The 123,054-nt window shown below is 38.5% G+C and overlaps 5 protein-coding genes and 1 long non-coding RNA gene across 25 annotated transcripts; 2 read left to right on the top strand and 4 right to left on the bottom strand.

The window, feature by feature from the left end:
• Positions 1-3,662: 3,662 nt before the first annotated feature.
• On the bottom strand, positions 3,663-19,524 carry LOC106675263 (phospholipid-transporting ATPase ID). 2 transcript variants are annotated; one of them, XM_076886352.1, is made up of 28 exons: positions 17,418-19,524; positions 16,627-16,711; positions 16,341-16,399; positions 15,829-15,942; positions 15,372-15,470; positions 15,193-15,254; positions 15,013-15,085; positions 14,845-14,915; positions 14,677-14,759; positions 13,763-13,921; positions 13,508-13,596; positions 13,166-13,359; positions 12,846-13,054; positions 12,702-12,745; positions 12,457-12,622; positions 12,070-12,258; positions 11,837-11,952; positions 11,563-11,727; positions 10,613-10,724; positions 10,420-10,525; positions 8,029-8,179; positions 7,584-7,767; positions 7,237-7,460; positions 6,958-7,041; positions 6,593-6,838; positions 5,576-5,714; positions 5,160-5,290; positions 3,663-5,020 (listed from the first exon to the last, which is right to left on the bottom strand). In XM_076886352.1, exons 2-28 carry the CDS (start codon positions 16,679-16,681, stop codon positions 4,757-4,759), a joined length of 3,588 nt encoding a protein of 1,195 aa, XP_076742467.1. In that variant the 5' UTR covers positions 16,682-16,711; positions 17,418-19,524; the 3' UTR covers positions 3,663-4,756. The 2 variants fall into 2 exon arrangements, with proteins under 2 accessions (XP_076742467.1, XP_024658827.2); XM_024803059.2 differs by having other exon boundaries at positions 17,668-19,524.
• A 104-nt stretch (positions 19,525-19,628) lies between these two features.
• unc13bb (unc-13 homolog Bb (C. elegans)) lies at positions 19,629-83,562 on the bottom strand. 18 transcript variants are annotated; one of them, XM_076886334.1, is made up of 51 exons: positions 83,282-83,550; positions 75,369-75,398; positions 69,005-69,104; positions 66,555-66,672; positions 65,628-65,751; positions 62,030-62,103; positions 61,865-61,922; positions 61,570-61,599; positions 59,619-59,832; positions 48,111-58,067; positions 47,132-47,428; positions 46,921-47,020; positions 38,980-39,026; positions 38,806-38,884; positions 38,519-38,524; positions 37,882-37,956; positions 37,460-37,679; positions 36,999-37,226; positions 36,768-36,909; positions 36,373-36,542; positions 34,612-34,727; positions 33,986-34,149; positions 33,342-33,492; positions 33,114-33,182; positions 32,837-32,926; positions 32,524-32,661; positions 32,268-32,398; positions 31,964-32,049; positions 30,643-30,769; positions 30,397-30,493; positions 30,004-30,147; positions 29,430-29,507; positions 29,203-29,280; positions 29,014-29,034; positions 28,492-28,533; positions 28,322-28,354; positions 26,601-26,624; positions 26,400-26,447; positions 26,067-26,081; positions 25,859-25,879; positions 25,716-25,742; positions 24,665-24,753; positions 24,425-24,571; positions 24,003-24,126; positions 23,859-23,912; positions 23,633-23,710; positions 23,275-23,422; positions 23,013-23,069; positions 22,685-22,777; positions 22,416-22,575; positions 19,629-22,097 (listed from the first exon to the last, which is right to left on the bottom strand). In XM_076886334.1, the coding sequence occupies exons 1-51, from the start codon at positions 83,301-83,303 to the stop codon at positions 21,812-21,814; spliced, it is 15,027 nt and encodes a 5,008-aa protein (XP_076742449.1). In that variant the 5' UTR covers positions 83,304-83,550; the 3' UTR covers positions 19,629-21,811. The 18 variants fall into 18 exon arrangements, with proteins under 18 accessions (XP_076742449.1, XP_076742451.1, XP_076742457.1 ...); XM_076886336.1 differs by having other exon boundaries at positions 48,111-58,064; XM_076886342.1 differs by lacking the exon at positions 23,013-23,069.
• On the bottom strand, positions 39,593-41,760 carry LOC143419486 (uncharacterized). Its single transcript, XM_076886353.1, has 2 exons — positions 40,045-41,760; positions 39,593-39,853 (listed from the first exon to the last, which is right to left on the bottom strand). The coding sequence occupies exons 1-2, from the start codon at positions 41,522-41,524 to the stop codon at positions 39,822-39,824; spliced, it is 1,512 nt and encodes a 503-aa protein (XP_076742468.1). The 5' UTR covers positions 41,525-41,760; the 3' UTR covers positions 39,593-39,821.
• A 1,316-nt stretch (positions 83,563-84,878) lies between the features above and the next one.
• Positions 84,879-90,775, top strand: stoml2 (stomatin (EPB72)-like 2). Its single transcript, XM_014409110.2, has 11 exons — positions 84,879-84,936; positions 85,031-85,074; positions 85,548-85,700; positions 88,048-88,147; positions 88,273-88,331; positions 88,424-88,525; positions 88,612-88,746; positions 89,119-89,263; positions 89,373-89,452; positions 89,534-89,662; positions 89,773-90,775. Exons 2-11 carry the CDS (start codon positions 85,033-85,035, stop codon positions 89,896-89,898), a joined length of 1,071 nt encoding a protein of 356 aa, XP_014264596.1. The 5' UTR covers positions 84,879-84,936; positions 85,031-85,032; the 3' UTR covers positions 89,899-90,775.
• Positions 90,776-91,998: 1,223 nt separating this feature from the next.
• Positions 91,999-102,665, top strand: pigo (phosphatidylinositol glycan anchor biosynthesis, class O). Of its 2 annotated transcripts, none has more exons than XM_004538395.5 (11): positions 91,999-92,187; positions 92,456-92,934; positions 94,227-94,370; positions 94,583-94,706; positions 94,911-95,070; positions 96,997-97,179; positions 97,326-98,922; positions 99,021-99,224; positions 99,662-99,843; positions 100,052-100,122; positions 100,512-102,665. In XM_004538395.5, exons 2-11 carry the CDS (start codon positions 92,457-92,459, stop codon positions 100,639-100,641), a joined length of 3,273 nt encoding a protein of 1,090 aa, XP_004538452.2. In that variant the 5' UTR covers positions 91,999-92,187; position 92,456; the 3' UTR covers positions 100,642-102,665. The 2 variants fall into 2 exon arrangements, with proteins under 2 accessions (XP_004538452.2, XP_004538453.2); XM_004538396.5 differs by lacking the exon at positions 91,999-92,187 and adding an exon at positions 92,210-92,349.
• Positions 102,666-104,527: 1,862 nt separating this feature from the next.
• Positions 104,528-111,255, bottom strand: LOC101464819 (uncharacterized). Its single transcript, XR_190857.2, has 3 exons — positions 111,113-111,255; positions 105,782-105,995; positions 104,528-105,425 (listed from the first exon to the last, which is right to left on the bottom strand). It is a non-coding gene; the product is annotated as an uncharacterized LOC101464819 (long non-coding RNA).
• Positions 111,256-123,054: the final 11,799 nt, after the last annotated feature.

The raw sequence follows: 123,054 nt of genomic DNA, 5'->3' as shown, positions 1-123,054 counted from the left end.
CTTAATAACATTTGGAAAAAGCATTTTAAAAAAATCGATTTATAAAAAAGCAAAAGAAAGTGCAAGTCCTTTCACATTTTAAGTCAAATGAAGTTTGAAAAAGGTATGGTTGAATATAGAGAATGAACTCTGAATGCGGTTTTTGCATTGACATAACTATCTGCAGCATAAAATAACTATTTTTAAGCATGCAATTATTCTGACAAGAATGGCAACATGTCTACCTGAAGGATGAGCAGGAAGAGGAAGTAGGCATTAGCGAGCCTCTTGAACTGCTCAAAAAGATTAAGTGGCAGGAAGGTGAAGATGTTGTATTTGGAGGTCTTGATGGCATTGTTCTGAAGTTAAAGAAATCGACAGAGGAAAGTTACATGACTGATGTCAGTTTAACAAAAATCACTGTGATTTAATATTTAAATGTTTGTAATAAAGTTTTTTAATGTTTAATTTATATTTGGCAGACATACTAACAAAAAATCTTAAGATTTCTAGGATTGCACTATTAATTTCCTAAAATTTCCTATTTACTCAAAAATGGTCTTTGTGACACTTGACTTTCATTGTGACAGAGTAATCAAATCCAAACAAGCAAAGCATTGAGCTGAGGGTGTGTCCAAAGCTTCTCTTGTCATCTGCTGAATAGGCATGATAACATTTGTCTATATACTTACAGCATAGCGGAAAGATAGGTTGAAAGTGCTGTCATTAGCCCGCAAGCATCTCTCCTTCTCTGTGAGAGAGTAAAGCAGTCAGAGCAGGAGAGAGTTTATGCTACTGTATGTTACAGCAGTACTGAGGAAAGAAACTCAAATTAAATTTATGGAAACATTTCAGAGCTGTTAGTCCAGCAGCATTTTGAAATGTTCACTGCTTGCCACAAAAATAAATAAATAAAACTAAAACTGAGACAGCCATACAGTAACTGAACAATGCAGTAAACTAGAGCAAAGTTTACGTGCATCTAATCTCACCTTCCTTATTTCCGTGTCCACACAAATGGCAAAAGTATGACAGCACAGTTCCCATCTTTAACTCAGGTTCTCCATGTTTTATAACCTGGAAAAACACACATTTCAGTCCTAATTAGTGAGTCATTTCTTTATTGGTATTATATGTCGATATAATAATAGAGTGCATTTATATAGCGCTTTTCGAGACCCTCAAAGCACTTTATATTTCCACTATTCACTCACTCTCACTGTTGGAGGCAAACCACAGTTGTAGCCACAGCTGCCCTGGGGCAAACTCACAGAAGCAAGGCTGCCATATCACGCCATTGGCCCCTCTGGCCATCACCAGGAGGTGAAGTGTCTTGCCAAGGACACAACAACCAAGACAGACAGAGCTGGGGATCGAACCGGCAACCTTCCGGTTACAAGATGAGCTTCCCAAGCCCCTGAACCACGGTCACCCAATGGATATAAAAACCAAAAGGGGAAACTGTGGCAAAAGCGAGAGGGAACCAGTTGCTATAATATTTAAGGATTAATAGTGAAAAGGTGGAGCTGTTTAAGATGTACAGCACACCTCGTAAATTGGATATGAGGGAAAGACAGATGCAAAACATCCCAAAAATAATAAATCTGAGGTTTCACAACACTCAAAATATCTCTCCATCAATCTATAGATAGATAGCCATCAGTCACATACTTGTCAAAATTTCCACTCCTCCCCATTTTATCAGTTCTCCAAAGCTATAAAGATATAGTGCAACTCCCTTTCAACTCTTTGTACTATAGTTAAATTTAAGAGGTAACAATCCCTAACTACACAGATAGAGATAAAGATTCATCCTTGACCATTTGACTTGTTCAGTAATCAGCCCATAATAATATGCAGGTATTGTATTTTTCAGGAATTGTTGTGGATAAATGTTTTTCAGTGAGACATAAAAAATATGAATTGATCACAGGGCAATACCTAATTGTGCTACCTAATTTGTTAAGAAGAAAAAACAAATTTATCCATGAGCCATGAAAAAATCAAGAAGCCCTCTTTTGGCAGGTTTCATTTGATCCTTCTTCTTCCACTTGCAAAAATATTAAATAGGTCTGAATTACTGTAAACCTAAAGTGATTTAAATGGTTCTTGATAAGAACTAATAAAATGCAGCATTTTCTAATAGTTTTTTAAAGTCTGAAAGCGAATGAAAATCAACCACATACCTCAAACAAAAATATGATTTCTTTTGTCTTCTGGGTCCTGCTTGCAAGCAGACACAGGTGCTTGAATTTTAAGATTTCAACCCTCCTTTTACTTCCGTCTTTGAAAAAATAAATCCAGGTTTTTGTCTCTTCAGTGCATGGAAGGCCAGTTTAATCCTAAAAAGAGAAAGGAGGATCAACTGAGTCTTCTAGCAGGATAAAAGTCAACAGGAACAACAGGTGAGATGTTGTAGTTGCACCTACAGTAGAAGTTTTGGGCACATGAAACTAACTGCTAAGAGGTTATGTAAACCGTTCAGTGTTCGTTGGACTTGAGCAGGTGCAGGACGGGAAAGGCACTAAAACAGTAGTAAAGCCGAAGTGCTCCAGCCAATCAGAGGGAATCTTATTATTATTATTGTACTTTATTGAGCCCCATGGGGAAATTGCTCTCTGCATTTAACCCATTCACTCAGTGAAGCAGTGGGCAGCCATTGGGCGCCCGGGGAGCAGTGTGTAGGGACGGTACCTTGCTCAGGGGTACCTCAGGGTAGCTGTTAAGGGGAATCGAACCCCCGACCTTCCGATCATGGGGCAACCACTCTACCTACTGAGCTATCCCTGCCCTATCACATGAAGGTATATAAAATCTATACGGTACATGGGTTATATATATATATATATATATATATATATATATATATATATATATACTACATATACTTTCATACTACATAACTTTACATCCACACATCAGCAACAAGTCCATTTTTTGAATGTTTGTGGCAAAATCTGGAAAAATATGAGATAACAACTAAATTCAAACATTTTCCTCTAATTTATACATATAAAGACCACATCCTTACACCTCTTTTTAAACTTCTTTATCATTTGACAGAGCTTCAGTTTTGATAAGCATACTTTTAATTGCCACCAACTTGGAGCTTGCTGATCCTTAACAAAGAAGGCATCTGGTCTGTGTCCCATTAGAAGTCGAGGAACTGCTGAGGCATTATCCACAGTGAGCAGTAATGAGAATAAAACTGAGGGACCAGTTCTTTTACTGAGGGCATCAACTGTTCTAATCTGGTCTAAATGTGTAGATACAATGCAACAATGAAAACAGATTGATCCACAAGTCTGAGCTTTGTGATTCAACACTTCCTGATAAGTTGATAAAACCACACATTTATTTCAAAGAATTTCTGTCTTGGTTCATGTTGTCTTTGAAACAGAATTAATTATTCATTGCATAGTGTGTGACTGAAGTACACATAAGTAAATTCAGCAGGATGGGACAGATAGAAGTAAATAAATAAGCTCAACAAAAAGTCGAGAAACTAGTGAAATAAAGCTGTTGTCAAATTCATGTAACCGATGAAAGGAAACCTTGGCCTGTTGAGGGATACAGTCAGGAACTATAACAACATTTTCAACATCTCCAGCTGCGGAAATGTTTTGGTCTCGATTGATTAAGTCAATAAAAGACAGCAAAGTGAAAGAGTCAATTTTGAAGGGCTTTATTAATCAACACAGTGTGAAAACAGTGTATGAGTTCAGAGTTCACAATCCTTGTGTGTCATTAACTGCTTTTACTGTGTAGAGTGTCAACAAAGAGGAAGCTCACACATACACTACTGTGTTTTTCCATAAACAAATAAATTACAGCTCAACTGACTGCTGATGATCAGCTGGAACTAGAAAAAGCAATTTATTACTCAGAGAGTCTGAGCAAAGTCTTAACATGATGAAGAAAATTAATACAGCCATCCTGAACCATGGTCCAATGATTTAACAACTGTTATTGACTATAATCCACATCTGCTTGAAGCCTGGATTAGAAAATTAGATATCTGCTTTTTATACCAATCCCCTCTTCCAGAATTCAGTTCCTTGCTAAATATTTAAACACATTTTATTCTGGTTTTCTCTTTTAAAAATAAGGTTATGAAAAGGCAAAAAAAAAAAAACAGTTACAGAGATAAGACTAATAACTGGCTGTCCGCTGTGAACAATGTGACTGTAGTGGTGCCAGGTTAAGTTATACATTCATGAAGGACTGAATGTTAAATTATTAACACAGTATAATAATAATCCTCATGTAAATAACTACAGTGTATAAACTATACTAAACTATATATAATGTATAGTACAGTATTCAAGATCACTGCCTACACACACCTTTTTAGTATATACTTTGTATTAAAAATCAATAAAACTTCCTATATTTGTAATTTCTCAGCTATCTAGTTTGAAAACCTATTTCAAAACTAAGAAAAAACTAAACAAAACAAACTACATCTACCTTTTTTAATCCTAATCCACAAGCCAATTGTATTTGTAATGAAATTAACTAAAACCAGGGTAGAACATCTTTGCAAAATCTTCAAGTATGCTTTAGAAACTGGCCAGTAATAATTCAAGTTGCACAATATGAAAATTGTACTTAATAAGTACAAAAATAAAAACAACCATTCTGAGGCAAACAACATTTTCACAGAGATATCAACATTCACACATTATAAGACACCATCTTTTCTTCAGTGCCAGGTTGACTCCAGTGTTAGGAAAATAAAATACTGTCTGTGTTTCAGTCCCTGTCTGCTTCGGTTTTAGGGACTGTGACCCTGTGACTCCTCAGCTTCCTCAGCAATAGTGCGGTAGTGCTGTGGCTGATTTTGAAATATGGAAGAGTCTGTCTGGGTGAACAGAGGAGCTCTCTTGGTGGAGCGTTTCATCAGGAATTTTCTAGATGTTACTAGATCACCGTAGCCCTGGGAGTGAGAGAAGGCGTAACCTGACCGAGTACTACGCCTTCTCCGTAAGCGACGAGGTGCCGGTACAGGCAACTCCTCTGTACGCATCTTATACCTCACCTAGAAAAAAGAAACAAGGGATTTTAATTTTTTTTTAATGTAGACTTTTCACTATGGATACGCTACTTTCTGGTGTACAAGACAAAAGGGTTAATAGAAGACAAGATGCTTTTACATGCTGCCCCAAGTGTTTTTTTACCTTATCATTAATGGTAGGACGAAGCTGTATAAATATGAAGCGGAAAGCAACAACAGGCAGGATACAGAGAACGAATGTCAGGAATATGGTGAGCCACACATTAGGCTGGTTCAGAGAGTTTCTTGTTGTGCCTGAAATCCAATAATGTCAGAATCACATAATGTTACAGTATTACAGTATATAAGAAAGTAACTTCACAAACTGCAAAAATGGATGATGAAATTTAAATACACAATCCCAGGATACAGCCAGCACAAATCTAACCTTTTTTGTCTAAATGCTAGTTCGCATAACCCTGTTTTAATGTACTCATGTCTCCTTTAAAGTACCAATATTTTAGAATAGAAAAAAACTTGATAACTTCATTAAATTAACATTAAAGTGGCAAACATACTAAATATAGTAAATGTACTTACCAATGAAGGGGAAAGAAGACGTGAACATATAAAACATGCCATTGCTGCACATGGTTAATGTGATGGAAAAGTAGGCCACCATGCTTCCCCACACAAAAAAATGGTTCACTGCTGTCCAGTAATAGGTGTCAAGACACAGCTGAAAAGTATTTACTTTTATCATTATTAATGTCCTGTGTACTTATTTCTTTACATAAACTCAAATTTAGAGACTGACATAGAATGGACATGTTTCTGTTACAGCAGATTAGTCTGTAGACTAAGTAGCCTCTTTGTTAGGTACCCTCGGTTCAACTGTTTATTAACCAGCCAATCAAATGGCAGGAACTCAATGCTTTTGAACATGTACACGTGGTCAATACTACCTGCTGGAGTTTAGACTAAGCATCAGGGAGGTAAAAAAGCTAATTAAGTTACTTTGAATGTGGTGTGGTTTTGCGTGCTAGATTGGGTATTTCAGAAATTGCTGATCTACTGGCATTTTCCCACACAATTATCTCTAGGGTTTACAAGGAATAGTTCTATAAGAGAAACCATCCAGTGAGCAGCAGTTCTCTGGGCAAAGATTGTTGATGCCAGAGGAGAATTGACAAAATGCTTCAAGATGATAGGAAAGCAACATGGCAACCATGGCATACAGAAGAACAAAAGCATTGCCTGGTATCATAAATCTCAGTAACATTTAGATGGTAGGGTCAGAATCAACATTTGTATCAATACTTCAGGCTTTTTTTGAAAATTTGCCATAATGAAAATGAGCAGTTCTGCAGGCAAAAAAAGGCCCAAAGTGATAATAACCACGTGCACCTAATAAAGTATCTAATGAGTGCACATGGATTTATGGTATAGAAATGCATAAATAAAACCGTTAAATGCAATTTTTTCTCAAAGCAGTGCAGTTCACTGAAAAAAAACTGGAGGACAAATAATGTGGCAAAGTTTTGTGATTCTCTATGTTTTCACAATAAATATGTCATTTCCAAGCATGCCTCTGGTAACGAGACCTGTGTTTCTCACCTGTGTGTACACCACAATGAGCAGACAAGTCTGTGCCAATAAAGCAAAAGACTGATAGTCAGCAATCTCTTTTCCATCATCTCTGACTGTGTCATGCATGGAAGCCCATGGAATAAAAAAGAGGATTAAGGAACTGTAGCAGCTGTGCATTACACAGCTCACAAAAGCTTTCTTATTGAAGTATTGGTTCTTCTGGCCTGGAGCGTAGAGCTGAGGATGGTATAAACTCCAACGGTCATTTACATCCTGCACAAAACAAGTTTTAGTGAAAGAGATGAGAAAGCTCAGTGGACACAGAGACCTGAGTATGAGATCTGGTTTATGTAAGTCAACCAAAAACTGATAGTTAATTGTAATCTACATACCTGGTCAAACAGACACATGCCAAGGACTGGAAGAGCTGTGTAAACCATATTGTAGAAGGTGATGAACCAGTCCTCATAAACAGTCTGTGAACAACCACAATGAACATTTAAGTACAACATAAAGAAAAGGTGAATGTGAATCAAGTTATTTGTTTCATTTGTCCTGCATCATTTGAAACTTTTTTGCATTTCTCTCATTGAGATTGATAAACACTTTATGTCCCATTACAAAAGCTACTTAAATTACATTATAGTATAGTTACAATACATATATCTCACCTGTGCAGAAAAACCACAAAAGAAGGCGTACCAGAATTGGACAAGCGTAAAAGTGAAGTTCTTGTAAAAGAAATATCCAAGGAACTTGCACATGCGGATGTAGGACCAGCGGCCATGCACCAGCAGGAGGCGCTGAAGGTAACGGAACTGGGCAAAGGAATAGTCGCTGGACAGCACTGCCTGCATGCCTTCCTGCCCACTGATACCTACACCAATATGAGCAACTGGCAGGCAGAAAAGGAAGCAAATAAAATACACAATAAAATACACAATATCAGCTACATATTTCCCAGCTGGATAGTTGTAATGAAAATACAGCTCTGTATATTGGTGACTTCACAGGTTACCCTTTATCATGCTGACATCATTGGCTCCATCCCCAATAGCAAGAGTGACAGCCTGCTTGTATTTCTTGACCAGCTGAACCACTTGGGCCTTCTGCAAAGGAGTGACCCTGCAGCAAATCACTGTCTGACACATGCATGCTGTCCTCAGCAGCTCCAACCTCAAGTTCTTCTCCAGTGCAAAAGCCTGATGATGAAGGAAAGAATTGATGGAGTTAGGTCATCTGTCAAGATTCTGTAGTGCAACCTTAAAACCTCAAGAGAATTCCATTCATTTCTACATTCATCTCTAAGTTTAAGAAACATAAGAGAATCGGACTTTAAAAAAAAAAACCAATATGTATTTTCTTATCACACAGTGTGACCTCTACAGGTCAACTAGCAGGGGATTTTCAGCATTTGCTGACAATAGTAATATTGCTAAAAAGAAAAGAAAAAAAAATCTTACCAGACTGTGCCCATTTATAATTAGTCCATAATCTCCATCCACCTTCTCATCCTGCATAGTCTCTGTCTTTTTAAGCCAAAACAGGCCTACTCGAGATTTAAACACAGATGGCTCCTCTGCTGCTTCAGGACACATTTTTCGTCGTGCATTCCTGAAAACATGAGGACAGAAAACATGACCTCATAAAAAGTTCACAATTCATTTGTTAACTATATTTTTCTTATAGACAACAATGAAGATATAAGATGAGCCTAAAGATTAACAGGCTAACAGTGTTTAATTTTAAAAAATATTTCCTATCCTCTTAATTGCCGATTTTAGACACATTTTGCCTTTAGTGGCCTCTCTTCTCCATTAAAAAGAGTGTCAAAAATATCTAAACCAACCTTTTGAGACGGACTGTATTTGCACACATTGTGTTTCCATTTATACAATTATTATTTTATTTTTAATTCAATCAAACATGCACAACGCTGAGGATGACTTTGGTTTGACTGTACTTGTATTCAGTCATCAATCAAACCACTCATCCATTTTGGCACTTATCAGCGACAGTAGTCTAAGTAGACATGTCAAAACCTCCCTTACAATGGCCACATCTTCTACCTCTTGTAAGTGCACAAGGAGGTATTGCCAAGCCAGCTGTTCTGAATCTCCCCCACAGCATCCTAACAAGAAGTCTGAACCCATACACCCTTCAGAAGTAGCTTATTCCCATTCCTTGTAACCACAATCTTAATTTTTCACATTACTACCCACCGTGGAGGAACATAGATGATGGTAGGAATGTTCAATCCCAACCTAGTAACCACAACCATGTAAGGCATGGATGTCGAGCTTTGGTTTTAATGGTTGTGATGAGTTATACAGAATTTACAGAGGGGTAGCATGAAATTATCCCTTGCCACCCCAAGTGCCACCCCAGTTTTGCATATGACAGTGTTGTTTATTAAAATAAGATAGCATTAACATTTTGAGCGTAGTTACAGTCAACGGTGAATATAAATGCTAAAACTGAATATATTGCATAGTGTTACCCCCCTCCACCATTAACAAATGGTTCAGCCCATAGCAGGACCGGCTTTTTTCTTGATTTAGCAAGCGATGCTTGCGATTGTGCCAGAGCACATTTTGAACTAGTGATGGTAAAATTTATTCTTTTTACTGAATCGAATTTTAATGAGTCTAGACCGTCCCATACAGACAAACTTGCCGTTTATTTTGCAAATCGAGCTCAACACTGCCCCTAGCGTCCTGGAGCACTTCCGTTGTGTTTTGGAGTTTGCAAGTGTTTTTGAGTTTGCAAGTGTTTTGGATTTTGCAAGTGTTTTGGAGTTTGTACGTGTTTTGGAGTTTGCATGTGTTTTTTAGTTTGCAAGTGTTTTGGAGTTTTCTAACAAAAAAACAGTGTGAAACTTAAGTTAGACTTGTGTTTATAAATGAACCGCCCCATGTTGTGTAGATTTCTGGATTTTATACTTATTGGGCTACATATTTATTTATTATACAGGCTATACAGTACATAGAATCAAAACTCACATGTTTTATGTAACTAAAGTGTTTAATTATGTGGGATACAGACACTAATTAAGTTATAGACTATATTTATATGAAAAACATGTATACTTACTGCATTTAAATCATTTTAACCATGTGTAACCACCTGCATATGTGTGTGGAGAAAAAAAAAGACTTTGATTTTGCCACCCTATTTGATTTCTTTTCCACCCTCATGCCACCCTAAGAAAATTTCTCTAGATCTGCCCCTAAGTAAAGCAGCAAATTCTGATATACAGTGGTCCCTCGCTATAACGCGGTTCACTTTTCGTGGCCTCACTGTTTCGCAGATTTTTTTTGTGCAATTTTGCATGGTGGTTTTTTTTTTGTTTTTTTTTTGTTTGTTTGTTTCTTTAAACAGCACGTTGTGTTGTGCATCCTGATTGGCTGTAGACCACTGTCAATCAATCTCGTGCCTCCTGTACAGTAAAGAATGCGTTCAGCTTGTCAAATTTGTAGTGTTTGTTTGTACATTTTCTCCCCGACAAACACAACAATGTCGACGAAACGTTTTGCACCGGTTTCATTCTATTATAATGGACTTATTTTTCTATGAAGGTTTGAACTTGAAACAAGAGAGAAGTGTGAAAATGTTCATGCCTGTCTGAGAAAACTGTACAAACAAATATTGTAAAACAACAGCTACAAATTTATCTTACAGCTGTAGGAAAAGTAACTTAATGAATCAAGCCTCAAATGGTTGAGTTCCTGTTCGTGCTGTTCTAGTTAATTTAAGTTTACTGAAATTCATAAACTGACAAATTGCATCATTAATTGTATGATGAAAACGCCTCTGATTGACAGTTGATCCTTATCTGTTTCTAACCGACTCACTGTAGCTCCTCTTTGACTCCTTCAGCAGTGTTGGCTGAGACAACAAAGACATCCTTCATCTCCCCTCTTAGTATGTTACAGGAATAGCCAATGTTCTCTGCTGTCTCTGTTGAACAGTAAAATAATTTTCAATCAATAAATCTTAAATCTACAAAAAAAGCTTAAATAAGAAGAAACATAAAGTGACACTGACCTTGCTTATCTCCAGTTAACACCCAGATTTTGATGTCAGCTTTAGCCAGTTGCTCAATGGTCTGTGGTACACCATCTTGCAACTTGTCCTCCACAGCTGTCGCTCCCAACAGCTAAAGCCACAGATGTAGTTGTGATTTATACATTTATGACAAATTATGCTGGTTTCGCTGTAACATTAGTGCACAATCTAAAGCTGGGGTGTCAAACGAACCCAGGTGCCAGGATCAACCTGGCAAATACTTTAATCTGGAAACAACTTTGGAAAAAGGATGAAAAGGATGGCATTCTGGAGGACATTCTGGGAAAACAAACCACCAGAATTCTTCTGTACCTTTACACATTCACGTCTTACAATTTAAGCTCAAAGATTTATGCTGATAGATTTCTTTCATTTACTACAGAAGCATTTCTTATCATTGTAAATGACCATGGCAGACCCGATGGCATGAACATGATCTTCAGCATACTTTATTAACACTCACACGGTTGCTGTGCAAACACACACTGAGCTGCAGCTCTCCTGCTGCCAGCTCAACATTACCACAAAAACAACAGCATTTACCAGAACTCCTAACTTTTAAGCCGGCTAGGCGTGATTGCAGATGCCACGCAGGTGGGTCAATCGTCCCTGCAGCAGTATCGCAAACCACACCCCGCCACAATCATGTAAGAAAATCTGAGGTGTTGAAATTGAACTTCTTTTTTTATTGTAAGATATCTCAAGGTAAAATGTATAGTTAAACTTATTAACATTGACTGGAGACAAGCAGAGTTTGACTGGTCCAGCCCATTTAAGATGAAATTGGGCTATATTTCCCCCCGATGTAAAATTAACTTGACATCCCTGGTACGTATAATTTCTGGAAAACTATCAGTAGGTCATCAAGCAGCAAATTGGTCTGTCAGATGATCTAGCGATGTGACAAAGTTTTCAGCACATGTACTAACCATCATATCTTTCTCTATCTCTTCATAAAGTTCATCAAGTTTTTCTTCACGTCCCTCCATGGCAACACTGGCCTCATGTTGGCGATGTTTCCAATCTATCATGTAGGTCTTGTCTAAGTCCTTATATGCCAGAGCAAGTGTACGGAGGCCATCACCTGCATACTCCTGTTTTTGTTTGATAATCGAAAGAAGTCGAATGTTAAATTACATTAATTATATTAAAATTTCATTGATTTTAGCTTCAAGCTACTTTTATATGCTTTGGATCACTCACATTGAGGTGGTTAGTGGTTACTTCCATCAGTTTGTTACAGGAGGGGTGCAGTCTTTCAAAGATCATGGTGTCTGCACCTTTGCAGTATAGAGTCAGCTTCCCCTCTGGGCTGCGCACTGGAAGTGACAGGGAAAGTTAGAAAGTTTGACGTAATGCATGCAGAAAAAGAAATTGTCTATCTTCTGAATATACGAAGTATGGCCAAAATAAGTATGGTTGACACCTTATCTCACCTATCACTGACATCCTCTTCCTCACATTACTGAAGTCCAGAATGGCCAGAAGTTCATAGATGACTTGTTTGCCCATCTCTACTACTGTGATGGTTTCTGGTGTGCGTGATCGGAACACAAATCCAAAGTTTCTTGCAGCAGTCACCAGAGCGCCTTCATCAGGTGACTGAGCCTGATAATTGAGCTCTCCTACCAGGTAAAACAGAGATGACAATTTAATTGGCATATAAGGGTAAAATTTGAACATTTGCATGGTGGAGCACATTTCCATGTACCTGTATGTCTTTTATTGCACTGAATTTGGAGTTTTTAGATAGACTCCAAGAATATTTCGAAATTCTCCTGAAATGTAAATGAAATGAAGATGTCTTTTAGGGGACCCCTCACCCTCTTTCTTTTCCTCAGGCATAACAGTGTGACACAGGGATAACAAGCGGAAGAACTCCTGAGTCTCAGGGTTTCCACTTCTCACCATCTCCACCAGACTGTGGTCATGAAAGCTGAACTTTGGATCAGCCAGATTGTTCCAGGAGAAGTCCACTCTCTCTGTCCTCTGCAAGAAAAGCCAAAACAACAAAGTTGGATCAATACTTTCTTTAAATAAGCTACACAATCATGCATTTTCCTCTCACCTCTGTAATTTCCACTCTTTCTCCAGAGAAGTCATAGAGGTCTCCTGAATATAAGATAAATATACTGTAAAATGAATCATTTAAACAATGTTCATGTTTCCATTTGCCTCTGTGACAACTTTTTACAAAAGCAAAGCTGCTCACCGTAAGCTTTTCCATTAATGGAGCACTTGTTGAAAGTCATGATGTTCTGTGTCAGAGTGCCAGTCTTGTCACTGAAGATGTATTTAATCTGGCCTAGCTCCTCATTGAGTGTGGTGGTTCTTGCCTGAGCTGGAGTATCATTCTTAGGATAGTACATCTTCCTGTCCCAGTCTATTAAGAAGCTGTTTCCCAGACGAATGAACTCCACGCTAATAATGTAGCACAAATTGGTAAAATTTCAAAATGTGATACATATTAGCACAAGTCTCAAGTGTTCAAACCAACTTTGGTTGTTTTTTGGTTTAATCATTTTTACTTACCTGACGTAGAGTGAAATTGGTACCACTGTGTTAAGGACAATGACATAAGACCAGAAGATGAGGAATGATGAGAGAGGAGCATCAATGCCCGGTTCACGAGGAAGAAACATAGTGAACACAGAGCCCTCATTTGTTTCCCAGATTGCATTGCCAATGGTCAAAATGGAGCACATAGATGCCAGGAAACCAAAGATCTGATGGAATAAAAACATCAGACTTCTTGATTATTCAAACAATATTACTCTTGTCACTCAGGTGAAAAACAAATCAGTCTTTAAGTTCTATATCTATAAGCTGAGACTTTGTGTGACTTTCTTTGTATTTGTGCTTGTGTAAACTCACACATAACACCAGAATATTCATCAGGTGATCAATGCTTGTCCGTTTGAATATTGACTTCCCGCTGTTCTGCATCAGTTTAGTGTCAGGACCTGGAAAGGATTATTAGTGTCAGATTTTCTTCTGCACACCTTCGCTGCATCTCCTTCCTGCTCTAGTCTCTTATGTACAACTTCAAACATTATTATCAGAGAAAACAATAGAAACTAGACCAAAAAGAATCACTCAAGTTGTACACAGTTGCAGTGCACAGTGTACCTCCAAAGATGACCAGACCAAAGCACCACTCAGTGTTCCTGAGAGTACAGCCTCTGAGCAGCACTTTGTCGTTGTCCAAGGCATATCTTTCTCCGTTCAAAGTCAGAGTCCCTTTGAACTTGTCTAGACGGTTATTGGGAGGTTCACATTGCACTTCACCTGAGAAAAAGAAATCAGTGTCAGCAAATAATTCTAAACAGTTCACAGGATAGTTAGAGGACAGCTTGAAGCAGTCTGTGTAGTCTCCTCCGACCTCTGGTATCAACAAGGGATTTTCACCTAGAGAACGGCTGCTCACTGGATGTCTTCTCTTTTGTGGACCATTCTCTGGAAACCTTACAGATGTGGGTTAATCCCAGCAGGTCATCAGTTTCTGAAATACTCAGACTCATCTGGCGCCAGCAACCATGTGACGTTCAAAGTCCCTTTAATCTACATTCTACCTAATTTGATAGCCAGTTTGAACTTCTGCAGATCATTTTAACCCTGTCCACATGTTAAAATGATTTGCTGATTAGATTAATTAGCAGGTGTGCAGGTGTACCTAATGAAGTGGCTAGTGTATGTAAACAGATCTATTCAAGTAAGCAACAAACAAACAACAAATAAATAAAACCCAGGATCTGCTTTTTACATTGGTAGAGAAAAGCAATACATGAGGATATGCATGGAAAGAAAGCGACTGGACGTCTTAAGTTTCAAGAAACGTAAAGAAGCCCAGTCGCTTTCTTTCCAAGATTCTTAGACTACCATGACCTGGATGACTGAAAACCTACACAGATGTGAGAAAATGTAATCACTCAGTAGAAGCTTAAACACTCTGTTTGTTTTTCTCCCCTCTGACATTTCCCAATGACAGAACCAGGTTTCACTTTTGAAAATCAGACTGTGTGTTGTTTCATTGAGATTCTCACCATTAAAGGCAGCGAGTGCCTCAATGTTGTCTCCCAGCTCTCCAGTTACAGTCAGAGCCTGTTTCACCTTCAGATTGGTTTCTCTGGGGGAGACCAAGGAAAATCCAAGACAGTGTTAGACATTAGTTGTCAACCTAGCATACAAACACCACAGTACAGCACACTTACCCATCTAGTTCAGCTGTTTCCACATAAACTAAATTAAGGGGCTCACTGCTAGACAGCAACAGAAGGTCTGCCTAAGAAATAAAAGCACTGAGTTTAGTTTGGAACTTACTTTTGAAATGAATTTCTTTCACTTGCTTCAAATCTTTACTATAGCCTCCCCAAACTTACTGTGATGAACTCATTATTCTCCAGTTTGACTATGTTCCCGACCTGAACATTCATCCATTTTTCATTTTTGAGTCTGTCAGGGAAGGGAACAAAGGCATACAACACAGAAATGAATCCAAAACAGCATAATTCTTCATACAAAAGGTATTTTCTTTTTCATTTGGGTTTCCAAAGACTTACTGGCCATCCATGAGGACGTCCACCTTCCGGTTATTGACTTGTCCGTCACATTTGTGTCTGTTCTGCTCAGTTGACACAAGAAAAAGATACTGTTTGCTTCCAAATCTGATATTAGTTCCTTATTTTTGGTTTTCATAATGAGCAGGATCTCTCTATTGCTAATAACAATTTCAACGTACTATATCGTCACTGGCATCTTTGACTCCTGTTATAGACAGCACCAATATCAAAGGGACAGCTGTGGTGAACCATGGCAGAGAGGAGATTTGTGGGATCAACTGTCAACACACACACACACACACACACACACACACACACACACACACACACATACAGTTACATATGCTGTTTTAATACATTGATAATTGAGCTTTTAAGAATCTGAAAACTGAAAGCCTTAAAGCTCATTTCAGTGTATGGTTTACATTAAATAATGTGTTGAAAAAAATAATTTGATAAAGAAGGAAAATATGTGTCATTTCTAATTTTAAAATCAAATTACATTTTAAAAAGATGGTGTTCAATGTGGAGTTTGAACTCTGATTGTTTTATAAGCTAGTGTTTGCATTCACATAACTATCTGCAGCATAAAATAACTATTTTTAAGCATGCAATTCATTCTGACAACATGTCTACCTGAAGGATGAGCAGGAAGAGGAAGTAGGCATTAGCGAGCCTCCTGAACTGCTCAAAAAGATTAAGTGGCAGGAAGGTGAAGATGTTGTATTTGGAGGTCTTGATGGCATTGTTCTGAAGTTAAAGAAATCGACAGAGGAAAGTTACATGACTGATGTCAGTTTAACAACTGACATCAGTCATGTAACACAGCAACAAGGTACAGTAAAAATCCTAAGATTTCTAGGATTTCACTAATAATTGCCTACAACTCAGATTTATTCAACAAAACTTTTTATTATTTAGCTACAATTTATGTACAACTGATGCTTTGTATCTCAGTCATAACATGCAAATATACACAACTTTATGTTCATTGAGTGGTAAATGCAAAGAGTTGTCTTTGTGACACTTGACATTTGTTGTTGTTGAGTAATCAAATCCAAACAAGCAAAGCATTGAGCTGAGGGTGTGTCCAAAGCTTCTCTTGTCATCTGCTGAATAGGCATGATAACATTTGTCTATATACTTACAGCATAGCGGAAAGATAGGTTGAAAGTGCTGTCATTAGCCCGCAAGCATCTCTCCTTCTCTGTGAGAGAGTAAAGCAGTCAGAGCAGGAGAGAGTTTATGCTACTGTATGTTACAGCAGTACTGAGGAAAGACAAACTCAAATTTAAGTTTTGCAAACATTTCAGAGCTGAAAGCTGAAATGTGCACTGCATGTCACAAAAATAAATAAAACTAAAACTGTGACAGCCATAAAGTAACTGAACAATGCAGTAAAGTAGAGCAAAGTTTACGTGCATCTAATCTCACCTTCCTTATTTCTATGTCCGCACAACTGTCCAAAGTATGACAGCACAGTTCCCATCTTTAACTCAGGTTCTCCATGTTTTATAACCTGGAAAAAAGTCCACTTTTCAGTTCTAATTAGTGAGTCATTTCAAACCAAATGGGTTTCTATATCAAAAGGTGAGGCAAAAGTGAGAGGGAACCAGTTAATTCCTGGAAGGTCATGTTTGTTTAGAACTGCGATCTAATGTTTAAAAATTAATAGAGAAAAGGTGGAACTATTTAATATGTACAGCACACCTTTTAAAATGGCGATGAGGGAAAGACAAAACATCCCAAAAATAATAATCCTGAGCTTTCACAAAGCCAAAAATATCTCTCCAGCTATAGGCAGACATATAACATTCACATACTTGACAAGATTTCCACCCCTCCCCACAATTTATCTTTGCTCCAAAGCTGTAAAGATACAGAGGCCTTTTAAACTCTTGGTACTGTAGTTAAACATAAGGTGCAATAATCCCTTACTACACAGATTAAGATAAAGATGTACCCTTGACCATTTGACTTGCCCAGTAATCTACCAATAATAATATGCAGGTGTTGTAATTTTATAGAATTTTACTGGAAAAATGTTTATCAGTGGGACATAAAGAATACAAAATGTTGACAATGAAATGCATAACAGCACAAAAAGTAATTAACTACCTAACTTTTCAATTGATACCTAATTTCTTAAGAAGGAAAAACAAAATCTGCGGAAGCAACAACTCATTCGTTGGCATGTTTCAACTGATCCTTCTTCTTGCACTCACAAAAATATTAGATCAGTCTGAATGATGTCAGGTTTAAAGGGTTCAGCTTCTGAGATGGTTCCTGACAAAAAAAAAAAAAAAATCATAGCATCATAATTTTCTGAGTTTGAAAACAAATGAAACTTAGTCACATACCTGAAACAACAATATAACTTCTCTTGTCCCCTGGGTCCTCCTCGCACACAGATAAATGTGTTTGAATAAAGAAGACAGTGTAAAAGATAAAGATTTTAATCCTCCTTTTACTTACGTCTTTGATAAAGCAAATCCCGGCCTTTGTCTATTGCCTGGAAAGCCAAGTGTCAGTTTAGTCCCAAACAGAGAAAGGAAGTTCAACTGAGGCCTCCACCAGGATAAAAGACAACAGGAACAACAGGTGAAGCATTGTAGTCGCACCTACACCAGAAGTTTCAGGTTCATACAGGAAGACCAGGGATCCCCTGCACCTAACAGCTCAGAGCTTGTGTAAACAGCACAGTGATCTTTGGACTTGGATTTTGAGTAGGTGCAGGACAGAAAAGGCAGTAAAACAACAGCAAAGGTGAAGTGCTTCAGCTAATCAGAGGGAATGTTATCATAATCATGTATGTAACACAACCTGCAGTGGCTGCACACTGTTCAGACTGAACAGTTGTTCAGTTTTAGCTTCTTAAATTCAGTTAATTTTACCTCTTTGTGACCATAAGAAAACCCTAGTAGGCTGCTTTTAATATAAATTAAATATAATTATGTATTTAACTACTTACTACCAAGTGGTTATTACAGCTTGAAATAGGTTGACTTCATGCCTGATATGTAGATCCAGGGGACCTCAACATGACCCTCTTACTTAGTGTGGTTGTGTGTGTGCATGCTCTCTGATTGGTAACAACAAACTGGATGAATGAAAGCACATTTGATATGAGAGGACATGCAAGCGTATTAGGTTTCTAAATGGTCAAAACACGCTGCCAGAAGTGAATCTTTACAAATGCACATGGATGTTAACAAAATGTTACATTTCTGTGGCATGTTTGTGATAAGACATTTTTAATACAGTTTTTTGTGATAAGACATACTTGTAATGATTTCTTAGATTTCTTCCCCCAGGGTGGAATGAATGTACAATATAGATCTTTATTAACTTAAAAAAGAAGAATTGGGTGCATGAGTTGAGTTTTACTTAGGGTTTTCTCTAATCCACACAGGGCCAAAGTATACATAAAGGCTCAAGTATATACATACACCCCTGATAATCCCTGGGTAAGTATCCCTTATGAACTTGTATCTTGACTAGATGTTTTTGGTAACAACAAGCTTCTGAGAAAATTCTGGGTGAATTTTTGAGCACTCTTGTCAAAATTGGTTGGCTTCCTGGCATGGACCTGACTTGTAGTCATTCTCACCAGGAATAAGGTTGGAGTTTTGGGAAGACTAGTCCAGAAACATAATGCCATTAAACTTAGTTAAACATTAAATGTTAATGTGTGTTTGGGATCATTGTCCTGTTGGAACACCCAATTGTGTCCAAGTTTGTCACGCTGTCTTCTGAAAGAAACCTTTGGTGGTGACACATTTGAATAACCTGTATTTACAAATGTTTGAAGTGATAATCTTGCATTCTGCATTTCTTTAGAAAGACCTTGCCAACTTGTAAATCTACAGTTGTCATTCTGAGTTCCAATCAATCCACTGAGCAATGCCGAACAAATCCTTTTTATGCTAGCAAAGTGAAACTATCGTTTGTAGTTGAATATGACCAATAATGAGTCAATAGGTAAACAGGCTGGACTTTGTGGTGATGATGATGATGATGATGATAATGATGATGCAGGAGCAACACCAACACAGGGCTATCAGATAAGGCATGCTGCACAATCTACCATGGAAATCAATCATTAAAAGCACCAAATTACTATGACATTCATGCCCATGAGTGCACGAAAACCACCGACCACAGCTGTACAACCCAAAGCCAAAACTATATTAAGAGATGGGTGTTATTTCTCTGAGTTCAGCATCAGTTCAAGAAAAAGGGCCAGTGCGCCCAGATGATTTAAACAATCATCTGGGCATCATCTTTATTTATTTATATCTTGCAATCCTATCGTCAAACAATAAAAGTGAATGCAACTGTGTTTGTGGTAATGAAAATAAAGAATTTGCATTCTTATAACCCACTGGGTGAAATGAAAAAGCTATCATATTGTAGTGGGAGAAAGAGCAGGCAAGAAGATTTATAAATACTTATTAAATATTTTATACAAAATTCATTATTTGGAATGTTTAGATGGCAACAACAGTTTACAATAATGACAAAGATTACACAAATAATGAAGTACAGTGTTTTACATACTGTACTTGATAACTACAGCAGTGATTTAGTGATAGCATAGGGGTTTAAAAATTTTGAAAGCACAAAAAAAGTGATCAAAAATAAACAGTAGCAACTTGGCACAAGGAACATGTAGCTTAGAGAATGGCTGTGAAACATTGACCCTCTTAAACCAATAACGTTAATTATTCACAGGGGTTAATACACTGTAACAAAGAGGAGCATTGAGTTGTGGTTGTGACCAGTTTCACAATGTGCACGCACTGAGGGTTTTATAATAGAGCAATAATCATTTTTCATTAAGTCTAACATTCACATTTTCCATTACATCACAACACTGACGCACATCACTTCAGTCCACACAACTGAAAAAAAAAACCCATCGTAAACTAATAAGGACGACCAAGGAAAGCTTTTATAACATCAGAAAGAATAAAGTAACACTAACTATAACACATTAAAAAGAAAACCTAACCCAGATAAATATACCCAATAAAATGATATGGAAAATCACTTGGAAAACTGGACAATGAACATTTTTATGGGCAAAGAAGTAGCTAGTCATCATTGCTGTAAGCCAAAGGAAATACAAGGGCTTTAAAAAAAAGCAATTAAAAAAAGAAAACAAAACAAAGAAAAAAAAAGATTACTTTTCTTTATTTATTATCTTTTCATCAAAGTAAGGCCACTCCAAAGAGTAGAAGAAAACAGGACAGAATTATATATGTAAACTTTAAATATTTGTCCAGATATGCAGATTTTATTTTTTGGAAGAAAGTTCAACATCTACTATTTCTAAATGAATAATTCAACAAGACAATTATCTCTTAAATCAAGGACACACATGGTTACCTTGGTTATTAATTGCATGACAAGCACTTGCTTGTCACTTTTAGTTTGAGGGTGTGTATTTCAACTTGTTATGAAGCTGCAATTCAGGCCCAATTTAGGCTACATCAGCAGCTTAGACCAACCACTGTGCAAATCCTTTGACACTGTCGTGGTAAATACGTCCATTTTTGGTGGTAAACAATAATTCCATCACAAGTTTTGAAACACAAAAATAAATACGTATAAAATAAATAAATAAAATGGTTACACCATCATGGTTATACTAGGCTACATGAGCTAAATAAAGATGGCTCAAATAGCACTCTTGTTAAACTTCCACAGTGAATTTTCATGAGGATTTTAGTTAAACCTTATTGTTACTGATTTTTATTCCCTCAGGTTTTATATCTAGCTATTCCTTTTCCCAGGGAAATAGGGCTGGAAACTTCACATGGCAAGGCACACATTAAACCAATTAATCCTTCAAATTGATCTGTGAAATTAGCAAAATTAAGGTTTGTTACTTTAAGTACCTTCATTTCACAAAGTATGTCAGTACTTGACCAGGATTGTGTCCTAGCTAGTGCTCGTTCATTCATCAAACAAAACACTCCTTTATAAGATAAAACATAGTATTTTCACATTTACCCAAACCATCACCCAAGGAGATAGAGAATATGGTTTTTAAAAGCCTACTTCACACATTCACAGTTTGCAGAGTGTAAGGCATAAAACACTTGGCCACAGTTTGGGGTGAGGTGGGGTTATTGCACAATCTCTGCACCAGGGAAGTGCAGAGATTTGTTTGGCCCTTCAACAGGACCTGGCATCATCTGTTCCCTTGAGGCTATGACATGCTCACCGTGCCGCTCCGGCTGATGACAAAGGAGCTACAAATAAGGTTAAATAGCTGAGTAAGTGGTCACTAACCTGTGAAACAGCTGTTGAGTGTGAAGCTTGAGTGAGCCAGCATTTATGTGGCTGTTTGCTGAAAAGCAAATAATATGGATGTTTGAGGAACACTGCAAAGTGACTGTTGGTCAAAAAACAAACAAACAAACAAACAAACAAAAAAAAAACCAAGGTGAGAACATAGCAGTGATGTAAGAGAAATGGCAACCCACTACCAAACAGTCAACAGCAGCTAAGACACATCACAGGTCCAAGAAAGAGTCCACATGTTCATCTACAATAAAACTCGGAGAGGATTTTCCATCCTTTTGTTTTCCGTCTTGTTCTCCGGATATCCTCATCTGCCCTCCTCTGCTGATCGAGTTTCTGACTTCAACCTCACAAATTCCTTGGCCACATCATCATTGGACCTTTGAGACAGGATTCGCAAGGCAGTGAGGCCTGTGTCGTCCATGTATATACGCTGTCCAAGGGGGCACCAGCAGGCGCAGTTGCCTTTCTCCATGATGTCTCTTAATTGCAGCACGACCAAACCCACCACCCGGTCGGCACGACCAAAACAGTAATCTTTGACGCATGCTTGCAACTCATAGCACTCAAAGCCATCTTGGTTACCCAGAACACTGTGAAGAGAGAACAGAGCGTTACGTGCTTTGAGTTCTCCAACAGCTTAATGGTGTATCTGTCAGCTTAAAGCTGCAAAAGACTTTCAGGTAGTGTCTCAACATCAATGACCCACTGACATGATTTTATATTTACTTTTCTAGTGGAAATCAATCAAAATATTGTTGTGCAAATCCCCGAATGGACATATACATTTTACATATAGATTTGAATTACATATGAGCTGCAGCCAAAATTAGTCTTTCCAAGTTTTTCTGTTTTGCTTATTTTTTCATAAACTGCAAAATCTGGAGGAAAAAAACCCCAAATGGACTTACAAATGGAAGGTTTCATTGAACTTGGGAGACCAGCTGTTGTTCTTGGACTTGGTCTGGAACTTCCGTTTCTTGTCACTGAGGTGAGGACCGATCATGGTGATCTCCACAAAGGGTCTGAACATGCCAGACGTCTGCCATTTTAAGTCACTGGCCCCCACAACTGTAGTAATAAATGCGCAACATGATAATGTTGTCAGCTGAAGAGCAAATGTTGCTTAAAATGCCACATTTTTTACATCACTTTAAAAAAAAAAACAACTCAGACTGACCTTTAACAGTAACTTTCCTCTCTCCACTCTTTGGATGAGTATAAAGCTCAATGTGGATACACAACTCTCCAATTGGTTTGTCCACACCTGATCCTAATTTTCATGAAAACACACACACGTTAAGTAAGTTTACATGTGACCACATGTAGGCAAAATACAGAAAAGAAAAGAAAACCAAGTAATAACGCAGGGTCAGGATGGAAGGGAAATGCAGATGTAGAGGATGGGTAAGGAATGACCTACCAACAGAATGACAAAACCAAATTGTGCAAAAGGAGACTGTGTGGGGAAGAAAGGGAGGTTGGCAGTTGATTTCAATGAAACCTACCCCTGCTGGGTTGTATTTTTTCATTGGGAGTTAACCTAATACCCTTTCCATTGTGCACTGGCACAGAGGCAGCACAGGAGATAAAGAGAAGACAGCAATGATACATCAACAAGTTCCAGCATCAACAACACATAAAAAAAAAAAATGGAGCAATTGGTGAAAGGACCTTTCTAATCATGAGCACATAGCACCCTCTGCTGGTTTATCTTTGGTAAGGCTTTCCTTCTGTACCTTTTTACTATTAGATACTTTTATCAGTTACCTTGTGCTTGTTGTGTGGTCACAAACGTCTTGATGAGTGTGTCTGTTGTCTGAGTATAGAGGGACAGAGCGTGGCGGAGTGAGGACAGCTCAGGACTCTTCTCTAGGAAGGCCTTCTTCAGCCCATTCCCTCCTGCATGGAAATATTGCTGCAAAGAGACACAGGGTGAGTTAGGTCATAAATATTTAGATGCACAGCTGCAAGCATCCAATATTTTGTTTCATAATATTCTGACATCTTTTACAGCAAAATAAAAAGTTTAGTAATGAATTAATGAATAAATAGCAGATATAAATAGCAGATGAAGCTAATCTGAGACAGCATCCTAATGAAACCAAAACCCAGAGTACAAACTGACCTTAATTGTGTCCAGTGCCACATCCATGACAGCACACTGCCTGGGGGACAGGCTTTTAGCCTCCCCTGCCATGTGATCCTACACAGCCAAATGGTGAGCAAAAAGGTGAAATAAAAATACTTACACTCTTAGTAAGCACATTTTGTGGACACTTCTTTAAATTAGGGTAACACCGAAGCCCATTTGAGGACACTTATTGTTCAGATATGTGGAGGCAATATGATACCTTGAGTTTGGAGAGCTGACCCAGTTCTTTTGCAGCTGAGAGAATCTGTGCTCCCTGGAATATAATTTTAAAAAAAATTTTTATGTATGAAAAAAGTTAATAATTTTGTAATATTAGAAATAGGCAAAGTCAATGCTGACTCACAAAGGTATCATTGCCCTGTGGCAGGACAATAGTCTTCTCCAGGCTGGTCATTACAATCCTCCATAGCTCCTTGAGCACACGCTTCAATACAGTCTTCTCACACACAGTAGCAAACAGTGTCAGTCTGCAAGAACACACACATAGACGTTGTAAACATACTCTCACAAGTGCTTGTATTATTCCTTTTAAACATATAAACAATACTGAGAAGTCATTCATGAATGGAAAAAAATATGTCTTTTAGCAAAAATGCACAATTAACAGTTTTGCAGTTGCAAAAACGTCTTTTTTGCTCTGAAAAAACATTTTACCAAATTAATTAATCACCAAATTATCTCAGCAAAAAAAAAAAAAAATTAGACTACAGGACAATTCAATGAATAAACAGAAAACACCGTAGTTTGGCTAAAACAACTACTCACTTTCCATCCAGGAAGTCCATGAGTGGCCGTAGCATGTTGTCAGAGTCAGCCTCCACCTGGTTTTTGTTGTTGGCATTGACTGGTCCTTTGATCTGGTACAGCAAAGATGCCATTTGTCGCATACACTCGCTGATGCGAGTCTGGAAACTGGAATTAAAATAAATAAATAAATACATTATCAATCAGCACAAATGTGTGTTAGCTTTCACAGTTGTATACACACCAGTACAATGTACATACCTGTTCCCAAAGGTTCTACTTAGATCATCCAGCACATTGTTCAGCCTCACCTGCAGGTCATTCAGCAAGTCACAAGCCTCTGTGTCCATCTAAAGACAAGCAAAGACATCATGCCCAGGAGGGATAATGAATCATTTTGACTGAGGCTTTTGTGTTGCGCATATGGTATAAGAAGAGCTCTGAAATATTTTGGCAGAAAAAAGTTTTCGAAACTTTGAAAATCAAGCATATTCAACTGAATGTAGAATGGAGGTGCCAGGTTTTCCAGTGAATGGAATTCCTGGAACCATCAACCAGCAGTTCATATAAGAGTTTCAATCTGACATTTGCAACTTTGGGCCAAAATAGCACAAATTACCTTTGAACCTCTAAAAGCTGCACTTCACAGTAAAAGCCAAGAAGCAGTGAATGGCAGCACGATTTTAAGATTTTCATGGAAACCTGAATAGCTTGTGGGTGTTATGCAGCTTTTTTCAAGTTGTAAAATGTCTGTATTCCATCCTCCTGCAGCACAGTAATTTCAATATCAGACACCCTTGAAAAAGAAATTACACACGCATACATCAGAGCAATCACACTTTTTTCACAGCAGTCTTCAACTTTCCAGAGGTGGAACATTTACACCCCCCCCCCAAAAAAAAAAAAAATGTAGTAGATGTATTGCAAGCAATAAGACTTACAAGGACAGGCTGAAGGGAAAAAGTAGGGAAACAATTCTTGAATTACTGTAACTCAAGTATATCTGACTCAGGTATAACTGAGGCATCATCTAAATTAGCACTGCCTGGAGGGGAGCTAAGCCATATGGATGAAGCCATGGTGTGGCTCATTAAGTCAATGATTCAATGGCCTTTTGATTCATGGCTTGTCAGGGTTAGGTAGCACCATTAGTGAGAATAAACAGAGGGTTGTGCTAAGCACCGTGATGAGAGGCTGCAGGGAAGGAAAGGCGCTAGGAATGAATTGATGCTGCATATGCTGCATTTTTTTTTCCAGCTTTTGGCGTGTATGGAAATATTCACAATGGATGTGTCTGTGTACCTACACTCACCTTTTTGTCTTCAAATGCATTTTCAGTCTACATTGGCACAGAAAGGTGAAGATAACCACGGTTAATAACGGAATAATTTATAATACCTGGGAAACTACAAGAGGTTGATTCCACAAGGTGTTGTGGAAAAAAGGATTGCCTACCTTTTCTACTGGTGCATCCATCTTTGTGTGATGGGAATGTTTGTTTGTTTTTTATTAGAGATAAACAAAAGTTTAAAAAAAATGGTCAAAAAACTTTTTTTTCCCCCCCCCTTTTTCAACCAGGCAAATAATATGTATAAAAATTTTAATTCAACTATAAATACTGAAAGTTTTTCAAAGTGAAAAAGTGTGTGATATTGATACCCACCTTCTCCATGTCAGACTATTGCATTAAAAAAGGGGAAATTGCAAAGAAAAAACAAGAATTAAAGGAAAGCAATAGCAGAAGACTCCGAAATGCTTTAACAGGGAATAAGAGCAGGTTTGCAGAGAACCAGGGAAAATGCCACTGGAAGATTCCCACCCCAACTGATGACACAAACTCAATCAACTCCACTATGATCAACACAAGGAACTGTTGTTGCAGTAGGACTGATTATGACTGCCGTTGCTGGGAGTAGGCACAGTACAATGGGGGAATAGGAGCACAAGAATGACTTGAAAGTGAATGAAGTTAAAACTATTCTGGACTGCAACAAACCTCAGCCTCTATTTTCTCCCTTATTTCCTCTTCCTCACTCTCCTCAAACTATGAGTGGTGGTTAAAAGACAACACACAAAATATGTAAGGCTCATCATTACCCGCCACACCATATTAAAAAAAGAAAAAAGAAAAAAAGACTTTTCTTCCAAGTGAGTATATGCAGGCATGTAAACATGTATACATATACATTGGACTTGCCTCCCATTCTAATGTAGAGTTGAGCTAGAAAAAGAGAAAACAAAAGACATGACTTTGACTTTACTCTGTGCAAAGAAATAGATTTTCCATAATTACAGAAGTTCACTTCAATGAATGAAGAGCTGAACTGGACTGTAAAAAAGAGTGAGTGCTTTATTAGCCAACTAGCAAGAGAGTAATGGGTAAAATAAGCTAAAAAATATTCATATTAAGACTTTCCTAGTTAAAGTTTCCTAGTCCGCAAAAGAAATGTCTTTATTTTGATACCAACTTTGTGTTAATTTAAGTAAATGGGGCAGTAGCAACACCACATTTTGCTGCATTTAGTTTATCAGACAGTTAAGCTCAGTAGCTATCCATTGTGGCTTTCTTTCTATTGAATTTGTGGTAATTTGTTGTCGATAAGGTATTGCTAAATGGAATATTTATGCTAAATTAATATTTTTTTAATTAACTGTTAATTTGTTATCACTATTATATTGGTTTTACAGTAAAATATCACATATTATTTATGTAATTGCATTAAGAGACATGAAGCAAAATACAAGTACCTGTTATTTCTAGTCAATATTGTAAATAATCATAATAATTCACAATACAGGTTACCTGCCTATTATTACTACCACATGGGTTAAAGTAGGTGATAAAAAGGTGGTGGTAAATATGATTAGATTAGATAGATTGGATTAGATGAAACTGTATTTATCCCTTGGGTAGGTTCCTCTGGAAAATTCTGTTTCCAGTAGCACAGCACTGACAGAAGTTGCAGAATGTGAGCAGAAATATACCATATATACACATGTATATATATCAATATAACAAATATAGCAAATCCGTCAGTGACCCATCACAGTCAAGGAATAAGATTTTGTAATAATATTATGCAAACTATTTTCCTTTTACTCAATATTCAGTGATGTAATTAATGGAAGTGCCAGTCTGAGACACCCGCACACACAGAGCATTCACTATGTTTCAGTTAATGCCTTTCATCTATGATTATGTTGAGGAATCACCCTAAAAATAAACACGACAATCAAACTACAAAAACAAACGCACCAATGAAGGTCAAGAACTGTAATATATGCGCAACACGCGCAGGCAAGTAGATGTGCACACATTAACAGCTACAGGCTAACACGTCATTAGACGCAAAGTTCACCAAAGCAGCTTGGAAGGAGACCACAATTAAAACGTTTGTAAAAGCAAACACAATAACACACTCAAATGACCTTAACCAAGCTGAATAGACTTACTTCAAAGAAGCTAACAAAGGCTAAAAGTAACTAGAACGTTGTTATTTGTATCTTTTTTTTTTTTTTTACAACGTTTAACATCTTCTTATATTTTAAAAAGATTTTATAACAAAGAGAAGATGTTTCTGTTTGTATATGCTCAGTGATAGTTCTTAGAAAAAACAAATGGAATCAGCAGGTTACACTTATATTAAAAAAAGAAATCACCCCCAAAATTGCAACCGATCTACAAGCTAAGGAAGCTAAATCAACATTCACTGTGACACACAAGAGCTTTGAGAGGGTACTTCAGCTACTCTGCATGATAAAGGAAGGTTGTGGACTACATAAGATTATGACACTACTGGTTTAAAGTAAATATTGCACAATGTAAACTACAGGCTAACAAGACTGAACTATGATATATTACAATAAATTTAATTATTGATTAGTTAAAGTCTAACTGCTGCAATCCACAATACCCACCGGAGCCTTTGCTTCATCCTCAATTGCAACCTGCTACTCAAGCCACAGCATAAAGGAAATAATCAATACGGTGCTCCACAGCACACCATGAAAATGATTTAATTATATTAGAAAGATGTACATTTATATGGATAAATATCCACCCTGACCAGACTATATTGGAACCGTACCTCTTCTTCTTCTTCCTCCTCCTCTTCTATGATTTCATTTTGCTTCAATTGTAAAGTGAAAACATTTGGTTGAAATATAGGCTACAGCATCCCACAGCTATCATCCTACGATCACTCCAACAGTATAAGTTAAATAAAAAAAATTTAAAAAGGGTTCCATATAGCTATGATGCTGCATGCAGAAATGTTGTAGGGAATGAAGGCAGTGGGGAGGTAACAGCTAGGAGAAAAGCTATTGATTTTCAATGCTCTAGCTACAATATTGATATGGAGGACATGACTAAATTAAGTCTCTGCTTCAATACTCTGTCTATTAAGAAGCATAGGGCTAACCACTGTAACCACTGATCTAGGGCTACACTTTCACTGACAGCTTCACATCAGGCATTAAGCATACAGATCTGAATATAAGATAATATTCAAAGCGTAAGCAAATGCTACTATGTCACATCTTAACACATCTTAATCCATTAACATTTGCCATTTACTTTAAATTAGCTAAACTACCACTACTGTACGCACCAATGCTTCTTGTATTGCAATCTGACACATGAAAGACACAAATGCAACTGTTGTACAGCAAATTTAAAATGTAATTTCATGAATGACTGATGTTTTTCTTTTTTTCTACACGAGTGACGCTACCAATTTATTAACAAAACCGGATACCATCATGCATCATGTCTTCATATCCATCATATTTAGACTCACCTGTTTGGCACCCATTGACTCAAACATCTTTTCCAGCTGGATTCTTAACTGCTGAACATTATTCATTAATACACAGGGCTACAAGAAGACAGAGAGAGACGTTAAGAGTGATTTTGTGATCTTTTTTTATGTATCATGTCCAATGTAATAAATGTTTTTTCAGCACAACTGGCAGAATTGGCTGAAAAAAACATGGCAGAAATTGGCAGGAAAAAAAAAAAACTTACAATCTTCTCTTTGTCAATATAAGATGGAAAATTCTTGGTCAGCATGGCACTGTACTGCAGAAGAACTTTGGCAATTGTCTGTAAAGACAGGTAGAAATAAAGGCATTTAAACGGCATTTACGAAAAAAAAAAAGCTATTTAAAATCAAATTTCTCTCTCATCTCTTCAAAGGGGGATAATATTGTACTTCGGGGGTTTCGCTAATCAACATAAATATTCCAAAATGTGCTTTAATGTATTCTGTAGCAAGGAGACAAACAAATTCTAAAGTAGGACATTTTTCTCAGCAGACTTTTCCACAGGGGGGAACTGTTATGCCTAGTTCAACAATTCTTTTTAATCCAGCAATATAAAAATTCTCTTTTGCAAAAAGTCAAAATGTCCCACAAGACATTGCTATAGTGGTTTAATAGTTTTTTCCCTCATATTTCGTGGTCATTTTTCAGAAACATTGGAAGTTTAAAGCAAATCTTTATTAATTCTAGAATTGTTAAACACAAATGCACACCATATTTCATGCAGCTCGATCAAGCTAGTTTGACTTTAAATGTCATCATCGGGTGGAGTACATTACCTTGGAAAAGCGGCGACTATACTGAGCCATGACCCTAGGATCAGGACATTCCAATTTCTTGATAATCTCAAAGCTCTGGTTGAGCTGGGTGAAGATGTCCACCACAGAGCAGGAGAACAGAGCATGCTCAGATGTCTGCTGGAACTGAGATGAGTGCACAAATGACACTTACTTCTTATCAACACTCATATAGTAGATAAAACAACATCTACAAGCAGAATGTTAAAGAACATCAACAAGATTTTAAAGCAGCTTTTTAATGTCCCCATGCTGATAGCATGGCTGTATCTGTAAACACAAAGATAACTTTTTTCAGTTCAGCACTATTTTAAATTAGAACCTCAAAGGTATCGTAGAGATATCATATCAAAGGGTAAGTTCTAGTTTTCTTACTCCATCTTTTTTGTCTCTTTCCAGAGCTCCATTCATAAATTCCATAGATACTTCCTCATTTTCGTCCAACCACTGTAGCACAAACTGCACAAACCATCTAAAAGTGAGAAATAAAGATTAGCAAATATGTTTTTTTTTTTTAACACAGTTCCTTTTATCTTTGTTTAGATGGATTATCAAAGTCAAAAAAGGCAATAACATTTGCCTTTTCTTGTGCCTGTCACTGAAAAGGTCAAATGCACTTACGATGGGTAGTCTGGTACAACACCCTTAAACACTGGCAGCTCCTTGACATATTCATTGTAGAGCCACTTGACCTTGAAGTGCAGGTTCATGTAGTCTGTGCTCTTACACAGCCTGTGCTTCTCATGCTCTGCCGGTTTAAAAACATAAGGAGCCATATGAACTTAGGGATGTGAAGATTAAAGTCAACGTCCCCATTTTAGTAAAAGCTAATATAAGACAGCCAAAAGGTAAGGTGAAGCAATCATATGGTGCATATGGACATCTGAGTATTGTAACAAAACCTCAAAGAACCCCAATGCATACAACCCCCCCCCCCCCCCCCCCCAAAAAACCCCCCACCTTAACATGAAATCGTTTCTAAATTCTAGTGTATGTCGTTGTTCTTCACTTAAATTCTGAATGAACTTGTAAAATAATTCTACAGTATCCTCTTATTAAAGGAAAAAAAAAATCGGACTAATCCAAAAGCTTTCTTTGGGAAACATGTTCTCTGACGGCCTAATGCTCAACAAAGACGAAAGAACACACACACTAATCCCATTTTATGTATTTGCTCACTGTAGAATGTGGTGTGACTAAATTCTAAAAGTCTTTGCTTTATTCGCTTTGAATGTTTTTTCTGAGATGAGATGTATTAATATCAAGCAATGGCGTGGCCTGCTTGAACTGCAGCTACACAGATATAAGGTAGTAATACAATCAAAGACTGTGAGAACTTTAAAATGTTTACAAAATATTGATTAGCCTTAAAATGAGCAGATGCAGGTTCTTTTTTATTGACATGCTTAAAAATAACAGCTAGAGCTTTGAATCGTAAGCACTCAGTGTTTCGTCTCTGTAGCAAACTCTCCATCTATGAACTTTTCATGTTTATTCAGATTGAAAATAAAGAAGGCGCCACTTGTGTGTTTTGATGCATTTTGTGAAACAGATATTTCACACTAGTCTCTGTAGGGGATTCATTTTGAGGACAAGGGCTAGAATAAAAACCGGGTGTCTCTGAACACCAATAGCGCTGTGGAGTACAGTATAATAGAGAAAAAGTGCAGAGAGGCTCCAGGGACACATAAGCAGCTTTCAATCCTAGCACATTTATTATATTCTCTCCAACTTCTTCTGTTCCATTGTGTCATTGCTACCCCAGTATTTCCTCTCCCCTTCTGGTCATTTTAGGTTCCCAGAGCTTCTTTTCTCATATGCTTGTTATCACACCCTGACTCTCCAGCTTTTTCCTTTACTTCTAGCAGACAAACTACAGTGCACCTCCACAGTCTAACCCAGCAGAATAATCTTATAAAGAGTCCAGAATACCAAGACCTACCTTCCATAGCATACTTCATGTCCTGTGCAAACAATGTCCACATGACCTCTGCTGACACCTTTCCTACATTAAGTTCTTGAGGGAACCTGAGACAGATGGGAAGATGTGACAAGGTGAAACCTAGTGGATTCCTGAGTTTAATTAATGCAAGCATCCATAAAAATGTCCTAGATCTCTGGAAAAAGAATCAAGAAAAACATTTTGTTGAACTACTGCAGTTGAAGTAAAACCTAAAAATAAGGAGACCTGATTTTGATGTATTCAAGCGGCTTGAATATTTTAGGAGTAGAGTTGCATGACTCACTGGTTCAGTACAGGTGTGTAGGAGTTTCTGTCTTCTTCAATGATGGAAACAATGAGCATGATGAGTTTGGGCCAGAAGTCCAGATTCTTGATGCTTGGACCCTGCTCCTCCAGAGGAAGCTCCTCCTTGTTCTGAATAAAAACCAAAAGGAAAACAGTTAACATTATAGTCGCCCCTTTATTGAAACATTTATTCACCGGCCTGCTGCTACAGAGTCTGATAGCTGCACATTGTATCCTGCAGCTGTGTGACTCACCGTGTCCACAGGCTGGTATTGTCTGCTGTACAGCTCGTGGCAGTTATTGAAAATGTAGTCGTATGTAGAGTTGAGGCAAGCTTTGACACAATCCCTCACAACTTGACTGGCTCTGGGCGGAGACTGTAACTCCTGGACCTGGAAAGAAGATGAAGATAGCTACAGAGTCAGTAGATGACTGCAAACAAGGGATATTTTATCAACTTGTCAATATCTGGCAACAACTTCAAGGGAAAAAACATTCAAGTCAACAAACTGATAAGAAGATACTACAAAGCTGAACTACAGATAAAGAATATGCAATGTTACCTACCTTCATCCTGAAAAAGGTAATGCTGGTTAGAAGGTCAACAGTGGATTTCAGATCTTGCAGGCGATCCTTGCTGCTGGCAGGGAAGTGATTCTAAAGAAGAAAAACACGTTTAGTTTACAAGTTTTCACACTTTTCAAAGACTGTTGGCACAATTTGCACAAAAAATATTCATTGATCAGATGATGAAAAAATTCTTTTTTTTGTTTTTTACTGGCACAAAAATATTAGACATGTACATTTAGAAAACAAGACACTAGTAGTGATACAAGAATCTCACCCTATAACTAGAAAGGTCAATGCGTAAGGAGTTGTGCAGCTGGTCTAAGAGCTTGACAAAGCGTTCTTTCTGTATGGGAAGAAAAGGGGAAAAAACATGTTCCTATATTAGAAAGAAGTTTGGCAATCTATTTGTGCATAAAATGCAATAGCGAAGAAAGGAAGAGAAAACAAAATAAAACAAAACAAAGTACTTTACTGTGTCTGTGTGTGTGTCAGTAGTACAAACCCCAAAATTAGAAGCAGCAAAGCGGTCGGAGGCAGAAACATTGGTGGAGGCTGTTGTGTGGGCGTAGAAGGCATTGATATTGGCCAGCAGGGTGCTCATCACTGCAGGGACTCCAGGACACATGTACTTAGAAGACAGACAGGCAAAGTGCCTGCATAGAGTAGCAAATGCAAAGCTTGGTAAGTACTTGGGTGGGAGGCCTTAAGACTTCTTCAACAATGTGTACCTGCTTATACTTTGTTGCAATAATGTCAGCATCCAGTTCAAATACCTTTATTTGGACAGTCTGCATGTACTACAGGCTCTTGTTTTCACGTGACAATTTCTATTAGGAATTGTCGTGCTATCTGCCCATCACCTACCTGACACATTTAGACTGAATAATAGCCCACTGAAGCATTTTTCTGCGAATGATTGACCTAGCTAATAGTCATCTGTATGGATGATGACACTGCAGTGAGACACATCCATCCTCACCCTGTTTATAATTGACTGTACCTCATCTGAAGGCCAGAGAATGACAATGGCACCAAGAGGTTTATTGATATGACCTCAAAAGACAGGGAAAGGAACATGGGGAATAAAGAGGTAACACATATTGACAGGTAAGAAGACAGTCCAATTCACTGTGTTTTTAGACTCACGTCATGGCCTGGTAGATGGACTCAATCCCATAGCGCATGGCAAACTCATCCACTACTTCCTGTCCCACATCATCAAAGTAGACTTTCCAAGAATCGTCTCCACGAGCCTCTGGAATTTTTACCACACCTTGACCAAGTACATCAGTTGAATGATGGAACAAGTTCTGTAATGGGAAGAAATGGACAGACTTGATCTAATTCACATGAACTTCAGAGCTAACACTAAAGCGTGAGAAGTGATGGTAAAGTTATGGTGGCTTTTTACTGAAACAAATATGATGAGATTGTTGCAATTTACGCTTAATATTATTTTTACTGGATGTGTGTAGAATACAGACTTGAAAAGCTTTGGTTTGACAGATTATAGGATTTTCAGTTTCATAAGCACAGGTCCTTTAGCCCTGATTCAAAATTTGATTTGTTTTTTTCAGGGAAGAGGTTGGATTATGGAAATATCACTGTGCCTTTAATCCTGTCCAAATCTATCACGTCTGCAGTCAATCTGTGCAACACATTGAAACAGCTACAATAGTGGTTGCAACCACTTATGCAAACCCTTTGTGTGGAGAACTTGCTGAATATCCAGCGTGTCTAGGTAATTAATCGTGATTCTGTGAATCATATACCTCATGCAAACAAGTGTACTGCACGTGATATGGAGCCACTTTCTCCTCTCCTTTGATCTCCACGTTGATTTGGAGGCGAATGGCACCAGACACAGCTGATTTGTCTGTCCTCTTCTCTGTATTTAAGTACAAAACAGTCAATCAGATGCACATCGGGAATGTCTTGATTCATAACTTGAGTCCAAATCTGTGACACCAAAGGCACTCTAAACTAGGTCTGTTAACACAACCCTAATCACAGACTATTAGCTTGGCAATTCTATTGTAAGGGCTTCTGTTTCTACAGTTTGATGGTCGTCCAGAGTCAGCGATGATAATAGAAGTCCTCCAGCTGATAGTGAGTGTAACAAAGGCAATGGGCTGCATGAGTCTGTGCCTGATAACAGAAGACATTTGAGCTAGAGTGTTTCTGGAGGTGGAGTTCTTGGCGGCTCACCCCTGCTATTTGCCCTGACAGGCAAATCATTTGGGGTAATTTGTACATGTCGCTAGAGTGGTCGATTTCCGACTGGAGTGCTGCTACTTGATAATCACATATCAGGAGGTGAAAGGAAGAGAGTCAGAGAGGGAGGGAGAAAGAGATAGTGAAAATGTTTTGTTTTTTCCCCCCTTTCTCTCATGAACTAGGTATATTACATCATTAATCATTAATTAAGCATTCAAATCCAATTCATAATAAAACCTATCAAAATAAATATTTGATCATACAGTTTTCAGGGAGATATTAAACCAAGCAAGTCAAATCTCCTAGCTTAAAAAAACAAACAAAAAAACCCCCACACAAAACAACAACAACGGTAGATTTATGGGCACATTCATATTCAGTGACAAGCTGTTGCACTTGAAGATTTATTACTGCTGCTGTCAGGTCAATTTTAGCACTTTAATCAAGTATGAACAAAAAAATGTGCTTAAGAAAAGTGAACACCTCACCCTTACATACAACATATGAAGAGATACGAAGACGCAGAGACAGTAATTCAGAAATATTATTCTAAAGACAACATTTGTTTGCCCACAAGACTGGGATTAGATTTTATCCTGAGAGGTATTCAAGCTACATATATTCATGCTGCACAACTAGTGCTCATGTAGACTAGCACACAGGCCTGAGAAATCAGATCCTGTATACTTGTTAATTATTTTGTTCAGGCATCATCCTAATGAAACTGCCTGCACACCCTAGGGATAGAATTGGGGGATTATCGTGAAACTTTTTCCTTAAAATGATCACAACTTCTTGCTAGCAGGGAGAAACTCATTTAAAATGTAATCAAATAAGCTAGTATTTTCATGCAGACCAACACAGGCCTTAGGGAAGCAACATGCCTGGGTATAAATATGTTTGCTGCAGGGAAAGGAGATGTGACTAATGAGGTACAAACAACAGACTGGACTTGCTGAAAGCAAGGCTTTTAGCGCCAAACAAAAACATACAGATGTGAAATTGATGTAACAAGCAGATGAGATCCAGGTTATAAACAGGCATGGTAACATGATACAAGGTGTGACCAAAAGATTGGGAGTAGATATTGGGAGTTTTAGTAGGTATTGATGCATTTAACAAAAAAGATAAATACATAAATAAATTTAGCTGAGCTTTACTTGAAAGTCATATTCACACTATCTCTCAGATTGCGCTGTCGAGGACCCATTATGACCACTTACACTGTGCGTTCTGTGACGCTGCCTCCCCTCCGCATATGCTATACAGTTTTCTTCATGATGTCTATTAAAAAAAAGACAAGAAAGCCAACTGACCCAGGTTATACCAGACATCCATTTCTCCGCTCAGCGTTCGGACTTCAATGATGCTCTGTCCCAGGAAATCGTCAGATTCCCTCTTCAGACGCTGCTTCACTCTGGACTTGATGTCATCATCTTCATCCCACACTCGCACTTTGATTCGGTCTGAGGAATTGTGGCACTCACTAACAAAACAAAACAAAACAAAACAAAACAAAAAAAGGAGCAAAAAAGAAACATAAACTGAATAATATTAAGTTACAAGATGATAGATACTACAAGGGAGTAATTAAGGTGAGCACTTATAGCACTACTGATAACAAGCACTCAAGGAACAAAAACAAAACAAAAAACAACAAACCCCCCCCCCCCAACAACTTTTTTGATTTCATAACCAAGAAACGACTCACAAATGGAACTTTTCCTCCCAGACTGGATTGAGGTTTCCATAGATGGTCTTTGTTCTCTTCTTGGTCTTGCCCACCTGAACAGTGACATACGGGTCACTGGATCCTGTCTTGTCTTTTGCCTGAAGTCCTTGTGCACAAACAACTAACCAAGACATAAGAAACAATAAAAAATTACAGAGAGCACATGTAACATAGCTCCAAAGTTGTCGTTGAGCTGTGATGGCAAAATACCTGTGATTGTGATCTTGGCTGACCACTTTGACGTCCCATCCAATACGCTTTGTTTGATGGTTTTCATCTGCTGTGCATGGATGGCTTTGCTGATGACAAACACTTCCCTGATCAGCTCAAAGATTTCTGGTTTGTTCCTTTCCCTGATCTTCATCCTGTCCTTCATGGCCATGATGATATTTTGAGTGCGGTCTTCAGCTCCATGCTTAGAGCTCTTCTCTGCCGCACCTAAATATTTATTTAAAAAAAAAAAAGAAAAAACAGACCGAAAAGGCTTGAAACTAAAAAATATACATATGCCACTTCAGTGGTTACAAGTTAAATAAAAATGATTTTTAATGTGGGGAAAATATTCTTAAACATTTGAGACAAAATTGTAATGAAACAGCTTCCCGATAACGTAAAAATGTAGTTTCAGATCCCTGATGGAAACTTCTGTGAAACATTTCCTTAGTACTCACGCTGCAGACAGTCAGCATTCAGTAATTCTTGGCACTTTTCATGGCACTTGACACCACACTCAGAACAACGCATGCCTTGCCGTGCGATTCCCCACAGGAGCCCCTCACACTCATAGCAGTATGTAGGTGTAGTCGCTGTCCACACCTCGAAGTTATGTGGTGTGGTGCAAGATATGGGGTAGATAAGAGCCTGCAGGGTCTTCTTGTAGACATGATTTTTCTACAGAAGGAAGAAGATCTATTTTTAAAAGTCCTAATCCAGGGAAACAAAAACAAAAACAAAACCCTTATCAGTTATAAGGACGTGCTTATGCTGAAAGGCCGATGGAGTCACAACTATGAAAACTGTGTCACTGGGAAGTTTTTGAAACCGACAATCTCCAAGATGCAAAGCAGAAGTTTTTTTTCCCCCGCATACTCACCAGCTCCTCATCCTTAATTGATGATCGAGCAGCCATTGCAGATGCGATTCCTGCCTTCCTGGCTTGGACAAGGGACTGAACAACATGACAAATACAAAGAAAAAAAAATCAGCAAAGTATGTGTACAAAGTCAAAACAACCCACAACCAAGCACACTGAAAAACAGTTCTGCAACAATAAAAGTCAATATAGTTAAAAGGTTTGAGGGGTTAGTTATAAAGGTGGTTAATAGAATTGTTATTATCTTTATTCTATGAACTTGATGAACACTTACCATATGGTGAGAACCCATGTGAGTATTATTAGTACCAAGCAAGTTAGCCCAAAGTCAACATTATAAAACATAGACAGGCCTTTGTTAGTAGTTTATTCTATCCAGTCAATTTGATCAAAAAGAAGAAAAACAACGTTAACCAAAAGGTGAGGGAATGACCTGTTGGCAATGTATTTTGATGGGAATGTTGAATAGAAAGAAAAGTAACCCAGGACCAAAAGGACACATGCAAATGTCTTCAATTGTAATAAACAGGAAGTATGGCAGAGATCAACATACTATGCCTGGTGACTACTGTTAACTGTCCTAGTTTATTTTGTACTTCAGTAGAAAAGGGAGTGTCAACTAGGTTCTATAACTTACCATAGCCTGACCAAGGAGAGTGAATGCATTCAAGAGAGTTGTGGGGAATAATTTTGGGTTTAAGAGAGGAGGGAGAGAGACATTAGCAGGCTGATTTCATATTTGTCTCCATTCTTTGAAACAACTCCATCCCAAATTCAGTGTAAAAGAAAAACTAACAAACAAACAAAAACTATTGTTGTACTGGTCTCATTTACAGAAACACTCACAGTAAAGAACAAAACAAACTGAATGAGATACAAAATACGGTGTATTTATAGGAAAATAAACAATAGGTGAGTACTGACCACATCGCTGACCAATGGGATAGGCTTCTTTTTACGTAGGTCCGGCATACTGTCAATTCCATACAGACCAGAGCCTCCACTACGGAACAAGCAAAACAGTTTTTATTTAGGTTTAAAATACAAATTTATTTAATCTAACCAAACTTCACCAATACAACACTATGTATAACTTACCCTGTTTTGACCCATGCCTGTCGAGTACTGGGTTCAACATCTCTGACCTGTAAGTATTTTAAATGTGAGAATTTAGGCTAGTGGCTTACAAAGACATAAAGAACTATGTTATGAGAGGAGTGGTGTTTGTGGAACCAGGCTTGGTTGAGTTTGACCTCTCTGATGTCACAGAACATGCAAATTAAAAAACAAACAAACAATAAAAAAAAAAATTATTAAAAGATGGGACTAAAATGAATGCTGCTGAACTCTTTAATTAGGTTAAGTGAAATTAAAGTGTGGACCACGATCACAGTATGTAGATGCAAAACTAAAGAATACATTTTATTTCCAAATAGGACAAAAGCACGACCACAAAATTTTTGTTCGGGTGATTAAACATGCATAGGTCTTTTTTTATTTCTTCCTACAAGTATAACTTTTTCCTTTTTCATTTATTTAGTTGACAGTGGAGTTTCCTCTGGGGTTCTTTCTAATAGATTTTGATAGTGTTTGAAAATATTATGAAGGCGAAAACAGAACATGACACAAGAAATAACACCACAAACATTGTAAAGTTACAGCAAGCTCCTGGTAAATTATTCTGTAACAGATTAACTAAAGTTATCAGGCAAATGTCTCATCTAGAATGTCAATAATACGTTCAGACTAAAAATTACACATCTATGCAGTCAATACCATATATAATGTGTATTTAGAGCATTATGCTTTGGAAACAACAAGTATTTATGTTGATAAGAAAAGTAAGAACAGTACTGTGTGGGGGGGATGCACACAAATTAATAAATAAACAAACCGAACAAAAACATAATAATGTAGCTTGAACATGGAGCTAATATATTTCAAGTAACCTGATTATCTTCTCTCCAACAGTCTGCAAAAACAAAACAAAATACAAGGAGCATTATAAATCAAGTTGAGTAGCTGTACATGAGCAAAGTCAAACAATTTTGTAACTAAAGGAAATGCATTTAGTTCACTACAAAAATAAAGATTTGATTTTTGCTGTTATTACCAGGCTTGCAAGTGGTATATATGCAAAAAATAAATGAATAAATAAAATACCTGATACAAACTCGTCTTGAGACTGAGATCCTTGGGACCCTTGGGAGCCTTGAGAACCATGGGATCCCTGTGCAGATTTGGACAGTCTATGACGAGTTTGCCTCTTTTCTCTTAGAATACGTTGGAAATTCTCTATACGTGCTCTGTGACTGGCATCAGTTAGCCTGCCTTGCTTTTCATCAGTCAGCCTTTCTTGATTTTCTTCATGAAGAACATGGTTTTCCCTTATGGGACTTAAGCGCACCTCATCTTGGTTACGAACTGGACCCAGTGGACTTTCATCCTGCCTTGTTGCATACTGGTGGTCAGGCGTTATATCAAACTTGGACAGTTCTTCATCTGTTGAATAGTCTCCTTTTCCTTGTGAAATCTCTACAGAGTGATATTCTGTTGGAGTTCCAGGAGAGGGGCTTGCTTTATGTGGAGATGCTTGAAGGGAGCATGATAGATTCTCGTGCATCTCAAGACAATCCATGTAGACTGAAGGATCACTGTCCTCCTTTGAGGTGGCAAAGTGAGGATAATTCTCTGTAAGGCTAATCTCTCCCTCTGTATAATCTACAGTGATATGCTCATCCTCAGGTTCAGAAATTTGTTTACCCAAGGATGGCGGTGGCTCTGTACCACTATCATCTTTTTCATCTTCGGTATTCAAACCTTCCAACTTTTTGAAAGCCCCTTTTAAAGCTGACCTGACCGTGAGTACAGCCTTGCTAAAACTTGTTGCATCAAAACCTACGTCAGCAGTCCTGGGTGTGCTTTCAGGATCTATTTCAGGTGACTCTGGTGACAATGTTTCTCCTACATCCTCCCTGGAAATGCTGTGATCTGTCCACTCTCTGTCCAAACTCTCAGCAGAACCGAGATCGAGAGTGTCCCCAGATGACGGGCAATAATCACATGGTGAATGTGGCTCTAAATAACCATCATCACAGTCTGTCAACAACACAGTGGAACAGCTCAAGCTCCAAGAGGGCCCACTCTCAAGTTCATTCGCACAGGCATCTGTGGTGTGGTATCCAGAACTACGTGAAAATGGACAGTTTGCAGCACAGTCGCACTCCAAGTTTTCTCCCTCAGCTTCCTGTCTCAGAGGCCTCCAGTCCACCTGACTGGAAGAACTTGAAGGTGAATTATAATGGGTTCCAAACAACAATGAAAGGTGCTCTGAACTGTTGTGAGAAGAATGACCTGGTGTGCTGCTTTGTGTGTCCTCTCTTGCACGTCTGTTCCAAACTCCTAGAAAGCTCTCAAGCTCTTCTCCACTGTTTGCACAAGAGGAAACATCCTCCTCACTCCAACCACCTTCTCTACTAATACTGTGCTGAATATCAGCAGTTGGCCATCTGCTATACTCCGTGTCACCAGGAAGAAAGGCTGCCTCTGGACAATTGGAGCTCTGACATGATGACAATGAGCTAGTACTTTGGTAGTTTTGGTCACAGTGAAGCTCCAGGTAACAGACATCAGACAAGCGCATGTCTGAACTCTGCTCCAGGTACTCTTGATCTTTTTGATGGACTGTTCTGCAAGTGGCTTGATCATGCCATTGTTTGGGGGATCTATGTGATGATACATATCCTGAATCTCTTCCATAATCATTGCAGTCCAGCAAAGGATTGGGATCACCTGTGTGAGGAGAAGAGATTGCATTCTGCCTATCCAGACTTCCATGCCTGGTGTGACGTGTTTGAGAAACAGGGCTAGGATGCGTTACAGCTGAAGCCCCGGAATATAGCTCACCTATTTCACTGAGCACTGCATCGACACAACAAGATACTTCATCCACTGAGCCTCGCACAGACGTTAGATACTGCCTCAGGTCAGAAATTTCCTCTTGGATCTTATTGATTCCTTTCAGCTCCTTCAGGATATGCTCCACTACGTTACTATGGTCTGCTTCCTCATCCTCCATCTTCTGCCTCCATTCCTCATTTGTGATTCTTTCAAGAATCTTGGGGATAGAAGCCTCCACAACTTCACTGCCATCTTGGCAATCAGAATTTCTGTCTTTCTCAGATATGGTGGGGTTAGCTTTGGTTATTGTTTTGCTGACTGATATCTGGTCATGAAATGAATTATCTTCTGGTGCCTGTAGACACTTCTGTAGTTTTTTACAGAGACTTTGCCCTACATTGGGGAGCTGTGTTTTTTTCTTCTGCAGCTCACTCTTCTTGGGTGAGAGTGGAACTGGCTCCAGTTCATTGGGTTCATCCTCTCCACTGACGTGTCCTCTGGGAAACATCCCTGAGAATTGGCACTTGTAATCAACTGTTCCTACACATGGAGATATCACTGCCTCTGTGACTCCTCCTTAAGATGGGTCAAGTATAAGCCAGCATCTTAACCTGCATATGAGTAAGTATCTGCAAGTAAGTTATTTTGTTGAAAAAGCTTTAAAAAACCATGTGATTATTATGCCTACCAGCTCTCTGTTATCAGATGGCAGCTAAATATGATAAAACCACCACATGAACTTTGGAACTGTCAACTTGCCCTACTACCAGCAATTACCTAAAACACAGGTACATAAATAAAACTAGTACAGGAAAGGTAATGATAAAGTATGCAAATGTATGCATTTTAAAAGTAGTGATTTTAAATGTAAACTCTTTTTTTATAATTCCCTTAATGAGAAAGTAATTTATCTTTCCCATTTTTATTAAACCCATCAAGTGAAAAACACAGACACATAAAACTTTACTGTTTTATGACCACTAGCTCAGACCACAGTGGAGTTCTAATTCTGACTATGCACAATATCTTAAACACTGGGCAGAAAGTTCATTTGCCTTCTGGATTAAAGACATCCCATATGGAAAAGAAATAGTAAAAACTTATATGATTTACTTATGAAAGTGACCACTTTCTCAATACTTTCATATACTGTTTTAGTAAGTATCCAAAACATACAAGTTTTCATTTATATAATTTTTCAAGGGATCTTATATGTGTTTTCACTCTTGTATGCTTTTCATACAAGTTTCACGCAAGACAGATACAAACTTTATAAGATTTATATATATCTTTTCCATATGGGATGGCTGAATGCATTTGAGCACACATGGAATACCTCTATGAGACACTACACTACTCTCCACAATACAAATGCTGGATAGACATTGTTTTAACTGAGAGTCAGTCAGAGTGTCAACTTCCAGAATGAACGCCATGCAGCTGCTTAGATCTCTGTAATTAGGATGCTTTGGAAAGACAGCACAGTAATTAGATGACAGGTCAATTCTCTCCTCTGAGGCCATGCCATTCTTACACACCCTTACCAGCTGCATGGCTTAATAGCTCTGATCCATTGGTACACACTTGAATGACAACTGAATACCCCAACTGTAACATAAATCTGGTTCTGGCATTATTTCATTCACAGAGGGCATTTACCATAGCTCTGTGATTTTGTCTTCTTCACTGAGACAATTACCAAATTCTCAAAAATGTAGAAGATGTTGCAGTAGTTTCAAGGTCAAGTTCTGTTCATCATCCCTGCTTTAATACTGCTTGTAACTCAAATTAAGGAGTTTTAATTGGACACGGCAGGATTTCTTAGCTCTACAAATAGTGCACTATATAATTCTTTTGAGATTTGTAAATGCTACTTTAAAAAAATATTATTAATATTTTTAATATAATTATATTATATTTAAAAATAGTAATAAAATAGTAATAAAATTCACACTTATCTCTTCCATCTCTGTGACTAAATATCTGGTTAAAAAAAAAAAACATAGGAGGCCTTAGCTTCTAAAATATAAATTACAAGAAAATTAAACATTTTATAGAGTTGCAATATTTTCATTTAAGATGGCCTCAGACTAAAGTAAGCTTATTTCTGGGGACTTTCTCTGTATTTTACAATACCTTTGTAGTCAATTTGCTTTATAGCATAACTATACCATGGCAAAGTTTTAGGAAAGCAAATGTCCAATTCTATTAAGTAAACTAATCCAGGGAGTGCATAATATAATTGCTAAATACATTAACACACCCCTGCACTTGAGGTCTCCAATAAGCACTTTAGCACAGAAGGTGTGTATTACCCTGATAAGCGTTTAGTGGGTAGAAATGTATAATCAGCCAATCAAAACTGACTGTTTCAGTCACCAATCTGAGAATGAAAATAAGCTGATGATCTTATCAGCTGAATGGAATCCCCCTATCCTACATTTACAGGCAGCGATGTGCTTCACAATAAAATTACAGTTATAAATATTATTTTATTCCATAAAATAATTATTAATAGCCATATTTAATTTACAAACATACCAACTAATGCTAGTTTTAGACATACTTGATGAATATGTGTAAACAAACAAAGTCGCATCAATGTGTAACTAATTAATTGATTGATTGACTGATTGATCATAATAACTGAGGGGCAGGTAGGGGTTCGGGCCATATTCCAAGTGAGTCAATCTTCAGCGGTCTCCCTTTTTTCCCCCCTTTCCTTATTAAATAATCCACAGCTTTCATTAAATAGAAAGAAAAAGAATAAGTAAAAAAGGCATCTTGCTTTTGACTTTTTTAGCTGGCTTCTCATCAATGAGTGAGATTTTAGAATACTGAAAGAAGAGATGCCTTCTTGACATTTAATTGGCTAAACATGGTTGCGTATCTATGCACTACAATACTACATCTTCCATACAGTAACTTGTACAATCTATATTTTTAATCAAAGTATATGTTAAATATATATTTAACATAAATATACTAAATAAAATGTAATCCTTACCTTATCAGAAAGAATGAACAACCTGTAGATACCATCTTATAAAATTGATTAATTCCACATGGAGGGTTGCTCAGCAGCTCGTAATAGCAATTCCCTGTATTTTATAAAAATATTTACCCAGGTGTACTGGTGAACATTGTTCAGTGTCAATCAAACCAGCAAATCTTCCTTCAAGTTAAAAAAAATATACAAGTGCTGAGTTCCTGATTTCTACAACCGAAATAGCCAGCACAGCACAAGTAGATGATCACACAGCAGTTCACCCTCTGTTAAGTAGCTATCCCTCCCACCCTCTTGCATGCTTTCACTGCACTAGCTCTCTCTCTCTCTCTCTCTCTCTCTCTCTCTCACTGTTCTCTGGGAGTGTATTCCAGTGCAAACCTAATCTGAGGGTGTAAGACTACCAGCTTTTAGCTGATCACAGTCACTGTAAAGAGTCATTTGTCAAAATGTATTGTTTTTAAAACTTCAAAAACATTCAAGCTAAACACATTGGCAATACTACTATCCCTGAGTGACTAAATGAGAATTTGTGGAGTCGAAGGATAATATGTATAAACTTTAAAGCATATTCTCATCAAGTATGGGTTATGGATTTGCCTCCCATGATTCCTTGCTGTCGTCAAGTTTGATTAAATTACTACAATCTCATTCCAAACCTTTCTTTGAAAATAAACAAGCACGTATGTTTTAGGGTATCAAATCTAGCATTTTCATTATGCTAGTCACTGTGACACCACGCGAAAACTTTCCAATTCTAATTAATTATAATCTTTACCAGCAGCCTTGTGTGATAAGTATTTCCTTGCATCATTTAATGATTAGCACTTAGACAGCTTTCACCCTTGATTTATACTCATGTCTTCAATCACTCATTTATAGTTCATGTTCATCTCAACCACTTCATGGAAGTCATCATTATAATGAAGGCATGCATGGGCTATATGCCCTGCTCCTTCATTGCCATGCTATTAAAGCTTTAGTCAGGGAGGATGAACTATAGTTATGACTAACAAATCCCAATATTGTCATTATGAACACAGTAAAGTCCAGTCTTTCTGACTGGTCTTAAATTATTAAATTTAACATCTAAACTTAAAATTCTCCAGAAATGGTAATGCAGATTGCACCTATATTTGGTCACATTACAGTTGATTCCATAATGCCACAATTGCCTTTTTAACAAAGGTCATTTGATTTGTAAAAAACAAACAAACAAACAAACACAAACACTGGGCTAAAGATACTGATTACAAGCTATACAGTATATGGAGATATGTGTCACTGCATATATTCTGTTTTCGCACATTCTGATAAAATACACAACAACCGTTTAGTAAAAGAAACAAACATAAAAAACATAAAAGAAACACAACATAAAAAGAAATACTGGTAGCCACCGCTACACCACAGCCTTCTAACAGATGTAAAAATGTAAGATTTTAGTTGATTTTCAAAAAAGTTGACATCTGAACTTGACCTTGATTTCAAGGTCACTGAGTTCAAAGATTTTTAGTGGCTGCAACTTGGTAATTATTTGAAAATCTTTGGTGACGTCCTTCTTGAGTTATCGCTTTCAGGAGATTTTCAGATTTTATCCCTGAATTTGTCAAACATAGCAGATATCCTTGGAAGAAGAACATAGTAAGGACTTTTGTGAGCAAAACATCTACTAATGCAATATAGATTTTTCATGCAGTGAGTAATCTGCCTAAAATCAACACTATATTTCTTATTATGAGTACCACATGAAGAGAGTAAATTCCACATTTAAGACTTAATAAGATGGAGAGGAGACAAAGATATCTCATATAAGTTACAAAATGAAGACTACTTAAAAATTAGAGGATCATAAAAACTTTTGCTGGGTAGTTTTAACAGAGGAGCACATTGTTAGTCGTGTGCCTGCAATTAGGACACCAATTCACTAGAAGTAATATCATTCTAGTACATTTTAGTGCATCTGCATGAACATTCAGAGAGACTAAACTCAACCAGTTTCAAAGGATTGTATGTATGAACGTGCTTGCAAATATTGTGTGTACAAGGACTGGGAAAAGAAGAAAGTTGGAATTAAGGGTTAATAACAGATTGAACATTGTTGGAGGAACTGAAGTTAAAATACTGCATACCTCCCGCAGTTGAACTCTGACTTTAGTGATGGCCTTCATCCAATGAAGTCTGGATTGGGAAAAGGGTAATGGTGGTCCATCATCATCATGGAAACTAGGTCTAGGTTACATGGATTGAAGCATTAGATGAAAAGAAGAGAAAGAGGAAATCTCTCAGTTCTCAGGCATTTTCATTATATCAAACACATTTGAATTACAAGCAAAAATGTACCTGTGGAGTTTGGGGGATCCTGTCTCTGCTGTAGTATCACTTTTTATGTCCTGTCTTTTGTCAGGGGACAGCCTATCCATCTCCCGCTCACTGACCACAGAGTGTCCATTGATGGAGAGATTTGTGCCATTTGTGCGTAGCTGCCCATTGGTAGAAGGGTGAAAACCAGTACTATGATAGGAGTGGAAGGACTCCTCCAGTTCTGACCCTCCAGTGCTCTCGTGGCCAGTCTCACTAAGCTGGGAGCTGGTCTGGCTAAGATTTCCTGATGACCCAAAGCGACTACTTTCCACTGGACTACAATGGTGAGAAAGGAGTGAGAAAAACATTCAGAATGGTGAAATATCATTTCTGAATATTTTATAGTTTTAAGTTTGCACTACAAAAGACTGAATGGATTCGTAAAATATGATGATTACTAGATGTACACGTAAAAAAATATTTAATAAATAAAAGTGTATAAATTAAAGCAGAATTCCATGACAATGTTGCAAACAACTTAATTCATAAAATGTATATAGCCCAATTCACAACAACAGTTGGCTCAAGATGCTTTACTCAATTGCTGAAACACATACACACATATATGTGTATATGTAGAGAGAGAGAGAGAGAGAGAGAGAGAGAGAGAGAGAGAGAGAGAGAGAGAGAGAGAGAGAGAGAGAGAGAGAGAGAACGGTATAACAATAATAACAATATAATGATATAGTAATAAGAATGTTTGAGTACAATGTAGATTCAGCCAGAAAGTTAAAACTCAATACAACATTGTTGTGGAATTCGGATTTAAAATGACAAATGATACAGCAGATACTAAACACAAAAAGGCCACACTGAACAACACAGACAAAGACACAAAATAACTAAATTAGTGAAAATTGACTGCAAAACTGAATAGGAAAAACTTTTTTTTCCCAAAATTCCCACTTCACAAATGGGGGCAGGGAGGGAGGATGCCATTTATTGTACTTTTACTAGCCTTTTTGTATTCAACAGAAGATTGGACTGGTTGTCCAGCTGCACTCCAGAGTTAGGACCTGCAGAGGGGTGAATTTCTACAAGCCTTTCCTCCTCTTTTGGGGTCAGGGATGCTGAAGGATCTACATCAGGAGTGGAGATGCAAATCTGGGGAGTTGCTATATCATCTGTGGAACCTACCGGTACAGTTTTTTCGGCTTCAGTTGTTTCGACCTTTTGTACAGTCTCATTGCTTGCTGAACTGTTGTTAGTTTGGAGTTGAGAAGTTATAACTGGGACAGCTTGTGATTTGGATGGCTGTGTCTGCTGAGGAAAACCTGCATTTTCCCCCAGTAATGAAATGGTGGATGGCTCTTGTTTTTCAGTATTAGGTTTTTCCTCTTGAAATACGCCTCCAGAAAGGTTTTTCAGCCCTGAAATTAGGCTACTACCTCCTTCTGTCTGAGACAATGATGAAGCAAGTGATGGTGCTGATGACATCAGGGATCCAAGAGATTTTACTGCATTGCTCTGTGCTGATATAAACCCAAACAAAGACTTAGCTTGAGAAGGCTCTGCATTGTTGGGCAACTGATTAGGAGGTGAAGTAACATTAACATCTGCCTCTGTGACATCAGGTGGGACTGACTTGTCACTTTCTTTACTCTCAGGGTCCTCTTTAATAACCATGGGCTTCTCATGTATCACTTCTCCCTCCCCTTCTGGCTTTTCTTTTTCATTGTTAACTACCTGATGAATGACAGAAATGTCTTTTGCTGCACTTGAAACAGTAGAAGTTTTTAAACAAGCTGTTTCAGTTTCCCCAGCACTGTCATTTATTAAGCTGCCAGGCTTCACTTGATCTTTATCTTGCAATGTTGAGCCCATCATTATATTTGCACTGGTGATTGGTTTGGGTACCGCTGGCACAGATTTAGATGGCTTAGGTGGTTGTCCCATTGCACTGGCTGTTGGTTTTGGTATAGCTGGCACAGATTCAGATGGCTTAGGTGGTTGTCCCATAGCCCCAAACAAAGATCCTCCTATGCCACCAAGTAAAGTTGATGCTCCAGTTTGTGATCCTGCAGTCTGACCAGTAGCTCCTCCAAACATTCCTCCAAACAAAGAACCACCAGCCTGAGGTGTAACTCCAGAAGCTCCAAACATTCCACCCAGTAATGAGCCACCACTCTGGGGAACTGCAGATTTGGTGCTGGATCCTCCCCCAAACATCCCACCTAATATTGAACCTCCGGTGGTGGGGGCAGTGGCTTGAGTAGCAGACTGAGGAGCGGACCCTTTAAATAAGCCTCCAAGTAATGATCCACCTGTCTGGGGAGACGCTGCCTGGGCACTGGGGCCTCCAAAAATACCCCCTAGTATTGACGCACCAGTCTGAATGGAGGAAGGTTGGGGTGCTGTTCCTCCCAATCCAAAAGGCTTTTGCTGTTGCTGACCTTCAGTGGGAGTAGGTGTTGGTTTGAAAAGGGTGGACGTGAAGCTAGTAACTGTATCTGACTTGTCTGGCACTGGAGGTTTCTGCTGTTCTTGGGCCAAAGAACTTACAGACTGAGGGAATTGCATTTCCTCTTCTGCATTAGATGTTTTTGTATCTTGACTCAACTGACTACTACTTGCAATCTCTGAATTTACAATTTGTTCTGTTGATGCACACATTTCAAACTCTTTAGACTGATTTTTTTCAGATAAAGCAGTTTGCTTATCAGTATCTTGGCAACTTACTTCTTCTATGAGACTATCCTCACCTTTAGACAAGCTTGCAGCAAGAGGCTGAACTTTATTCTCAAGTGTATTTGGGATTTCCACTTGATCGTTGCTTTTGATCAAAGTATTAATTTCACTTTTATCACCACCAGTTGAAACAGTTTTACTGTCAATGGCTTTTTGTTGATCAGTTACAGTTGATGTAGTGCTGTTGAGAGTGGTAGTTGATATTTTGTCATTATTAGATGTTGGAGTAGTTGTTGCATCTGAAGTAGATCCTCCAAACACTGAAAACAAACTTGTGTCATTTGGACCAGAAGCGCCAGTTAAAATACTACCTAGAAGAGATGTACCTGTCTGTACACCAGCTGTTGGAGATGGTGAACTGCCCAAAATCCCTCCGAATATAGAGTTTTTATTTTGAGTTGCGGAAGTCTGATCAGCCCCACCAAAACTTCCACTTGTGGACCCACTAGTTTGCACAAGAGATGAAACTGTTGAACCACCGAATATACCACCCAAAATAGACCCAGCAGACTGGGATCCAGCAGCCTGGGAAGCAGATCCTCCAAATAAGCCTCCAAGTAATGATGACCCTGGCTGTGATCCTGTAGTTTGGGGAACAGAACCACCAGTCTTGTTGAGACTAGCTTGTGGAGCAGTCTGCGGTACAGACCCTCCAAATAACCCACCTAGCAATGATCCTCCTACTTGAGATGATGGTGTTTGAGGTGAAGAACCTCCAAACATTGCCCCTAACAGAGAACTTCCAGTCTGTGAAGAGGGCTGAGGGGCAGAACTTGCAAACACTGAAAATAACCCCTTGGCTGATTGGTCTTTCAGGCCCGATGATCCAGGTGTAGATCCTGTAGTTGACAGATCTGTTTTGGTAGAACTTGGCTCAGTGCTGGGTGTAGAAAATAAAGAAAGAAAACCTTTTCTTGGCTCATCTGAGATAGATCCAGTTGAAGATGGAGGATGTGGGTCTGATCCACTAATCACGGAGGCTGAAGGTTCTTTAGAAAAAGAAGGATCCTGGGGTGCACTCTCTGTGCTCATTTCCTTATGCACAACACCACATTCTAAATTTGAGTGCTTAGACATAACATCACTGGCTTCAAATGAGTCATCACAAGTATTTGTGGTAACTACTGTAATATCACTAGATGGGACAGCATGCACTTGACAGGAGTTACTATCAGATTTGTTCCCTGAGAATTCACTAGAAGGGGCATCTTTGAGGACATGGTCACTTGAAATAGATGCCATCTGGGAAGAACTTTGTTGTGAATGAATAGCTGGGGACTCTTTGGCAGAGGTGGCAGCAGATGAACTGGGAGTCTGTTGTGGTGTTGGCAAAACATCGTTAAAAACAGAACACATACTCTTGGTTGGTTCTTTTGGGACTGCAGTCCCTGGTGTGTAGGGCATGTTTGTATCCCCTCCAGTTCTTGGTGGTTGAGGGGAACTAGGACCACTAAACACGGAAAACAATGTTTTTCTTGGATTTTCAGTAGAGGCAGACAATCCACCGAATATACCCCCAAGAACAGAGGTAGCTGTTTGTCCTTGTGGTAGAGGCTGTTCTTGTGGTTTAGACTGTGCCTGTGGTCCCCCTTGTTGTTGAGTTTGTGACTGGACTACTCGTTCTTGAAATGGTCTTGTTGATGACTGTGTTTGTGGCGGGTTGGGATCACTAAACATTGACAACAGCCCCTTCATTGGGCTTTCAGCTGAACTTGATGATCCAGGAAGAATTCCCCCTAGAAAAGATCCAGTTTGATTTTGAGATTGTTGGGTGCTGTGACTGCCGAACATTGAAAGGAACCCTGTAGATGGAGGATCCTTTGGAGGGATAGTTCCCCCCTGTGGCGCCTCAGTGTTGGGCCTGGTTTCGTTAGGAGGTGCATGAGGAGTTGATGCTGACAACTTTGATAATAAACTTTTACCAAGTGTTTCCTGTTGAGAAGGCTGTGAAGGTGTGCTTGATGGGTGTGTTTGAGACAATGTCCCAGATTTATCTGTAGTCTGCTGGGTATTTGGCCCTGTAAACATTGAAAATATAGTTTTACCAAGTGATTCTTCCTGTTGACCAGTAGGACCAGACTGGTTAGATGCTGCTGATCCCCCAAATATTTCTCCAACTGAAAATCCAAACAGTACACCAGATGGTTTACTTTCAGTTTCCTGCGTTGTTTGTGCAACAGGCGGCACAGATTGTGAGTGGCTGGCTGCAGAGCCTGTAGGGATACTCTGAGTAGACATTTCCAATATATTTTTATCTGGGATTAGGCTCTGCATGGGCCTAGATGAGCCACTTTGGTCTAACGTTTGCTGTCTCTGAATACCTTTAGATCGAGATGCTGATGTTAGTGAATCCTCTGTAACACTAGGTTTGATTTGCTGTTTTTGTGGTTGAGAGGGCTCAGTGCTAAACAGATTACTGATTGACCCCAAAAGATTTGAAACTCCTGTAGCCTCTTTATTTGTAGTGGCACTTCCTGGTAAGGAGCTTGTGCTGCCAGTTTTGCTCTGTTGATTTGGAGATGTGTCAGTAAATTTATTGAGAACTGGTTTGGTTTCCTCCATTCCTACTGCAGATTTTAGGAAGTTCATCAACCCTGCCTGTGGTTGTTCAGATGGTTTTCCCACTGGTATGTCCATCGGTTTATCCGATGTAGGTTGTCCAGTTGGTGCAGGTTTACTAAGATATTCTTTTGATCCTAAAGGCACTGTCACATTGAGGTTTGTTGGTGGAGTCACTTGTTGTACCATGGTAGTCTGCCGCGAAAGTTTAGGTTTCTGAGTTGCATGCGAATTTGTTGAGTGTGTTGCAGGGTGAGTCACTTGAGGTGCTGTTGGTACTGTGGGCAAAATTCTACCCTGTTTGGTAACTGGCGTTTCAATTTGTTGTTTAAAGCTTTCTGTCTGAGTTACAACGGCAGTAGATTCTTCTCTGATCATCTTAGACTTCAGACTCTGAAATCCTGATGAAAGGATGCTTTTAGATTGTTTGTCAGTGGCTTGCTCACATGTGGACTTATTAGAACTGTTCAATTCAACCTGTGATGTTTTGCTGACAAAAGAGGTTATTAGGGAAGAAATCTTCTTAACCTGACGATTAGGTTGCTGTTCTCCTGGAGACACTCTTTTCCTCCATTCTTCCTCTGATACATCATCCACATGTTTTATTGTAACAGCAGTTGATGAACGCCGCCGTTGGCTAGGTTGGTAACAGTTGTAAAGTAAGTGTTGATTAGAATTTGCTGTAGGAGTAGAATTCAGGGAGACCGAAACTTTTTGAGCAAGAAATGTCTTTACTTCCTGGTTATTCCAATATGGGCCAATATGATCTCTATTATGACATGAAAGGTCAATGATGTCATTACAATAATCTTGATATACATAACTAGGCTGTCTTGGATCCATCTTAACTTTGTTTAATGTATAGGATGAGAAATCCACACCAGGCTGCCCTTGAGACAGAAATGAATTCTCAAACATTTGAGAGAATTGTTCAAGATTTAAATTCATAATCTCATTTCCTTTTCTGTAGGCAGCAGACAAATCTAGGGGGGCATTTAGAAGTTGAGAATCTCTGTGATCTTGACCTGGAAGCCAAAGAAGCTCATCTTCATTGTAAAGTGGAATTTTAAAGCCACAGACTAAAACCATCTCATTCTTCAGCCAAGCACTTGGAAAACTTTCTAACTGCTGTGCATTTCCCCAAGATTCACCTTCAGGGGCACATGCATACACATATTCTCCCACTGCATCTGTAAGTAAAGCATAAATATACTCATGATCTGTGTAAACAAAGTAGCCACAGTCACCGTCTTCTGCTGGCCACCACATTCCTTGCTCCAAAAGTGCCAGCCACTGTTGATACCATTCAGTGTCTTCAAGGTACAGGGAGTCTTCGAGGTCTATATTTGCACTTGGAGGATCTACTGGTTTATTCAAATTAAGCTGACTGTGATGGATCATGCCATTGGTGTGAACATGCTGTGAGTCTGGATTATCCATTCCATATTGCCAGTTAGCTGAATAAGATAAGCTTGGAGCAGTTTCTTCATAATACCCTTCATGATATGAAACACCATTCAAGCTATAAGTGCTACCATCATTAAATGAATGCCATTTCCCAAACTTGGCATTACTCTGTTTAGTAGTTAAGTTCAACACACCTTCCTCATTGGGTAAATGTTCTATATTTCCCAAGTCTTCATAACTATTCCATAATTTTCTCTTTGGATATAGATCATCATTTCTATATCCTTCACACTGATGTGGTTTATATTTTTCTTGGTGATAAACAACACCTTGCCATTGCACAGTGTTCTGATTCTCAGGTACTGGTAATGGTGTACTTTCAGAACTCAGCCTATATCCTTGATTCTCTACTGGGAAATGATAACCTAGTGACTCATCCTGAAACTGCTGCCACAGAGCACTTTCACGGATCCACTGGTTTTCATCATAAGAGGGACTTACTGCATATGCAGATAACTGATAAAGGTTTTGACTTGTAGCACTGTATAAAGATGGAGAGCTTCCACCAATATATGGATGCATGGTCATGACTGGTGAAGTTGCACGACTTTGTAAAAGGGAATGGATATTTCCTGCACTATAGGCCATTGGGTTAGTTGACCTAAATGAACCAGAATTATATAACTGAGGCAAATTACCAGTGCTCACTGAGGAGTATGTCGTGCAGCTCTGAAGAGATCTTGCAAAAGTAGCTGATGTACGCAAATCCAAACTCTCAGTATCGACTGACACAGGTGCACTGATTAAAGCATGTCTACTCTTTCCTGGATTGAGAGAATCTGGATTGTCTTTTTGTAAACCATCCCTTCCAAGGTTTACGTTAGCATTTGTTAATATGTCAGAATAAGACTCTATGAACTTGGCTGAAGTAGTCTGTTGTCCACTTATCTGACTTGTTCTTTTCTCTTTTTCTGCCTTTTCTTTTGATTGTTGTTGTGTCATATTATTGTGTGGCTGTTTTTGCAGTGGGCTTTTCATTGTAACTGTATAATTATTGGCCCTTTCTTGAGGTGGTTGTTCTGTTGATGTTTGACAGGTTGTGTGAATACTTTCATTTGATTTTGTAAACTTGTTTAAAAACCCTGAGAGCACTCCCGATTGACCCGCTGTCTCTATCTGTGTTGGATCAGTCTGGTTATGTGGTATTTTGTTTTGCTGTTGTGTTTCATAGGTGTTTTTGGGCTGCAACTGTTGAGCTGTGTTTTCTGAAGGGGATTTAAAAAGTCCAGAAAACAGACTACTTGCATGTGTTGTTTTTTGCGTTGTGCTATTTTTTGGCTGATCTTGACTAGAAACTTGGATATTTGTTGTCTTTATTGGCTCATTATTGGATTTGCTTAGTGTCATTCCATGCTGATGAGCTGATGGTTGACTTTGTGTGTTTATGTTGTCTGCTGAAGCAAATTTGAAAAGTCCAGATAGAAAACCACCTTGTTGGGATGGTGCTTGCTGAAGTGGAACAGTCTGCTGTCGAGCAAATCCTGGTTTATTTGTCTCGTATCGGACACCTTGGTGATTCTGAGGAATGTTTTTAATAGGATGACCTTGGCTTGGACCTTGAGTACTCAGTTGGCTTGGACCTTGTTGACTGCTTTGGTGGTGAACTGTTTGACTCCTTGAAATATTCTCAGAGGATTCAAATTTGAGCAAGCCAGATAGCAGTCCCTTTTCTGCAGTGTGTGTTTGCTGAGTTCTGTGTGAAGTCTGCTGCTGACCAAAGTAATTGCCGGGAATGTTCCTTTGTGCTTCACTATCACGAGATTGTCCCTTTTGTTGCAGGTTTTTGGTAGATGAAATGTTCAATAAACCTGAGAGAAGGCCCCCCATCTGTGGAGTTGAAGAGGTTTGTTCTGGGGCCGTGTGTTGGGAAAATTGTGTGGGATTATTTCTGTTGAATGGCTGATTGTTAGCATGCTGTGATAAATGGCCAGATAAGTCACTACTAGAGCCAAATGTAAGAATTCCAGATAGCAGTCCACCTTGTTTTGGTTGATTGACAGTCTGCTGCTGCATTCCAGATTTCTGATTTGATGTATGTTGGGCTTGTGAGACAGATGACAGTTTACTGTTCTGAGGTTGCTGATTACAGATTACATTCTGGTCTAGACCAGAGGGTGCTGGGGTAGGGTTGAATATGCTGGAAAACCACCCTTTCTCACTATTTTCCTGGTGCACAGGAGGATTCTTGGTCAAGGTGGTCGAAGTTGTTGAAGTCAGATCATGCTGAGGATTCTGTGTTTTTATGGAGGCACTGATGTCTTCACTGGATGCAAACTTTAAAAAACCAGAAAGCACACCACCTTCTGCTTTGGGACATGGCTGAGTGGAAACGTTTTCAGATGAAGAGAAAGGTACTTTAGGCTTACTAGTCAATGCTGGGTCTTCAACTGGTTCCTCTAGTTGGGGGCTCTCTGTGGTTCTAAACACTGGATAAACTGCCACAGGTGGAGCTCCGTGGGGGGGAACAGGGGCAGCAGGTGTGATCAGTGAACTTAATGACTTCTTAAAAGGGCTAAAGAAACTGGTGTTTACAGAATGTGTTGGCCCAGTTGACCTTTCTGGCTCTGGAACAGGAATACTCCCTTTATTCAAAATTGACTGAATTTGTGTCTCATATAAGTTTCTATCATAATTTTGTCCTGAATATTTTTCATGTGAAAGTCTTCTTAATTTTTCTGATTCACTACCTCTGTTATCAAGCCATCTCTCTTCCAATTGTGTATGACTCTGAGAACATGTGGATTCCAACGCCTGTTTGCATTCAGCCAAATTCACATTATCAGCTGAAAAAAGCTTCAAAGGATTTAATCTACCCAAGACTGAGTTTTCTGGAGCACTTTGAGGTTTGGTTACAAGCTTGGGTACATGGTCTTTTGCACTTGTTTGAGTCTGACACCTGCTGGGAGTTTGTGTTTCTTGATGATGACTGTGTATTTTGGCATCATGTGGTGGGTGAGAAGGCAAAGAATTGAATGACTTTTCAGGAGAACTTTCTACTGGAGAGACAATAGCTACGGGAGCTGTGTTATTTGACTTAGGAATGAAGGACAACAATTTTGTTAGTCCAGATTGTGAGGATTGTGCAGATGATACTTGTGGAGATAGGGCAGGCTGTTTAGGGCCTCCACCAACTTTGTCAGTGAGAGAAGTAAACAATGAGCTCATGGCATTTTTTACTCCTGAAATGCCCTGATCAGAAGCAGCATGTGATTGGGATTCTTCTCTTAAATCCTTTGAATTACTTTGCTCCTCCCCAAATGAATCAGTTCTATTGCTACCATAGGAGGACAGCCTAGACTTGCTTGATTTAGGCAGGGATCCATATTTGCTAATTTCCTCTTCTTTTTCAGCCAGGTATTCAGACACTGTTTCAACAAGACATTGAAGCTCATCCATAGGATCAACATATTCATCACTTGGCTCTTCTACAGGAGAGAGCATTGCCTCTGAAACCCATCCTCCTGATTTAGGTTTCCCATACTTCTCCCAAAGGCTCTGTGAATGTTCTATGTGGTCCTCATAGGAGAAAGAATGCCTATCTTTATAATGTCCTTTGTTCTCTGAGCGACACTCATCAGCCATAAAGGCAATGTCATTAACACTGTCCTCTGCTCCTATAGGGTGGTGCAGAGGGCTCTCCATTTCAAAATCAAACTGTGCCTTCCTTCTAGCATCTTGCCCTTTTTTGTATGCCACATAATTCTCCAAAGTGCTGTCCAGCTCATTTTTAGCCCACATCCTTGTTTTGTAGAGAAGCCCATTCTGATATGGTCTTAGATCTGATGTCATACGCTCCTCCTCTTCCTGCATCTCTGCTACCTGTCGCATGAAAAGCTCCCCTCTTTTCTCACGGAGGAGTGCAAGGTCAGCGGGAAAGGTCTCTTTTCTCATTTTGTCTGCTTCTGGACTGAGAAACCCTCCTGGGTCTGTAATCTTTTTCTTTCGCCGACGATCAATAGTATCATAACCCTCAGGATAGGTGGCAGGCAGACCACCACTATGCTTTGTATTCTGATGGATAGGTGAACGTGATAGCTCGGAGTAGGGTCTTCCCATGCGAAAGATAACGCTGTCTTCATCATCTATAAAGTCACTTAGCTGTGGCTTGCTTTGCCCCTTGTATTTGTTTTCCCAATCTTCAACCCCCATGCCAGAATCTACAGGTATAATTCTGACTCTTCCTTTCTGGTTTAAAGAGCTTCTTTTTTTTTTTTTTATGTAAAAAAATTAATTTAATGAGGGTGTGGGAATGGATAAAGGGATGGAAAAGAGGCATACAAAAAGAAAAAATGCAAACAGAAACGCAAGTTAAGCCACACAGTAAATTATGACAGAAACAAATCTAAATAAATCTTTTTGTAATGATGACCTGATCTATAATATATATGGTAAGCAATATGTAACATTGCATTCTTTAATAAACATTTTTTGCAGTTTTTGATGATCTTAACTAAACTGCCCAGAAGGCATACCAAAAGACTAGAACATAACATGTTACACATTTCATAAATTTGACAGGGGTAATAAAACTCTTTGTTTGCAAGTGTGAGATTGTGTGCATATAGCTCCATGTTTGCACGTGCCTCACTGAATTTAGATTGTTGTAAATCCCCACTGCAACAAACACGCTTATCAGCACTTCCACAGTCTGTCTGTAAAAGTCTTAACAGGAAATGTCCGCAAAATCACCACCATATGGCATTCATGGTAGAGGTTTTTATGTTACAACTGAAAGGCATGTGTCTGTCACTGACCTATTTCCTCCAGAGGTGTGAAAGAGGGATTTCCTCTTTGTGATATACCCAGAGCATTTCAAACTAACAGAAACTTTAAACAACCCAACACACCCTCAAGACAAAAATAAACATGAACAATGAAGGTTTTTTTTTTTTTCTGTGACTGTAATCACATTTTTTTTCTGATGTAGAATTATCCGGATCAACTCCCTATCAGTCAACACAGGCAGATTTGTAGCAGTCTCACTGGTGCGCATGCATGCTACGGCAAGCACACAAGATTAAAGTCCATGAACCAAGAATATTTGTTTTCTGGACCAAATACTTCCTGACAGCATTTTACTGGCGTTGTAGTGACCATAATAACAACAAAAAAGAATATATTATTTTTGTATGTTAGTAACAATCATCATATAAACACTTTATTTTGGCCATTTGGCCAACAGTAAACAAATAATCCTGATATTCTTCCTGATGTACGGAAGACAAAAACATGGGCTTTTGATCAGGTAAACTATTCATGACAAAATTAATTAAGAGGTAATTACCAATTCTCTGTGAAACAATCTTATCTAAAGTAAACACTTCTGACTAGGTTTTAAACCCTAATTAACGGAGGCACAAGTAATGTCATTATGATACCAATTACATTTGCATGATTTACCTTTATAATTTCATTGATGTTGATTTAACTCTGGTTATTTTTGAGGTCATAATGAATAGACAACTCATTTTCAGTTACATTATTGAAAAGCACTTCTTAAGTTTTGCACTATTTGTGTAAAAAGTGAGAGGGAGAAAAAAAACAAAAACAAAAGGCAAATACAGCCATTACCGCCGTGATTATATTACTTTGCATTAGACGACAGCAGTACACAATAAAGCAACCCATCAAAACTAACTGCTGCAGCGGAAGCAAGAACCATCAGGCTACACTGCCAGTATGTGTAAGGATAAAGAGTGTCTGTTCAGGAGTGCATGAGTGAGTGAAGGTATCCCTGGGCGACCCGGTCTACCTGCTTCCTCTTGGGTCCCTGTAGTCCAGGTCGAAACTGTGGGCAGAGTCTGTGCAGCCATCCGGGCGATGCTGTGGCCGAGGCCCCATCGGGTACTGGTGCATAGATGAGTTGGGCTGAGCAGTTGTGTGGTAACGTGGAGGCAAACTGTTACTGGTCTCACTGCGGTAATCGCTATCCCGGTCATCTACAGCACTGTCCTGGTCATCCAAGGCTGCAGCAGGTAAAAAGACAAGCTCTAAACACCCCATACAAATTGCAAAATATGGCAGTTTCTAGACACACTCTTAACCATTATAATGATGCCTGAGTAGGACAGGAAAGCAACAAATGGACACAGAGCTACACAAATCTGCAGCCAGGAAAACTTTGTGCGGTTATTTTAATAAATGTTACTGGCCCTGATATGACAGAATTATTCTGATTATGTTTTAATAGATTTCACATCATAAAATGTCATAAAAAATTGTGCAATTGATGTAAGTATTTCAAGAACAAAATATAAGATGCAACTTTTACTAAACAAGAAAGAAGAGAGTATTCTGTAATCCTGGATCCTAGCAGAAAAATAAAAAATAAAGCTGACTAACTGACTAGCAATAGGTTTGTAGAATTATAAGAGCTAATTGTGTACAACCCTGGGGTTATTTGAAAGTGATTTATTCGAAGTAAAAAGAGTGGAGAGACCCACAGAATGGCACTGCACTCTGGTACAGTCATTCTCAATTAAGAAGGCAAGAGAATCTTCTGAATGAAAAGATTTCCATGCAGGACAAAAACAGATTTCGTCAGGATCGCTCTTATTATTTTCAGGTAAATACGGACTTCCCCTTGCTCTTATAGCAAAAATATTATTTTTTTTGTGATGCTGATTTTTGTTTATAACATAGTAAAATAATTGGTCATCACTAACAGGGTTACAGTGCAACACAAGACAAAGTTTCTAACAAAACAATTTGCCTCATGTGGCTTTACTTAAACAAAACTCCCACCTGTGCACATGTAGCCTGGGAAATTCATAGTCATGAATATATCAAACCATTACATCACTGCTTGCACTGTTTGTTGCCCCACTAAGAAAATAAAGTGCTGTACACGCAAGCACTTGTGCTAAATGTAAGGCAAAGAGCTGTTCTTCACCTCTCTAGCTGTATGATCCCATAGATTCATCTACAGAATAATTTTCTATAAGAAAAGTAAAGATTGTGAACTTTATTTCTTGTTAGCCCAGTTAAGCCTCTATATTTATACACAAAAACATAAAATAATCATTTTACAAAGGGGCAACCTTGTGTTGAATTACCGAGAAGAAGACAGTTTGTAGGTGTTCACCCCACACAGCTTCATAATAATTTGTATAACTTCATATAGGAAAGCACCAAAATACACCACTTCTTGAAACTGACCTTACCAGTTCAAAGGCAACGTCTTCTAAAAGCTAACCATAAGGCAAGTATTGGCTAGGGAGATAGCTAGGCTGGGGTTTGTCGTTTCAAGTGATAAAGCCATAAGAAGTGATTCATAAATATTTAGCAAAGACTGCCACCTGTCATCTCTGTGAAGGAACTGCAATTCCCTACATTAAACACGTAATAGGGGCTTCCATTGTTAGTCAGACTTCTAGCAATGTTTGTTATGTATCAGAAGATTACTTTTCTGGATCTTTTCTGGAATGTACACAATATAATAATAAATGATATATGTGTTGTAAAAAAACATTCTAACATCAGAACAGGGCATATTGTAGAAAACAAGAAAACAGCAATGGGAGAAAATGTCAAAAGGTAATCAATGAATGCAGCGAGGAAAGAAAAAAAATTAAGTAATGTGAATTAATTGAATGGGAACCTTATGGTTTACGTGTTACAAGGGGCACATGGGGCTTTATGACATGCAGAAGGGGAATGAGGATTGGCCAAGGGGGAGAATTTCATCAAAGTGTGTTACATACTCAGTGAATCAGCCCATCCGAAATAGTTGCCTGGTAAAAGTGCAGATGTAACAAGTGAGAGGCAAGTCAGAGGAGTCGGGGATTGTGTAAACAAAGAAGACTTAAGTGCTCCTGTGTTGTAATAATTGGACAATGAGGGAGCCCCATAAGTGGCAAACAAACACATAAATTGTCACAAGAGATTTAAAAGAAAAAGAATAAAATAGAAGTAACAAGACGAATGAGTCTGAGATCCAGAAAGATAGAAAACTGGCTCCATCTAGAGGTTAAAAGTACAACACATTCAGGTACTCACAGCACTGGGAAGCCGCAAATGGCAATGGGTGACTCTGAACATCTTCCTGAAGAGAGTACTAGAGAGGACAGAGAGTGTAAAATGTGCATATAATAGCATTCTTTATTGACTGGAATAATAAACTTCATTTTATATTAAAACTTTCTGGTAAAAACTGTATTTTACCTCATCATGGATTCCCATTCTGTTGATGCGCTCCAGTTTGCCAGTCCAATACTGTGCCTCATCATCCGGGATATCTGGTACAAAAATATGCATGCAGCAACTATAAACTTCAAGCTTCATTTCCCAGTATGCTGTCATAATACATTTTATGTCTGTTCAATTTTTTATGAGCTGTTTGGAAATGAAGAAAATAGTAAGTTAGCAGAAACATACAAAATAAATGTCAAGTGTACAGTGTGGCAAGTTACAGGTTTCCTGAAAAATTATAATACAACATTAAATTTCAAATACACAAAAAATCAAAAGATAACTTTTAAGTGAAAAATACAAAATAATTACTCTACATTTACTGTTTGATATGATGTCTGGTAGACTAGTCGTACTTGAAAGGGGGATCTGCACTGCACTGTAGACAGATGCACATTAAAGGCCACACACAACACAAAGGCTAGGGCTTCAAAGACACCACAAACCCACGGCTTTAATGAATGGCTTTGGAAGCGCAGAGTCATGATGGGCTCCTGCAACCTTAAAAGGGCTCCTCTTAATACAGAGGAAGAGGCTCTCTCCCACACAGTGGACACTCTGCTTCAACTCTGACGCCTTTTGATCACAAGGCTTAAGCATTACATGCAGTGTAGTACTAAAACAGTGTAGTGGTCAAGTACAAAAAGGTGGTGGGAGCACAAAGGACACTTCACCATACAATAACTAATTAACTAATACTTTTAAATGTGAATCAAACTTTAATATTGAAAAACTTGCCAATATCAGGTAAATTCAGCTGTTTTTGATTCCTAGCAAGCACCAAATGTCAGGATATTTAGTCTTTATTTATAGATGACCGCAAACACCAAGCTGAACTACAGTTCATATTTCATCTACAGTATTGTAGTCTTGAGTCAAACCTCATTTCCTCATTTTGCTGAGAAAAATTATATAAAGGTGCAACCATTTATTGAAATATGTGGAAACATAAATGAAATACAGTATACAAGACAGAAACAGTTTCTAAATGTAATGAGCTTAAAAGTCAATATTGTCTTGACTACCTTTATCCTTTTACACAGCCTGGACTTTCTTAGGCAATCTTTCTTGTACTTTCTTTAAGTAGCGTTCAGGAATTGTTCCCCAGACATCCTGAAGGACATCTAAAGCTCTTCTTTGGATGATGGTAGCTTTTTGGACAGTTCTTTGATCCCATACCTCTTCAATAATGTTGATCCCTGACTAGCATTCTATAGTGTGTACTTCTTTTTTTTTTTTTTTTTTTTAACCCAGCTATGCTTTAACTGCCCTGCCAGTGTGTTTGGGATCATTTTAATGCTATAAAACAAAGCCACTACCAATTAGATTCTTTCCAGATGTTATTATACAGTGAATCAATATCTGATCACCCTTTTCTGAATGTAAAATTTCATCACTTTACAACAGATCTCCAATATCACTGCCTGAGATGTAGCTTCAAAAATTACAGATCCTCCACCATGTTTTATAGATGGCTGCAGACACTCACTGTTCCAGCTCTTTCCTGATATCCCCTGGACATACTGACTAGGGCGGGGTATCGATTTTGATTTTTATAATCGATTAAGTTACGATTCACAAAGTCCCAATTCGATTCGATTTTGACTCAGACAATTGGAAGTATTATAATTCTGATCAATTATCAGTACATATCCATAATTTACATCTATGTATAAAAACAAAGCTGAAACTTGTGAGACTTCATTAGAGGTTTAATCATCACAGGAGATTCCTTTGTGTCAAAGTAACTGAGGATAAAATGCAGAAAAACGTGAAGGAGATTTTCCTGGCCTGGCTTTTTATAGCAGATAACCACCTTAAAAATATTCTACAGTAGATCAAAAACTGAAGAAAACCATAAATCAACATATGAACATGACCTGATGCTGCTGAGGTGAAGCAGAGCGAAGTTACAAAGGTTTTTATTAGAGACACAGCTAAGCGTTTTGCAATTTGGCATAATTTGTAAAGGTTTAAATTTCTTTGATATTGAACAGCAGAAATGAGGCTTTCTTGTCAGAGGTCATTTTTGGAAAAAAAGAAAAGAAAAAGAAAAGCAGTGATGGCGACAGTGCTGAACACAACGGTAGACTGGTGCGTACTAAGCAAGCGAATAATGCAGAGATCTAAAACACAGATTTGACATGGGAAACTGTTCTTGAAGTACACTGAGAGAGAGAGAGAGAGAGAGAGAAAGAGCTGTGCAGGAAGTGTGATCTTATTGTGGTGGAAGCAAAACAGCAACATTATTCAAACTAAAATCGATTTGAATCGGGAAATCGGTTTTTTAAACATACTGACAGTGATTCGAACCAAATTTTCTACATTTCTTAAGACATAAGACCTGGTGCCACTGATTTTTAATCCAGTATGTGTGTAAACTGATGTGGACCTTGTTGTGTTGGTACCTTTGAGAGCAAATAAAGGTAAGGGAAATTCCAACATTATCAGCATCAACCGATTCTAAGAACTTAACACTCTTGTCAACCTCTGGCTAGTCCAGAAATCAGTAGCTGGAATTATAGTGGCTGTCTATCTTTTTACACACAGTCTGTGATCTACCACTCTACCAGATTTTCTGCCCCTATGTAGCCAAATAAATAAATGCACCTTTAATGAAATCTGTATTTATATTCTGACATGGATCATTCTAGAAAACACTGATTAAGTGGCAAATGGACCCAAACTCAGAGTCATATATTCCTCTTTCTCATGTTAGAAATGCTTTTGGATATTTCTAATGGTTCCTAAATCCTGTTGACCACAACAGGACAACCTGGCAAAGACAAAATTATATTTACGGAACCTAAATTAATAAAGGAAGGTCTGCTATTGTTGAATTAGTGACCTCAGCTTATGCAGGACAGAAACAGGCGTCTCATTCTCAAAGGCACCAGATACGGGATGTTACACCGTCAGGCAAATATCTAAGACAAATATCTGGACTGCTTCTAGCCATAAAATCCTGCTTGGCTCCGCACAAAGGGAGAATGTTATGATGTGACCTTATATTTATCTTGTGTAAACCAGGTTGTTCTGAAAATAGGGGACTTTATTTAAAAATTAATGTGATTCCTAAACAGTTCATTTTTTTTTTTTTGTAAATATCATTGAGTTAATGTTGAAAGTCTTAAATTCAATGATTATTTGATTTAAAATCCACTGTAGTGGTGCAAAACTATGCAAAAATTATGAATCTTCGTTCAACAATTGTGGACTCAACTGTTTAGCCATTAGATTTTCTGTTCAAAAGAAATTACTACTAGGTACCGTATGTCTGCACAAGACCAGTGGATACCAGGCTATGATGTTACACACTGCTCCAGGCTCGACACTTTTTTTTTTGGTTCCTGACATTTCAGCAGGAAACATTTGTGACCTTTGAGTAACTCTCCAGATCAAGGTTTGATTCACCTTAAGGCAACCAGAATCACTAATGTATCTATTACAAAACATCTTACATAAGAGCTTTAACGGTATTTACAAGTGTGGTTCAATCAACTGAACAACTGTATGTCTTAGACTCTGGAAGTCTATTGTGCAGCTAAAATGGTTTCAGCTTTAATCTCACCAAAAGGCAGTTCGAAACGAGTATCCAACAGGACTCGATGAGGCGTCGGATTCTTCGTGCCATATATCTCATCAGCTTTCATCAGGACCTCTGCATCCAGGAAAAGCCATTCACCTGAGCCCTCCTGAAATGAAATTAAACACATTCATTTATTTACACAGACAATGCCTTTGCATGTATTCTTCAGTTTATGCTATGCCACTCATTCTTTTAATATGTATTTAAGGCAGTTTTATTGCCTGCGTTTTTACTATTTGTAGCTCAAATAGTGAAGCCAAGCAGCATTTATAATGAAGTATGTTCAATCTAGTGAAAAATTCAAAGTTCATTTTCTTAGTATTATGTGGGTCAAACAAGAAACATTTTTGTGTAAACTACTTTTTTGTATGTAAAAAAATATATTTTTAACTTTTTGATTTCCAATCATCCTGTAACTGTAATCATTGTGTAACATATTTAACATATTCATCATTTTCAAATGTTTATTTTATTTGAAACTGCCTTTATACTTGAAATTTCTATATTACTTTACCTTAGGTTTAGGAATCCAGTATTTATGAACAGAATATAGCCAACACACAGGTGTCTGCATTTACTTATTGTAGCATTTGAATTTTTAGTACGACTAAAAATTCAAAGCGTCCCTTTTATGAGATCATCATTTCACATCTTTGATGTGCCAACTGGAATTACTTACATATCTCTTTCTAGGGAAAAATGCAGAAAGACTGAGCAATATTTATGTAAAGGTACAAACTTTTGTTTTGTCTTTTGTTAATTTTACTAATTTAACATCTATTGATTGATGAAGTTAAATGCTGTATCTTGTTACTTCTAATGGATGGATTTCAAGTGGCTTTTTTCCACCTCAAACGTTTGGACTAAAATTCACTTGTACTTGACTTTTGTGTGGGTGTAAGTTCTGACCTCCTCTGATTGTCGGATACTTTTTAATGGAATCCATGCAGTCCCCACCATGGTGTCCCAGATGAGACCTTTGTTCCACACCTCAACAATGAGGCCGAGGTCCAGCCGGTTGATCTCACTGTGCAAATTCAAGTAACAAATGATGATGATGATAAAATGTCACTGAATAAAAGAATGAAACAATAACTGTGTTGTAATGTAACTTCGTTATAAGAAATTTTTAAAATGGAAAAAAACAAAAGCAAAAATTAAACCAGAAATTTCTAAAGGATTGCTATCAGGAGCTACTATTGCTTTAGCTACAAAAGCTACTTCCTCATTTTGTCCTGTATTAGCTGTCATAATCATTTCCAGCCTTGTTTTGTCATTCAACATGCTATTCAAAGGGCTCAAAAACAGCTTGATGACAGTATTAAAATGGCACATGAATTTTAAAAGCAGCCACACACCAAGGGCATTTGCATATTCTCATCTGTGCCACTTTACAACTACTGACGGACCAAACAAAAACAAGATCAGAGAAAAGATAATTAAAAAAAGAGCAAGGGTGGGGGTGAGGGTGGTGGGGTCCAGAGAGCTCAGGTGCAGAGATAAAGGCCTCCTAAATCATTTGCTCATTGAAAAAGAGAATAAATACATATAGCAAGGTATTTAACTGGGGCTATTTTTAACCGGGAGATTTATTGTTGTTCATGTTGCTGTTTAGATTATCTTTCCAGTTGTGCCACCTTTTATTTTAACGTTTTGCATTATCCATGTCTTTTTTAAACATGCAAAATAAAGTGGTAAAGCCAAAATTGCTGATAAATTGCAATCTATTTTCAAATACAAATACAAGCATCATCGTTTATTTCTTTAAATCACTTTCCAACCACTTTGTGTAGACTGATTTACAACCATGTAGTCCAACCTAATTCAATTTAAATTCGTACAGGACTGTTTTTCCTTATATGAATACACATTCACCGGCTACTTATTAGGTACAATTCCTTGACTGCTCATTAAAGTAAACTTCTAATCAGTCAGTCACAAAGGGACTTAGGGTTTGGGGTAATGTTCTCGGGAAACCAAATATATTGTATGTTTGTGGTGTGCTGTATAAGACAGTTTCCCTTTGTTCTAAAAGCAAATAAATATTGCATTATAAAAAGTGACACTGAACGTGGTGTGATTTTTACTGTCCACAAACTGCTGATCTACTGAGATTTTCTTGCATAACAATCTCTAGAGCTTACAGAGAATGGTCCAAAAAAATAAGAGAAGATATCCAGTGAGTGGCTGTTCTCTTGGTGAAAATGCTTTTTTGATGCCGGAGGTCAGAGGATAATGGGCTGCGCTGAGTTGATGGGAAGGTTAAAAAAGGCCAAACACTGAACCTAGGAACAGATGACCTACAGCAGTAGAAGACCACTTTTGATGCCACTTTTGTCAGCTGATAACAGGAAACTGAAGCTCAAATTTGCACAGACTCAGCGAAACTGTACAGTGGAAAATTGGAAAAATGCTGCAGGGTCAGAATTTGGCATAAACAACACAAAAACACATCTAATCTGCCTTTTATCAAAGTTTAGACTAGTGATGGTGTCATTTTATATTTCATGGGCTATTGTCTTGGCGCATGCAGGCCCATAGCCTATATGGAGTAATGTTACTGACCTTAACAAATCTGATAGTCAGGTGCTAAAAGGCCAAAAAAACAAAAACAAAAAACAAAACATAAGAAAATGTAAAAAATTTTTTATGACTTGTTAAATTAAGAGAAGGTGCAACTGAATAAACAATTGCAGTTATTAATTTCCAAAACTGAGACAACCACTACTTACTCATTTGTTTTGTTCAGATGATGTTTTTAGACAATATATTTCAAATGTAACATAAAAATCCTAAAAAAAAATAATTGCATGGTAGGTACTAAGATACAAAGTTTGAAATTGTAAAGTTCCCATTTTCTGCTTAAATTTAAGCTGGGTCGCTGTAACAGATGGTGCTCAGAATTTGCTGGAAAGCCTGATGAATAACCTGGAATTACACCTAGTGACAAAGCATGAATGGACAGTTGGAGGAAGGGGACCTGGAAAAACAAACACTGTCCCAAAAGAGGGAGTTCACAAAAGACAAACAATGGTGCGCATGCAACAAAGTGTTGCCTTTTGTGTCACCATACATACATTTCACTGGGAAAAGAAAATGGGGAAATTAAATCAATAAATTATAAGGAGGAAATGACCAACAGCTGTTTTACGATATATTGTCTTAAACTGAATGGAATAGATGAAAAACTGTAGCGTTTAAGCATTCGGATGAGTAGCTTGGAGAGATAAAATTGTGGATGTGTTGTTTCTATCACAGAGTTGCAGAGTGTGTGGTTTTTTATGTATTAATGTTTGATTTTGTTCCCCATGATAAATGGTGTGTTTCTGTATTTGCTTCTGTATTTCAGATTGACTTACAACATGAAATCTTGCTCCCAGCAGGGCTGGTCCCCACGCACAGTGATAGTTGTGCTTTTAACATTTTGCACTTTCAGCGTCACATAGGTGTTGAACTTATCTGAAACAGAGGAAAAGGCAGATTACGATTTAATTATAATGAGGAGGCAGCAATGCATTGAAAGCATATGGAGGAGAGCGAGCGTTACGCATGAGTTAACAGGAATATATGGGATTCATTAAGCAGTAATGAAGACACATAGCATAGTAAGACTCTGGACAGTCTACTATTGGATAGAACAACAGAGGTGATGTTTGAACTACCATGCCAGGTCTACCTCTGTTTTCTGTAGGAGGAAAAAAAAAGACATCAGGACTATCAGTGAGAGTAAAAGCAGATAAGTCTCCTCCCCCGACTATATCAAGCCAAACCCAGGCCACCAAATCAACCCTGTTAATCTCCAATGAGAGCCAAACCCTCACAGCACATAGTACTACAGGATGTACAAATACATGGTACGTCTCTAGTCCACTATAAAGTGCAGCTGTTTTTTAAAATACCCTTGTCCTCTAAAAAATACACGTTGTAAAGGAAGCATGCCTGCTCATGATGTAATAAAGCTGAAGTCACTACTGACCTGTTACTATTACAGAAAAGGTCTCTGTCAGCCCTAATATCATCAATACATAGAATATAGTTGGTTTAGTTGCATTTTTAACATTTGACGCAACTGTTGACTGTGTGACCTATACACAAAAATTGAGCCCTGCTAGGAGTCTACTGCCTGTGAAAACCACTGAAACATTGACTCAAATGTCTGTGTGCGTGTATACAACTTTCACACCCAGTTATCTCAGTCAACTTCCTTCCGCCAGTAGTGCTGGACAGCCGATTCTCAAAAACTGTATGCTTCAGCGGTCAGTGCTGAAGGGGAGGGTGGATGGATGAGGGATTAGGCAACCCGTGCTAAAACTACCAGCTTTTCATTTCCTACTGTGGGGTTGGGGGCATCAACACGTGCCTGTTGATGTGCTCATTTTTCCTCATGTAGTTACCAGTCCTGCACAACTGGTGGTCCTCGCTACAACTCAATCCCCCCACATGGACACAAAAGCTGAGTGGGAGGAGGACTGAAAGGGAAAGGAAAAAGGATGTCTGTTTCTGACTGATAAATAAAATATACTTTATCATATGTCATGGAATACTACTCAGGGAATAGCTCACAATCATCTGATTCAAGATATTAAAAGGACACCTTCGTATAAACAATGTTTCCTCACGTCAATTAGAGTAGCACAAGTAGCAAGGTATAAATGCTCACGCCAACAAAATGACTATCAAGCAGAAAATTATATTAAAATTTAACAACATACAGCTGGATGGATATCATCTTGAAGTTTTTAGCAAAAAAATATACAACTATATTAATATGACTATGTTTTCCATAAACTGACAGCACGTTTATGGTTCTGAGTTTCTGATTTTCTGAATGGTGGCTCCCTGATATGGACAGCCAACAGTGCAAGCAGGCAGTACAAACACACACAAATCACCCTCTTTGGTCTATGGGAAACAAAAGCAAGAGATCAGCTGTTCCTGTATAGACCAGTCACATGACCACACTAAACAAAGATTACCCTGGTTCCTCCAGCAACAAACTGAAACATTTACCCTACACTAGCATTTAACATAGCAGCCAGATAAGTAAAATCAACTCCTTGGCATAATAGGACTGCCAGCAGTTGACACAGGTGGATTCATACAACTGACACAGAACATAAATAGATACTTAAGACTGCACACTGAAACAGTGCACTGAAAGCGCAGAATCCCTGAAGTGACACTGAGACCGCGAACCAGGACTGACAGGACACAGACCTAATTAGTGTCCTGTGAAAACAGTAGCAACAGAACACACACAGTATTAAAGTTGCCTCGGGGATGCTGAAGCTTTTCCCTAATTAGATATTCCATGCCTTGTGCCACACTTGGGCCAGCTCCCATGAATAGCAGAGACGAGATAAGGCAAGAGGATGTATGGATTAGATAAGAGCCACTTAGTGGTTGCCGGACCTTTACACCAGGCGTTTTCCTTGATACGGCTGACACCGTTGAGGAGGAAGAAGTAATAACTGACTGGAGGGAAAAAAAGAGGGAAAAAAAAGTATCCACCTCCATAGCAATGTCTCACCAATATAACAGACTAGTCTTATGTTTGTATTGTATAGTTTGAGGACAACAAACATTAAATGAAAACTGAAATTTCAGTCAAAATACCACTATTATAAAACACATCATACACATGTAATAATTAGCTTAGTGCAAATATATGATAGTGCATGTAAGCATAAGTACGTACGTAAGTAATGGGAAGTGCAATAAAGAAAAGACAAACTTATTTGTCACCGGTCAAATCTGCTAGGCAATAACTGGGCTATAACTGCTATATGAGAAAAACAAAGTTTAGCAAACACAAATGCTCAAGATAAAACCGAAGGTACGTTTCCTAAGTGGTCACATTTTATGTCTACAGTGTCTTTCTTTGTAACTTGTTATGACAAGCAACTTGGTAAATATAGATTTAACTCCACACAGATTTCAAAATCCAGTATGCTGAAAAGTGTTTTTTTGCCCTTTTTTTTCTTGCCAACTCCATTAGAGATCTTTATTGTATTCAGAAGCAAGGTATCCACCTGCACATCAGTGCCTTACCCTACATGAGAGATATGTTTTATATGGTTACTGTGTAGTATGAGGATCACAAAGATCTAATGAAAACCAACATTTCAGTCAATATGCAATTATTTAAAAAGAAATTATGGATATCTCTACAGTAATCTCAGCACAATAGTTGGATAAATCATCTTTAAATTATTGCAAATATATGTCTTATATATACTTACAGGCTATTAAGACATGGGAAGTGCAGTAAAGAAAAGACACATTAGTCACTAGCCAAATATACTGCTTAAGACAGTTTCATATCAAGTTTGCTTGTTTTTCAATGTGTTTATGAGACAGTTATATTTATCCAATTCTAAAAATCTTCTTAAAATCACTGATTTTAAAATCTTAAAATCAGTGTCTGCCTCAAGAATCTTTACACCAGTTTTAACCATCAGTGTGCACATTTAATGAGAATTTCCAGATACTGTAAAATAATGAAATTTTTAATAAGATTAATGCATAAGATTATGCATTCTGTAGGCCCATTGCAGAAAGAAAGTGCAGTGTTGATTGAGTCAAGTTGCCTAACCCAAACTGTTGCTTACATGTAAAGAAACATGATCTGTTGACCATGTTGGTGCAAATTTAAACATGCTTATGTGTGCGCACACACACACACACACACACACACACACACACACAGTAAAACAGTGAAGGCACACCAGTCAATGTGCTCTTAAGCAGCAAAAAATCGAATGATCATGTGATGTTCTGAGAATCACCGTAAACCCTCAGTCAAACGTCTTCATTCATTATTGATTAGTGATGAGTTTTCTTAGTAATAAATTAGTCAGGAAAATGCAGGCAGCTGGAAGACTGGCATTTCAACATCAGGCCACTTATCAATATTGCATGCAACACAAAACATACATTTATCAGAGGACTTTCCTACCATTGCTTGAATATCTTCATGTGTAAGTTAGTTTTGCAAAAATAGTGTTCTCAAGCAATTATATTACCTGGAAGTCTATTTTTTACTTAGTTAAAAGAGAAGCTTGTGATTAAAATGATATATTCCCCATTTTATTCCAACCAGAGACTCTGCAAGCACACATCTAGCAGCACACAGCTATTATCTGCAAATCAGTGGATAGACAGATAGACTGCTAACTAGTTCAAACAACGTCACCTTCTGTTTTACAGTATTCTCTCAAAACTCTTTGTGTATATGTGCCAAAATAAGGCCTAAAAGCCATCCAAGCACAGGTGTGGTGTAGACACAATACAAACATCAATCCCAGGCCAGCCTTATGTAAACTTTGAGGCCTCTTCCAATAAGTCACATGTCACCCTATGCAAGTACAATTATCATGAGGTAAGAAAACTGGTAAGTAATATGTTCTTTCAGAATCTATCCCTTATTGCTATTCACACAAAAATGCAAAGTAAAATGGTGCAATAATCATAAAAAAAAATGCAGAAATCTGATCTTACAATTTGCAGCTCAACATATCATGGTATGCAGTTTTGAAGCACAAACCATTGCATTTGCAGCATATCAAAATATTTCATGCTCATTGGATCATGGCCACACTTTACGGTGCCAAAAAAGTAGGACAGCAAAACAGCATTGGCTATGTTTAACCAAATTTGCTGAAAAAAATAAAATAAAATACATTAGTTCATTATTTGTATATTTTCAAAGTCTGTTTTCTAAAACACCTTTACTCATAAGCTCACACATCAGTTTATTGAGCTGATATCACTTCATAAGTCGTAAGGAAAACAGCTCATTTAGATTAGTTGGAAATTTTACTTTGATGACATTTTTTAAAAGCTACTCTTGATACACTTTTTTGACAAAATCTTTAACACCATAACACATTACAAGGGACATCTTTAAACAAATGAAAATGCTAAACTTATTATTTGGTTATTTTTGTTTCTTAGCTAAGAACTCTCTCGCAGGCCTTCGTTTCCATCTTTGCCCTCTAAAAAAACCCCACCAACAACAAAAGTGACTAGTGTTTACATTTTGTTTCAGAGAGATGCCTGGCTAAAGTGAAATTCACCTAATGTTTGCTCTGAGACAGGTGTCACATGTCGTATGACCCGGAAGAGGGAGGAGGTCATAGACAGCCAAGCAAAGTCTTACAATCCCTTTAAAGTTTCAATGCTACGAAGCCCTTTGAAAACTGACAATACAACAAAAAACTTAAAAAAGCATCAACTTCAGTCACTTGATGCTGGCTAGAAAAACTGAACTCACAGCATTAGAAAGTGAAGACACTGTCTGAAAGGCAAATGCTAGCTTTTCAGCTGTGCACTGATGTCCCCCATTATCAATAGCCTGGAAAGCACAGTGTCCAAGATTTCAAGGAAGAATTTCAATCTTGGACTGGTCAACCCACATGACAGTTTTCAGTGGATCTTAAACCAGTACTGGGACAGAGTGTTTTGGGATCTGATTTGTATATTTTACTTCCTTGTTGATGGTTTTTAAACTACATTTGTGAATGCACCATAGCATTAATTGACAGAAGTTTTCTGAAGTGGTCCCGAGTCCATGTAGTTACTTCCTCTAGATAATCACTTCTTTTTATAAATTGTAGCAGTGTCTGAGGACCAGAAGATTATGGCCACTCGGTAATGATTTTTGGGCTTGTACACAAAGCCAAAAACTAATACTGTATTGTTTCCTAGAATCTTTCAATGATATTATGTACTGATGATGAAATCCCAAGTTATTTTAATGTCACAGTGAGTCATTCTTAAATCCCCGAACTATTGTCCTGTGCAGAATAATGAACACTTTTCCAGTTTTCTCTGTTTCTAAAAGGTTTAGCCTTTTTCGAAATGCTTTTCTGATACCCATTCACATCCATTATGTGTTGCTTATGAACATAACTAGTTGTGAGATGTATCACAGGTATATAGTATTAACAACTTTTCCACTCTTATGCTACCCCTCCATTAATTTTTTACATTTTTTATTAACTTTAGGACGTTAATGATTTACAAAATACTTCTTTTTGAATTCACATTTTGTAAGGGATCAGAAATTTTACAAAAAGGGTTAGAAAAAACTTTACAGAAGTTATTTTGGCATCAAATGAGTAAAATATCAATGGCAAACTCAAAGCTAAGTTGACTTTATATTAGTGCTCCTCTCTGCTCTTGCCAGAAATGTCACAGGGCGTAAAGGTAGACAAGAGCCTGAACACCAGAGGGATTTGCCTAGTTGGAGAGTCTGGGGATTTGGACACTGATCTATGTCCACCTGCATGGCATGACACTGAAAGACCCAGGATTGCGTAACACAAAATCAACCCTAGCGCCTGTAGTGACTTGCCAGAATTTAAGAGATTAAATTCTGGCAAGACAATTAGTACACATGGCATATTTTTAACAAGGTCTACACAAAGCAACCTCACAGAAGTAGTGGTGGTTTGATCAAAATGTGTAGAATTCTGGACATCCTCATTGGGTAACTGGATAACTGAGTTAATTTACAGTTCAACATGGATGAGAGTTCAGACATTCTTGTTTTTACAAACAAACAAACAAACAAACAAACACCAATAAACATAATCAAAAATCCCACAAGTTTCACAGCATACAAATCTCTCACCAGCTGTGAACAATGAACATTAGTAAAATGTAAGGTAAAATGGCCTGAGAATGGGAATAAAGTTTGTGAATAAAGAAAGTTCTTACCTGGTGGTCCCTGGAGTTTGGCTTTCTTCACTTCACAGCGCACAGAAACACACAGACACACACACAAAAACAAAGATTAGCTCAATTACATAAATTTAATTTGCACTAGCTTAAGAATAAACATCGTACTATAATACGTAACTAAAACTGACACATAGGTAAATCTTAGGCCCCTGAGGGGTCTCACCTACCAAAGACCTAAAATTAACCCTTTCCAGTGTTTATGTACCTAAAACACAGTTTAAAAGCACAGTGTAAATAGAATTTTAAATTATTTAAATAAATTATTTCAAACTTATTGTTTTTAATGAATACATCTGACATTTGATTAACATCCACAAAACTTCCAATATGTATATTATGTACTGTAGCAAAGCGATATACTACTCCAATGTAAGTCAAATGATGGTAATACAATGTTGAATCAAAAGAGTTTGGTTTTTTAAAATTATTTTTAAAAGACAAGTCTAAAATACAAACACAGAATAACGACGCTACAAGTAACGGCGTTACTTTTTTCAGTAACGAGTAATCTAACTAATTACTATTCCTATCGTTACAACGCCGTTACCATTACTAACAAGAAAATGCGGCGTGGTCGCGTTACTATTTTTCAACATTCAGACGGTTGAACCTGTCTTCGGTTTACCGCATCTTATATCAGTTGCACTGAAGTAGCTGTAAGTGATCTGGGCCCTACAGCTTGAGGCAGCTGCGCGCGCACCCGCGGATGGCAATCACTTTCTGGCAGTCGATCACTTTTTGGCAAAACACCTGGAGCTAGGCGGCAAAACAATCGCATGAGTGCTGCTGTTTCACTGAGGAAGAGTAAAGTAGTCGTGGTAAGCCAATCACATGACCACTTCAAGATGACAAAGCAACAAGGTGATATATACCAGTTTTTAAATTGTGTTGATAGGCCGCGTAAAACAAGAGTCATGATAAACAATATATACGCGTGTTTCAGGTATCAGGCTGTGATGTTCTCCTTTATAGTGGACAGAAATTATTTTTTGGGAGTGGCACAAATAATTTGTGTGGCATCTACTTTAATGCGGAACAGCTGATTGTAATGTAAATAGTTTGAAATGGTTATTTTAAAAAAGGTAAATGGCTGCAAATAACTTTGTTGTTTGCAAAACTTGTGCATATGATTTTAAAATTGACAATTTATATTTGCATTTAAAGTTATGAAATATGATTCAATAAACATGTTTGTGGTTGTTACAGTAAAAAATTTATTTTTCTCTACTCGGATTTTATGTTTTTTGTCTGATTTTAGATCAATTGTGTTAATACAATATGTCAGAATGAAAACATAACTGTAAATTCAGACACATGAGATTGTGCTGAAAAGAATGATACCAAACAAGGCAGTAAATAGTTTTTAAAGGCGAAATGGAGAGGTAAAATCAAAAGTAGCAAAAAATGGCCAAGTAACGCAATAGTTACTTTTCAAGTAATTAATTACTTTTAGAGTCTTGTAACTCAGTTACATTTTTGAAGAAGTAACTAGTAACTATAATTAATCACTTATTCAAAGTAACTTGCCCAACACTGCAAGTAAGTCATAAGTTGGTGCAACGTGCAACAAATGAAGACTACAAACATCTTGTTTTAGGAACTCTTGTGCAGTTTGATCAAAACAGAAGAACTATGTGAAGAAATCAACTTTACACTATTTATATTTTTCAGCTTCATTCAAATTATTGTGTCATAGTTAATAGTTTTGCTAAGTTCATAACTGATAAACCGGATGCATAACAGTTCAGTTATAGTAAAATATATTTGTAAAAACCTTATCGTTTTAGTTAGAACGCTTCAAAGTTAAATCAATGAAAAATGGGATACTAAAGACTGGCACCTCTGTTTTATTAGCAGTGACAAATACATTTTTATTGGATTGCAACTTTTACATAATCATGAAGCATAAGCCTTGACAGCTGCATCACAAATCTTAACAGCTGGTGAACAAACAAAAAAAACAAAACAAAGGAAAAATGGGACTCAGGCAGATGGGTATTAAGATACAAAATAAACCAAAAATGTCTGATAACAGCAGCCATTTCCAAAAACCTCCAGACATTACTTATGGTGAAGAACCACGTGCTGCTCGATTTTGGTTCATAAGTCGACCTGCCGTCTTTAGCCCCTCAATGCATCTTTACAATAATGTTTATGGGATTGTGAAGCGATTTGAAGAGGATTAGTTGTGATTGCAGTGGCAGGGTTATGTGTGCAGGCATATAACCTACTAAACCTCTAAGGGCTGAGCTGCCAGATGTCCAGAATGGGATGATGGAGGCACAAATAACGCTTTCATATTTTCATGTACCATCCCTTGTTTTTTTCTGTGCACATTAAAACAATAGTATAAAGTTTTCAGGTCTTCTAATAATTGATCATTCTTAATTACTCTTAATTACAGAGAACCATATGCATATAAATACAGCAAAGTAATATTTGCATATTAGAAAACTAATAGTGAAGTAACGATTAGAATGAATAAAAATGCAGGTTGAAGTGGAATGCACCAAACCTAACACATGCAGCCACAAATGTAAACTGAAAGACTAAAAATCAAAGACACAGAGTTAACCGAATTTACTTCTAGGATAACAATGGAAAGCAAAAAAAAGAAAAAGAAAAAAAAAGACCACTGGTCCTCCCCCAGTGTTTCCTGTCTTTTACATAACTCATTGTGGAACAGTGGAAATCTTCAGTGAAGCTAGCAGTATGATTCTTTTTTCCACTAAGTCAAATGAGCTGGCTGTGGCCTTCTTTTCTCATTTGCATCACTTAATTTTAACTGTGGACCAAAGAGCAGGAGGTCATTAAACCAGAGAGAGGGGGATTGCAGTGGAAACTGATCCTTATCGTTTTCTGTCCATGCTTAATTTGATGGGTGTAGTTGATCTTTATCTACTGTTCTTCAAAACCTACTGGTTTCTTTTCTTTTTTGGTTAATTTTACTTGCTTGTGATCATACTTTGTTTCAAATATATTAATGCAGTCGCATGTCTCAATAAAAGTAGATCCCCCACCCCAGTACTATCCAGTATCATTTCTCTTTAGCAAAGTAAAGCGCTTTCCCCCAGCAGTTTACAAATTTGACATGATGACACAAAACACTACCTCATAAATTGAAACTAACACCAGCTGCACTATTGCAGATGGTACATATGCAACACAGTTTCACAACACTTCACGAAATAGTCACCTCTAAGTTGTTCTCTATTTTATTGATTAACATTTATGGACACAAATTGTAATGTTTATTTTTGTTCCTGAAAACTAATTTTTCAGCATTATTTTGGGTCACTCAACACAACTTCTCATCAATCATCTCTTATGTAGTGATTCCTGTCCATGGAGATGAAAACAATACCACAATAAGAGTCTGCATTTGAAGGTCAGAGGTTGTTGCTAGAGCAAATCATCTTGAGATTTGTGTTCAGTTTATACAAGCCATAGATTGTCACACAACATTTGTATTCTTTTAATGATGTTATTAATAAAAAAAACAAAACGCAGTGCTTGGTTAAGTTTAGACATTTGCAGTGACTTGGTTGGGGTTAGACATTACAAAGAACATATTTTTTAAGTAAGGGAACATAAAACTGGGTTACCGTTTAAAAAAAAGATCATGGTTTGGGATACAGTGGTTGCCACTTCTTTTAAAGCTTTGTTGCCTTGGTCGCCATGGTGATACCTCCCCTTTTAAATGGACATAATATGTGCTTATAGTATGAAAAATGTTTCCTCAAACAGCAGACCTTTGAGGTACTTTAACCTGCAAAAGCATGACAATTTGTGTCGATGACCACTGACATGTTAGATTTCACAGCTGGTGTGATAACATCATAAGATGGTGTCTAGTGTATTGCTCACAGTTTTAATAGCTGAATTTTATTTAACCATTTTGCTTTCCGAACATCTATAATGTGACTAAAAATCACAAAATCCTGCAGCTTTCTGAGAAACCAAACAAACTGTATACTGTTAGCGATTTGTAGCAATCTGTGTTATCCAGATGATAATTTAAAAGAAAAACAAAAAAACGACTTCATAGATAGAGATTTTCTAAAAATGTGTGCTAATTCTGAAGTTGCAGCTCATGATGTTCATAAGCCAAATAATGACTTTAACCCCCTGCAAACAGTATCTATACTTTATTTCTTCTGTATAAACACGAATGAACAGCAAATAATATCAGTGTTCAGAAATTATTTTTAGCTATTTTTTAATTGGGGGTTGGACATTTAAATTCAGTTCAGTTAATCTGTTTCTTAAAGCACTGCAGGATTTAGTCAACTTCACTTGCTACATACACAGACTGCTCTACAATCCATAGAGGGGTGAGGAAAAGAGGAAAATGTTGATGTACCAAATAACAGGACATGCAGGCAGGCACAAACCAGGAAAGTAGGAACAGGAAATGACACCAGAGTCAAAGCAGTGGCGTACTTCCGCTTTGTGTCGACTGTTGGATCTGATCACTTGGAGCTGGTAATAAGAGGAGAGAGAGCAACAGATGGCAAGGGGATTACTCCCACAATCTCTAAGCTCTCTCTCTCTCACTCTGTCTTTCTCTCATAATTCCTCTACTCGGATGGTTACTATACTCAACCCCTTAGATTCCAGTTCAGTCACTTATCTCTCCATTGCATCCTTTATATAATTATTATCTCAGCATAAGTCCTCAGCAACTGACTCGGCTGTAGACAAATATGAGCCAAGCAGACTTGGCTCATATTTGAAAATGTGTATGCTTTTTCAGAAAATGTGTATTCCTCAACCAGTTGCAAGCTGTGGCTGAAGGTTCCTGGCAAAATTGGTCACAAAGACTATGCTGTACCAGAGGCCTCCTTTTGGCTGCTTTGGTTGCCATCAGATTGCCACGGTTGCCCATAGTTTGCACTGAAGACATAAACTTGTCTGCAAACTCTTGTTAAGCTGTAGTAAAACTTGAAAGAGTCAAACACAAACTAAAAACCGGGACATTTTGCCTTCAAAGCAAAAACTGTATACACATTTGTAACTAGCGAATAGTATTTATCTATTGGTTACTGTCCAGTCTTTAAGCCTGCATGAACAGGGATTTGGCAATCAATTTTACTGTGACTTCGAAACGAAGAAAATCTTATTAACCACAAATATCATGTAACTAAATCAATCAGCAATGTCAATGTCATACACAATATCTGTGCACCTCCAGTCCTCCAGCATCGTGTCATCCACGTGAACCATGTGTCAACTCAGCCTTGACCTGATGCACAGTAAGAGTTTCCCCCACATGTTCACTCGTAAGGGCAACCACTTATCTATTGTATAAAGACATTGCCATGGTGATGAAACATCTCAACTAGCAATAAATAGGCAACACTGTCAAGCTGTGCTATCAAACGATGACTCACAACATTAGTTAATCACAAAGCTTCTGCCCAAGCACCCTTTAAGCTAATCTACTCTACTTCTTCCTCTTCCTCTAACCTTTCCTGTAATCTATTGGCTGCAGCTCCTACTAGCTTTAATTTCACTAATCAATAGAAGAACAGTCTTTCCAGAGGTTTTGCAGAGGCACTGAGATTAACTTTTTCAAGCAAGTGAGATCAAATGCTTCTTTTTGAACCATTCCTTGTGTTTCTCAGAATGGTGCACAGGTGTCCCAATACCTCCTGAGTCTAACTATATTCACAATTTATTTATTTATTTATTTTTACCAGAAAGTACATTGGTACTTAAACAGATTTATATTTGATGTACATATAACCAACACTTGTAACACAGATGTGTCTGGGCATGCATAGGTTCATGCACACAAGTTCCAGATAACAAGAATTTGTGGACTAAATGGAAAAAAAGAAAGAAAATGTGCCTTTTAATGTAAACACAGTCATTGGCTTTTTGCCATTACTTGGAAGCTAATCAGTACACTATCAGGAATACACACTAGAGCAGGGTGATATGACCAAAAATATTTATAACGATATACATTTGAAAATTTGTGATAACGATATAACTGACGATATAATTGACACTAGACAAAATACTTTACAACTCCACAACTTTATTCGTGCAAAAAAAAAAAAAATCAATGTATTTTCACTTAAACAAGCAGCTGTTTTTTATGTGCATTAAAGTTATATAAAAATTTAACAGTGCAAATGCAAAATCCTTGCTGACAATTTAACCAAAAGGCATTTCCAGTGGAAATTGGCCAACATATCCTCAGCATAACCATGTATAATATCCACAAAACTTAAAAAGAGGTTATACACATAATACGGTAATATTATGTTGAAGCACAGTACGTATCACTCCGCGAGGCGCCTGCCTACGATAGCCGTAATGCTCCGACAATCCATCAAGCGGTGTGGGTTCGTAGCTTAGCAAAGTCGTACTAAAACATTTGACAGATTTTCAAGCGCCGTGTACGACATAAAATTGTTTCGAGGTCAGTAAACACAACCAGAATTCATACATAAGGCACACGGGATTATAAGGGGCACTGTCGATTTTCAGAAAAATCAAAGGATTGATTTTAAGTGTTCCGTATTTTCCAAACCACACGGCAATAACGACGGCCGCTAGCATGCTCTACTAAAAATAGTGCTTTGTTGTGTATCTGACGGACAAAAGCCAAACCAGTTCCACACCACTGAAGTTGCAGCATTTTTACAAACCAATTCTGGTTCATCAGTTTCATTTAACGATCCACTTTCGCCCTTCTCATTCTGCGTCGCCGCCATGCTTTTTCCGCCATGTGCGTATGAAAACAAAGGCACTGCGCATGCGTGTTTTACTCATATTCTATCGCGATATTTCATTTTCTTATCGTTGCCCGACATTATACCGGTATTACCGTGAACGGTATGATATGGCCCAGCCCTAATATACACTCAGAGAAACAATATAGTAAAGCCTATTTGTTTTCAGGTAAAACATGTTCAAAGACTGAATTACAAAGAAGAAAAAGACTTTTATTCCAATTTCTTATCAGTGGGGATTATTAATGCTCCATTACTTCTATAGCAGATGCCAAAACTTTTAAACTCTCCCATGAAGGATTCTGTGCTAATGAGCAGTCAGTAAGAGTAACATAGAGTAATATAGATTAATTTCTGAGAGACTAAATTTTGTGGAGACGAAAAAAAAAATCAAGTAGTTTGGTGAGGATGGCTGTGTTATTGCAGATAGGCATGCTTGTGTAGTTAGGGGGGGGGGGGGCAGTTATCTCTGTTTGGGGTAGTTTTTTCTTCTTCTTCTTCTTTTTTAATCGAGCTCTTAGCAGCAGTGGAGCAAATAGTTGGGTGTCAGGCTTCTTGTTGCTGAATGGGATATTGCATGATGTGCTCTTCTGCTGTAAAAGCCTCTAAAGCAGGATTCTCCACCATCACTCCAGCCGATTCGCTGTAGTCTTCTGGTAGACGGCACGCTAACATGGAATGAACACTAACCTTGTTATCAACCTTCTTCTGACAAGACGGATTCCTTGATAGCAAACACGGTTTCTTTTTCCCCCAGCATTGGTCCCTGAATCAGGCTTTCAATGTAGAGGCCTACGAAACTAATGCTGGGAGATGATATTAAGACGAGACACTAAAAGTTCGATTATAAAATCCTCAGTTGTCACTGAGGACCCCAAGGATTTATTTTCAACATAAATGATAAATACATACCTCTGTTGAGTTTTTAAAGATAAAAATTATAAAGTCTTGGTTTTTAAAAACGTAAAATCACGTCAGGATAAAGGTACTTTTTTTCCAGATACTACCCAAGGAGGAACGCCTACTGTTAGAAAACCAGTTTTGTAAGCTGTTACTGGAATTATCACTATGACTTCAGCAAACTCATCAAACAAACAAAGACAAAATCGCTTATGAAGTACAAATAAAGATAAAAGCTCCTACCTCTGACGCACAGTAACGACATGACCGACCGCTTCCAGCGACAATCCAGTAGTTTCACACAGTTTACAGAGCGACCTCTCAGCGGAGATTTACTCTGTGAGGTAACATTATAACAGTCACTAAACAGATTTTTTTTTTAAAAATTGCTGATAAATTCCTCTTTGATGTTTACAGGTGGGTTTCCGGTCCCGGACCTGGGCAGAGAGCAGCTGCCCCTCTCTGCTGCCACGCCATTATTAAAACTCTCATCACAGGTTTCCAGACTGAAGGATAGACCGAGAGCAAAGAGACAGGAGAGGGGGAGGAGGCGGGGTCGGGACACCTATTACAGGCATCTGAGGCAACCAATCAGGATGCCAAAGCGCTGAGCCTTATGTAGACATTTGTCCAATCGCCGGGAGGGACAGGTTGGCGGAAGACACAGGTAACGCGCACAGATTCAAGTAAACATCCAGAACTTTGTATTTCACCATAGACAATATAAAACGATTCTTAGTAGAAAGATTCATTTAAGGTACTCAAAGTGACCTAGCTTTTTGGTTCTTTGTTTGTTAAATATTCAAAAAAATGTTTTGTAATTAAGCTGTGTTTGCTCTGGGCATGTCACACACATAAAAAAGTAAACTGTGGGGAGATATCTGTAGATTTCTAAATTTTAGGTTTCGTAGGGATCAGTAAAATAAGCTATATGAAAAATGTATTCTTTAACGAATCTCATGAATTTCAAGTTCTTCCATAAATACAAAATTTAAGTAAAACTACATTTCAATGCTTTCAAACTGTACAATATTTTTTTTAAATAAATTGTGCCACAATGGTGAATTTGCTATATTTTTATGGAGTTTCTCTGTCTTTTTTTAAACACATAACATGAGTCTTTGTGTTTGTTTTTAGCAAAACAATCCTTTCTGAGCACTGATAATTCACAATTTTAGATTGACTTTGAGCTTGGTTTTATTTGATCTATTTAATAAATCCTTACATTAGCATTTTCCATTTCCATTTACCAAATTAAATAAATATTTACTTTAAAAAATGAAATAAAAAGAAAAGGTTCATACAGAATGCCCCCACAGTGTGTTTAACTGCTATCACATACACCAAATGACCCCAAAAGACAACATTGAGTTGAGTGAGCAAAAAGGAAACAAATAGCACCACCTTATGAATTGTGTCAGCCATTACACCAGAACGAGTGCATTTATTAACGAAAAACAAAACAAAACAAAAAAATTAGTAGTAGTAGTCGAAATATTACTCAACTATTAGTTGCCAGTAGTAATATTTTTTATTAACTAATAAGATTCAGTAGACTTATATATTATATTTCATAATATATTATCAGTCTTCCACAATGAAAGGTGCTTAAAGAGAACAGTGGCAATAAAAGTAACCTTTAAAACGTGAAATAGTTACAGACATACTGCAAAAAGAATATACTAGTTTATGTGAAAGACAAAAGTTATAGGGCACTATAATAGTCATACAGTGAACATTTGTATTAAAGTCACTTATTTCGTCCTATATTTTTATATCTTTTTAAATGTATTGTTATTAATGTATCTATTAGCGGAACCACTGTATGACTTTTTGTTTCCCGCGCTGGGGGAGTTTTTCAGCGTTGCACCACTGATGTAACTTTCATTTCCTGATCGGTAAGGGTCACTCGCGTGACTGTGTAGTCTCAACAGAGTGTAGTTTACCAAACCTAATCTTCTAATTTTAAACAGTCCTTTTGCAATCTTTCAGCGATGTTACGGACGCTGTGTCGGACCGGCGGCCTCATTTTGCAGGTAACTGAAACTGTCACTGTGTGCCTCCTTCGGCTTAACATCTCGTGCACCGGTTCTTTTCTGTGGCTGGTGAAATAGGTGTCATTCATCAGCGTGAGCCCGTGCGTTTAATAATCCCGATAGCACTGTATTTTTAGCGGAACACCTGCGGACATAATGATTATTTCTAGATGAAAATGAACTATTGGTTAGCTGGTATGGCCAGAGAAAGACTTTGTTATGGTCGATTAATATGGTCACATACTGTATACACTCAAATGGGTATTTACCAATGACCTCGTTCATATATATAATATGTAGAATGTGACCAAATAAGTCTAACCAAAAACTTAAAATTGAAACATAAAACAAGAATATTAACATTGATGTTTATTCAGCAACCTTAAGCTCTACAAGCTAAGATAGTCTTATGAGTCTTGGCTCAAATTCATGCAGTAATGCCACCTGTTTACATTTTAATGAATCCTCTGTAGCAGACCCAGCGGACCGTGCCGAGGTTGTGCGTTAACCCAGTTCAGCAGCGATGGGCGTCCAGCCTGCCCATGAACACCGTGGTGCTGTTTGTGCCCCAGCAGGAGGCTTGGGTGGTGGAGAGGATGGGTCGCTTCCATCGGATCTTGGAGCCGGTAAACTTTGTTGCATTTAATAGATCCCCAAAAAACAAAAAGCACAACAAATAGATGGTGTTCTTCCCCAAACAACATGGGTTCGATCCCCAGTTTGACCATGAACTTCATAAATTTTCATTTTGGTCAAATCAAATCATATTGCATAGAACTAAACTGCATTACAGTTACATATCCTAGCTTTCCAACTTACCACAATTACAAATACAGATCAAATACAGTTGTGATCAGAGGTCTTGTCAACACAAAGTTATTTATTTGGAGCACAGTTCTGTAAGAAAGATAAGTTACTGAAAAAGTGCTTGTGCTTAAAGTGCTTCACTGAGCTGAAATGTAAACTTAAAACATCTCAAGATTTAATCAATAAAAAGAAACTCTAAATGAAAAGGACCTCAAAGTGTCTCAAAGGCTTGATATCTTATGGACTATCCTCCATTGCAGTCACATTCCCCCCTCAGATGGCCAGCTCCTGTAATTTGGCCTTTTTTTTCCCCCCAGTGTGTCTGGGATGACACCTATAAACTGGGCGCACGCGACATCATTACTGTATGTGGGTTTATGTTCAAGCTATTTTTCTTGTGAAGAATTATTTTGGACTTGAACTTGGTGGACGGAGCTTCTTCTTTGGGAATATCATAGGCAATGTTGCAAGCAACTTTTCTTTGCAGATGCTCACGATGCCGCTCTGGGCAATGCCCCATGTCGCCCGTATCAAAAACCGCCACTGCACCACAGTAAATGTAGTGCATCATGTTGTCAGCTTTACTGTATCTTAGCCAAAGAAACTGGTCAAGCCACTGTCTTCGAAATGTATATACTTTACCCCTTTTACTTTCAGTTGGCTATGGCTCGGAGTGGATCGTATGTGATTTATTATTTGATGCAGTCTCCAAACCATTGTTAAACATAATCTGCCGTTTACTTCCGGCCTACCCGACCTTCTGAGGACCCGGCCTTCGCGGTCCTCAGGAGGATGCAGCCCATGAATTTGGACACGACTAATGTGTGTCTGTTGTTGACCACACAAAGACTTTTTTTTTTTTTTTTTTTTAAATACTTGAACAGCTGGTCGTACCGATGCATCCTAATATATATATATATATATATATTTTTTTTTTAGTCGCACCATTGATAAATTAGCCAAATAGGCTGCACTCTAGAGCCCTGGGTTACATAATGATGTAAAAAAAAAAAAAAACAAGATTTAGGTGCATGAGTTTGGATTTATGGTCAAATGTTTATACAGACTCAAAAATATACACAAAGGCCCACTGATATTTGCTTATCAAGTTGCACCTTGACCAGACAATTTGGATCATATTTTGATCGTATGCCATCATCACACTTGTGGCATATTTTCTTACTTTTTTTTGGTAATTGATTAATCTTCCTACTGTTTCACTTGTTGTTTGGCAGCATGATGCAATGCCAAGACCTAAGTAACTGTGTTTCATTCATAACATGTCAAATTGTTGAATGACAATAAAACTGAGTCTGATATTTGACCACTCTGCTTGGAAGTGTTGGGAGAGTTAATTTAAACTGGCTGGTTTCCTGACATGGACTCAGCTTTTGTGCTTCATTCATAAATTTTCAATAGGATTAAGATTGGGGGTATATAAAAGCTGCTCCAGAAATGTAATGTCAATGTGTTTTATCCATTCCATAACCAGATTTGATGTGTTTTTCATTGTCTCTAGAGCCCTGTAAGACATCTGACTATCTTGTATTTTTGTACACTTGTTTGATGATCTTAGATTCTGCAGCTGTTTAGAAATGGCTTCAAGTTATCTTTCTAACTTGTGTAAATGTACAATTCTCCTTAGATCTTCACTGATTTCCTTGAACTTTCACATTGGTCTGAGTATTGGTCACTTCAGTGAGTGCTGTCAAACAGATAATTTTAATGCTGACAAATGGAAACTACCAGTTGTAGTCAGTCATGATGGCAGCCTTTGCCTTGTCAAGTTAAAACACATTGTAGAACCTTCAGCACCACTTATGAACACAATTAAGTGAGTGTATGTTTATATTTGAGCCCGTATGTATACATGCAATCCAACTTGAATTCACACTTGGTCACCCAATTGTCATTTGTTTAAAGTAATTAAAGATGTATGCTGTACAACCATTCCACTTCAAAGAAATCATTAAAAGGCCAAATATTACCATGTCATTCATACCATGGAAATTTTAGTGTATTTTATTTTGATAGACTACTAAAGAAACTTGCCTTTAAGCAACAATACTATAACTCATTTTGCTTTATTATTGGACTATGTCATTAAAATTCCAAACATTATTCACTGCTGGCACACCCTAACATTTTCCCTTTTGCTATCTATAGGGTTTGAACTTCCTCATACCCATACTTGACAGAATTCGCTATGTTCAAAGTCTCAAAGAAATTGTGATTGATGTCCCAGAGCAGTCTGCAGTATCCCTAGGTAAGTAAGACATTGTTTATTTCTCATTATTCACAGGAGGACGAGCAGGCTTTTTTTTTTTTTTTTTTTTTTTAAACAGAATTGATTGTTTTCTCCATATTGTTATATTTTCTTTGAACTTGCAGATAATGTAACACTGCAGATTGATGGCGTGCTTTACTTAAGGATACTAGACCCTTTTAAGGTATGCTGGCAACAATTAGAACAGATCCAAATATCTTCTTGCTTATTTTTTATTTTTTTTTAAATTCACTTTATACTTTTGTTTGTTCACAGGCCAGCTACGGTGTTGAGGATCCAGAGTATGCTGTCACACAGCTGGCACAGACCACCATGCGTTCAGAACTGGGCAAACTCACATTGGACAAAGTGTTCCGAGTAAAGACAAACTGCTGTTTCATCTCATATTTTTTCTCTGTTCATGAAGGAACAAGTTGTATTTTATCTTTGCATTTGTTTTTAAGGAAAGGGAGTCTCTGAATTCCAACATCGTCCATTCCATCAACCAAGCTTCAGACGAGTGGGGAATCCGTTGCCTTCGTTACGAAATCAAAGATATACACGTTCCACCTCGTGTCAAAGAGTCCATGCAGATGCAGGTGAGAGAAACAAAAGAGCTTTTTAAAGCATAATTTTTAGTTTTTAATTCACTGCACGATCTTATGGTACAAATGGGTATTACATGAAAGTACAGCTTAGCCATCATTCAAGTACAGTTTATAATCTTCAACAGAAAAGAGACCTTTTGTAGTCAAATAATTTTCTTATATTGTGTTGGTAAGTTTGGTTAAGTTTAAGAGGTTTTACACTGATTCTTAAAAACTAGAGTTCATAGTACCTTAAATAAATTATAGGTCTTTTCAGACAAGGTCAGAAACATTTTTTGCATATAGCAGTAGATATTTCAACTGTGGGAACAAGACTAAATCACTTAAATTTACTGAACAGGACACTTTATTCACCCCATGTAGGTGGAAGCTGAGCGTAAAAAGAGAGCCACAGTGCTGGAGTCTGAGGGGACAAGAGAAGCAGCCATTAATGTCGCTGAGGGTCGTAAACAAGCACAGATCTTAGCCTCGGAGGGTGAAAAAGCAGAACAGATCAATAAAGCGGCTGGTAAGTGCATTTAGTTGGTTTATCACTCCAGTTTCCACAAATTATCTCACATCTTTTTGCTTTTAGAGGCTAATATGCTCCCTGTTACCTACTACTCTGCTCCGTCCAGGTGAGGCTCAAGCAGTTCTAGCCAAAGCTGAGGCCAAAGCCAAGGCCATCCGTATGTTGTCAGATGCTTTGACAGAGCAGGTAAATGTTCTTTTCCATTTTCACAGTCTGACTTACAAAAGCTTTTCATTGGTTAATGCTTTTTTTTCCTCTTAAATTCAGAATGGAAATGCTGCCGCTTCGCTAAGTGTAGCTGAGCAGTACGTGTCTGCTTTCTCAAACCTCGCTAAAGAGTCAAACACCATCCTTCTGCCCTCTAACACTGGTGACATTAGTGGAATGGTTTCACAGGTATGTCTGCTATCCAATAGTCCCAACTATTGAATTTATATGTTAACAGCTTCTAAATTATTAAGTTTACATGCCCCTAATGATGCTTATCTTGTCTTCTTGCCACTCAGGCTATGACTATTTATAGCACGCTGGCAAAGCCAAGCATGAGGGTAACTCCAGAGGTTTTGGAGGAGAACCGTGAAGAGGCTGCGAACCCATCGGGATCACCTCAAGAAAAAGGAATTAATGAATGAACTCAAACTAATAAATGACACAGAACCAGAAGAAGCAGTTTATGTTGAAGGTCCACGGTTTGTTCTCACACAGACCTTAAAATGACAGGACAAAAGGGAAAAATTGCCAACTTTAAAACTCTTCCGAAGCCTTGTCCTGGAGCCTGGGGGAAAGTTACACCTTTTGTATGGGGAGTCGTAATCTTCACTGAGTGTGGTTTAATTAGTGTATGTTTGAGAAAGTAACACCAGCCTCCAGCCAAATACACAGATACCGGAGTCTATCCAGCTGACGTGGATGTCAGCACAGACACGGATGCAAAAATAAGTCTCCCCTGAGCAATTTTATATTTTAATATGTTGAGCCCTTTTGACCTCTCTACCTGAGGTTTTTGTAGATTATACCATCATGTTTTCTCACTTTGCAGCCTATTTTCCATGTTTTCCCAAATAGCTATATTCAGGTTCTCTGAGATTATTAATAATAATCAAAGCCAGCTCAGGTGAAAATATATACACAGGTATTATTTACAGAAATGGGTGACAATTCTCCCTCTTTGTGTTGATGGGACCACCGACTTTAAGTTGCTGCATGCAATGCCTGGCTGGATTCCTCACAATGTTTCTAAAAGTGTATTAATTTCACAGTTTACTACGTTTTTTGAAACATTACCCTATCGATAATAAAGCTATATCCCCATGAAAAGGTTACATTAGAATTTCCTTTAGAAAAAAAAAACCTACTTTTTGAAATGATTAAGAGAGAATTTTTTTTGTCAAAGTCTAGGTAATGTCCCGTGTCAGCTCGATGATCAAAATATTCCTCTCCTCCGAGTATTTGTATTCATATCTGATGTCTTACCGGATATATTTATTAAATTTCAAGGTTCACTGCAAAGACTTGAAGTTTGTTTTGTTATTTCTGTTTTCTACAAAATAATGGAATATGAACTGGGCAACCGGGCATGTTAAGTCTGAGAAGATTTGAAAAGATGTGGTTAGATGAAATATTTGGACAAAAATGTTCAAAATATACAAACATGTTGAAAACTATCAAATGGCTATTAAAATAAAAACACACCCATGCTGATTTAACAAAGTCTGCAAAAATAAATACGTTTGTCTATCTTGTTACCTGCTAAAAAGATAGGCAAACATGAAAAGCGCAGTTGGTGTATTAGCCCTCTACCTTGCCTTACAGGCATAAACGTGTGTACATAAACTGTGGGCCAGTGACTTGCACTTGGCTCTCAGCAAAAAAAAAAAAAAAAAAAAGACTGTCACCTGGGGCCTTCCTATGTGGATTGTGCATGTTTTTCCTGTACCTTGTTCTGTCTTGCGTCCTATCAGTCCTAAAACATCTGTTAGGTTAACTGCCGATTCTGAATTGAGTGTAGAGTAGGAAAACTTGTGAATTCTTGAGATGGTCATTTTCACCACTACCATCTTGGTGTTTTGAAGCCAGATGTAATGAGGGGTCTGAATGTGAAACTACACGCTCATCGATTAAATATTTGTCAATCAAAAGTTGGTAGCCAATGAGCTTGCCCTGGCTAATTTTCCACTCAACCCTTAGAAGATGTATTAAATGGACTCAGTGTTTCAAGATCTAAAGGCCATTTTCACAGCCACAGCCTGTGTTTGTCTTTTTACAATCACAGGTTGTGGCTATTAGAAACAACGGAGGCTTAACAAACTTGGCCATTGGATTCACTTTCTGCAACTGTAGCTGTCCAGGGTGCAACTTGCTTTTCTCCCAGTGACAGCTGAGATTGCCTTTAGTACCTCCTAGATACCCTAAATTGCATCAGTTAAGTCTAATTTGATTTTACGTTAATAAGCCAACCAGCAACAACAACAAAACAATATTGTAGTAGACAAAGCTATGAAATATCATTAAATTAAAATGTTTGAGACCATTATTGATATTTTATAATAACTTTTACAAAACTTATTTCTAGTCCATTCTCTTTTAAGGGTGGTTTCTCTGCAGAATTTCTGACGTGTTTAGCGATTTTCAGAGACGCGCTAAAGCCGTTGTTCCGTATAAAGGAGGTCCTGTAAGTCACAGAGCGGGGCAAAGCAAACGTATTCATGGTGTTACACAGAAAAGCGCCCGCCGTGCTCTTTCCACGCTAAGGTTCCTATCATCCACCAGTCATCTAATCTCATTGTACCGGAGTCCCAATGAAGGTGAGCGTGTTGCTCCGCTCTCTGTTTACCTGAGGCACCTGTGCTCCTGTGTTGTTAATACACACAGTCACCCCCAACGTCCGGCCGGGAGAGGACGAAAACTAGCTGCCACACAAGGTCAGTGACAAAAGGCAAAGCGAGCTAGCTTCTGCTAACAGCGTTAACTTAACCGTCATTCATGTTAGCCACCTGTGCGGCTTAACTGCAAAAGAGGTTTTAGTTGGAGCTTAAAATTTCAGTCACCTTACACGTTACCGGAATTATTTTCTTCTATAACAGGTGTAGCTCACAGGCAGCTGTTCCTCTCATTTTTGTGTGTTTGTTACCTCTATGTAAACCAAATGTTCCTGTCTTTCACCTGACCTGCTCTTACCTGTGCATGTAGGATGAAGGGGCTGCCTGTGCTGTCCCTGCTCCTCTGGATGTGTGCGGTGTTCTTCGTGGGCATCTACCTGTTCGTGGGTGGATTTTTGCTGGTTAGGTTGGAGGTTAACAGAACCAGCACCTGCGGAGACGTGCTCGAGCCCGGAGAGGAGCCGGTGGACTTCTGTCGAGCTCAGCCGCGCTTCCGCAAGGTTGTCCTTCTCATTATCGACGCCCTGAAGATCGACTTCGCCCGGTATGACCCCGACAAGATGGCACCACGACCTTATGAGAATAAGTTACCTGTGCTGGAAGAGACCGTGTCATCCAGGCCTTTACAAAGCCGCCTGTACCCCTTTCGTGCTGACCCACCTACGACCACCATGCAGAGGATCAAGGGGTTCACGACTGGATCTTTGCCGACGTTTGTAGATGTAGGTAACAACTTTGCATCCAGTGCCATCTTGGAGGACAATCTTATTCACCAGTTTGGACAAGCGGGTGAGTTATTACAAGTGTCTGTAAATTATAAAAATATAATACATTCATGTAAAGAGCTTTATGGGAAACATACAGATGAGGACAACGTTATGGGATGTAGGGATTTTCAGCAAAGCATTTATAAACTATAGCCTCCCAGAAAACAGACTTCTTAATTGAGCCATAGCACAAACCACTGCTGTGCAATGATGGGCTTTAACTTTGTAATGGTCAAAGCTTGTAAAATCAAGGTAAAACTAAGGGTTAAATATTACATTACACACAATATGACAACTGGGCCGTCACTTGAGAAAGCATCGTGCCAAAAACAACAAAAAAATTGTTTAGACTATTTGGTGTCAAAAACTTAAGTGAAATGTGAAGAGAGTCGCAGATTACAGAACAAGCCTTGCAGAGGTAGGAAGTGAATGATTTAAAGACTCTGGGGGAAAAAAACTAGTGAGTGATGTGTCTAAAGACCCCAAAACAACTGCCAAGACACCCATGACTGACTCAACCAAATTAGGAAGCCAGCAAAACTGGGTCTAGGTAATCTCTTTGTCTTCCAACACGACAGCATCTCAAAAGATGCATCGTTCCTGATGAACAACCTGCTCTAGAAGAAGTAAATAAAAAATCACTGACCTGCACAAAGACTCTGACTTGAATCTCATTAAAAATCTGTGGAGTATATTGAAGCCCAAGGTCAATGCCAGGAGACCATAAAATCTGGAGGAGCTCGACAGATTTGTCAAAGAAGAATCAGTTAGGATTGCTCAGAAGACTTGTGAGCTTTGCTGAAAACTACAACAGAAGACCACAGGCTGTTATCTGGCAAAAAGGATAAATAATCAACTATTAGCATCAGGAGGCTAATAATTTTGACCCTAATAGTGTTTGTCTGTGAAGGTTCTCAGTCATCCAGGTCATCGTAGTCAAAGGAGCTTGCAAAGAAAAGCGTCTGGACTTCTTTAAGTTACTTGAAGACGTTTCACCTCTCATCCGAGAAGCTTCTTCAGTTCTAAGGTCAAATGGTGGAGAGTCCCAGATATAAACCTAGTGGGAGTATCCCCCCACAGAGGGACAGGTCCTTTTGTCCTTTTGATGAGAGGTGAAACGTCTTCAAGTAACTTAAAGAAGTCCAGACTAATAGTGTTTGGTTTTGTTTCTGTGGGTAAAGTAAAATAATATAAGCATCAATGATTCTCTGCTCATTTTGTGCCTGACAATACCACAAATCTAGGACTTTAAAAACCAGAAAACCAACTGTGCCATCTGATTTTGCTCATATAAATCTTTCTGTCTCTCAATAGGCAAACGAGTGGTGTTTATGGGTGACGACACTTGGGAGAGTCTTTTTCCTAAGAAGTTTTACCGCTCTCTGCCCTTCCCTTCTTTTAATGTCAAGGATCTGCACACTGTGGATAACGGGATTCTCCAGCACCTCTACAACACTAGTATGTAGTTATTTAATATGCATTTGTTGTGCAATTAAAACGTACATTTAACAAATAGCCTCTGTTGCCAGGAAACTGTGCAAAATCAAAATAATTTTGCACCAACACTTAAGATGATCTTTATTAGTCCCACAGGTGGGAAACTTGTTTATGCGGTTGATGTATTTGTGTTTCATCTCCTTTCGTTTGTCTCTTGCTGTTGGTTTTAATAGTGGTGGGTGATGACTGGGATGTCCTAGTCGCTCATTTCCTTGGAGTCGATCACTGTGGTCACAGGTTTGGCCCGGATCACCCAGCCATGGCTGACAAACTCACGCAGATGGATGGAGTCATCAGGTCAGGCTGTAGTACAGCTGCTACATGCTTGTTTCACACCATTATCCAGATGCAGCTGGATCATCAGCTGTTGCCACAGTGCACTTGTAGTGCTGTAGATATGTCATGATACCAGCGCTATTATTGTTATTGTTGGCCCAGATCAAGCAGTTGAGCATTAGAAAGCACCTGGCACGACCTGTGAAAACTCTGCTTTTCCTCTAGGTCTGTGATTGATCGTCTGCAGAATGACACACTCTTGGTGGTGATGGGAGATCACGGAATGACAGATACTGGAGATCATGGTGGAGAAAGTCAGAAAGAGACTGATGCTGCCATCTTCCTCTACAGTCCTTCTCCCATGTTTCATGGACCCCCATCACAGGTGGGTAGAATGCACCTTTTGAAACAGCCACAGCATGACAGTAGGATTAATTCTTATTTAAAACACAACCAATTCTACATCACTTGACTTTGTATAAAATATAAGAAATTAACACTGAAGACATACTGTCATAATCAAAACAAATCACTATTGTACGTTAACAAAGAAATTGCTAAATGACAGTTTTGGCCCAAGTGTATACAAGATCCATTAATTCATTTTGTGCTGCTTTTCTGGGTAGCAAGAGCAGCAATCCAAGCAGAGATGACTAGGCCTCATTCTCTAGCTCTCCTGGTGAGACACAGAGGTGTTCCAGAGCCAGCTCAGACACGCACAATCTTCATCGTGTCCTGGGCCTACCATGGGGTCTCCTCCCAGTAGGAGTTCCTAACCAAGGAAGCTACCAGGAGGCATCCTAGTTAGATTCCTGAACAGTCTCACTTAGCTCCTTCTGGTGTCAGGGAGTAGAAGCTTTATGCTGAGCCCATCCTAAATGACAGAGGTCTTCAACCTTATCTCCAAGACACCCTTTTGAGGAAGCTCATTTCTGCCTCTTATAGTCTTGATGTAATTTTTGTGGTCACTACCCAGGGCTTGTTCCCATAGATGATGGTAGGATCCATGAGTAAATTCAGGGTTCAGCCCCCTGTTTATGACAACAGACTGGTACAGCATCTGCATTGCTGTGGACACTGCACCGATCTGTACAACGTCTGCTCCTCTCTTGCGCCCAGTTGAGGCACTAGATCATTCCCACTGATATACATATTATAGTGACCAGTGCTTATATCAGTAATTTAACTATCTAAAAGAGCCGCTGAAAACTGCTGTAAAAGTCAGTTTAATTCAGAGTGAGAGTTGAGCACAGAACAAGAAGTTATGAGAGCACACTCATCATATTGGGGGCAGGGATAGCTCAGTAGGTAAAGTGGTCGCCCCATGATCGGAAGGTCGGCGGTTCGAATCCACTTAACGGCTACCCTGAGGTACCCCTGAGCAAGGTACCGTCCCTACACACTGCTCCCCGGGCGCCTGCTTAGTGGGCTGCCCACTGCTTCACTGAGTGAATGGGTCAAATGCAGAGAAAAACAAGTAATTTCCCCATGGGGATCAATAAAGTATCCATTATTATTATTATATTGTATCCCAGTAATGGGCAGTCACATGCTTAGTGGTAAGAACATTTCACTCTTGTTGCTTTCCAGACCAACGTCATCAGTTCAGTCCACAAATGAGTTAAAAAGGAAGAACAAAGTCAAGTCAAATCTATAACTAACACAACTGCTTTCAGTTACTTGTGTGTTTGTCTTTCTCCTGTCTGCAAAGGCACATTTGCGACATGTCGATCTCTCAGAATCACTGCTGTAATAAAAACATAAAGCATTAAACCACTGATGCATGCCCATTTCTGTTCACGCTTGGCTGTGCAGTTCCCAGAATCCATTAAATTGATGCTGGCAGGTGGTCTCCGCCTTTTTTTCATAGATAAAAGTGGATCTCACACTAGAAAAGAGAGCTCAAGCACCGATTTCCATAATTGCAGCCTAACTGGAGAGCGATATCATGTGCCGTGAAAAGTGATTAGATGCAAGAGAGAAATTACACTGCTATTCTTTTTTTTTTTTTTTTTTTTTAAAAAGGCAGAACTTAGACACTTTTTTTTTCTTCCCCCCAAGGCATTTTGCCACTGCTAGGAAATATTGCTGTTATCAAGCACAACCCTGATTAAGAAAGGCTACAAGATAAAATATCACTCACTGAGTTTAACTGACAACCCAGCCTTGGAACAGCTACAAGTTATTTTGCTATGTGCTAAAAATATTTACTTCAAAATATCACAGATAAGGGTCAAAGCACAATTTAGATCATGAGAACACAGAATAATGTAATGTGACACATCCCCCCCCCCCCCTGTTTATTTCCCAGAATGAACCAGATGTGGTGCCACAGACTGACCTGGTGCCCACCCTGGCTCTGCTACTAGGAGTTCCTATTCCATACAGTAATGTTGGGCAGGTTCTCTTGCCTTTATTTCCACCACACGAGCAGACAGAAGGTGCAGTTGGAGGTCTCAGCCAGCTGGAGGCACTGTGGATCAACACAAAACAGGTATCTGCTCATCAAAGAACAGTCTAGAACACTTTTCGAGCATCTGTACACAGAAAAATGTTTTTATATATTCACATATCCTGGAGCCTTTTCAGGAGTTGTTGTTTTTATAGTTTGTGTGTTAAATTTTATCTCTGTTTCTGAAGGTCAACCGTTTCCTGGAGACTTACTCTGGCATGGCCAAAGACATCCCACCAGAGAGCCTCTCTCGGCTGAAGAGTGAATTTGCCCTCTTGTCTTCTGAGTTTCTCAGCACTGTTAGAGAGGGTCGTTCACCCTCCCCGCAGCTAGCCTCTTCTCTGCAGGCTTACCTCACCTCTGTCAGAGACACCTGCCGAGCCACCTGGGCCCGATTTAACCCACTGAAGATGGCGGCAGGCTTAGCCATCCTGGCATTTGCTTGTCTGATGTGTTTCATCTTGTCTGAACTGTCTCTAGTGCTGATCAGGGAGAACGGTCCATTACTGAAGGCCCCAGTTGTTGTGTCACTGACAGTGGGGGTTAGTGTGGCTGCTGCTCAGCTGCTCATACGGGGCTACATTGAGGTGATGTGGTGCCTTGCAGCTGCTGCTTTCAGCTCTGAACTCCTTTTCCTTTGGCGTTCACGCCAACTGAGCACCTCTACAGTGTCAAAAAACGGAACCAAAGCTCCAAAGCGTGTTAGCTGGCTGACCCTGCATCACCTCCTTGTCCCCTCTCTCTTGTTTCCACTCCTTCGTTGTGCCTCTCTGCTCTCAGACAGCTATGTGATTGCAGAAGGACGGGTTGTGACATTTTTGGTGTTATCCCTGGCCCTATGCATTCCCATCCATCTCAACTGGGATGGCCTACTTCTGCCCCCAAGCCATGACCCGTTGAAGTCTGCTGGGCTGCTGCCTGCCCCAGCTTTGTCTCCATCAGCTGTGAGGAAGGAAAGCAGCACCCTTCTAGCCTGCTTAGGAATACTTGTTGGCAGCCTCTACCTCTCCCTCTCGTTCCACGGCTGTCGGGAAGAGCAGGGCTCCTGCCAGCCGTCTTCATTTCTTTCCCCTCTTTCCCGGTTGCAGGACAACCAGCTGAAGAACCTCCATTATGTCCTCGCTGTCATTTCCCTTGGCTTGTGGACATATCTGCTAAGATGCTTTCTCTGCCACTATGGTAATCTGAACTCGTCAGGCGGGACGGTGTTTACAGCTCGCTGGATCCTACCGCTGCTGTCTGTGTGCCTGGGGCTCCACTGGGCTGTTAGCGCCACTCCGGAGGACAGCTTCAGGAATCTGGCTGAGCTGATTCACTTGGCACAGCTGGCCCTCCCCAGGGTCGCCTTCTGTCTGCTGGGACTGGGGCTTTTCCTGATCTGGCTAGACCCCCTCACTGTGTTTGTGAAGACTAGGACTCAGGCTTCAGCCAAAAGTTTGACTCTACCCACACCCCGTTATCGAGCAAGCATTGGCATCAGCCCCCAAGCTGAGCTGCACCACCTTATCCCACAGATCTATCAGCGCATGCGTCGTTCCCTAGATGATGGCGACCTGAGCGGTGCCAACGAAGTGGACAACAGGCCTGCTGTGGAGGCCTATGGACTTGGAACAGTCTATTCTGCTCCTTTGCTGTTGTTTAGTGGGTTGCTGGGAATTGGTCTGCTGCTGTTGCACCCAGAGGGCATGGCTCTGTCTTTCCTCCTGCTGCTACTAGAAACGGGAGCTCTGTTGCACATTCACGCCTCGTCTACTACGCTTAGTGGCCTGCATGGAAAGTATTCTGGTAAGATGTTTGCATCGCATCTTTTAATTAATTTATTTTTAAGCCTATCAGGTTCCAGGTCTTAATCAGCTCACTGACTTCTCATTCTCCCCCCTCAGGTGGGTTTAATGTGCCTTGGACCCCAGTAGTGCTCTGGTCCCTGGCTGCCACGCAGTTCTTCCACGCTACAGGTCATTTACCCACCTTCCCCTCTATCCAGTGGGGTGCTGCCTTTGTGGGATTTCCTGAAGGACACACAGGGACCATACTCCCTGCCTCACTGGTTACCCTTAATACTTTTGCTTCACACATTCTTTTTGCAGGTAGGAACCAGAGAAGCAAAAAAAAATGTTATTGTTCAAAGAAAAGGAAAGAAGTCATCATCCATTAGGCAAAGAAGGTTATTCTGTAAAACTAATGGGATTAATTTCATAAATTTGTGAAAAGCAGGAAAAGAATCATCATTTTACCTGTTTAAACCTTAACAGTATAATCGAAAATATATAAAATATCAGTGAACCCGTATGACACTTTCAGTCCTTTTTATTTAGTCATATTTGTAGTTTGTTACACATTTCAGTTTTAAATGATAAACAAAAACTTAAAAGTTATGTGATTCAAGAGAATGATAAAAAAAATTCTAAAAAGCAGTTAAGTTAAATAAAGCAGCTTTGAAACCGTCTCTTCAGTGCTTAAAATGAATTGTGAGCTTGTGAAACGATGATTTGTTGTTGTTGTTGTTATTTCTCTTTGTCTTCAGTGAGTTGTCCATTGCTACTGTTCTGGCCCCTGGTTTGCGAGGTGCGTGGGAGCAGAGGACGAGCCTGTGGGGACGACGGAGAGGATGCTGTGATGGAGATGAGGCTGAGAGAAAACCCTCAGCTGTTCAGCTCTGCTCTTCTGCAACTCTCAACACGCTACCTCCTTATTCACGGAGCACAGGTATGTCCACAGACCTAGAATTATTTTTTTTCTCACATCCATTTAAGGCATATGTGAGCTGGGAAAGTCTTTCCTCAGTAGCAGATTTCTGTTGCATTTCTTTCTTGTCTTTTTTTTATTTATTTAATTTTATTTTTTATTTAGTTCTGTTACACTTATGAGTAGCAGTATCACATCACACCACTCAGTCTGTCTGCTCACTTCACAGGTCTTTGCCTCAGTCTGTGCAGCTGCTATACTCAGGAGACACCTAATGGTGTGGAAGGTTTTCGCACCGAAGTAAGTGCCTGAATGGATTTTCCAGCTCATACAAACTCACTGACAGTAAAGGCTTTTTGAGGATATGGATACAGGATCACCGCTGATTCTGAACTTTCAGTGAACACACAGTGTTGAATGCCGGTCCATTTTTCTACTGTGATATCCACACATTTACATCTGGGTTTTGAATGTGGTGTCCTGTTTGTTTTTTTGTTTTTTATAATAAGTTGGTGGCTTGAAAATATTAAAAGGATATAGGTAATTTAAATAAACTTGGTAGATCTTGGGGAAAAAAGTAATAGTCTTGGTTCTTTTTATCTTATGATCTATTTAATGTCCGAAGGAGTTGCTGGAGCTTAATTTGGACTTGTTTAAACCTTTGTGTCTCTTCTGTTTTGTTCTTTCAGGTTAATGTTTGAGGCCTCAGGGTTCCTGGTGAGCAGCGTGTTCCTGCTGATTGGGGTCACATTAGTGCTGAGAGTAGATGTGGCTGTGGGCCAGTGGTTTAAAAGACTCATCCCAGATGTGTCCAGGTAGCAAAGGCACTGCTGCTGCAGCTGCTGCCTACCGGCACCCACCACAGCTCACTGTGCCCCAGAGGAAATGGACATGGTGGTCACTAAACAGGATTTGTTTTTTCTTTTTTTTTGAAAAAATGTTGCCAATAGTGATAAGGAAACCCCACTAACATGTCATGTGGCATGTCATACTGTGATTCTTGAGGGCTATGTTGTACATTACTGACCCTGAGGAACTTTCATATATCGAATCTCAGATTGACTAAATGTGGAGCGTTGGGACCTTTTTATATAGCAGTTTGATTGAACAACCCCAGGAATGAGATGAAGAACTGATAAAGGACTTTGAGACCCCCCCTGTTGATTCTGTTCATCTGGGTGTAGCGTTTTTAGTGGGAGAAATGTTTCATCACTCAACCAAGTGACCTTTTCGGTGTCAGCTGACTGCAGGTTTCCCAACCTCATAAACAGTACATTTGCACAATGATTGAAACCAGCCCGCCGAATGAACAATGAACTCTGAGGTTAGTTATTTGATCATTAATATGCAAATTGTCATGACCATTGATCAACAACCACTGATCACTGAGTACCATTCACAGAGAGTTGGGAAATGGCTCCAATCACAGCATTGTAAGATGGTGAAAGATGTACCCTTAGGCCTCCTCCTCAATTCAGAGATGGTCTTTCCCTTTTCAGTGGGCTGGTTTCAGTCATTGTGCAAATGTACTGTTTAGGGTTGGGGAATCCTACAGTCAGCTGAGACTAAAGAAGTCACTTGGATGATTGGCAAAACGTTTGTCCCACTGAAGACGCTAAGTCCAGATGAACAGAATCAACATTTTGGGATATACTTTTGGGATGCATCGGAACTTTGAGGCCCCTTTAAATTTGCATTTGGATAGAGAGATAACATCTGTTAGGTGTTTTCGAATGTTTCTTGTAAACCTTCCTAACGTATAAAACCTTCAAGAACAGTTGAAATCAGTCTTGCAAGTGGTTCATAAGTGTTTGAAAAACAACACCATATCCATAGAGTTTACACACTCTAATTGCCTGGCCAATACATCTGGCCCTTTTAATATGCATTTCTTTTTGTTCCCCCTTTAAAAAATAATTGCAGCTGCAATACATTTATATGCAATGTAGCAGCTGAATTGACAGTCTACTATGATGGGAAAACACCTGTGAAATGAAGAATTTTCTACTTGGTAAAGTGACATTTAAATTTACTCCCTTTTTTTCTGCATTCATGGGTGGGTGACGGTTCAGCTTGTCTCCTTTCTTTGTGGGCTTTAATACGTGGCTTTTCACATACAGTGAGACCACAAAAGCAAAACTGCCCATCAGTGTTTGGAGCTACTTTGTGATCACTCTGGAAGCAGGTTCTCTCATTTTCTTTAAGTGCATTACAGCAGGTTGCTAATGTAAAATAACTGTTCTCATGTTTATATGTATGTATTGTTTTATTCAATGCCATGAATTAACCAGTGTTTCTGGTTACTGCCAATTTGTATACAGTTCTGGGTTCTTAATTAGTCAAAGTCTTTATTTTTTGTAAGGTTTTGATTCTTTACTGTAATGCATAATTAGAAGTGTTTTTTTTTTTTTTTTTTTTCCTAATCTCAAATCAGTGTTGTTTTTAATTAGACCTCACACACTTTTACCCACAAATAGGTGCCTGGCTTTAATCAATGCCTTTTTTTGTGTGTATGATGTCATTCAAACCAAGACCTCCTGGGACAACAAATGTGTTTTTTCTCTTCTTTTTCTGTACATGTCGGAGTCAGTATCCAGTGTAGGATCCGTTACTGTACTGCAGCCTTAGTCAGCCAACTAATGGTATTGAAGGAATGTCAAGCTGCATGACAATACTACTGAATCCCTCATGCTGCTGCTGTATGGGAGGGATGAGCCCAAGTAATGGTTTGGTTGTATGATGGGGCACATCTGTATCTGTTTTTAAACTTTAATATATAAATAACTGGTTAATTAAAATGATTTTACATTCTGTAAAAATTCTAATAAAATTTTTCTACTTGACATCTTAGTCTGAATATAATTTGAACTTAAAATTATTAGAAGCATCCAGATTTGTCTGTTTATTCCCTGTTGTGATTTGTGATGCTTAATCTATGTTTCATCTTTGAGATTATTTATAGTAGAATTGGAAACTATTTATGCGGTCCATATAAGTAGGATTTTATGACTGGTTTATTGAACCAAGGACTTGATGGAGGAGAAAGTTGCTGCCATATTTCAATGCCCATCAGTTAAGGTGCTTCATTCATTATTAACTGGGGCTTTCTGCATATTCTAGTGCCCATAACTCTTGACTTGTTGAAATTCTCCCTTGTCCATTTTTTTCTAAATCCTCTTTCATGAAATTATATACACACACACACACACACACACACACACACACACACACACACACACACACACACACACACACACACACGAATGTTTAAGTGCAACCTTAAATCAATGAAAATGTGTGCGTTTATATATATTTCATGATGTTTCACAACATTGGGTTTTCCTTTTGTATTCGTTTTCCACTAGACAGTTTAACACAAAGTGTACCTCAAAGGAAATTCAGCCAGTTAAAATTGAACTGCATGAGTGACCAAAGAATTACTATCACCAAAAAGACCCTCAGGAGCAGATTATGTGTACAGCTAATTAAAAAGCACCTTCTCAAAGTAAAAAAAAAAAAAATAAATCAAAACCCCTCTCTAAGATTATTTCCAAGTCATTGTTGTGAATCTACAGCTTTTCTACTAAAGACATATCATTCTTATTTTGTGCTATGTTGCCATGAAAAGCTCACTTACTTCACCTGAAAAACGTTATATTTACTTTTCAAATTATCAATGAACTAACGATTTATTAACTATGGCCCATGGGAAGGCACCGTTGTATTTGAGTTTATAAGTATGACCCCAAATATATATACTTCTTGTGTGAGGGCACAATGTAATGGCTGTGCTGACTGTGTGTTGGATTGGACCCCCTCCTTGTGGTGAACACATCTGCCATTACTGAGAAAATAACAAGTTCAAATAGGCTAGTTACGACATAGCTAGAAATGTCAATAACATCATGTGTTCAACAGAAAAGGCAGATAAAATCCAACTAGAAACAATACCATTATCTCCAACACAGCCAAGTAGAACAGCTGCGCTCACAGAAAATAGGAGTTTTCTGTGGTAGTTTGATTTTTTCTTTGAAAGGAGGAGGCTGGTGACTTGTCTGGGGAATACCCTGTCTCATGGCCCTATGGTAGCTGGAATAGGCTCCAGCATGCTCCAGGAACCCTTAACTTGATAAGCAGAAGGCGATGGATGAATGGTGGAAGGAAAATATGCTGTGTAGGAACAAACAAGTAGTCCACAGAAATAGGGTAAAGGGTAACATGTTGTCTGCATAGATTCAATTCATCAGCAGGGTAATTCATCTATGAGTCCACTTGAGTGGAGGTTTGGTGTAGCGTTAACCAGCCAATTCTAAGACAAGTAATTTGAGACTTAACTCTGGATACTGGATGGCTCAAGCCACAAATACAACCAACATAATAGCGTGCCATCTGCAAGTAAAACCCCAAATAGGGATTCTGAGTAGAAGACTGAATATCAACCTCTTTTGGCCAAATAAAGCAAAATTTGGAATTGCAATACTGTGTACCATGTTACCAAGGAAATGCAGGAGTATTTAATTATTAGTGAGTTTAAATACTCATAAAACTGTGTTAACAGTGGTGCTAATAATATGGCCTTATTTCCCGCAACAAGATGAAGAGGATGAGAAGAAGTGTAACATTTGGAGTCATTTTTCTCATCATTTTTTTGATGCTGACTGATTGCCTGAAAAATGCACTGTCCAACATAAGCCCTCTGTTCACGATTTACTGTTTGTTATTTTGTGTAGAAACAATGAGCCGCCCTCTAAAAATGGACAACATATCAATAGCTGGTCATAAACATAAAACAACGTGAAAAACACTTTATTGTAAAATCCATCATGGCACTGCTGTAGATGTTGAAGCTCAAAAGCCCAAGCTTTTATTCTAAGCATCGTTACTGCTTTATGTGTTCTTTGGACAACAATAGTCACATTTCAGTTGGCATCAAATATTAAAGTCTGACCAAGTTGCATTATGAGGATGAAAAGAAAATCTTCTAGCTGGCCTCTGATGTTTGTGCTTTGAGTTCACAAGGAAGGGCTTCATCTTTTCCGCGGGGGACCAGACATAAAATTGTTTTGATGATATTCATCATCCCTTTCAGAAGCTGCTTTAATGAGGATGAAAAGGGTGCAGAGTTTCTGAAGTTGCTGAATGTAATGGAGGACCATTTATGGCCATTATGCCACTTAGGGTTCACTTGTTAGATCTGTAGAGGAACATTTTGAGGAAACATACTTGGCTTTTGAAAAATGCCAAGAAAATTAGCAGGTGAAAAAAATAAAAAGATATTTATAGAGCATGGATTTTATGTGTTGAATGATGTTTTTATCAAATTAAGGTTTAAATGCTTGACTTGAGGATTCAGCATCATCAGCCGTAGTAACCCAGGTTTAGATGAAGATATGTGGAGTGAAGCTGTCTTTGTTTCTGCTGCTGCAGGCTTAGATGGAAACTCATCAACAGAAGGAAATGGGAGATGGGAGAGAACATTACAGTGTATGTCACCTCTGGGAGGAAATAAGCTTCCTGAACTGTCAGTGAACCACCAGTTACAACCCACAACTGAGGACTCTGCTGTTTGCTTGATTGATGCCGTGACGAAGGAGAAGGGACGCCTGAACAGAGACAGATTAGCAGAGTCAAAGACAGCACGGTGAATGTGCATCAGCACTAGAAAAACAAACTCAAACACAGGAAAGAGCGCCCATGCATCTTCCAGAAAAGGAAAGGAGATTCAGTTATTTTTTGAAAACTATGATGGTAAAGCGACTGGTTCTCACACAGCAATTTTCTACTTTGCTTGAGCACTCAAAATGCTTTATGCTACAAGTCACATTCACCCATTCACACCCACAATCATACCAGCACTTTTTTTCTCTATCAAACATTCACACCTTCACGCTCCAATGAACGCATCGGGAGCAAATGGAGTTCGGCATCTTGTTCAGCATACTTTGGTCAAACCACCTACCTTCCCGATTACTAGACGACCTGCTCTGCCGCCCCAACCGCAGCCGCCCCAGTAATGATGTGATATGTGTCATTTGTGAAACTGATCCAACCAAAGCACAGCAAGAGGCTGTCATGTCCTTCCAAAGTTAGAGAGGCTGTTCTTGTGAAGTAGGATCGTCGTGTGTACGGGAAGGTCACTGGTCACCTCCTGTCAGGCCGCACTGTTCGAGTCTCTGAAGAATCAGAAGAACATTTAACTAACGCTGACACATAGACAGCTAGAACTAAAACTCAAGTCGAGCCTGTGGATGGTTATCCTCTGTGCAGAGCTCAGCTATGGTGAGAAAAACAATGCCTGCAGTCATAAAATTGAGCTCTCATAAATTTACCTAACTGCACAGTCTCTATATTTCTGATAGTATAATTTTTAGGACTCATAAAATTGTCCAGTGTTATAAACCACAGCAGAATTTTCATGGTTTTTAATCAATGTTAAGGAATCCCTTTCTGCATCTGTGTGCTGGTGTTTTCAGATAGACTCCTGCCTGCTGACTCCTTTCTGATAAGTCTTTTTCAACATATGCTACATGTACAGGATGTCATACTTAGTGCAGGCAGCACCCACACAGAATGAACGAACTCTGGACATATTCCAGTTGAGAGTTAATAACCTTGACATAAACTAAATTGGAACCTGACATTCAGAATGAGTGAGTTTTACACTTGAAGCAATATATAGCAGTGAGCCAGGGCTTGGTCAATCAGATGACTTACATCAACTCTTCACACAACAAAGGGATACTCAGATGAATTGTAAGTTAGGATACGTTTGAAACATGACTGCACTTCTGTTGGCTTCAGATCTGCAGTATTTTTCTCAATTTCTTTACTAAATGGTACATTTATGAACTAGGGAAAACTGGTTTTTGAATGCTTCAAACAGACTTTTTGGAAACAGAGAGCATTATATCCTGTAAAATCTGCTAACAGTGTAATCAAATGCCTAAAAAAGCATGTTGGGATAGTTTGGCTTTGTAGGCTACGAAAAACAACTTTGTGGGAGTAAATATGCTGTTTACACTGTATGCCTCACTTTGAAGAGACATTATCCAGAGCTGCCTTAGGTCACATTTATTTTTGTAGCCTGACATGCCACACTGTGCAGTTGTTCAAAAAGCTTTTAAAAAAAAAAAAAAAAAAAAAAAAAATCATCCTAAGAACGAAAAAACACACATGCCCAGGGTTAGCCAAGCTAAGTTCAGGATAAAGAAGGTAAAATTTAAGGTCTTTATAGTTCTCTCAGGGGTCTGTGGAGACCCAAAACAGAGGTTAAAGCAGAGTGAATGGGTGCCATTTGCAAGGTAAAAACGAAGAATGACCTTAAAAAACAATCTCCCGTTTAATTTTCTGTCGGTTTGTTTGTTTGTTTTGCCACGATAAGATGACACTGAATTCATGAGTTAGCTACTAGACTTCATTATCTATTATAATGAAGTCATAAAATTTAAAAGGAGTGAATTTTTATCAAAGTTCACCATCTGTCTGTTTTCACAAATTGAGGTTTTTCTGTTAAATTAACTACAAATATGTTTATTTCAACATTTTGCATTTCCACTTGGGTGGGGCCTCTAAGAGCATTACCTCATATTTCGGGCCTCAAGTGGCCATTTGAGACACTTCAGTCCATATCAGTGTTGTGCCACAGATTTTTCTACTGCTTCCAAGTGGCCAAAACTCAATTAATACCCCGTTTTAATTTCTTTTATTTATTTATTTATTTTTTACTAATGCTATGCTATTACTTTATATGAGAGAAAGCACCCTGTAATTCAGAGCCAAACCACGGCAGGAGTTAGAATGCTAATGCAGGGTGAATTTGATGTTACAGATGGTTCACACAGATGGGCAGACAGACTATAATACCCATGCTTTTGATTGCCTGCTTGACACCAAAGGCACACAGGGCCTTTGACTGAAAATAAACAGTTGGAGGTTCTTCCTGGCGTTTGAGCATCAAGGGAAAACTGCAAGTGACAGAAGCTGCCACTGAGAGAGCTAATGTGAGAGTTAATTCTGTGTACATATCTGACAAGTTCCTAACCCTTTAGTCAATCATTTTGCTTTGTTTTTTTCTCCACCTTTTTTTTTTTTTTTAAATTACAGTGCACTTGTGTATTTTTGTAGTAATGATAGCAGTGTGCTCCCCATTGTTATGGATTGTGCACAGCATTGAATCTCTCTATAAACTGATTGTCTCAGGGGGATGATATCATCTTGGATAAAATACAAATACACTTTCTATACAAAGGATTTAAGATTGGCCGAGTGGTTATGTCTCCGTCCACGCTTGTGGGTGTCTGAAGTGAGAAAGAGAGGTATTGGCTGCGATAAGACAGCAATCTCATCCAACCTTTTTTAGGTGTAAATATGAAAGAGGATTTCAGTGCTGCTTTTAAAAGCTGGTAAAGATTCATGTTGTTGTGGGAGACAGAAGCTTGTCTCTTGTCTATGCACTCTGCCAATGTTGCTGTGAAGAAGAAGAAAGACCAGATAGATCAGACGCTGCCATTACAGTGACCTAGTGATTATCTGTGGATCCCCTTGAGGACAAAAGGTAACAGTATTGTACCCAAGACCCAGCAAGCTCCACACAGCCTCACTGCACATACTGAGCTCACTACATCAAGTACATCTAAAGGGAGGGATCTTGAGTATAAAAAACAAACTTAACTCCTACAAGTTTTAAAAGTGAATTGTTTTATAAAACTGGGGATTAGGATTAATCCAGACCATATGTAGCATACTCGCCTCTCCTATTGCCCACTCTTTGTGGTATTGGAGCTGACCAAATTTAATTTCAAGCTTGATTTGCTCATGACAAATGTAATATTTCAAGGACCACATATTCCAAAGTAGTCAAATAGATTCAATTTCCTTTGAACAACCATGCTTTCGGGTTGAACAGCCCTCCTTATCAGAGTTTGACACAAATGATTCAGAAAACTCTCAGGATATTCCTTACTTCTCTATAGAAAGTGCTACTGTGTTGCTAGCCTGTTTCCTTCAGGGCTTATAGAAATGCTTTGAGATTGCTAGATTTACTGCTAGAAAACTGGCTGCTTGTTAATGGAGATAAAATATCAGCATACCAAGGGAGTAAATAAGGCAGTAACAATTTTGAAAAAAGACAATGCTTTTTCTGCAAAGTATTTAGAAATATTTAGTGAATCTAAATTGCCCATAGGTGTGAATGTGAGTGTGAATGGTTGTCTTTCTCTCTGTGTCAGCTCTGCGTCAGGCTGGTGACCTGTCCAGGGTGTACCGTGCTTCTTGTCCTATGTTAGCTGGGATAGGCTCTAGCCCCCTCGCAACCCTGATAAGGATAAGTGGAAGAGAATGTGTGGATGGATGGATGGATATTTAGAAATATCAGAGTACAAATGGGGTTAAATTAATGGGTGCTTTCAACAGTTTTCATTTTTATCATTCTGCTGTTCACCACAGTTCAGTTTTAAAAATCTTTGGCATGGCTCAGCAGGTAAAGGGAAGGCTTATGTGGTCAAAAAACCCCAAACAAACAAACAAACAAAAAAAAAAACCCCAAAAAAACCATGGAAGATGTCAACAAAAGGGCAGTCAGCCAGAACAGAACGTTGTTCAAAAGCAGACAGAAACTTAAAAGGGCAAGCAAAGGACAAAAACAAGCTGCAGGAAAACAAGTCAACAAGAATGCTGCAGTATAGCTGAGGCAGCACAACAGACAAGGAGTTGTGGCTATAGGGCACATGCAAAATAACGGAGCTGATTAATGAGTTGGGGACTTGTGCTCAGGTGGAAACTAGGTGATGGGAACAAGGAGGGAATGACAGATTCTGAAGTAGTACAAATATCCCCATTTTAATCTATCAAGTGTCACTTGTACAGTATACAATTTTCCTGCATCCAGTTTCCTTTGTTCGGTCACAATATGCTATTTTACATGAAAAAAAAAGAAAAAAAAAAAGAAAAGTACTTTGTCACTTCAGACTCGACTTAATGACATTAATTTTTGAATCATGCTAACTGAATCACTCAGCAATCTTTGCATAGCATGAAAATAAGTCAAATAGGGGATTTTGAGTGACTGATATAGTGTTACAATCCGGTAAATTTGCAAGACTTTGCTTTCATAGGATGATATCTACGGTTGCTTGAAAGGGATTCGATTAGATTACTCAGTTTAAGTCAGACTGAAGTAGGCTTATTGACCGAATGAATGGACTACATTACAGCCCTAATCATCTTGGATGTATTGTTAGTAGCTTTAGTTTTACCAGACCAGTGAGTGGGCAGATAAGACTGAGTGTCTGTGTTGTATAATGTAGGGATGAGAGGAGGAACCTATAAAATGCACCCTCTAACTGTTACATTTTATACATTTATACATTCTGATGGGTTTCATGGCAAAACAATCTGAACTGATTCATGGGCATACTTTTGTGTTAAGTATGAGAACGAACAGAGAAGAATAAAACACTTTTTGATGCGCAGCCAGAAATGTTAAACCTTTTATTAGATTTAGCTTGACCTGTTTGAATCTTCTGAACACAGTGCATTTTTAATATGTGCTGATCATGACAGAAGAAACTGGGCACACAGAAACCAGCATTATCCGCAGTTATACTGCTACAGGGTTACACAAAGTTGATTTTGGAATGGATAAAGCAGGCTAACACTGAACTTCTGGAATGATCTTCCCAAATCCCTAACCACAGACGTATCGAACATTTCTGGACTATAGGCTTAAAAGCTTGGTTCATATCAGGAAAACAACCAGTTTAAATGATCTCTACCACTTCTGCCAAGAAGACTGTTAAAATATTGAGGCAGCATTATACCAAAAGCCTGTCGAAATAAAAAGAAATAAAATAGTTGAGGTCTAAAAAGCTAAGGTACATTTAACCAATTATGGGAGGATGTATTGGAGCATGTGTGTATATATTTGACCCCGTGTTGGTTAGAGAAAATCCACAACAACTTCAAACCACCCAGTTGCACACCCAGTTCTTGTGTTTTTAAAATAATTAAAGATGTGTACTGTACAATCATTCCACCCTGGAAAAAAGAACTCATTAAAAGCACAAAATTACCATGACATTTGTCCCATGATGAGTATATTTAACCTTCTCACAACTCTGCGTCTGAACTGTGTGGGCGTGCATGGCTTGTGTCAGGATGGCATTGAGTCCAAATTGCACGGGGCTAATTGGGCCCCTATGCAGTTGTAGTTGTATGATTGAATTCTTAAATCCACATCTCGAAATGTCTTTAATTTCTCTGAGTTCTTGGAAGTCTATAAAATGAATCTCACCTTGTCATTACAAGTATCCCAGGTGCTTTCATCTTGAAGTGCATTATCCCACACTGCAATAACACGCACGCACACACACAAATATGAATTGCAAATGAAAGCAATTACACAGCAAAACTCTTAGGTTATTTGGGGTGCTACTTTTCCCCAGCTGCCAGGTAATCTGACAAATTAGTCTCAGCTGCTCCTTCTTCATCTCTAGGGGAATATTTTTTTTCTCTCTCTCTCTGCGGCTGCTGAGATTTTAGGCTTTCTAGAGCGAGGACTCACACACAGACACACAAAGCACACTGTGGATGGCTGTCCATTACCTGGAGCAAGTGAAGCAGTGTAAGAGATCCCTGATTTCAGACCAAATAAAACAATTCATTGATTTACATATGGAAAAGAAAATGGACCTTAGGAGCATTAACAGCCCGAAGTTTAATCTCAGGCGGCACGGTCAAGAGACATACTTATGTAGGTGGTGGCGGGGGTGTTTTTCCACCTTATTAAAACATGAGCGTTGTTTGAATCTAACACTTGCCTAGAGCTGTACAACAATCTTTGATGCTTATCCAAGGAAAATCTTCCTGCCCTCACATGTTTTGAAGGTGGCAGCAGTAACAGATGAAGTGGTTTAATGAGGTTTCTGAGAGTGAATTCCCCTGAAGGGATTAAAAAATGTTTGGGGCCCATTTCTCTCCCACCTGGAGCATTGGGTTATGATGAGAGGCTGAACTAATGACAGTCATTACTTTCAGACATAACACTATGTGTACGGATGCAGCTGCTGTGAATACGTGTAGCTAAATAGTCTACTTGCATGCCAGCATACTTTACTTAGTTTTAGTGCAAAGTTGCTAAAATACCATATCCCATATTCATCATGGTTTTCTAAATGAACTGAACAAATGTCAATTGAATCTTTTGAGTCAGTGATTGGACAAAAAAAATGGAATATATAACTAAAGAAAAGCCATTGAGCCATAAAAAATCAAATAGAAACAATCATCTAAAGCCTTATTTGCTCAGGACTACTAGTGTTTTCAGTAGATGTGATATGTGCATGGGATTTATTTCATACTTTCACCACTCCTGCATCTGTGTTTCCTGCAGCACATTTGCACGCCATAAGCAGACTGAAGATATGGTGACAAATTTGAGCCTGTTACTGTCATGCATGACATCCATCTCCTCAACTTTTAAGATTTTATTCTTCTGTTGCATTTAAGCTTGGGCTTTCTGTAAACTGGGTCTCCATGCGCCATGTGCTTGTTAATTTTTGAACACTGAATGCTGTCTAAAATTTATGTATTTACTTAAAATTTCCAACACAGCTGGAAGGCAAGAGAAAAGTGTATAAAACCCACCCACCATGAAATCACTGAAATTCAGAATCATGTAGCTAGACTAAGGCTATCACAGGATCTGGGTGTTTGGTGAGACTGCTGAAGTAATTTACAAATTACTGGAGGTCTCCAGGTGACACGAGTCCTATGTAAACACAGCTATGCTTGGAGCATGTCATTTCTGAAATGATATTATTGAGCTTATTCATTCATGTCTGGTAAAAAAATAATGTTGTGTATGTGACATTCTAGGGTTCAGCAAGATATTTTTTTTTGCTCTTAATATGTGAGATCTCTCTGCCTTGCAGGCTAATCAACACATTTGCATATTTACAACCTGGAGCAGTGAGCTCTAGACCTTCCAGCTGCATTGACAGCTGTGAGGCATATGCTTCTGTGGATGCAGAAGAAGCCAGAAGGTTCAGTGACACGTCAGTATATGTATATGTAAATCCACTTTTTAGAGGCAATGACACAGCCCGCTTTAGCATCTTTAGTGAGCCTGCAGTCTTTTATTTTCGGAGTACTTTGAAGCATGACAAAGGGATCATGTGCTACTGTTTACTAAGCAGAAACACCTCTAACACAGTGTGATGTGTTCTGTTTTATCTTCCAAGGTGAAAACAGAAGAGCACATGACAAAGTAGTCATTAGAGCATTAAGGATATTAGGTATTGAGTGGAAAAGAACACATTAAGCTAATGGATGAAGCTGCTCTTAAACCCCCACAGTCCCCAAACTCCATCTACAACCTTTGCTAATGTATCATCCATCCATACAAGGTGCAAAGTGCATTTTGAACAAGAACACTCTCCTGAACAAGTCAGAGATATACAGAAGGTTCATATCAGCAAGGAACTGAAGCAATACTGGAAAAAGAAATTATCAGTATATCATGGCATGCCATCATTGAGTAACATGAAATAATATGCAGTACTAGTAAGTCAAATAATAAATATTTTTTAAATGAATCACACAGATCACATCAAAACATACACAGGAAATTATTAAACCACTCCTGCAGCATAACACATTTCCTGGCTTTTTGATCTGTTTGTGACTCACATACTGACCATTACATCTGAGACATAGAGCCAAGCAAGATTTATTTATTTATTCTATGAATAGAAGATGATAGCACAAAGGAATGTATTCATATTTTGCTTTTGGTTTCTAAAAAAAAATATAGCAACAAGGTTATTTTTGGATAAAATAAAATAAAATGTAATTTTTGCTTCAGATTTAATATTGTTATATCCAAATAGAGGGCTATTAAAGAATACTTACAATGACCATAAAACCACACATTTTTTCACAGTCTTGGAAACAGCGTGTTGCAAAAGTGTTTCAGAGCAGAGCTTTTGTCTATAGTGCTGCATTTTAAGCCTGTAGCTGCAATTGCTCAGTAAATAAATAAATAGAACTTTCCTATAAGCTAAAGGCAGATAATCCTCCCTCTCAGTAATGACAGGGAGAAAAGCAGCATCATGACGCATCAGAGCTGAGGTGTGCAGCTGAGTCTTTCTTTAATAGCGTGCTCAGTTTTGGCGACATACCCACAGCGAATGTACAGGTGGATTCACCTCGATTCAGGGTCAGCTGAGAGTTGTCTGTGGGAACATATAGTATACTCCACAGAAGCAGTTTCAATGAGAAGTTTTACCATGAAACTCAATTTGTGGGTTTTTGAAAGGCTGGATTTTGTGAGTTTTCTGTTTGGCTCATTTTTGCGCCACTTTCTTACTTCCAAAAACTGTTTTCTTCTCCCAGTTGTGAACTTGTTTAGGCAGCATTTTTCAAAAGGATAACAGCCACAGTGACATACTGAAACACACTTTGAATCAATGATAATGCTCATCAGCTTTTAAAGATTGCAGCAACATATATGTCTCATGGTTTTTATGCGAATAATCAGCCATCACCCAACTGGACAGAACCGCAAAAGGCTGCTTCAGCTGCCCACTGTGGCATCCCTTTTGTCAGCCTTCCAAAAGCACTTTTCTCATCCAGTTGGCATGTTGTCAGGCTTATTGGCTTTTAGAGTGATGTTCACTTCCTAAGAGCAACTGAATACCTTACACTAAAGAGTCAAAGGTTTCAGGGGCAGACAACTGTAAGACACTTTCTCTCTTATCACACATCCATCGTGAGGAAAAAATGGATACTTATGCAGTCGCTAATTTCTTCCTACCTCATTAAAGTGCCCTTGAGAAGTCATGACAGAGTGTTCGCCGAGTTGATCTTAGTCTCAAAAGGACTGTAATCAAAATAAAGTCCAGTCACTGGGGAATGGAGCCAACATGGCCAGGAGTGGTCTGTCACATTCATACTATTACTGCAGCTGTAGGCAGTCGACCGGCAACACACACAGATGCGAGAGCAGCACAACATGGTGGAGGCTCTCTCGCCTCAGCCACTTATTTTCAGATGAAGGACGATCAATAGAGTTAGTGAGATTTAACTGAGCAAGAAGAAGAAAGATCATTTGCACCAAGAGCACCCAGGACTATGTATTCCCCCCTTTCTGTCAGTTTATTTAGTTTTTCATTTGGAAAACAGCAAGACCCATTAGTTTTCCCCCTGAGCCATAGAAAGCATTTCACTCTTTTACTATATTTAATGCTGTGATAACAATTACTAAAGCTACACAATGAGCTTTTAAAAAATATATTTTAAGTCAATATTTATCTAATCTAAAATACACAACATGAAATATATTTGTAAAAGTGTTATCATTAAAAAAGTTAATTGTAAAAATATTATGTTATGATAGAGCTTAGAATTGAACTTCAGCTTAGTGTTTTGTTTTGGTCTAGTTTTATGTCTCACAGCACCAGTGAAAATATGCAACTTAATGGGACAGTGTCTAATGCTGTGCATCCTGTAGTCAGCAAAATGTTTGCTTTACCGACTTTGTTCATGCAGAGAATAAATTCCATTTTATACAATGGAGACCTTTTTAGATGCCTTCTAATTTGCTGTTCTTGTGCTGCTTCCATCTTGGATGTGCGCATTCCTGTTTTGGAGTGCTGCTCTCTTCTGAACAAAGCTGGATGGTGCTATTAGCCAATTATTACGGCCACCTGAACTATGCAGACGAAAAATACGTATTTAAAATACAAAATATGAGTAACTGTATTCTATTTAAAATTCAGAAATTAAAAAGGTGGTATTTAGAATACAGTTACTTTGTTGAAATAAATGGATTACACGGCGGTATTTTCCTGTTTCATATTGTCGCGGGTCAGGACTGTTTGGGTTTTGTTTGACAGCTATGTTTTGTTGTTCCAGGCGGCAGCGTTATGGTTGCCATGGTTACAGGGTGACGCGCTCTCTGCAACTGTGTGTTTCCTGGGTGAGAGAGCGCCTTTTTGTTGTTGTTGTTGTTAAGCTAATCCGGTTGTTCAGTGATGACGCGACCAATCCTACTTCCGGGCCTAAAGTAGTCTGCGTTTAATATGGCTTTTGTGTTGTTAACATGTTTAATGCTACGTACTTTCTTCTATTTGATCTCAAAAAGCTCCTAAAACAGTCAGTGATCACTGTTGACCTCCCTCGGCTTTTATTACTGCTAATCATTTATTTAAGCTCAGTTTTTAAAACCTTAGGATGTAACTACAGCCCAGCCCATGCAGCAGTATATGAATGACTAACCTCGTATTGTGGATGGATTATCTCAGTTGTTCTCCTGGCTGAAGTTTGGTCCTTTTACAGCATCCTGCCATGCGATTACATTTGTTTCTGACCACCGAGAACACTCACGTTAACTTTTATCGAGTGGGAAAAAAGTTAGCTTGTTTATATTATGCTAACATAGCTGTGTCGCTAGCGGTCACGTAGCACATCATTATATACCAGCTAGCCCAACTTCAGTAACCCTACAAACGTCACTGCTGTTTAGTTTTCTGTCTTCATTTATGCTGGAAGTGATAACAGAGCTGTACGTTTTAATTTGTTTCCAAAACCCTGCAGTCAGGACATGCTATATTGTATTTAGATAGAAGCTAGCGAGCTAACTCCCTGCTAACTTCTAACTCCGTTAAATGTCATAAATTCCGTTTTCATGGATGCCTGGATGTTAAACTCAATTGTTACACCTGGTAGAGCAGAACGCCGATCATTTTATTAAAGATGAAAGACTTTAGACAGTTTTTCAACTCTCAGTAATGCCATAGTGATCGTTTGATATATGGACCTGCAGTGGAGTTTAGGTCCAGACACGGCTAGTGACGTCAGACTGAACAACCGGATAGGCAGAGTGTTAGAGACATAGCCCTAAAGAATGTAGCCTCCTGGGCAGCGTAGTCCGTGCTGCAGGGAGAATGGACTGCGATACCTGTTATGTGTCGTGAGCACGAGGAGGGAGAAAAAGGAGAGTGGAAAAGTACGAGTTCTCATCGAGCAAAAACGGGAGCTGGAAGCATGTAAATATAATAATAACCACTGCAGCCAAGAAGAGTGCCTCATGAGCCCAATTGTAAGTAAGCTATTTAGACTCGACTGTACACCGTGTTCGTGTTTTCCTCCGAAACAATAAGTTCCGTTGCAGCAGCCTTTCAACGCCTCTCTCTGTCTCTCGCTAGCAAAGTTGACCCAGACAACAAAGTAAAGCTAGTTTTCGGCTACGAGCCCGACACGAACCCGACGTATTAGCCAGAGGTCCCTTTACTACGGTTCGGAGCCGCAGACCTTCAGTAATAGTAATAGTACATTCATGTATTTGTAAAAAGCATGATAATATATTAAGTAATCCAAAGTATTCAGAATACGTTACTCTCATTGAGTTACGTAACGGAATACGTTACAAAATACATTTTGGGGCATGTATTCTGTAATCTGTAGTGGAATACATTTTAAAAGTAACCTTCCCAACACTGCAGATAGCCTGATTACTATCACACTGAAGCACATATTTTCGTGAGGTAACTGTATATATAAAAACAGACATTCTGAGTGTTAACAGTTAACTCATTCTGTCCTCATTCCCATGATATCCAATAAACACCAAGCTGAAAACAATTAAAAAGCTTCATCTATAGTATAGGTCTTGATGATGTGCATTGCAGGCTTTTTTTCTTCTTCTTACAAATACCATACCATTCTTTGTGGGGTTTCTCAGCTGATACTTGATTTACCGTGGCATTTAAAAAGCCTAGTATTAGACTATACAAAGAGACCCAACTACACAGCAGTAAAGGTGTCACTAATTAGTTCAGGTCAAGCAACTAAATCAGCTTCTGAAGAAGAAATATTGCAGGCAGAGGAGAGAGGACACTTTCCTAATGAGGATTTACAATGTGCGATTCTTCAGCACATACTGCACACTCATTAAAGAAGGCTTAAATCTGTAGTTCATTCATTTCCATTTGTGGCTCTTTCAGATCTTTTTTTAATTGACAAAATGTGATCATTTGATCAAATGGAATTCATTTGAATTCCATTTGATTTTCTTAATACTTGAAATGAAAATTCAGGGCCTTGGATCTGTTACAGGATTTGACAGCAGCCAATTAAAAGAAACTTGAATGACATGAGCACATGCAGTGGGTTTTAACTTTAAATGTTGGTAATTTTGGTCAGCTTTAACAATGAAAATATAAGTAGGAATGAGCTGACAGACTCAAAGTCCACTGGTGTGCTGCCACCTAGATTTTCTGTTCATCTTTAATGTCTTATAAGTTGTCAAGGGATGTTATCTAGTTGGTAGTGATCACAAGCTATCAGTATTACTTCACTCAAAAACTCAGTGGACTAGTCCCTCATTCAACTCATTGGACCAACACAATGTTCTGTGGGATAGTTCAAGGAGGTCATAGCAAAGAACATCAGTGATGTACACTGACATTTACAGGTCAAGGATCTCTTGGGGACAACTCTCAGCAACTGTAGATTTCAGTTCAGAAATCAGTTCAAACAACTGTACAACAGCACAGTTTGCTGGGAGGTGTAGCCACTTTCCCAAGCTGTCACAGAAGAAATACGTTAGGATGGTTAGAAACAATCCAATAATGACTGTGTATGAGATATAACTGTCACTGCTTATTATCAAGTAAGACTTACATCATCAAGAACTGAGAAACTCCTGTTCAAGAATATAGTCTCTCAAAATTCAAGTGAAAGAAAAGAAAGGCTTCTGGAGGAATGCTGGATGGCCAGATGGGCTAAAGATTGAGTTGCTACAACAACAAGAGGTATGTTTGGGTGGTTAAAGGTTAGCTATTCAACTCTAAACAAACTGTTAAGCATCTGTGGTAGCATCTTGTTCTGGGGCCTTGTTTCTTTGCTGCAGTAGAACAGAGTGAACGGAGTGGATGCAATAACCTCCACTTCAGAGGCAGATTAATTTTCCAGCATTACCTTAAACTGTCGGTTCAAACTTGGACATAATTTGTTGTTTCAGCAAGGCAGTAACCCCAAACAGATATAAAAGCTTTTTCTAAGCTTTTAGAATGGCCTTTACAAAGTTTAGAACACAAACATATTGAAAATGCGTGGACTGTATTTAGAGGTTGGATCTGTGCAAACAAAGCATTATTCTGAACTGTATTAACTCACTTCTTCCCTAGAATAGCAGTCAAGAATTCAACCAAAATTATGCCAGAAGCTTGCTGAATGCTACTAAAAGTCTGTGGTCAAGGTGCAACTTGCTAGAGAACATTTAAATTAGCATTAAATGATTTGAGAAAAAAAAAATAGCAGCAAATTATTATTAGTAGTAGTTATGCTGTGTGTTGTATAATCCTTCTGCACCAGAAGAAGAGCTGTTTAGAGAAATAACTGGAAGCCAAATATGCCTACGACTTTTTTTTGTTACTGATCAGCGTGAGTTTGAACAAAACTGCACATTTGTGTTTGGATAAAGTTTTTATTTGACCATTGACTGCTTTTTACTTATCTTCAGTCCTTCAGTCCAAACCTCAACATTTTCAGATAAATGTATTTGTCATGGCAAGGAAGGCAAGCTAACCTGTGAACGCTCAAGCACTCTCCCTCTACACTTGTGTTATTTACAGAGAACAGACAAGAGCTCTGGTCAGTAACACAAAATGGACACCTGATTTTTTTTTCTTGTACATATAGATATAATTACACATCACTTATTACATGTTCAAATGTTGTATTATCAAATCTTTATGGAAATCTGAGATGGTCAAGCAGAAAATGCTCTAAAAACTAATTTAAGTTAATACGACCCTGTTATAAAATCTAAAAAGTTTAAGAATATAAAAGAAACCTTGTCTAACAGAGTTCAAGCCAGAGTAGATTATCTGCTTCCATCGCACCCTATCCCTTTAGAATCCTCCTCCATCACACCAACCCTTTGCATGTGCTCCTTCACTGTATCCACAATTCTTCTCTGTGGTCTTCCTCTGCTTAGTAGCTCTATATCAGGGGTCTCAAACTTGCGGCCTGGGGGCCACTTGCAGCCCACGTCACCCCTACTTGCAGCCCGTATATTGACGTGAAAAAATATAATGCAATTTGGCCCTTGAAGTTACTTTTTTTGTTGGGGAGGATTTGTTTGTTGATGAGTGCAATGTTAAAATAAATCCATTAAAAAGCATATTTAATATCAAGGTGATATGGGCAGAGAGTACAAACATGTTGAGGGAATGACTTTGTTAGTTCAGTGATTTGTAAAGAAAACTATTTTCATTTGAATGCAATTTTATTCCTTCTTACTTCTACAAAAACTTATGTGTACACATGTGTCTGCATTTGTTTTTTTGTTAAATATGAACAAAATTGTAGCAAACGTGCTGCCATGTGTTTGGCCAGAAAGAGAGTCCAATGTGTTACTGTGCATTTGGAAGTTTCAGTTAGTGGAAAGTGAAAAAAAAAACTGTGTTCACATTTGCAGTTTTGTGTTGTTATAGAATATATTTGAAAAAAATAAAAAAACTAAATTTTTGGAAGTTTTTGTGGGTGTTTTCTTGTTTGTTCTTTTGTTTGTTTGTTTGGGTTTTTTTTGTGCTACTTGAACACTAAAGTGGCCCTTACATGAGATGACAGTGCCACCTTACACTCTTGCTGCTATTCGTCTCTTAACAAATCACCCCGATATCTCCACACACCTGTACTCTCTTCTACACCTCTTTTGTACACTGGCTGATGTTTTCAATGCTTAACCCCAGGTACTTATTCACCTTCTATGCATCAGACTGCATTGAAGAATGAACGCAATCATACCAGATAGTGACTTTCAAGCTCAATAGAAATATGAAGAAATGAGGGCTGGATCAAAACAGTTGCACAGTACTGTACGTGTGTAAGTGCATGAATCTGCAACCAACCCACACAATCTTCTGTCATCTGAAGAAGAAATATAGACAAAAAAGAGTAGGGGAAATGCAGCTTTTTCAAAGTGATGCTACTGAGAGTTTTATTCAACTAGCTGTCTGTTTAACTTGCCTGCAAAATCCATTTTACAACATTACATAGACTTATTACATTGAGTTGGTGGGCAAGATGCAGTTGTGAAGCTGTTCAGGGATCAACTGAAAACTTTTCAGGATGGAGTTACGAAAAATGAAGAATACTTGCACATTCTTGTTCTCTCACGGCCAAGATGTCATAACATCAAAATGCCATTTGTGGAAGAAAAGCCCCAAATTTACTTGGTAGTGGTATAAAACGTTGATCACCAAAGATGTACTGCCATTATGGGAGATATTTCATGTCACAGTCAAAGGAATGTGAGAGTTTATTTATATCCATCAAGGAGTATGCTGGACTTCTAAAGTACAAAATCTGACTTTTTGTTATTGTTTTTCAATTTCAAATATTCTGGAATAGAGGGCAAAATGGTGTGCAGGTGGATTAAGTCTGTTCAGTTTATATACTTAAGGAGCTAACCAATCTTTTTATAAATCCACTCTCTTAACCTTTTGACCATCATGGATCCACACAAGCAACAGAGAGACAGGCTAAGCACAAGAAACAAGATATCCATAACAGTACACACGCGATAAGTGGCAGTCCATTTCCTTTCACATTAGGGCTCAGCCAAAGAGAATCTTTATTTTCCGGCTTCTCATCATACACAACAGCATATCCGTCTTTCATCTAACCCAGTGACTCAATTATGCATGTGAGCTAAGCACGCCTTTCTTACTGAAGTACCTGAGAGCATCACGACTGATATTTTGATGTGGCGCCAAAGATGTTTGTGTATAATGGCAAAGTGACATCCCTTGATTTATTTTTTTCCCTTGTTTGTGGAAAGTAAGCTTTTCCAACTGTCACCATGAAAATATATGTAGTCATCTGACGTTTTGGAAAGATTTAATCTTAAAATAGATCCAATATCCTTAAAAACCATGCACACTGAGACTGAAAAGACTGGATCTGAAAGATGAGTGCTTTCAAGAATATCTTAGAATTAATGATGATGTTAAAAGCCTTCAAAGCCTATTTTATGAATGAGTGTCTCAAGATAAACCCCAAAATTTTCTGAAGAATGTTGAAGAATCTAATTGATTCGATCAGGTACGAGAATTGCTTTATTACAAGTAGCTTTGAGCCAGTGCAAGATATTTTCTTGCACCGAGTACATGTACTTGTAGTAAATTTAAATAAACTTCATTTTCAGTGCAGAGCTTTTCATAGTATTATTTTTGTGGTGACTTCATATCACAGAGGCAGTTGCTCCAGCCTGCTGTTGTTAATTTATTCACATCACCAATATGCTATTATTAACTGTCAGAACATCAGTTTTCTAAATCTATGGGCATCAAAAATACCTCTATGAAAGTTACCACTCTTTTGAACTAGCTTCAATGAGATTTTACCGTATAGCTGTGGGGGTTTACTCCCTTAAGCAGCATGGCAATTGATGTTGGGAGATGAAGCCTGGTTCAGAGTTGTTGTCCCAGCTATCCAAGATATGCTGGAGTTCCACATAGGCACGTTTTGTTCATTCTTTCATGAATGGCTGTTATTGTGAGCTAAATTAACACTTAAACACATGTTGTTGTTTTTTATGCTTTGTTTAATCTGTATTTTTAAAACACATCAGGCGGTAGAGCATTACGGAAGGTTAGTGGTTCAATCCCTGGCTCCTCTAGTCTGCATATCAAGAGTGTGAATGTGTATGAATGTAGTTAGGAATCACTCAGTTTAGAGAAAGTGGCTGAATGTGTTGTGTTGTATAGAGCACTTTGATTAATCCAGGAAAGTAGAAAAGTGCTATATAAGAATCAGTCGATTCACTGTCTGAACAGAGTTTCGTCACGTTACTTTTGCTCTACTATGTTCCGGCACATGTTGGTATTACATGGCTTGATTAGGGTACACATTAGGCTGACATCTGGGCCCAGAGCTGAAACTGTTCTGGGCCAGCACAGGGCCAGCAGTGTGTCTGCACCTGGCCCGTGGCTGCACACAATTTACACATGGCCCACATACGGCAAAGAATGACGGCCCTTTGGTGGCCCAGATCTGGTTTGCCAGAGGTGGCCCACACATGGGCCAGCACAAGGCCAGTTGCAGACACACTGGTGGTCCTGTGCGGGCCCGTGTGTGGATTACCTCTGGCAAACCTGATCTGGACCACCAAAGGGCCGTCATTCTTTGCCGTATGTGGGCCATGTGTAAGCACATTGTGTGATC

The sequence above is a fragment of the Maylandia zebra genome, linkage group LG7 (assembly GCF_041146795.1).
Source record: "Maylandia zebra isolate NMK-2024a linkage group LG7, Mzebra_GT3a, whole genome shotgun sequence".
NCBI lineage: Eukaryota > Metazoa > Chordata > Actinopteri > Cichliformes > Cichlidae > Maylandia > Maylandia zebra.
The sequence above is the reverse complement of the archived record's forward strand: the minus strand, read 5'-3'. Positions and strand labels throughout refer to the sequence as shown.

What these genes read in the sequence shown, in the direction of transcription:
- LOC106675263 (XM_076886352.1), bottom strand. Translation starts at nt 16,681, where the DNA reads ATGGGAACTGTGCTGTCATACTTTGGACAGTTGTGCGGACATAGAAAT. An exon ending in GCCTGAGGAAAAGAAAGAGG is followed by an intron (nt 12,259 to 12,456) that starts GTGAGGGGTCCC and finishes TTTACCTGGTAG; the next exon opens with GAGAGCTCAATTATCAGGCT. An exon ending in TTTGTGGTTTTTCTGCACAG is followed by an intron (nt 7,042 to 7,236) that starts GTGAGATATATG and finishes GGTTGTTCACAG; the next exon opens with ACTGTTTATGAGGACTGGTT.
- LOC143419486 (XM_076886353.1), bottom strand. Translation starts at nt 41,524, where the DNA reads ATGCGCTTGTCTGATGTCTGTTACCTGGAGCTTCACTGTGACCAAAAC. An exon ending in TCAAGACGAGTTTGTATCAG is followed by an intron (nt 39,854 to 40,044) that starts GTATTTTATTTA and finishes TTGTTTTTGCAG; the next exon opens with ACTGTTGGAGAGAAGATAAT.
- unc13bb (XM_076886334.1), bottom strand. Translation starts at nt 83,303, where the DNA reads ATGTCGTTACTGTGCGTCAGAG. An exon ending in CAGGCATGGGTCAAAACAGG is followed by an intron (nt 38,885 to 38,979) that starts GTAAGTTATACA and finishes CTTGTTCCGTAG; the next exon opens with TGGAGGCTCTGGTCTGTATG. An exon ending in CACAGGGCAATGATACCTTT is followed by an intron (nt 23,913 to 24,002) that starts GTGAGTCAGCAT and finishes ATTATATTCCAG; the next exon opens with GGAGCACAGATTCTCTCAGC.
- stoml2 (XM_014409110.2), top strand. Translation starts at nt 85,033, where the DNA reads ATGTTACGGACGCTGTGTCGGACCGGCGGCCTCATTTTGCAG. An exon ending in CCGGCGGCCTCATTTTGCAG is followed by an intron (nt 85,075 to 85,547) that starts GTAACTGAAACT and finishes AATCCTCTGTAG; the next exon opens with CAGACCCAGCGGACCGTGCC. An exon ending in CAGATGCTTTGACAGAGCAG is followed by an intron (nt 89,453 to 89,533) that starts GTAAATGTTCTT and finishes TCTTAAATTCAG; the next exon opens with AATGGAAATGCTGCCGCTTC.
- pigo (XM_004538395.5), top strand. Translation starts at nt 92,457, where the DNA reads ATGAAGGGGCTGCCTGTGCTGTCCCTGCTCCTCTGGATGTGTGCGGTG. An exon ending in TCACCAGTTTGGACAAGCGG is followed by an intron (nt 92,935 to 94,226) that starts GTGAGTTATTAC and finishes GTCTCTCAATAG; the next exon opens with GCAAACGAGTGGTGTTTATG. An exon ending in CCAGCACCTCTACAACACTA is followed by an intron (nt 94,371 to 94,582) that starts GTATGTAGTTAT and finishes TGGTTTTAATAG; the next exon opens with TGGTGGGTGATGACTGGGAT.